The following is a 122,467-nucleotide window of genomic DNA, read 5'->3' on the forward strand; positions in this document are numbered from 1 at the left end:
GACCTAACCTTCTTAGTATGTTAAGATAAGCATCTTATTGCTTTGTAATTACAATTATTACTTAACCTATTATAGCTATAGGTTAAGTAATAATTGTAAAATTAGATAAGCATCTTATTGCTTCGTAATTACAGTTATTACTTAACCTATTATAGGTATAGGTTAAGTAATAATTGTAATTACGAAGCAATAAGATGATTATCTTAACATACTAAGAAGGTTAGGTAAGGTCGGTGTTTTCTATGAATGGTTTTCAAGGTAAACTAAAATATTCACAATAAATTAGTATGCCACATATGCACTTATTTAATAAGTCAATATTGACTGAAAGAAAGTGCGAGAACGGGTTGGAGAATTAGAGTATAATTCCATTATCAAAGAGGTGGTCAAGGATAAGGTTATGTATTTAACTTGTGTTGGCTGCATGGGGAACATAATTATTACTCATGTGCTAGAGTTAGTAATTCTGTCTTCCTGGCACGAATTTTAATAATAATAATAATAATAATAATAATTTTATTTAGGTAAGTGTTATGATCTCAGCCTGCAGGAGAAACGAGTCTCCCTCTTTGAGAGTTATTCATCAAGCCTGACCTGATTAGAAGGTCTAGCAAATATTGAGGTGATAACGCATATGTAAAATAGTTGCTTGGATATGTATAACAGTTTGAGATTATGGGCAATGAAGAAGAAAACAGATAAATGACTGGCGAGGAGATGTGGACATTTTGCTGGAGGCGTGAGGCTCGCTTCTGGAGGGACCTTGACCTCACTTGAGTGCCAGACATCGCAGGGGAAAAGCCGCGCTCCGTTGAGCTCCCGTCAGAAGGGAACCCCTAGTGATATATCTCTAAGAGAAGAGAAGTGTGCAGACGTGCCAGCTGTGGAATTGAGCTGAGAACGTTGTGGTGTCAAGTCTTGGACGGCGAGGAGAGTTTAATAAGCTGCTCAGAGGCATTTTCGTGGGCTGTGTGGAGCGCCCTGACCAGACGCCGTCAGAGGGAAAGCGCCCTCGACCTTATAATCTGTGGTAAGCACGATATACGCCAGTTCATAGTGATTGCTTGTAGTTGGTCGTGTGCCCAGCGACAGTAGCGATGTTTATTTATAAGTTAGACATGTTTTAATAAGGCAGAAGGCCTGAAATAAGAGAGTGGAGAGGGAGGAACACAGAGCGACGTCCGTCCCCTCTGAGCGCTGGCGGGCGACTGAGGGAGCCTGGCTCCTGACGGCGAAGGACCCTCCCAGCGTGAGTGAGGACCGCCGCCGGGCGAGGTGGAGTATGGACCCGCCCAAAGCGGGGGAGTCCACTCTCACTGTATGTAGAGGACAGATATAGATTTGAGGCAAACATATTGTGTGATTATTTTTGTTTATATGTTAAAGGGGAAACATTTTATTGGAGTGTCGATGGGTTGCAGGTTTGTCTTTGGGGAAGAAGTTGCTGAGAACTTCGAAGCCAGCACAGAGGGAGTAGTTGATGAGACTCCAAGGTAGTGAAGGAGAGGACCTCGAGCTGTGAGGAGAAGCAGTGAAGAGGAGTGTCACGTGCTTCTGTAGAGGTGGTGAAGCACCATAGTTGCTCGAGAGAACTTCATGGTGTAGCAGCCAAGAGAGCTGTGGAGGAACCTAGCAGAAGGGTGAAGCACCGTAGTTGCTCAAGGAAACTTCATGGTAGCAGCCTGGAGGAGCTGCAGAGGATCTCGGTAGTGAAGCCCGGAAGAACCTGAAGATATCAGGGTAGTGAACTTCCAGAGGTGGAAGGGGAAGTTCTGGTGGATCACTTATAGGGAGTTGATAGTGTTTGGTTGTCATTAGCGTGCAAGACGCAGTGAGAGGTGAGTGACTGTTTGCATTCTTATGTCAAGGAGTGTTTTATACTGAAGTTTAGAGTTACAGTAGTAGGCTGGATTACCTATAGATGTATGCGTTCTAGGACTGATATTGATAGATTAATCATTGTTGCGTATCAATGAACATTTATACTGATATGTTATTGCATTCAAATGCTGATTTTCTTTGTACACATTTATAGATACATATATATATATTCTCTTGTTGATGGTGCAACAGTGTATGTAGACTTGATCAACTTGAGGAGGTTGATAGTATCAGGTGGTGAACCAGGAGATAGGATACCACTTGATAAGCTGATGGTAGAGTTCTGGTTGTGTTGGAGTGCAACCTGATTGTAATATTATAGAGTATAGGACTCATTATTATTATATGTCTGTATGTATTGTGTATGTGCTTTGTCCAGTAAATGTATCACAATTTGCTGGTGTTTGCCCTTGTCCTAGTGAGGCTTCCCAGGAGGTAGTAAAGAAGGAGAGAGATAGAGAGAAAGAACCAAGAACCACTGCTGTGGACAGGGTAGGAGGTAATACTAGTAAGTCATAGGGGATTGAGGAGATCATATCCCATAAGGAGAGAGTGGGGAGTCACAGCGGCTCGAGTGGGTGTGTGCACGTGACAACGAGGCTAAGTGTTGGAGCCGCATCCCCTAAACGTGTGACGTTGAGCCCCTCTCCAAGAGCCAGAAGCGCCAGGGGTGATCTCCTAGTATAAGCACTCTACCGAGTTGTGGGTTGGGTTGTCCATAGAGAAGGATCAACGACGACAACACCAACCAACCCACAGTCTATAATAGTAAGGTACATACATAAAGAGATTTTACAAAGTTTGTTGGCTTTATAGATAGAGCTAGTACATACAATGCCTAAAGCCACTATTACGCAAAGCGTTTCGGGCAGGAAAAACATTAATGACTAAAGCTTAAAACTAATGGGTAAAAAGAATAAGATGTGTTGAGTACAAATAAAAATAGAGGTAAAAGAGGGGGGAACATTGTTGAAAAAGCAGCACAAATACAATTACAAATTATTACAGAAAATTACATTCAAACAGCGTTGATTTGAAAAACAAAAAAAAACAAAAAACATACATGGGTTGACAACAGAGGAGTAAGGTGAGTTACAGGGAATTTATTAGGTATAGATTCGTTTTTAACTTAAACTGGTTGAGAGAGGTACAGTCTTTAACATGGTTGGGAAGGGTTCCCTTCCCAAGTTCCCTTCTTGAGTTCCCTTCTCGGAGTTCCCTTCTTGGGAATTAAGTTCCCTTCTTTATTTGCTGGATCACTACGAAATGCTGAGAGACGAAACATTTTGAAATATCAAACAGACGTATAGAGAATATACCTGTGGTATTATAAGTGTCAGTAACAGGATGACGTGGCAACTGGTGACTATCCTGTGGGAATTCAATCATTTATGTGAAAACAATTAACGTTAATATTAGATGTTAAGTGATTAAATAATGAAAACGCAGGGAAATCTTGTACCCGGTACTCAATATACAAGAATAAGGGCAAGAAAATCCTACTAAAATAAATTTAACTTGAATAGTTTCAAAAGTGAAAAATAGTCCAAAAACGTAGGGATACCTTGCCGGGGCTCTATAGGACAGAAGCAAGGGGTTTCCTACTTAACTAGATGACACATACAGAATTAGCGTTCTTTGTGCTCTGAAAAAGAATGCCAATTCCCTACCTGGGTAAGTATCATAATCTCTGACCGATGCGTAGGGGTGCGAGTGTCAACTGGTGACGAGAACTGCTGTTGAGGTCCCACTTCAACAGTGTAGTCCGTGCGAGAGGAACTATGGCCCTCTATATCCTCCGTCGGTCGGATTGCAGAAGACAGGGTTCGTGTCCCGAAGACAAACCAAAGTACCAGGGTACCAAAGGGGGTGATCTGCCGTAAATTAGAAATATTCTAGAGACGAGAAAGGTGGAATACACGAGTAATAACACCGAGGGATGAACAACCAATTAAGAGAGTGACTGTGGCCACCAGACACCACATAATCCACAGTCATCCAACACTCATAAAATGTTACACTCGGAAAGCACAAAATACACAGCACCATAAAAATTATTGAAAGTTATGAAATTATTGAAAAAGCAACGTGTAACAAAGCCACGTACACTTACCACAAATTGAAATGACTGGTCCAGTAACAGTACCTGAGTGAGGATCCTAGGACAGGCCCTCATTAATGTGACGAGAAATGTAGGTGTTAAAGCAGTCTTCTCTATGGCTGGTGGAAATGCCAATCACATTAGAAAAAAAAAAGAGAAATTTTTTTTTTTGACTGCTTGGCGGTTGTCATCCTGTGGTAAAGTGAGAGGGAAAAACACGCAAAACAAATGTTATAAATAATGAAACTTTAATTTACTTTAAACAAATACAAACAAAATAAAGATAATCCCTTGGATTTGTACAGTGCTGATCAAAACAAAGACAAAACACAATATAAAATAAAATAATGATTACGTTACTCTACAATAAGCAAGACAAAAATTAGTTAAAGGTGCTGAGAATATTGGCTGGCTGAAACCTCTACTTAGTATACAGGACTTATGCTTATATAGAAGCGCCAGCTCTAGAACACAAAGAATATTCTGAGGTCAACTGCTCGTGCAAGACTATATATAGGCGGTGCAGATGGCGCTGGAGTCGTGTGTAGTCGTTGATTCACCAATGGGGAGAAAGTTGGTATGAAGTGGTCGTTTGGTGATCGACGATGGTGGTGCGGCGAGAGTGAGGAGGGGGGGGGGTAGAGTGAGTGTACCCCCCCCCCCCTCCAAGTAGAGCCGTCTGTTATTCCACTTCTATAATATTCTTGAATGTGGTATCTTGATGTTGCAGACGTATAGAAGTAACGAGATGTAGGAAAGAGCAGGCTAAATCTCTCTTGAAAGAAATTGCTGTCACAATATATATTGGTAGCAATCTATCTTGTAAACATATGTTGTTAAATATAACCGAAAGGTAAGATTAATGATTCTAACACGAATTTTCAATATTTCTTATGTTTCTTTTCACTGTCGATAATAATTGAAAAATCAATTGTCGAAAATTAATTTGTATTTCCAGTCTGACGCGACGCCTGAACGCGTTTCGTAATAACTTATTACATTTTCAAAGACATTAATTAACACACAACTGTAACCTGTAAACACACAAAATCCGTCCATACTTATACTGACATTTGGGTGAGGTGATATGGTACAACAGTTTTGGGTGAGGTGAAGAATCTTGTGACAAACACAAGACAAAATATGAAACAATGGGTATTACTTGGATATGAGAACATAAGAATGGAAGTAACTGCAGAGGGCCTATTGGCCCATACTTCCTCTTGATGCTTCTATATTGGTTCGGAGTCTTGAAGTGGGTAGAATATAGTTGTGGAGTAATTGGCAGTTGATTGCTGGTGTTGACTTTTTGATGTGTAGTGCCTTGCAGATGTCGAGCCTCCTGCTATTGCTGTATCTATCGATGATTTCTGTGTTGTTTATTAAGATTTCATTTCCATAAAAATTAATTTTGGAGAATTGATTTTTTAATTACCATCGACAGTGAAAAGAAACAAGAAATAGAGGAAAATCGTGTTAGAATAACTAATCATATCTTTTCGGTCATATTTAATAACATATGTTTTCAAGAGAGACTGGTATCAAAATATACTAATATATATATATATATATATATATATATATATATATATATATATATATATATATATATATATATATATATATATATATATATATATATATATATATATATATGTTTCATTGAATATGACCGCATATTCTGTATTTATTATTTTCTGGTTTAGGGCTTCTATCCCTCTAACTATTTTCTTAGCATCAGGGCTTAATTGGAATAGGAGTTCTCCAAAACTCATTTTCGTACTTTTAAGGTGAAGAAAAGAAGTGATTTACTATAGAGTGTATTACACTTATTTGTATAATTTGCACGACGTTTCGAACCTCCATGGTTCATTCTCAAGTGAACAGATCTTACAATACTAGTTGATTTTATACCCGCATTAGGTCAGGTGATAATACAAGGAAGGTGAAAAACATGGGGGGATACATAAGGGATAAACGTAGGGGCTGCAGAAGGCTTATTGGCCCATACGAGGAATCTCCTATCTAAACACAAAGATTAATCCAGTGTAATTAGCCTGTTATGTTGGACATTGTCTTCTGTGTTGGCATCGATATGTTCTTGTCTTGTCCTTACTCTCATGGTGGGTAGAGTAAATAGTTCTCTAATAAGTTCCTAATAAGCCAAGAACTATTTACTCTACCCACCATGAGAGTAAGGACAAGACAAGAACATATCGATGCCAACACAGAAGACAATGTCCAACATAACAGGCCAATTACACTGGATTAATCTTTGTGTTTAGATAGGAGATGCCTCGTATGGGCCAATAAGCCTTCTGCAGCCCCTATGTTTATCCCTTATGTATCCCCCCATGTTTTCACCTTCATTGTATTATCACCTGACCTAATGCGGGTATAAAATCAACTAGTATTGTAAGATCTGTTCACTTGAGAATGAACCATGGAGGTTCGAAACGTCGTGCAAATTATACAAATAAGTGTAATACACTCTATAGTAAATCACTTCTTTTCTTCGCCTTAAAAGTACGAAAATGAGTTTTGGAGAACTCCTATTCCAATTAAGCCCTGATGCTAAGAAAATAGTTAGAGGGATAGAAGCCCTAAACCAGAAAATAATAAATACAGAATATGCGGTCATATTCAATGAAACATGTTTGAAAGAAAACCTGCTGCCAGTATACACCAATATATATATATATATATATATATATATATATATATATATATATATATATATATATATATATATATATATATATATATATATATATATATATATATATATGTCGTACCTAGTAGCCAGAACGCACTTCTCAGCCTACTATTCAAGGCCCGATTTGCCTAATAAGCCAAGTTTTCCTGAATTAATATATTTTCTCTAATTTTTTTCTTATGGAATGATAAAGCTACCCATTTCATTATGTATGAGGTCAATTTTTTTTTTTGGAGTTAAAATTAACGTAGATATATGACCGAACCTAACCAACCCTACCTAACCTAACCTAACATATCTCTATAGGTTAGGTTAGGCTAGGTGGCCGGAAAAGTTAGGTTAGGTTAGGTTAGGTAGGTTAGGTAGTCGAAAAACAATTAATTCATTAAAACTTGGCTTATTAGGCAAATCGGGCCTTGAATAGTAGGCAGAGAAGTGCGTTCTGGCTACTAGGTACGACATATATATATATATATATATATATATATATATATATATATATATATATATATATATATATATATATATATATATATATATATATATATATATATATATATATATATATATATATATATATGTCGTACCTAGTAGCCAGAACGCACTTATTGGCCTACTATTCAAGGCCCGATTTGCCTAATAAGCCAAGTTTTATTGAATTAATATATTTTCTCTAATTTTTTTCTTATGAAATGATAAAGCTACCCATTTCATTATGTATGAGGTCATTTTTTTTTATTGGAGTTAAAATTAACGTAGATATATGATCGAACCTAACCAACCCTACCTAACCTAACCTAACCTATCTTTATAGGTTAGGTTAGGTTAGGTAGCCGAAAAAGTTAGGTTAGGTAGGTTAGGTAGTCGAAAAACAATTAATTCATGAAAACTTGGCCTATTAGGCAAATCGGGCCTAGCATAGTAGGCTGAGAAGTGCGTTCTGGCTACTAGGTACGACATATATATATATATATATATATATATATATATATATATATATATATATATATATATATATATATATATATATATATATATATATATTACTTTAGTTTACACACACAAACTTTAACCTGTAAACAGGACCATACTGGGTCGATTCCATGACCCAGAGATGGCTTCTTAAACTTTGTTGGAATCAACCTAACTGAGGACCCAATCACTCTCCTAAATCTGGGTATAAACTGTCACGTTATGTCCAGACCAAGTGAGATGGACCGGAAAGTGGAGTTGGAGGTCCTAGTGGATGACATTCGACCTTGAGACGCAAAAGAAGGTTACCACGAAAGACACCTTGCAAGCAGAACTTATTGCACAAGAAGGAAAGATTCGAGGCAACTACAGAAGCACCATACTGTCCCCTGAGCTCAAAGCGGCAGCTAAGAGCCTTTGCGAAAACAAGTAGATAGTCGTCAGGGGAGGTGATAAGTCGCCAATATACGTTATTCTTAAAAAATACGAATATTTGGCGAAAATGAACCTCATACTCTCTGACCAAACTAAATTCCAAAGGGTAACAAAGGACACTACAGCCGAACTGAAAACGAAGGAAAACAGATTGATCGAAACTGTGAACGCCAAGAAATCAGGACTCCACGTGCCAAAGGTTTTTGGGGAATACAAACCTAGGTATGCCTATGGAAATGTCAAGACCCGCAAGCCTGGAAACCCACTTCGGCCAATCATCAGGAAGATATGCACACCCACATAAAGACTGGCTAAGCAACTCAATGGGTTGCTGACTCCTTACGTACATTGTGCTTTCAGCCTGAAGTCTCCCAAGGAATTTGTCGACTTACTGCGGGGAGCACGGGCCACGGGGATAAGAGCCTTGTTGGATGTAGAGTAACTATTCACCAACGTACCTGTGGACGAAACAGTCGAGAAGATAGCAGACAGAGTGTATCGTGACCCGGCTTGCACTCCTCTTAACATGCCAGAAAGCATATTGAGGAAACTACTTGATGCCTGCACTAAAGAGGCACCCTTCTTGAGCCCAGATGGGCACATGTATAAGGAAGTAGATGGGGTCACCATGGGTTCTCCCCTAGGTGTATGTTGACGACATTTTTACACCGGTACCTGATGCCAGATGTCTGCAGCAGCTGAAGGAAGCATTTGAGTGGAATTCGGTGTTGAGTTTCTCTTACAAAAAAAATCAAATGTTTATTCAGGTAAAGTACATACATACAATGGAAAATGTAAACTAAGGTCCATGTCAACTAAGATGAAAAATAATGGGAAGCTGTCCTTTCTGGAAGTAACAGTTACGGAAAGGAGTGGAGGCTTCCACACTGCAGTCTACACCAAGGAAACAAACATAGGAATGTGCCTCAATGCTAATAGTGACTGCTCAGACAGGTACAAGAGGAGTGTTGTCAACGCTTACGTCGACCGTGCTCTCAGCCACAGCTTAGGATGGAAAGTAGTTGATGAAAAACTCTGTAGGGTACGGCAGGTCCTAGTCAACAACGGCTTCTCTAACGGTTTCGTTGAAGACATCATAAAAAGAAAGGTTGAAACGCCAGGCAACCTCTGAAGGGTCAACCAACACAACACTTGCACCCCCTATTAGATTATTTTACAGGAACTTCATTTCGACGGCTCATAAAATGGAGGAAAGGGCCCTGAAAGATACTGTTGATAGGAACGTCATCCCTACAGACAAAAATCAGAAAATACAATTAATAATTTATTATAAAACAAAAAAAAACGGCAAATCTACTCATGAAATCTCCCCAAACACCAAGATGAACGCTTTGAAGGAAACCAACGTCGTCTATGCCTTTAAATGTCCACTTGGGGACTGTAAGCCCCGAAGAACTCAGTATATAAGCAAGACAACAACGTCTCTCTCCAGGTGACTAACAATGCATAAACAACAGGGCTCCATCAAGGAACATATAATCTCTTCTCACAACCTGATCATCACCAGAGAAATCTTAACAAATACAGAAATCATTGATGGGTACAGCCGACTCGACATCAGCGAGGCACTACACATCAAAAAGTCAATAACAGCAATCAACAGTCAATTAATACACAACTATATTCTATCCACTTCAAGGCACCGTATGGGCCAATTGGCCCTCTGCAGTTACTTCCATTCTCATGTACCCACCTCACCCAAACCAATATAAAGTAAGTGTTATGTCAAATGTTTCATACATAGTGTATCATAAGTGTAGTTCGTAAGTGTAGTGTTAAGTGTAAAGAAGTTTTTGAGAATGTAAGAAGCCCTTACGAAACGCTTCTAGGCGTCAGACCATTAATAAAAGTGAATTTTGGATAATTGATATTTTTATTTCCACCGACAGTGAAGAAAAACATAAGAAATATTGAAAAAATTCGTGTTAGACTTATTAATCTTACTTTTTCGGTTATATTCAACAACATATATTTACAAAAAAGATTGGTACCAAAATTTACTTAAATATGTATATTATATATATATGCATATAATATACATATTATATTACATAACATAAGAAAAACATAAGAAATATTGAAAAAATTCGTGTTAGACTTATTAATCTTACTTTTTCGGTCATATTCACCAACATATGTTTACAAGATAGATTGGTACCAAAATATACTTAAATATGTATATTATATATATATATATATATATATATATATATATATATATATATATATATATATATATATATATATATATATATATATATATATATATATATATATATGTTTCATTGAATATGACCGCATATTCTGTATTTATTATTTTCTGGTTTAGGGCTTCTATCCCTCTAACTATTTTCTTAGCATCAGGGCTTAATTGGAATAGGATAGGAGTTCTCCAAAACTCATTTTCGTACTTTTAAGGTGAAGAAAAGAAGTGATTTACTATAGAGTGTATTACACTTATTTGTATAATTTGCACGACGTTTCGAACCTCCATGGTTCATTCTCAAGTGAACAGATCTTACAATACTAGTTGATTTTATACCCGCATTAGGTCAGGTGATAATACAATGAAGGTGAAAAACATGGGGGGATACATAAGGGATAAACATAGGGGCTGCAGAAGGCTTATTGGCCCATACGAGGCATCTCCTATCTAAACACAAAGATTAATCCAGTGTAATTGGCCTGTTATGTTGGACATTGTCTTCTGTGTTGGCATCGATATGTTCTTGTCTTGTCCTTACTCTCATGGTGGGTAGAGTAAATAGTTCCGTGATTTGGGTGTTCATGGTAGGTCGCTCTATTCTTATGTGAATTGCCTCAAGAATTTGTAATCTTCTTGAATCTTGGGTTTTGTCTATTATGCAAGTATTCTTGTTCAACATTTCTCTTGTTAGAGTAATGTCATGGGCTTGTCTCATGTGATTCCTAGGGGCACCGGATTGAAGATGGCATGTCAAACGCCTCGTCAGCTTGGTCGACGTCATACCTATGTACTTACATTGAAGGTTACATCCTTCGTGGGGGCAAGTGTACATGTATACAATGCTTGACTGCTGTAGAGGGTTCTCCGTCGGCTTCGGGCTGTTTTTGATAAGGAGTTCGGAAGTCTTCTTGGTTTTGTAGAATATTATCTACAAAACCAAGAAGACTTCCGAACTCCTTATCAAAAACAGCCCGAAGCCGACGGAGAACCCTCTACAGCAGTCAAGCGTTGTATACATGTACACTTGCCCCCACGAAGGATGTAACCTTCAATGTAAGTACATAGGTATGACGTCGACCAAGCTGACGAGGCGTTTGACATGCCATCTTCAATCCGGTGCCCCTAGGAATCACATGAGACAAGCCCATGACATTACTCTAACAAGAGAAATGTTGAACAAGAATACTTGCATAATAGACAAAACCCAAGATTCAAGAAGATTACAAATTCTTGAGGCAATTCACATAAGAATAGAGCGACCTACCATGAACACCCAAATCACGGAACTATTTACTCTACCCACCATGAGAGTAAGGACAAGACAAGAACATATCGATGCCAACACAGAAGACAATGTCCAACATAACAGGCCAATTACACTGGATTAATCTTTGTGTTTAGATAGGAGATGCCTCGTATGGGCCAATAAGCCTTCTGCAGCCCCTATGTTTATCCCTTATGTATCCCCCCATGTTTTTCACCTTCATTGTATTATCACCTGACCTAATGCAGGTATAAAATCAACTAGTATTGTAAGATCTGTTCACTTGAGAATGAACCATGGAGGTTCGAAACGTCGTGCAAATTATACAAATAAGTGTAATACACTCTATAGTAAATCACTTCTTTTCTTCACCTTAAAAGTACGAAAATGAGTTTTGGAGAACTCCTATTCCAATTAAGCCCTGATGCTAAGAAAATAGTTAGAGGGATAGAAGCCCTAAACCAGAAAATAATAAATACAGAATATGCGGTCATATTCAATGAAACATGTTTGAAAGAAAACCTGCTGGCAGTATACACCAATATATATATATATATATATATATATATATATATATATATATATATATATATATATATATATATATATATATATATATATATATATATATATATATATATATATATATATATATAGATATATATATATATATATATATATATATATATATATATTGGTGTATACTGCCAGCAGGTTTTCTTTCATATATATATATATATATATATATATATATATATATATATATATATATATATATATATATATATATATATATATATATATATATGTCGTACCTAATAGCCAGAACGCACTTCTCAGCCTACAATGCAAGGCCCGATTTGCCTAATAAGCCAAGTTTTCATGAATTAATTGTTTTTCGACTACCTAACCTACCTAACCTAACCTAACCTAACTTTTTTGGCTACCTAACCTAACCTAACCTATAAAGATAAGTTAGGTTAGGTTAGGTAGGGTTGGTTAGGTTCGGTCATATATCTACGTTAATTTTAACTCCAATAAAAAAAAATGACCTCATACATAATGAAATGGGTAGCTTTATCATTTCATAAGAAGAAAATTAGAGAAAATATATTAATTCAGGAAAACTTGGCTTATTAGGCAAATCGGCCCTTGCATAGTAGGCATAAAAGTGCGTTCTGGCTACTAGGTACGACATATATATATATATATATATATATATATATATGGCTCAGTAAACAACAGAGCCTCCTCCACACGTCCCCCCTCCCCGCTGGCCCCCCTATAATATATATATATATATATATATATATATATATATATATATATATATATATATATATATATATATATATATATATATATATATATATATATATATATATATATATATATATATATATATTATAGGGGGCTAGCGGGGAGGGGGGACGTGTGGAGGAGGCTCTGTTGTTTACTGAGCCATTACCTAGGGACATCCTGACGTCACCGTGCCTAGCCTTCACAGAGTGCTGTGTGAATGTCCTGGGAAGGTGCAGGAGTGGCGGAAGGTGCCTAGAGTGGACCATCTGAACAAAAACGGATAAAAACAGGTGGGTGTGCAGTGTATGGAATACAACGGCAGTGAGGGCCACGCTGGCGCCCTCTAGGCCTCCCACGGCTAAGGTGTGGGGGAGGAGGGGGTGTTGTTGTTTGGTCGGGCGAGGGGGGGTCACTCATGTGCCACCCAGTGTTTATAGAAATACGTTTGGGAAAGAAAAATGAAAATGAAAATCAGCAATCATGGTCAGAGCTAATAGAGCTCACAGTGTGTCGGATCACAAGTGTATGATTCATTCACAATTGTGCAGTGATATACAAGAAAATTATACCAGTGTTTAAGTGTCACCCAGACCCCCCCCTCAATCTCAGCGAGGCCCGGTCAACCCCCACCTCCTCCCCGCCCGCCGGCCTCGCCGCACCACAGTACCTCCTGCCATCCCACCACCCAGCCCACCCTGCGCCTGGGTGTCTCCCACCCACCTATTCACCGCCCTCACTGTGCTTGTTGCAGGGATGTGCTACCCTCCATGCACCCAGATATGGCACAGGTCACAGCAGGCATTCAGGTTCCTCCCAAAAGGGAGGGAGACACAAGTACTCATACGAGTGGTGAGTGTGAGGGACAGCTAGCCACCCCTCCTGCCACCACCCGTGTCCACCCCTGCCGCCACCACCCCTGTCATCCCTCCAACGCAAGCCGCCCGGGGGATGGAGGGGACTCCACCAACTAACCAGGAACCCCTCAGCCAAGAACAGGGTCCTGGGAACAGTGCACCCAGACGTGCAACCTGAGGACCCAGACCCAGAGGAACGTGTCGGGTGTGTGACGAATCACACATCCTTAGAAACGATGGAACCCTACGTCAACACAACAACTGTGAGGGTTCATGGACGGTACCTGTAGAGAGAGAAGGCCCACAGGTCCCCCCGGCACCCCCACACATCCCAGCAAACTTCATATCATCAGATAACCTCCTGGGGGCCATCAAAGCATCCACCACCAGAACTCTTCCCCACATTCCTAAAGCAGCGCGCCCATTTGCAGCAGGGAAATATACAGACCTTTTAAGGAAAGTAAATGAACGGTCTGAAAATCTTAATGCTGCAGCCACCATCAAAGCATGGCATAATTTGCTCCTGTTTGGCAATATTTGCTTAGGCGTACCTGCAAGAGGAGGCAAGTCACTAGCCTCATCAGTCACTAGGGCAATAAATAATTTCCCCAGAGCTGACAACTTGATCCCCATCCCTCCTCAACGCAAAAACCGTCGGGGTAGACCCAAGAGTTCCAATGACAATTTTAAACTTGGAACACAAGTGACCCAAAAAATTGAAGAGGGCAACACAGTAGGGGCAATTAGGTTACTTACCAGCGAAGACACAATCGCCCCTAGAAATACCGCTACCGCCAACTCGCTGAGAGAGAAGCACCCTCCTAGAGTACCATGGGAACCCACTGCTCAGGACACAAATGTCCCAGACATGGGACCTCTATTCCTCCAAGCGTCAGAGGTATACAAAGCCATCATGTCATTTCCGCCAGGCTCGGCAGGGGGATACACTGGAGTAAGACCTCAGCACCTCAAGGAGATGGTAAACCCAGTTCTCGGAGAAGTTGCCGAGACACTACTGTCAGAGGTCACGAAGTTTGTCAACGACTGCCTCTCTGGGTTGATCCCAGATACAATTAAACCCTTTTTCTTTGGAGCATCCCTTTGTGCCCTCAAGAAGAAAGATGGTGGAGTCAGACCCATTACCGTGGGTAACACACTTCGGCGCCTTGTTGCTAGGGCAGCTGTCAGAAAAATTAGCATAGACGCTGCGACGATGCTTCGACCCCATCAACTAGGTTTTGGTGTTCCCCATGGCTGTGAAGCAGCAGCTCATGCAGCACGAGCCTATATAAAGCACTTCCCAGAAAATAAGGCATTAATTAAATTAGACTTTAAAAATGCCTTCAACCAGGTAAAAAGGGATGTGGTACTGGAAGCAGTTCGAACAAGCTTTCCTTCTCTACTCCCCTTCGTCTCAGCAGGGTACAGTAGGGAATCGACGCTGCTGTTTGGGGAACATGAAGTTGTTTCTGCAGAAGGTGTCCAGCAGGGAGACCCACTTGCCCCTTTTCTTTTTTGCATGGCTGTTAAAGAGGTAACAAGCAGGTTGACCAGCGAACTCAACATCTGGTTCCTGGACGATGGCACCCTGGCAGGGGCACAGGAGTCCCTGCTAGAAGATCTACAGCTAGTGAAATCTAAGGGAGACGAGTTAGGACTCACCCTAAACCCATTAAAGTGTGAAATCATCTCATCTAGCCAACAAACCATAGATGCAGTGCGAACCATATTGCCAGGAGCCCAAGTGATCGCTCCCACCGACAGTGTGCTGCTAGGGGCACCTCTGGGCTCGAGCGCCATTGAGGTAGTCCTCGAAGAAAAGCTGAACGACCTGAGGAGGATGGAGGGAAGAATAGGGGCTTTGGACGCCCACGATGCTCTGTACCTTCTCACAAGGTGCCTGGCTTTGCCCAGACTGACCTATTTCCTAAGGTGTGCTCCCTCCTTCGACAGCCCAAAATTAACAGAATATAACACACTCATAAGGTCAATAACCGTGAAAGTGTTAAACCTCTCCCTGCAAGATGACCAATGGGACCAAGCAACGCTCCCAGTTAGACTCGGGGGGATAGGTATTCGCAAGGCGACACAGTTAGCATTCCCGGCACTCTTATCCTCGACCAGTGCAACAGGTGAATTAGTTAAGGAAATACTACCGGAACACCTAAGAGACTTCATTGGGATTCATGATCCCAAATTCGTGGAAGGAGCCGGTCAGTGGGACACTCTTGTCAACTCTCATCCTCGACCGACTTTTCCAAATGACTGCAAACAGTTCAAATGGGATAGCCCCATAGTGGAGAACATCGCCACATCATTGCTGGAGGCAGCTTCCAGGAAGGACAAAGCGCGTCTTCTAGCTGTGCAAGCTCCCCATGCCGGGGACTTCCTGTTGGCAGTCCCTAATTCCGCCTTGGGCACCCGCCTGGACCATCGGACCCTAAGTATTGGTGTTGCTCTGCGCCTTGCCGCCCCTATCTCCACCGAGCACCGGTGTATTTGCGGCCATGCACGGGCAGACCAATACGGCAGCCATGGTCTCATCTGTCGTAAGACACAGGGAAAGATTGCCAGACATGAAGCAGTCAATGACATCATCAAGAGAAGTTTGGCTTCAGCTAGGTGCCCAGCACAAAGGGAACCTCAGTTCTGCAGGCCTGACAACAGCCAAAAACGCCCAGATGGAGTCACCCTGCAGCAGTGGAGGGAAGGTAAACAGGTCGTGTGGGACTACACGTGTGCATCCACATTGGCTGATACCTATCTACCTTACAGCGCAGCTGAGGGAGGCGGGGAGGCCAAATTAAGGGAGACCCAGAAAACTAACAAGTACAGGGACCTAGAACGTTGTTACAGGTTCGTGCCAATAGGCTCTGAGACTCTGGGCGCCTGGGGTAAATGTGCACTTAAGTTCCTGAAGGAGCTGGGCGAGGAACTCATTGGGAAGACTAGAGACCCAAGAGCGGCCAGTTTTATGTTCCAGAGGGGAAATGCGTGCTGTATCTTGGGTACGCACCCGACCCCCGAGGAACTGGACGAGGTCTTCGAACACTGATTGGTATATTGTTATATTGTTATATAAGTGTGTGTTTTCTGTAAACTGTAACATTGCAATAAAATCAAATAAAAAAAATAATAATAGGGGTGGTAGGAGAGGAAAAGATTAAGGTATTCAGTGAGAATCCACAAGGTCTTCTCTGAACACTATTTATTTTCTTCTTCGAGGATGTGGGTCCCTTTAATTAAACCAGTGGTGGTACCCCTATATATATATATATATATATATATATATATATATATATATATATATATATATATATATATATATATATATATATGTATATATATATATATATATATATATATATATATTAGTATATTTTGGTAGCAGTCTTTCCTGTAGACATATATTATTAAATATGACCGAAAAAGTAAGATTAATAATTCTAACACGAATTTTCTCAATCTTTCGTACATTTCTTTTCACTGCTGGTGGTAATTCAAAAATCAATTCTCCAAAATTCATATATGTACGACATATATATATATATATATATATATATATATATATATATATATATGTCGTACCTAGTAGCCAGAACACACTTCTGAGCCTACTATGCAAGGCCCAATTTGCCTAATAAGCCAAGTTTTCATGAATTAATGTTTTTTCGACTACCTAACCTACCTAACCTAACCTAACCTAACTTTTTCGGCTACCAAACCGAATCTAACCTATAAAGATAGGTTAGGTTAGGTAGGGTTGGTTAGGTTCGGTCATATATCTACGTTAATTTTAACTCCAATAAAAAAAATTGACCTCATACATAATGAAATGGGTAGCTTTATCATTTAATAAGAAAAAAATTAGAGAAAATATATTAATTCAGGAAAACTTGGCTTATTAGGAAAATCGGGCCTTGCATAGTAGGCTGAGAAGTGCGTTCTGGCTACTAGGTACGACATATATATATATATATATATATATATATATATATATATATATATATATATATATATATATATATATATATATATATATATATATATATATATATATATATATATATATATATATATATGTCGTACCTAGTAGCCAGAACGCACTTCTCAGCCTACTATGCAAGGCCCAATTTGCCTAATATATATATATATATATATATATATATATATATATATATATATATATATATATATATATATGTCGTACCTAGTAGCCAGAACGCACTTCTCAGCCTACTATGCAAGGCCCAATTTGCCTAATAAGCCAAGTTTTCATGAATTAATGTTTTTTCGACTACCTAACCTACCTAACCTAACCTAACATAACTTTTTCTGCTACCTAACCGAACCTAACCTATAAAGATAGGTTAGGTTAGGTTAGGTAGGGTTGGTTAGGTTCGGTCATATATCTACGTTAATTTTAACTCCATTAAAAAAAAATTGACCTCATACATAATGAAATGGGTAGCTTTATCATTTTATAAGAAAAAAATTAGAGAAAATATATTAATTCATGAAAACTTGGCTTATTAGGCAAATCGGGCCTTGCATAGTAGGCTGAGAAGTGAGTTCTGGCTACTAGGTACGACATATATATATATATATATATATATATATATATATATATATATATATATATATATATATATATATATATATATATATATATATATATATATATATATATATATATATGTTGTACCTAGTAGCCAGAACGTCGTACTCGGCCTGCTATGCAAGGCCCGATTTGCCTAATAAGCCAAGTTTTCCTGAATTAATTTATTTTCTCTAATTTTTTTCTTATGAAATGATAAAGCTACCCATTTCATTATATATGAGGTCAAGTTTTTTTTTATTGGAGTTAAAATTAACGTAGATATATGACCGAACCTAACCAACCCTACCTAACCTAACCTAACCTATCTTTATAGGTTGTGGGATATTTGGGGTTTGACTCTATTTATTTAATTATTAAAGTAATGAAATCAATTACGAAGGACCACCCGCTTTTAAGAAAAGAGGGAAACTAATAAAAAGTGATCATTAAAATCTCCAGGAAGAACCAGTGTCTATGGCTAAATATTAGGAAGTATAATCACTTAAATAATTAATGGCCTGTATAGATAATTAACTTGAATCAAAACTTCAAACACCTACATTGGGGGGTTATTGCTAGAACTTCATATACGTCTAGGAACTAGTGTGGTTTGTGCACCAGTCCATTGTCTAATAACTAATCTTATGACCAAATTAAAGAAATCTATAGAAGATTATCACCAGTAATTATAAAGCTCATTAGCATCAGAGATTAATCATTCAAATAAACACGGATTATCTCCAGTGTACATGATCTGTATCCAATTAGATAATATGATATAGAAATAATGAATTTCAGAATAAATAAGCGAGTACAAAAAGTCTTAGCTTTAAGATGATTTCAATGACATCAGTCACGACTCATCCTCGGGATCTCCGGAATTCCTCGTAGAAACACTTGGAGGTGAATAACACGGAGTAAGGTAACAGCTCGTTGACTCCTCACATGCGAGCTGTAATTTAAGGGATATTACGTAGCATTGAACTAGGCTACTGAAATATCTATATTCATGAAAATGGAAAACAATTTTGTTATGATACTAACATGGGATTTGTTATAGTCGCTCGATCTAACGACAAGCTGCCCCGACATATATATAATCTCTAATGATGCATCAAAAGGGAATTATATACTTAGCTAAGGGTACAGATTATGTTGAAGCTTGCCGAAACTGCGTTCCAAGCTCAAACTCCCACAATGTCGTACACGTGGTTGATAGCTTGGCTTGAATGTCGACGCGTTATTAATGGCCGGTCACTGCAGATCACGTAGAATAATATTAACTCATTCTATGTTGAGTACCAGGGTAATTCTTGCTGATAATCTCAACTTCACGTGTCTCAGACTCTGACACCACAACCTTGTTGCTCAATTCCGCAACACGACACTTCTACGCCACACACTCTGGCGTCTCGTCCACAACAACAATGGCTTCTCCTCCCTCTCCCACTAGCATCCCGCATTCGCCACAGAAATTATTTATCACGAATAATATTATTTCACGTAATTGTGGCTGAAATGCTTTAATAAAGACTGGGTTGTAATTCTAGGGAGTTACATATTATTACTTTCTCGGCTTATGGTAGTAAACAAGAAATGGAGAAGATTTTAGTTTTCTCCATGGCATTCACGCGTGACGGTAAAATTATTGCTTGATAACAATTGTAACTAAAAACTCTCGATTTGGAATTATTTGGGAGTTATGTTATCCATAAATAATTATCACACGGAATACTGATGATTTTAGAGAATCACATTCAATTCTCTAACACACTGGATATAAATGTGTTTAACTAGGTATAATCTGACGCAATACTGGGCTTGGTTTCGTAAGAATTCCAGCATCCTTATACAGATATAATAGTTAGTTCATGTAAACATCAATGTTAGTAAATTTTAGTAACAACAGTAATTAGTATATTATAATACTAGTTTATAATAATACAATAGTATTGTATTAGTGTTGGAAATTTCCAACATAACTCCGGGGGGAGATTTATCGGGTCGCAGTGTAATGTTGAGTGCTGACATACCCATCTCGAAGTTAGTATTAATGTTAATATGTTAGTATGTTAGTATGTTAGTACACAGATAACAGATGTCCCGTAATTGTCAAGGACATACAAGAAACTTAAGTCTTGCAAATAAATTCATGTTAAATGGAACATGTTATTATTAATAGCCTATACAACAAATTAAGAATTAAATCATACAATTTAAATAACTGCGAATCTACTGTGATGTGATTGTTCTGGGTCATTGTAACTGTTTTGTTACTTGACATCACAACACAATATATCATGATTACTCAAATTGGATGGGAAATTATTTGCTCATAGTTAGAGCTATAATAGGGTTGTAGTTTCCGTTTGCATTGTTGAACATCTGCTCTAGTGGAAACATGTATTAAATATTGAAACATTAAATGATTAAGTTATCTGTAATCAGGAACTCCCTAAAGTTTACAATAAACTCAACAACTAGGGTCGCAGTGACATGTAATGGTGTATTACGTAGTAGCTGAATCGTAGGAAAACTAAAAAAAAGTTCCTAAGAACTGATAACACTATTGTATAAGTTGTATTTTACATTATTATACAGTAAAGTATTATTGGGTCATTCAAGATCAAGGAGACCATGACACTACAGTAAAGTCTAGGGTCGCTGTGACTTGTAACTATTGAGTTACTAGACAAGAACATCACACAGCATCATGATCACCACAAAATCAAATGAGGAAATTTAATTTAATGTGCACTGCTGTGCAGTAGTCATTCTGACTGATGGTATAACTAATTTGCTAACTAGCTAAAATAGTGGAAAATTAGAAAACTGAAAAGATTTATTCGTTAAATTAAGGAAAATTCTGAGTCGACAGTGAGATTAGCAGCCTAGTCATTCTGACTTATGAGCTAATTGAATTGCAGCTCATAGGCTTCACACTGTAAACTCACTAATACATCCTAAACCTTTAGATGAAAATTGAGTTTATTAAATCAGTCTCTATAAGTATAGTCAACTGTAATTAATTGTGAGTACAGATTAGGCTAGTACTCAGTTGACACTAACTAAAGTCCCTAAACCTACCTAAATAAATGGTTTAAATTTCTAACCTAACTAAGTAAGGGACTATGCTAATTGCGAGCAAAAATGTACTCTAATTAACATTGGGAGCTGTATTGAGCTCGTAAACAGGTTGAGCTATATTGAGCTCATTAACAGTTAACAGAGAGAGCTATATTGAGCTCGTTAACAGTTAACAGGGTGAGCTATATTGAACTCGTGAACATGATAAGCTATATTGAGCTCGTTAACAGAGTTAACAGGGTGAGCTATATTGAGCTCGTTAACATGGGGAGCTATATTGAGCTCATTAAGCATGTTAACAGGATGAGTTATATTGAACTCGTTAACAGAGTTAGCTATATTGAGCTCGTTAACATGGGGAGCTATATTGAACTCATTAAGCATGTCAACAGGGTGAGTTATATTGAACTCGTTAACAGAGTTAACAGGGTGAGCTATATTGAGCTCGTTAACATGGGGAGCTATATTGAGCTCATTAAGCATGTCAACAGGGTGAGTTATATTGAACTCGTTAACAGGCTGAGCTATATTGAGCTCGTTAACATGGGGAGCTATATTGAGCTCAATAAGCATGTTAAGAGGGTGAGTTATATTGAACTCGAATTAACGAGGTGGAGTATTGTATCGTTCAATTATCATGGCGAGCAGTGCTCGTGACATGGGGAACATTAAAGCGTTCAATTATCATGGCGAGCAATATTGAGCTCGTATTCGCATGGGGAACAATAAGCACTCAATTGTTACGTTAATTCTAAGGTGAGCTATATGGAGCTCATGAAGCATTTTAATTAACAATGCTGATGTTTAATGATAATGCATTAAACAAAGGGAAACCTAAGATTGCTGGAAATTAAATTACTGCCACGATTAATCCTATTCAAGATAATTTGCAACATTTTCCCAACCTAAACGTTTCATGGGTTATTAGTTCTCTGGAGACTCACTTACATATTGGTAAGTTTGCAAGTTTGTTCGTGCTGCGCTCCTACAATAATTAAGCAGAAACGAAAGAAAACAACTCAAACAAAATTGATGCAAGTATTTATCACTAACTCTTAGTGCAGAAAACATTGTATTAAGAAGGTTTTCTTAAGCACAAGTATTGTGGACCAGTGGTCCTAGTGAATTTATAATTACAGAAGTTGCTTGATGACTTCATAGTATTACTAAATTCAGGAAATGCCAGAGGCATTGAGTGCTAGATTCTCTAGCCTAATATTATTAATTACCTAGGGAGTGCTAGATTCTCTAGCCTAATATTATCAATCACCTAGGGAGACTGAGTGTGGTAAATTACTACTTGTCGAGAATAATTCTAGCTCTGCAGTGGATTCAATGGCTTGGTCACTGTGACTTGTACTTGTTTAGGTAAGGACCACTGGTTTTCCACTGAGAGCTATGAAACATCTCGGTGAATACTAAATGCACTACATTCAATCTGAGTTTATTACTCAGCTGTGTTTCTCATTTTAGCTTGCTGCTGGAGAATTGATTTACTGCTGACTAATTTGTTATTGTTGGCAGGCTTAGGCTTGTTCACATTCAGAACTTTACCAGTAAGTAAGTAGCCACCTGCAGATTGGAGCATATTCATGCCCAATCGTTTAACATGTCCAGTTATGAACTGGTAATAGTAGTCGGCTCCTACTAGTACATCTACATTGTTAAGGCGGTCAGACGTTAACTTGTTGTCAGCCAAATTCATTTCACGTTCCTGCAGGAAGTGGGCTGTGTACCCCAGACCCTTAATGTTTAAGTCAAAAGGTATTTGATCTACAACAATGGCTTGAACAGCCTTGGCATGACTACCTAGTCGTACAAGCGGTTGAACTACTGAGTATTCATGGGGTCCTCGATTTATCATGAACCCTGACAAGTTTAATTTTACCTGTCTGATTGGTTGTAAATTGAGTGCCTCTGCTGCTTTCTGAGTAATGAAAGTTCTCTGGGAACCTTGATCAAATAGTCCACGTGTGGTGATCTTGGCTCCTCTGTTCTTTACTTGAAGTTGGGCAGTAGGCAAAGCAGCATCCACTTGAGATGCTTGTGAAATTACGCTGTACACATCTCGCACCTTGCAGCACTGTACTGATGTAGATTCTCTACCTCCTATTCTAGGATTGACATAATTTGTCCTAACTAATTTGCACAGTGCAGCATGATGCTTGCCCCTTCTACACCTATTGCAGGTGTTCAGTGGGGTGTCACAGCTATTAACATTATGTGATTTGAGACACCTAGTACATTTGTGTAACTGAGCCGTCTGACTCTTGTGTCTCTATTAGGGTAATTGGTACATTTGTACAGAGAATGTTCTTGATTGCAAAACAAGCACATTCCCCATCCTACAGCTCGTTTAGGGGTTACCGGTTTAGGTAAAACAATACTTGTAGGTTGTGATGGTTTTGTTGCTTGCATTTGCTTGTTATTTATTCTCTTGTGAGTACTTGGTGTACTCTGGGGAGCCATTACTGGGCTCTTGGGAGTGCTCTTTGGACTATTAGGTCCTTTAGGAGCACCTGTGGAGTTATTGGGAGTGCTCTCTTGGACTATTAGGTCTCTTAGGAGCACCTGTGGGGCTCTTGGGCCTTAATGATGAATCAGTGTTTGACTCATTGTTATTACACTGATTATTAGCACCCTTATTTCCTGGTGACAGTGTCACTTTAGGAGTTCCAGGTAAGGAAACTGATGTGGGTACAGTTTCGGTGCATTCAGAGGAAGCATTAAGTGCCTGGTTTGCTGTATGATTACTCATATTGCGCAAACCTGCAAATATATCTTGCATTGACAGGGTATTACCATTCTGGTATACATATAATTTATTGAGTGTGTCACCAGACAATTTTCTTTGGATGATAATTTTAGTCATCCACTCAGCAGTTGGGTGATCCACCTCTTTACTGAAGGAATTTAACAGTGACTCAAGCTGAAAACTAAAGGCTTGTAAAGAGTCAACTGATTGTTCTGGTGGAGATAAATCTAATAATTGGTGTACAAGGTTTATAATAGTCTTCTCATTGTTAGCACTTACTTTAGAAGGCTGGTGTGAGCAATTGTGACCATTACTTGTGTTGCTTAAGGCTTTTTGCTTAGCCTCAGCTTTAATTACAGCTTCGGCTGCTGCTGCAGCATTAGCTTTATCATTTTCTGGTTCAGATTCACTGATTATTGCACCTTCACTAAGAGTTTCATCTGCAGCTTCACTTGTTTCTCTGGGTTCTTGTGAGGAGCTAGTTAATTCATTAGCCTCCTGCATTGAATTTATAGAATCCAGGGAACATTGAGAAGAGCTGTCTGAAAATTGATCAGACTCTGTAAATAAATTACTACGTGAAGTTGTATTAGATGAGAGGTTAGAAAATGAAGGTTGAACTTCAGTGGTTGATCCTGTATAGTGATCAGTATTGATTAGAGGATTCTCCTCCCTTTGAGGTAGCTCATGTATTTTATCTGAGCTGGGTGTTTGCTCGGGTGTAGGTCTACTAAAGAACTGTTCTATCCACTCCGGAACATCTTGTGTTGCAAGCACCCTTTTATATCGGTCTAACTTGTCTTGAATGATATGTTCATATTCATCAAGATCAGATTCTGTCAGGCGTAATTTGTCTGAGTCAGTATTACTGACATGGAGTAAGTTCCTATAAGACTCGATTACAACCTTTATATGGTCATATTTTTGGTTAGCTACCCTTGTGGAACTTACTAGTCTGAAGACGTCAACTGGGTTAGTTTCTATACAGTTGTCACATTTGACAAGTAGTTTTGATAGGTGAACTTGAAGACTTCTCAAGAATCTTGCAGTCCTTTCTGGAGTAGCCAGTCTTGTGGTAAATTTGAGCCTTATAGGGCTTATATAGCTTATTGTACAGCTACAGTGTCTGCTCCTTTATGTAGAGCAGGTATAATTATTGACAGCCTGATATTTTCTTGAGGCTGATTGTAATTTACGTCATTTAGAGGTTAGCTACCTACCTAATAATAAGCAACTAAGATTTGAGTGTACCTTGGTCTCACTACAGGAGTTCCTTAGCTTAGCTCTTCAAAATCAGCCTTGGATGGGTAGTGAACTTACAGTAACACTCAAAGATGTACATAGAAATATGCAATAAATATAATTACACAATAAATGGTTAATCCAACCCTTGACAGGGTCAGCACAAGAATATATAATATATGCCACTAACTAGCTCAAGCCTAGTCGTGAGAATTTCTACTTAAGAAACTACAAATTTATTTAGTCTGTGTTTGTGTCAAATTCAGCACAATCACAGCCTAAATTCCTACCTAATAAAGGTTGGTAAGGATTATATTGTGGTGCAATAATGTGCAAATAGTTGTGCTGTATTTTTGGGTTTTTGGGATTTTATAATTTATATAATATATACACTGGTAGAAATTATGTGTATAAGAAATTAAATGAACACAAGAGAATTAATTGTGTTTGGCTAGTATTCTACTGCCGTAAATAATATTTAACTCCTGAATGTACTCCTAATTGTGGAATAAAATGTTATCAGGGTTAGTAATGATTAATTAGTATGGGATCAGCAATTTATATTAGTATACTGGATCCTAAAATGTTAATGATCCACTGACTTGAGTGAATCAGTAATTATGGATTGAATTTAGGCTATAATGGACAGTCTGCTGACAGCCGTATATTGAAATATTTGTATAGCCCAAATGGTTAACACATAACTGGTGTTAGTGAGGAATTAATATACAAGTTATGAGCTGTTGTTCCTGGTGACCTAAAGATTCTTACTTCAGTATGAAGTGTAGGCCTAAGTGTTGTGGGCAATTAACTGTGTCCCACGAGTGCTACCTTACACATAAGGTATAAGTAGCAATGAATTGGTGTGACTTAGGCTAACCTAAGTGTTACGCTGCTGGTAGACACAATTAATTAAAATGGTTAGTCTAGACTACTTCACACGGTGATTAGTTATTACTAAATAGTATGTATATTTATATTTTATGTTTATCCGGTTCGAAGGACCATAATGTGGGATATTTGGGGCTTGACTCTATTTATTTAATTATTAAAGTTATTAAATCAATTAGGAAAGACCACCCGCTTTTAAGAAAAGAGGGAAACTAATAAAAAGTGATCATTAGAATCTCCAGGAAGAACCAGTGTCTATGGCTAAATATTAGGAAGTATAATCACTTAAATAATTAATGGGCTGTATAGATAATTAACTTGAATCAAAACCTCAAACACATACATTGGGGGGTTATTGCTAGAACTTCATATATGTCTACGAACTAGTGTGGTTCGTGCACCAGTCCATTGTGTAATAACTAATCTTATGACCAAATTAAAGAAATCTATAGAAGATTATCACCAGTAATTATAAAGATCATTAGCATCAGAAATTAATCATTCAAATAAACATGGATTATCTCCAGTGTACATGATCAGTATCCAATTAGATAATATGATATAGAAATAATGAATTTCAGAATAAATAAGCGAGTACAAAAAGTCTTAGCTTTAAGACGATTTCAATGACATCAGTCACGACTCATCCTCGGGATCTCCGGAATTCCTCGTAGAAACACTTGGAGGTGAATAACACGGAGTAAGGTAACAGCTCGTTGACTCCTCACATGCGAGCTGTAATTTAAGGGATATTATGTAGCATTGAACTAGGCTACTGAAATATCTATATTCATGAAAATGGAAAACAATTTTGTTATGATACTAACATGGGATTTGTTATAGTCACGAGATCTAACGACAAGCTGCCCCGACATATACAATCTCTAATGATGCATCAAAAGGGAATTATATACTTAGCTAAGGGTACAGATTATGTTGAAGCTTGCCGAAACCGCGTCCCAAGCTCAAACTCCCACAATGTCGTACACGTGGTTGATAGCTTGGCTTGAATGTCGACGCGTTATTAATGGCCGGTCACTACAGATCACGTAGAATAATATTAACTCGTTCTATGTTGAGTACCAGGGAAATTCTTGCTGTTAAGCTCAACTTCACGTGTCTCAGACTCTGACACCACGACATTGTTGCTCAATTCCGCAACACGAGACTTCTACGCCACACACTCTGGCGTCTCGTCCACAACAACAATGGCTTCTCCTCCCTCTCCCACTAGCATCCCGCATTCGCCACAGAAATTATTTATCACGAATAATATTATTTCGTGTAATTGTGGCTGAAATGCTTTAATAAATACTGGGTTGTAATTCTAGGGAGTTAAATATTATTATTTTCTCGGCTTATGGTAGTAAACAAGAAATGGAGAAGATATTAGTTTTCTCCATGGCATTCACGCGTGACAGTAAAATTATTACTTGATAACAATTGTAACTAAAAACTCTCGATTTGGAATTATTTGGGAGTTATGTTATCCATAAATAATTATCACACAGAATACTGATGATTTTAGAGAATCACATTCAATTCTCTAACACACTGGATATAATTGTGTTTAACTAGGTATAATCTGACGCAATACTGGGCTTGGTTTCATAAGAATTCCAGCATCCTTATACTGATATAATAGTTAGTTCATGTGAACATCACTGTTAGTAAATTTTAGTAACTACAGTAATTAGTATATTTTAATACTAGTTTATAATAATACAATAGTATTGTATTAGTGTTGGAAATTTCCAACATAGGTTAGGTTAGGTTAGGTAGCCGAAAAAGCTAGGTTAGGTTAGGTTAGGTAGTCGAAAAACAATAAATTCATGAAAACCTGGCTTATTAGGCAAATCGGGCCTTGCATAGTTGGCTGAGAAGTGCGTTCTGGCTACTAGGTATGACATATATATATATAAATATAAATATATATATATATATATATATATATATATATATATATATATATATATATATATATATATATATATATATATATATATATATATATATATGTGTGTGTGTGTGTATATCACGAAAATAAACACGTGATTAAGAATGTGACAATGTCAGACCACGGAGGAAAAATGAAACAGGAAATTTCCTTAAGTACTTTCGTATATTAAATACATCTTCAGAAGGTCTACCTTCTGAAGATGTATTTAATATACGAAAGTACTTAAGGAAATTTCCTGTTTCATTTTTCCTCCGTGGTCTGACATTGTCATATATATATATATATATATATATTATATATATATATATATATATATATATATATATATATATATATATATATATATATATATATATATATAAGTTAGGTAGCCTAACTTTTTTGGCTACCTAACCTAACCTATAAAGATAGGTTAGGTTAGGTTAGGTAGGGTTGGTTAGACTCGGTCATATATCTACGTTAATTTTAACTCCAATAAAAAAAATTGACCTCATACATTATGAAATGGGTAGCTTTATCATTTCATAAGAAAAAAAATTGAGAAAATATATTAATTCGTGAAAACTTGGCTTATTAGTCAAATCGGGCCTTGCATAGTAGGCCGAGAAGTGCATTCTGGCTACTAGGTACGACATATATATATATATATATATATATATATATATATATATATATATATATATATATATATATATATATATATATATATATATATATATATATATATGTCGTACCTAGTAGCCAGAACGCACTTCTCAGCCTACTATGCAAGGCCCGATTTGCCTAATAAGCCAAGTTTTCCTGAATTAATATATTTTCTCTAATTTTTTTCTTATGAAATGATAAAGCTACCCATTTCATTATGTATGAGGTTAAGTTTTTTTTTTGGAGTTAAAATTAACGTAGATATATGACCGAACCTAATCAACCCTACCTAACCTAACCTAACCTATCTTTATAGGTTAGGTTAGGTAGCCGAAAAAGTTAGGTTAGGTTAGGTTAGGTAGGTTAGGTAGTCGAAAAACAATTAATTCATGAAAACTTGGCTTATTAGGCAAATTGGGCCTTGCATAGTAGGCTGAGAAGTGCGTTCTGGCTACTAGGTACGACATATATATATATATTTATATATATAAAATCCTTCACTAAGAGAGAGAAAGAGAAAATCCAGGCAAGAGTATGACAGGAATAACATGACAGTTAATACTATTATTGAAAGGGCACCTGTAGAAATCAATCCTGTCTGCTTATCATGGTAGACTTCATCCATGGAACAATAGACTTAGAAAACAAAGAACTATATGGGGGAGTAGAAACAGGGAAATATGGAGAGCTAAACTACTGGACGTAGCAACAAGAAACTTTATACACCAGCATGTCAGTGGATCAAGAACAATGAAACAACGACGAACCAGCTAGACTTGACCTGTGTGGCGTACACTTCTTTATGAGGAGTAGATGTACCTCTAGAGTACTTTACGTGTAGCCCTCCTCTAGTACCGCAGCACTTTCGCACTCTAGCGCTCCTCTCTTTGGGTCTTACTCCTCCTCCCTCAGCACTGCTGTTCACCCAGGGGGAGCATCTTAGTCGCCCACGAAGTAGAGTTCCCTGACCCCAGCCTTGCCCCTTGTGACGAGTCAGGTAAGCCTCCTGTGTCTTCCCGCTTGAGGGCCCGCAGACACGAAGACTTAGGCTTAACCAGGCCGGCATGCCAACCACTCAAGTATAAATCTCATAATCGCCAATCTGACCTGCACTCACCTGAGGCCAGATAATATCTTCATGTGCAGTGGTATGTAATATCGTCCAGGCCGACACTAGTTCAATAGTGTGTGGTGCTCAGTTGACCCCAAATCAACATACAGAGAAATATAGGGGAGCAAGTAAACACCATGTTAAAATTCATCACGTTTACTAAAATGAAGCTACAAGGTAACGGGCCTAAAATGTCTCCCCTTAATTTATCGTATGGCAACACTCTTAAAAAGTCAATAATAATATGACCCCACTTCACAGTCTCTACAAATTATGAATCACGAGGCTCTTTCTATAACTGTTTGTCTATCGGTCTTTTTCTATAATTGTTTTCTACAACATTAAAACTTTTATAATTCCACTCAAATAATATACTGAACCCTGGGTCTCTACATAATTAGCGAATGTGTGATTAGTCACAGTCTGAAAGAATAAAATTCAATTTCACTCAGTGAAGCCTTTCTCCTCAAATTATTTTCCGACTCGTATCTAAACATTTAATAATACATTTCCTAACAAGGGGGGAATGGGTGGGCAAATTTACCTACCTAAATAATCGCTCCTAGATGCTGTAGTCTCCACAGGTCGAAGTAGCGAAGAGTAACTTCTCTAGGACTCCACGATGCTCAAGTGTGTCTCCTCCGCATTGATTTCCTCCCTCTGTAGTCGACATCGTGAGTCTCTTCCTTACATGATAGGTTGCTTTCTACCTTCGAATTTTTTTCACAGACTGTTAGGAGGCAGCAAACGTCGCCTGTTCTACCAGGCGTCCTCACACTAGGATACTGGTCCACTTCTCTTCTGCCGTAGACGTGTAGGACGACTGCTTCTCCCCGAGAATTGACGTCACTGCTCCAGCAGATCAGGACTCAGTCACCGATCTCCTCTGTGCAGCTCCTCACTGTAGGAAACGGCCCGCGAGCTGCACCTCAAACCCCCAGCGCTGCCTCTCGAGACAAACTTGGAGCTCCACAGTTGCTGAGCCTCTAGTGAACTTCATTCACTGACCAGTTCCTCACTGTACTTCCTTGGAAGTAGATTGGACGCTCCTCATGGACACTCTAGAACTGCTCAAGAATTCGTTCCGCTAGAGGCTCATTTCTCTCCAGAACCAGCTACCGCCGGAGCGCACCTCTGCTCGGCTTCACTCCTGGTGGCGAGTGACGGAACATTTTCCGCGTCTACAGCAGGGCGCCTGACGTCACGCCACGTCACTCCATGTCACACCACGTCACACTCGGGGCACTTCGCGATTGATGCACCCGGCCAAGCCCCAGCCACTGACCAATCACGTACCTCTTGCATCTGGACCCACATTCCTCTGGGATATCTTCGAGTGGGAAAACGCTCCTCCCTCCCGAGTTGAACCGCCATTTATATTGGAGCCGCTCTCAAGCCTCTTCCATATTCAAACTTAAAACATAAATTTCCTTATCTTAATGGCATCTCGCCTCCTTTGAAGAGCTATAAAACGAAACTAGACTTCTTTTAGGTATATACAAGGTTAGGAGTATGACTCTTACATACGGGACAAGAGAATGCAAATGAAGAATCCATGGTTTAATCAGGGATGTTAGCTGGCAAAGCAACTAAGTAAAAGGGCATAGAGAAAATATAAAAAATAACATAAGACCAGAGAGCAGAGGAAGATATCAGAGGGCATGGAATACGTACCCTAAGGGTGAAAAGAGAAGCAGAGAAACAGTACGAAAATGACAAAGCAAATAATGCAAAGACTCAACCTAAACTGCTGCAGAGCCACATCAGAAGGAACACAACCGTAAAGGAACAGGTAATAAAGCACTAAGCACCACTGGTGGAATATGAGATTACCAGTAGGGAGGTAAGAAAGGATTTGCTTGAAGTAGATGTGACAGAGGTTTTTGGCCCAGATGGAATCTGAACATGAATACTAAAAGAGGGAGCGTAAGCACTTTTCCTACCACTCTCAATGGTGTATAACACGCCACTCGTAATAGAAGAACTGCCAAAACTTTGGAAGACGTCTCATGTAGTCCCAATATACAAGATGGGAAGCAAACAGAAAGCACTGATATACAGGCCAGTGTCCCTAACGTGCGTACCATGCAAGGTGATGGAGAATATTGTGAGAAAAACTTGCAGATCTTCTGGATAGAAAGAGATTTGAAGCATATCATAGCACTGATTTAGAGATGGCACTCTTGCCTGACTAGTTTAATAGAATTAAACCTAAAAATAGGCAAGAAAGAGAAGGGTGGGCAGACTGCATATTTTCGGTTTACTTAAAACCTTTGACAGAGCAAAAGATAAGAAAGAGACTAATGTATAAGCTGGACAAGCAGGCAGGAATAACAGGGAAAGAACTCCCGTGAATAAGGAAGTACCTAAGCAGCAGAAGACAGCAAGATTTGTGATCTCAGAGAGCCGCGATGACACTAGTGGAGTCTCATAGGATTCAGTGTTTGGACCTATCCTGTTTCTGAGATACGTAAATGATCTCCCAAACGGCTCAGACTCGTTCCTCTCAATATTTGTTAATAATGCGAAAATTATTAGGATTAAGACAGAGGCAAATACCAAGAGACAACGAGATGACGTCGACAACTGAAGGAATGGTCCAACAAATGACTACTAAAGTCTATACCTCGTCAAGCACAAGACGAAGTTGGATAAGGTTTAAAGGTATGCCACTAGACTAGTCAAGGAATTAAGAGGTATAAGTTACGAGGAAAGGTGGCATGAATTGCACATCACGTCGCTGGATGACAGAGGAGTTAGGAGAGCCATGATTACTACATAAAATTCTCACGAGAATTGACATGGATGGATTATTTGACACCGGTTGTACACGCACAAAGGGACACAGGTGGAAGCTAAGTACCCAAATGAGCCACAGAGACATTAGAAAGAACTCTTTTATTGTCAGAGGTGTTAGTAAATGGAATGGATTAGGCAGTGATGTGGTGGATGCAGACTCCATACACAATTTCAAATGTATATATGATAGAGCTCGAGAAGCTCAGGAACCTGTACACCCACAGATTGACAGTCGAGAGGCGGGACCATATAACCAAAGCTCAACCCTCGGAAGTACAACTAGGTAAGTACACACACAAACACACTTAAAGGGTTCCTGTAGTTGTCAGCTAACCGAGGCTCGCCGGTTCGATTCTCGCCATGGTGCAAAGGATTTTGGGCAATTTTTCCTTTCAAATGATGCCTCTCTTCACCTAGCAGTATGTACTTCCAACACATCTGTTGTGGGCTACATCCTGGGGATGGTCAGTAGTGGGACTTATAGATACGATAGAAAAAGTGAGTGGCGAGTCATTACATTTGACAACCAGCCGTTGGAAAGGCGGGGCCCAAGAACTAACAGCTCGATTCTGAAGGCACAAATAGGTACATACACAGGCATCTGTACGATCCAATTCGCTGCACACTGGGAGAACAAAAACACGCCCTACCAATAAACGGAGAAAATTAACTGTGGGGCCCCTGGCTTTGAATTGGGGCTTACTCGACAACATTTGTAATATTCTGTAATCCTTTGCAACGCTCTATGTAATTCCACACATGAAAACGTTTTCCAAAACCAAGAGGAAAGAGAAGGGGCTACTAGCAAATTTCTTCAACATTTAAATGTGTTTTCCAATTTTTAGGAATCAATTCATACCTGCCATGAATATAAATGAATAAATTCTATGTTGTAGGAAAAGCTGCATGTTTGAGTTGAATCATTCTTAAGTGTTGATAAGTGACTTTTTAGAATGCAGTCCCACTTTGTGTTTTACAAAATGAAAACGCATACAATTTTATTTTTTGTCATGTCGTTCCAGTAAAGGATATGCGGATCTCATTTGTCAAGGAATCCGAGTGAAAATCCGGAAGGGACAAAACGCTATTATACATGACAGAAACGATTTGTTGGATGCAGAGACACACACAGACAGACACAGATACAAATAGAGAAGATATATATATATACAGTCGTTTACTGGTCAATAGACATCCATCTCTCGCTGCATTTAACATTCGGGTATCCGAATCCAGTGACCAGTGTGAACGGCTGCTATCAACTCTACCTGGCAGTGATTTATTTGATATTGACATACAGACACACTCACACTCACATACACCCACACACATGGGCAACTATTTGGCACCAACACCCTAGCGCCCTAGGGTGCTTGTGGCTGAATGGACAGCACGCTGGACATATAATCCTGTGGACTGGGGTTCGATTTCGGCGCAGCGAAAATGGGCAGAGTTTCTTTCACCCTGGTGTCCCTGTTACCTATCAGTAAACAGGTAACTGGGAGTTAGACAGCTATTACGGGCTGCTTCCTGGTGAATTGTGTGTGTGTGTATGTGTGTGTGTGTGTGTGTGTGTGTGTGTGTGTGTGTGTGTGTATGTGTGTGTGTGTGTGTGTGTGTGTGTGTGTGTGTGTGTGTGTGTGTGTGTGTGTGTGTGTGTGTGTGTGTGTGTGTGTGTGTGTGTGTACTCACCTATTTGTACTCACCTATTTGTGCTTGCAGGAGTTGAGCTTTGGCTCTTTGGTCCCGCCTCTCAACTGTCAATCAACTGGTTTACAGATTCCTGAGCCTACTGGGCTCTATCATATCTACATTTAAAACTGTGTATGGAGTCAGCCTCCACCACATCACTGCCTAATGTATTCCATCCGTTAACTACTCTGACACTGAAAAAGTTCCTTCTAACGTCTCTGTGGCTCATGTGGGTACTCAGTTTCCACCTGTGTCCCCTTGTTCGCGTCCCACCAGTGTTGAATAGTTTATCCTTGTTTACCCGGTCGATTCCTCTGAGAATTTTGTAGGTTGTGATCATGTCTCCCCTTACTCTTCTGTCTTCCAGTGTCGTAAGGTGCATTTCCCGCAGCCTTTCCTCGTAACTCATGCCTCTTAGTTCTGGGACTAGTCTAGTGGCATACCTTTGTACTTTTTCCAGCTTCGTCTTGTGCTTGACAAGGTACGGGCTCCATGCTGGGGCCGCATACTCCAGGATTGGTCTTACATATGTGGTGTACAAGATTCTGAATGATTCCTTACACAGGTTCCTGAACTCTGTTCTGATGTTAGCCAGCCTCGCATATGCCGCAGACGTTATTCTTTTTATGTGGGCTTCAGGAGACAGGTTTGGTGCGATATCAACTCCTAGATCTTTCTCTCTGTTCGTTTCATTAAGTACTTCATCTCCTATTCTGTATCCTGTGTCTGGCCTCCTATTTCCACTGCCTAGTTTCATTACTTTGCATTTACTCGGGTTGAACTTCAACAGCCATTTGTTAGACCATTCACTCTGTCTAGGTCATCTTGTAGCCTCCTACTATCGTCCTCAGTTTCAATCCTCCTCATAATTTTTGCTTCATCGGCAAACATTGAGAGGAACGAATCTATACCCCCTGGAAGATCATTTACATATATCAGAAACAGTATAGGTCAAAGGACTGACCCCTGCGGGACTCCACTCGTAACGTCTCGCCAATCTGAGACCTCACCCCTCACACTGACTCGTTGTCTCCTGTTACTTAGGTACTCCTGTATCCAACGGAGTACCTTCCCTTTCACTCCAGCCTGCATCTCCAGTTTTTTCACTAGCCTCTTGTGTGGCACTGTATCAAAGGCTTTCTGACAATCCAAAAATATGCAGTCTGCCCACCCTTCTCTTTCTTGCTTTATTTTTGCTGCCTGGTTGTAGAATTCAAGTAACCCTGTGAGGCAGGGCCTGCCATCCATGAATCCATGTTGATGCTGTGTTACAAAGTTCTTTCACTCCAGGTGCTCCACTAGCTTTCTTCGCACAATCTTCTCAATCATCTTGCATGGTATGCAGGTTAGGGACACTGGCCTGTAATTCAGTGCCTCCTATCTATCCCCTTTCTTGTATATCGGGACTATGTTAGCTGCTTTCCAAATTTCTGGCATTTCCCCTGTTGCCAGTGATTTGTTATACACTATGGAGAGCGGGAGGCACAGTTCTTCTGCTCCTTCCTTTAGTATCCAAGGGGAGATTCCATCTGGGCCTATAGCATCCAACACACATCCAACTCTAGTAAACACTTCCTTACTTCCCCGCTGGTAATCTCAAGCTCTTCCAGTGGTTCGTGGTTAGCTATTCCCTCTCTTATCTCTGGGATTTCTCCTTGCTCTAAGGTGAAGACCTCTTGGAATTTCTTATTCAGTTCCTCACACACTTCCTTGTCGTTTGTAGTGAATCCTTTTGCCCCTATCCTTAATTTCATAACCTGTTCCTTTACTGTTGTTTTTCTCCTGACGTGGCTATGCAGCAATTTAGGCTGAGTCCTTGCCTTGCTTGCGATGTCATTTTCGTATTGTCTTTCTGCCTCTCTTCTCATCCTGACATATTCATTCCTGGCATTCTGGTATCTTTCTCTGCTCTCCAGTGTCCTGTTATTCCTATAGTTTCTCCATGCCCTTTTACTTTGCTGATTAGCTAGTCTACATCTCTGATTAAACCATGGGTTTCTCATCTTCATTTCACTGTTTTCCATTTGGACTGGAACAAACTTGTTTGCTGCGTCCTTGCATTTTTGCGTGATGTAGTCCATCATATCTTGGGCCGTCTTTTCCCTGAGCTCTGTTTCCCATGCTATATCTGTTAGGAATTTTCTTATCTCCTTATAGTTTCCCTTTCGGTATGGTAACCTTTTGGTTTCGGTATCCCTCCTCGAGTTCAATAACCCTTCTTCAATCAGGTACTCAAACACCAATACACTGTGGTCGCTCATTCCTACTGGGGCCTCAAAACTGATTTCTCTTATGTCAGAGTCGTTCAGGGTAAAGACCAGGTCGAGTCTCGCTGGTTCGTCATTTCCTCTCATCCTTGTGGGTTCTCTGACATGCTGGGTTAAGAAGTTTCTAGTCGCCACCTCCAGTAGTTTGGCTCTCCACGTATCCTCGCCTCCATGCGGTTCCTTGTTCTCCCAATCAATCCTGCCGTGATTGAAGTCCCACATGATGAGCAGGTGGGATCTATTTCTACAGGCAGCAGAGGCTGCCCTCTCATATATAGTGTTAACTGCCATGTTGTTGTTTTCGTACTCTTGACTGGGTCTTCTGTCATTTGGTGGAGGATTATATATTACTGCTACTACTATCCTTGGTCCTTCCATTGTCATGGTGCCTGCTATGTAGTCTCTGAAACCCTCACAGCCCGGGATAGCCATCTCCTTAAAATTCCATTCCTTTCTCATGAGTAGGGCCACTCCGCCTCCTCCCCTACCTTCCCTCTCTTTCCTTATTACTGTGTACTCCTGGGGAAACACGGCATTCGTTATGATTCCAGAGAGTTTTGTTTCAGTGAGTCCAGTTACATCCGGGTTCACTTCTTGTGCTCTTTCCCTTAGTTCACTTGCCTTGCTTGTGTGTGTGTGTGTGTGTGTGTGTGTGTGTGTGTGTGTGTGTGTGTGTGTGTGTGTGTGTGTGTTGGGCGCTAGTGGCTGCGTGGACAGCACGCTGGACATGTAATCCTGTGGTCTTGGTTCGCATCCCGGCGCCGGCGAGTAACAAAATTGGGCAGAGTTTCTTTTACCCTGATGCTCCTGTTAAGTAGCAGTAAATAGGTACCTGCGTTGCTTAACCATCAAACAACCAAATAGGTTGTTTAACCATCAAACTATAGCAGAAAGTGTCGCCGTTTAGGTGAAAGAGTGTGGGCCCCTTCACTCTCCCCAGGCAAATCCTCGAGTCCACTCCAGAGTGTAGACTCTACATCAAGGATGAACTCCAAGGACGAAAGTGTAGGTCAAAGAGTGCCAAGAGTTGCTATGAGAGAGAGAGGCATATCAATCGCCGTCATCGCTAGAGAACTTGGAATTACAAAGCCAACAGTTAGACTGTGGTGCAGGCAGTGTGAAGAATCCGGGATTTTGAACGACAAACGGTCTGTTTGGTGAGCCTAGGTAAACCTCTCTTTTATCACAAGGCTTGATAATGGTCCATGACGGACTGAAACGTTCTCTCTCACATTGAACTGCAGGCACATGATAAAGTTGATGCCCTTGATAAACCCGCAGTCAATGAAAACACGGTTGAATGGCGTCTTATAAAACAGGTCCCTTAAAATTGTAATTAGATGGGGAACTCCTGGATCAATTTGAAGAATGCAGAACTGTTCAAACTTGAACTAGCAGGTCCATTCTTAATCACAATGAAATGTGTCAAATAAAACATGCATGAGGCAAGTAACAAAATCAGCAGAGTAACAGACGTTGTCACAGCAGCAGAATAACAGACGTTGTCACAGCCGCAGAGTAACAAACGTTGTCACAGCTTGAATTAGACTTGGCTACTGGTATCTCTGGCAGTTCGGCTATTATAGGCATCTAGATGAAGAAAAGTGCAAAATGTGTGGACAAAGTTAGGAACACACACACTAGAACATTATATATTAGACTGAAATAAAATTTAACTATTTAGAGATAAATCTAATTTTTAGATTTATTAGATTTTAGACTCATGCTGTATGAAATGGCAAACCATCTTATTACAAAGGATAAAATATCTTAAATCCTTGCACTGTATCCATATTTCGCTTCCAGTAGATAAACTACATATGTTTTTAAGGAGCAAGTAGTGTATTGTGAAGACTAATAATAACAAACCAAGTGCTTCCCTATGACCCCGTAACACTTCTATAGCTCAAACAATTATGTATTAGCGAAAAGGCCTACCATTAATATACAATGATTAACTGTAATTACATACCTTTTGAAATGAAACAATCTCTGTTATTATCTGAGAGTAGAATTATAAGGCGTGCAGGATATGTAGTTGTTAATGTAATAGTCTCCGTTGAGGTCTGGTAAAGATCTTTCGTGCCCTCTTTAATACGTTTTGCGCTATCGCTTACAGGATGAGTATGGGGTGAACGATAAACTAGACGCCTTAGGCGGCAACAATCAAATATCAAATCGTCATTTTTTCACATTCTGATGTGTCGTTCGGTCATCATATTTCTGATACTGATGTGTAATTTGTTTTTAATACCATTATTCGAAAAACACATATCAACTATATTCGCATATGTAAATGTTTGCATGCCATTTTTATTAAAAAAAAATTTGTGTCAAAATGTTTGTAAAAAACATTTTGTGTCGGTACTGATTGACGGCCAACGATGATGAAGGAAGCGTTTGTGTGTGACTTCACATCGTCTCTGCCTCAACAGTCAAATGCCAATACGTAAAATTATCATACTTGTTGTTGTCCGCATACCGAAGCCCAATGACCCTGGCAATTACAGACCTATCAGTCTCATGTCATGCACTTACAAGATGCTTGAAAAAATCATTCTAAACCGACTGTTGCACCAAATAGGCAAGCTAGAGGAGAGGGTTAATGGATTTTTTCAAGGACAGAGCACAGCAAATTGTATAGTTAATTACCTGGCTAATGACACAGCTAAGTACTCTGCATTTGTCGACATCAAAGGAGCTTTCGACAAAGCACATGGGATTGCGATCTTGGACGAGCTTGCATGCATGGGTGTCAAGGGGAGACTAATGAAATGGATTGAAGACTACCTCACAGGGAAGAAAGCCAAGGTCTGCTTCAATGGAGCAGTCTCAAGAACAATTAATATGGAACTCGGTACCCCCCAAGGAGGAGTTTTAAGCCCCACACTATTCAATGTACTTATGAACGCCATTGCAAATATTGATTTTCCGAAGAGAACACAACAAGTGGGATATGCAGATGATATTCTAATACAAGCTCCCACCTTGGGAAAAATTAAACAGTCCATTGAACTCCCCGGAAGGAAATGTATTGAGCTCAATTTCACTCTCTCTACGAACAAGACAAAAGCATACTCCCATCACAAGCGGGGAGAAAATGAAGAACTACAAGTTAATAGTCTAACACTTGAATGGGCTGACCACTATCGGTACCTTAGCGTCACTGTCGGCTCTAACAAGGGAAAGAAAGAGGAGCTCAACCAACTCATAGGAACATGCAAGAGTCGACTCAGGGCATTGAAGGCCATGACCTGGAATGGACATGGAGCCTCTATTGCCGTGCTTAAAATGATGTACACAGCCTATGTGCGCTCCGTCATAGACTATGCCGCACCAGTCTTATGCACCTACTCCCAAAGCGATATGAAAAGGCTCGAAAGCATTCAGAATGAAGCCATGACAATCATTCTTGGAGTTCCAAGAACTGCCAATACGTTCAATCTACGAGAGGAGTTAAGTTGTCCCTCCCCAGTGTTAAAAGGAGAATTAAGGAGCTGAATGCTAAGCTTGCAATTAGGATAGCCAGAGATCCCCATTACAATGACATTGCTAAGAAAAAACTGAGTTTTGTGCTACTTTCAGGGAAAAACAGGAGAAGCAAAAAATGGCATCACAGATCAGTCTGCCACCTCGAAGAACTTCACCTGCTTGAGCAAGCCCGTGAGCTCCTGCCTGTAGAGACGTTACCGCCCTGGGAGGATGACTCATCCAAGATTATCATCAATGAAATGGCAACGAAAAAATCCAACATGATACCACAAGACATGAGACACAAGTATCTCGATGAAATTTATAAAGAAGCCGGAGATGAACTAGATCAAATCTACACTGATGGGTCATCAAATCCTGTCAATGGCAGGGCTGGTGCGGCATACACGGTAATTAAGGATAATGCTTTCCAGCGCAGAAATGAAGAAAAAGCGCGTATTGAGAACTATGCCTCTTCAACGCAAGCAGAGCTCACTGCCATTGTTATGGCGTTAAGGTTTCTTGAACAGAACACTAATGGTGCAGTGATTTGCACGGATTCAAAAGCAGCACTGCAAAGCCTAAGTAAAAATCGGGCAGAGAATCTTGCAATAGTCGCTGAAATTAAGAGAGCTGTGGGAGTACTTACCAATCAGGGATGAGTCATCAAGTTTATGTGGATCCCCTCCCATGTTGGAATATTTGGGATAACGAGCAGATGTGCTGGCTGCTGAAGGCGCTGAAGGAGACCATATTGAATACTTCATACCAAAGACTCTACTACAAATTATAGGTATTGTCAGGCAACATCACCGTGACAAGGTAACTGAGGAAAGGAGGATAGAAGCACAAACCAGTGAATCTGTACGATGGTACAACATGGTTGCAGCTGGCAATCCCAATCATTATGGACGAAGAGGAGGAGGACGCGGGAGAGAATCAGTAATAGCGAGAATCCGTCTTGGATACAAATATCCATGGAGATATGGAATGGAAACAACAGTTGATCAGCAAAGTTGCAGAATGGTGAGAGTGACGGACACCGCTTTGATCACTATCTATGTGAATGCAAACACCTGAGAGACATTAGAAATATGTGTAGAATAATAAACCTCACATTGTTTGAGTTAGGAAAACACTGTTTGTCAAATACTGATAATGTTCCTAAAAGATTCCCCCATTTTGTACCCCCAAGATAGCGTAAGCCTTTAAGGGTTGACAGATGTTAATGTTCTTGTTTGAGGAGCTGTTCACTTGAGACAGTTAAGCAAGTCCCAGCTGTGTCTGGGTACAAGTGACAGGATGAACAACCCAGCGGGTTTTCTTCCTATTGGGGAGTGTTGTACATGCTGCGATGGCAGTATGTCTAATCACAAGATGAGTGGCGCTGCCCAATAAACTCGCCCCTTGGGGCAAAATTTAAATTTAAAATTGTTGTTGTTGATTTAGGGGCGACGACGATCGTGGGATTAGATATGCGCTCCGATGTGACCCATGAAAGGTTATTCGCGAAGCCTAATGGCAAAATGAATATCGCTTATCAGTGTAAACTAAAGCACCTTGCCCCAAATAAACACACAGATAGGCAGATGATTGAGGAGTCCCAGGAGTCCCACAGGGTGAAAAGCACCGGCCACGCCCCCATAAAGAGAAAACAGGGTAGCAAAGCCAAAAACTCTGCCCATAACTAAAATACAAAAGTCATCCAATGCCCTCCGGCAGAGCAGGAGACAGTAGCTAACCATGTTTGAGGGAACACCCCCTGCAGGAGCCTACCACGACCCACCAACTCCCAGCACCTCTCGGCCAAGTTTTTTTTTTTATAAAAGAAATATACAAAGTATAGCACAAGACACAAGACAAGAACATAACAATAAGAACATAATAATAAACACAGGTACAGAAGAAAACAATACATTACGAGAACCTAGAAACTCCAGGTACATGAGGCTGAATACAAAGTTAAACATAAAAATAGACACACAACAAACACATGTACATAGAAACACACAAAAAACGTACACAGAATAAACCAATACACACACACACACACAAGAGGCACACAATCACATAAATAACACAAAGCAGAATCACACTGCATACAAAATATAGAAGTAACATAAAACAAATTACGACCAAGGCCCAGGTACAACTACATGACAACGCCAAGAAAGAACCAGGGGTGAACAGCAAAACACCTAGACACACGCACCACAAAAACACTCACACCAGGAAGAACATCAATTTAGCAACAAAATTAGCAACAAAACAGCTGCACCACCCACACAGGGCACAAACAACGGCCCATGCAGGAGCCAGCAAAGAAGCATACCCACACACACACACACACCCACACTACAACCCGAACACACAACCACAGGAGCAACCATTCACACACCCAGCTCCCCCCCCCCCCCGCCCCGAGGAGGCCAACCAGAGGGCCGGGGACCGAAAACAAAAACGATGAAGTCCCACCCCCCAAGCCACAACCAACAAATAAAAACCCGACCCACGACCACTCACCCAAAAGCAACCCCACGCACATACCCACCCGCGAACCAATCACAATATTTGCACGGAAATGCGCGCTGCACCTACCTCGAAGTGAACCGCAAACGGCCTCTCAAAAATCCTAATAGCCTAGCAACCCCATAACCCTTCCTCCGACCCACCCACACACAATACACAAAGACAGCAATGAGAAGACATAACGTATTGCGCACCCGGCGCAACCCCCGCGGAAAGGACAAAAACAAAAACCTCAAAAGGCCATCCCGACACCCCGGCCCACAAACCCCAACCAACACGTCCCGAAACCAATCAAGCAAGCCACTCAACCGCTCACAAAAATAAAAGACATGCAACTGTGTCTCTGGGAGGCCACAGTGCACACACGAGTCAGAGGCACGCAAACCCAGCATGCACAACCGCGCATTTGTCGCCAACGACAAATGCAAGAACCGAAACCACAATTTCCTCTGTTGCGGTGCCACTAACCGAGCCCCCAACGCCGCCCACACATCCTCCCAATCCCAACATGGGAACAAACCCTCCACCCGCGGCGGAACACGACGAAATAAAACCCTATACACCGCCTTAACCGACACGGACATGAAACTTGGACAACGGCAGACCTCCCGAAGAATGGCCACCGCCCAAGAGTAAACAGGAGGGGTGCAGACTGCCGCCTCCCGACAAACAGCAAAATTCCCCAAAAAGCTAAACCGAACAGAGCAATAATAAACACCTAAAGCATTGAACCCCCCACCCAACTCGATCCCCTGACACAACGAGACCCAGAACAGCGCCCGAGCCCTAGTAAACACATCAGGAATGCCCACCCCACTCTCCTGCACAGCCAACACCAACGTCGACTGACGAACCGGGTGGTAACGACCGCACCACACATAACGATATACCTGGCGTTCCAACCCGAAAGCCAGCTTGCGATCCAGGGGGAAGCACCGAGCCACGATCCAGACCCGTGACAAAACCTTGCAATTAACAAGCAGCGCCCGCTGATAAATTGTCAACGGGCGCACAGTCAACAACCCAATCGCAACACCGACACTACGGGAAACCGCATCCCAATTGCAGGCCAAAGACTGCTCATAGGAAGCGAACCACGTAAGCCCGAAAACCCGCATAGAAGCGACAACCGGAAACCACGACCCCACCCACACACGGCGAGAGGACCACCCACCAAGACCCAGAAGACCGGACTTCTCACAGTTAACCTGGGCCCCAGTGGCCAACTCAAACCTCTCAACCACGACCTCGACAGCCCCAACCGACCCCTCCGAGGCCACGAACACGTTATTGCTTCTACTGCTGCCCAGGCAGCAGTAGAAGCAATAACAGAAGCCTGGGCAACAGCAGAAGAAATAATAGTAGCCAGAGCAGCAGAGTAAGTAATAACAGTAGCTAGAGCAGAAGCAGAAGGAATAACAGTAGCCAGGGCATCAGCAGAAGAAATAATAGTAGCCAGAGCAGCAGAGTAAGCAATAACAGTAGCCAGGGCAGCAGCTAAAGAAATAACAGTAGCAACGGCAGCCGCAGCAGAAGCAATAACAGTAGCCACGGCAGCAGCAGAATCAATACATAAGCCAGGGCAGCAGCGGGAGCAATAACAGTAACCAGGGTAGCAGCGGAAGCAATAACAGTAGCCAGTGCAGCAGAAGATGCAATAACAGAAGCCAGGGCAACAGCAGAAGCAATAACAGTATCCAGAGCAGAAGCAGAAGCAAAACCAGTAGCCAGGGCAGCAGCTGAAGAAATAATAGTAGCCAGAGAAGCAGAGAAAGCAATAACAGTAGCCAGGGACGCAGCAGAAGCAATAACAGTAGCCACGGCAGCAGCAATAGTAACAATAACAGTTGCTAGGGCAGCAGCGGAAGCAATAACAGTAGCCAGGTGATCAGCAGAAGCAATAACAGTAGCCATGGCATCAGTAGAAGCAATAACAGTAGCCAGGGCAACAGCGGAAGCAATAACAGTAGCCAGAGAAGCAGCAGAAACGATAACTGTAGCCAAGGCAGTAGTAGAAGTAATAACAGTAGCCAGGGCAGCAGCAGAAGCAATGACAGTGGCCAGGGAAGCAGTGGAAGCAATAACAGTAGCACATGCAGCAGCGGAAGCAATAACAGAAGCCAGGGCTGCAGCAGAAGCAATAACAGTAGCCAGGGCACCAGCAGTAGTAACAATAAACGTAGCCAGTGAAGCAGCAGATTCAATAACAGAAGCCAGGACAACAGCAGAAGCAGTAACAGTAGCCAGAGCAGAAGCAGAAGCAATAACTGTAGCCATGGCAGCAGCAGAACCAATAATAGTAGCCAGAGCAGCAGAGAAAGTAATAACAGTAGCCAGGGCAGCTGCAGAAGCAATAACAGTAGCCAGGGTAGCAGAGGAAGCAATATCAGTAGTCCGGGCAGCAGCAGTAGCAATAACAGTAGCAATGGCAGCAGCAGAACCAATAACAGTAGCCAGGGCAGCAGAGAAAGTAATACCAGTAACCCGGGCAGCAGCAGAAGCAATAACACTAGCCAGGGCAGCAGCAGAAGCAATAACAGTAGCCAGGGCAGAAGCAGAAGCAATAACAGTAGCCAGGGCAGAAGCAGAAGCAATAACAGTAGCCAGGTCAGCAGCAGAAGCAATAACAGTAGCCAGGTCAGCAGCAGAAGCAATAACAGTAGCCAGGCAGCAGGTGAAATAATAACAGTATCCTGGCCAGCAGCAGAAGCAATAACAGCATCCAGGGCAGCAGCAGTAGTAACAATAACAGTTACCTGGCAGCAGCGGAAGCAATAACGATAGCCAGGGCAGCAGCGGAAGCAATAGCAGTAGCCAGGACAGCAGCGGAAGCAATACCAGTAGCCAGGGCAGCAGCGGAAGCAATAACAGTAGTCAGGGCAGCAGAATTAGCAATAACAGTAGCTATGACATCAGCAGAAGCAATAACAGTAGCCAGGGCAGCAGCGGAGGCAATAACAGCAGCCAGAAAACAGAAGCAATAACAGTAGCCAGGGGAGCAGCAGAAGCAATAACAGTATTCATGACAGAAGCAGTAGCTATAACAGTAGCCATAGCAGCAGCAGAAGCAATAACAGTAGCCAGGCAGCAGCAGAAACAATAACGGTAGCCCCGGTTGCAGCAGCCGCAATAACAGTAGCCAGGCCAGCAGCAGAAGCAATAACAGAAGCCAGGGCACGAGCAGAAGCAATAATTGTAGCCAGAGCCGCAGAGAAAGCAATAACAGTAGCCAGGGCAGCAGCAGAAGCAATAACTGTAGCCAGGGCAGCAGCGGAAGCAATAACAGTAGTCTGGGCAGCAGCAGTAGAAATAACAGTAACCATTGCAGCAGCAAAAGCAATACCAGTAGCCAGGGCAGCAGCAGAAGCAATAACAGTAGCCAGGTCAGCAGCAGAAGCAATACCAGTAGCCAGGGCAGCAGCAGAAGCAATATCAGTAGCCAGGGCAGCAGCAGAAGCAATAACTGTAGCCAGAGCAGAAGCAGAAGCAACACCAGTAGCCAGGGCAGCAGCGGAAACAATAACAGTTCTTAGGGCAGCAACAGAAGCAAAAATGGTAGCCAGAGCAGCAGCAGAAGCAATAACAGTAGCTAGAGAAGCAACAGTAGTAACAATAACAGTTGCCAGGGCAGCAGCGGAAGCAATAACAGTAGCCATGGCATCAGCACTAGCAATAACAGTAGCCTGGGCAGCAGCAGAAGCAATAAGAGTTGCCAAGGAAGCAGCAGAAGCAATAACAGTAGCCAGGACAGCAGCAGAAGCAATAACAGTAGCCAGGGCAGCAGCGGAAGCAATAACCCTAATCAAGGCAGCAGCAGTAGCAATAACAGTAGGCATTGCAGCAGCAGAAGCAATAACAGTAGCCAGGGCAGCAGAGGAGGTAATAACAGTAGTCAGGGCAGCAGCAGAAGCAATAACAGTAGCCAGGGCAGCAGCGGAGGCAATAACAGTAGCCAGGGAAGCAGCAGAAGCAATAACAGTGACCAGGGCAGCAGCAGAAGCAATAACGGTATCCATGGCAGAAGCAGTAGCTATAACAGTAGCCATAGCAGCAGCAGAAGCAATAACAGTAGCCAGGCAGCAACAGAAGCAATAAAAGTTGCCCGGGTTGCAGCAGCAGCAATAACAGTAGCCAGGGCAGCGGCAGAAACTATAACATTGGCCAAAGCAGCAGCCGAAGCAATAACAGAAGCCAGGGCACCAGCAGAAGCAATAATAGTAGCCAGAGCCGCAGGTTAAGCATTAACAGTGCACAAAGCAGCAGCAGAAGCAAAAACAGTAGACAGGGCAACAGCGGAAGCAATAACATTTGCCAGGGCAGTAGCGGAAGCAATAACAGTAGCCAGGTCAGCAGCAGAAGCAATACCAGTAGCCAGGGCAGCAGCAGAAGCAATACCAGTAGCCAGGGCAGCAGCAGAAGCAATACCAGTAGCCAGGGAAGCAGCAGAAGCAATACCAGTAACCAGGGCAGCAGCAGAAGCAATAACAGTAGCCAGGGCAGCTGCAGAAGCAATAACAGTAGCCAGGGCAGCAGCAGAAGCAATAACAGTAGCCACGGCAGATGCAGAAGCAATACCAGTAGCCAGGGCAGCAGCGGAAACAATAACAGTTCTTAGGGAAGCAGCAGAAGCAATAATGGTAGCCAGAGTAGCAGCAGAAGCAATAACAGTAGCCAGGGCAGCAGCAGAAGTAATAATAGTTGCCAGAGCAGCAAAGAAAGCAATAACAGTAGCCAGGAAAGCAGCAGTAGTAACCTTAACAGTTGCCAGAGCAGCAGCGGAAGCAATAACAGTAGCCAGGGCATCGGCACTAGCAATAACAGTAGCCTGGACAGCAGCAGAAGCAATAACATTAGCCAGGGCAGCAGCTGAACATAAGAACATAACATAAGAACAAAGGCAACTGCAGAAGGCCTATTGGCCCATACGAGGCAGCTGCTATTTATAACCACCCAATCCCACTCATATAATTGTCCAACCCACGCTTGAAACAATCGAGGGACCCCACCTCCAGCACGTTACGCGGTAATTGGTTCCACAAATCAACAACCCTGTTACTGAACCAGTATTTACCCAAGTCTTTCCTAAATCTAAACTTATCCAATTTATACCCATTGTTTCGTATTCTGTCTTGTGTTGATACTTTTAATACCCTATTAATATCCCCTTTGTTATGTCCATTCACCCACTTGTAAACCTCTATCATGTCACCCCTAACTCTTCGCCTTTCCAGTGAATGCAACTTAAGCTTTGTTAATCTTTCTTCATATGAAAGATTTCTAATTTGGGGAATTAACTTAGTCATCCTTCGCTGGACACGTTCAAGTGAATTTATATCCATTCTATAATATGGCGACCAAAACTGAACTGCATAATCTAAATGGGGCCTAACTAGAGCAAGATATAGCTTGAGAACGACACCAGGTGTTTTGTTACTAACGCTGCGATTAATAAATCCAAGTGTCCGATTTGCCTTTTTACGAACATTTATGCATTGATCCTTTTATTTTTTATTTTATTTTATTTATATATATACAAGAAGGTACATTGGGTTTGTGAGAATACATTGGATAGTACAGTAATTACATTCTTGTAAAGCCACTAGTACACGCAGCGTTTCGGGCAGGTCCTTAATCTAGCAGATAATTTTAAGTAGGTAATTTCAATCAGAATTGATAAATGAAAGATACATTACAAGAGAAAAATGAGATGAGAGAGATAAGTAAGTATATTAAAGCACATTGTTATATTAAGCTCTGATTGATTACATTGACAGCTTGATTAGTAATTTAAACAAGGTTAATAGACACCATACAGCAGATTGACAGCACATATAAGACAGCAATGATCACAATGGTAAAGATGTTCAGAATGGGTACATAAAGATTGGGAGACTGGGTAGCAAAAGATACAGATAAACAAGATTTATAAACACCATACAATAGAATGGCAGCACATATAAGAAAACAGCAATGATCTCAATAGTAAAGATGTTCAAATGGGAACAAAAAGGTTGGGAGATTGGGTAGCAATAGATACAGTGCAATTTTAAGGCAAAAAGAGAAAAACTATGAAGATGAAATTAGGTACTTTTTAGTATTGATTTTGAATGATGTAAAAGTTGGACAGCTTTTCAATTCAGTAGGGAGTGAGTTCCATAAACTGGGTCCCTTTATTTGCATAGAGTGTTTACACAAATTAAGTTTAACTCTGGGGATATCGAAGAGATATTTATTTCTGGTGTGGTGATAGTGGGTCCTATTACATCTGTCCAGGAAGAGTTTCAGACAAGGATTTGCATTTAAGAACAGGGTTTTGTAAATGTAGTTGACACAAGAGAATTTGTGGAGTGAGATTATGTTTAGCATGTTTAGGGAGTTAAACAAGGGGGCTGTGTGTTGTCTGAAAGCAGAATTTGATATTATTCTGATAGCAGATTTTTGCTGGGTGATGATGGACTTGAGGTGGTTTGCAGTGGTTGAACCCCATGCACAGATACCATAGTTGAGATAGGGATAGATTAGTGCATAATATAGAGAGATGAGAGCAGAGTTAGGAACATAATATCTGATTTTGGAGAGTATACCAACTGTTTTAGAGACTTTCTTAGTTATGTGTTGTATGTGGGTACTGAAGTTGAGTCTCTTGTCTAGGAATATGCCAAGAAACTTTCCATCATTTTTATTGCTAATGTTTACATTGTCAATCTGAAGCTGAATTGCATTTGTAGATTTGCTTCCAAATAGGATGTAGTAGGTCTTTTTTTTTGTTTTAAATTCTTACTAATCATAACTCCCAGATCCCTTTCGCAAAACGACTTCGCAATCTCAACACCATCTAGCTCGTATCTTGTAACTCTATCATCATTACCTAACCTCAGAACTTTACATTTATCAGCATTAAACTGCATCTGCCAATCCTTTGACCATTTCAAAACCCTATCTGTATCAACTTGAAGTGATAGTGAGTCCTCCTCCGAATTAATTTCCCTACCGATTTTCGTATCATCGGCAAATTTGCAAATGTTGCTACTCAAACCTGAATCTAAATCATTTATATATATTATAAACAACAGAGATCCCAGGACAGAGCCTTGAGGCACTCCACTTACAACATTTTCCCACTCTGACTTGATTCCATTTATACTAACTCTCTGTTTCCTTTGGTATATCCATGCCCTATTCCAGCTTAATATAGCACCCCCAATACCATGAGATTCTATCTTTTTAATCAGTCTTTCATGTGGCACTGTATCAAAAGCTTTGCTAAAGTCAAGGTACACAACATCGCAATCCTTACCACTATCAACTGCCTCAACTATGCTAGAATAAAAAGATAACAAATTTGTTAAACATGAACGGCCATTTATAAAACCATGTTGCGACTCAATTATTAATTTATGTTTTTCAAGATGAAGACGAATTTTATTTGCTATTATAGATTCGAGTAACTTTCCCACAATAGACGTTAGGCTAATTGGTCGATAGTTAGACGCACGTGATCTATCTCCTTTCTTAAAAACTGGTATCACATTAGCAACTTTCCAAAACTCTGGCACTCTGCCTGACTCTATTGATTTATTAAATATGGTTGACAGTGGGTCACAAAGCTCCTCTTTGCATTCTCTAAGCACCCTGGCAAACACTTCATCCGGCCCTGGGGATTTGTTTGGTTTGAGTTTTACTATTTGTTTAAGAACATCCTCCCTGGTAACTGCTAAACTCGTCAACCTGTCCTCATCCCCACCCACATAGCCTTGTTCGGCTGAAGGCATATTGTTAAGTTCCTCTTTAGTAAATACAGATACAAAATATTTATTAAAAATACTACTCATCTCTTCATCACTATCTGTTATTTGACCTGTCTCAGTTTTTAATGGACCTATCCTTTCCCTAGTCTTAGTAGGATATAACTGAAAAAAACCTTTAGGATTTGTCTTTGCTTGCCTTGCTATGCGAACTTCATAGTTTTTTTTTGCTTTCCTTATCTCTTTTTTAACCTTTCTAACCAGTTGTACGAATTCCTGTTCTAAAGTGACCTCCCCATTTTTAATCCTTTTGTACCAAGCTCTCTTTTTACCTATAAGGTTCTTCAAATTCTTTGTTATCCACTTTGGGTCATTAGTATTCGATCTATTCAATTTTAATGGTATACTACGTTCCTGAGCTTTGTTTAGAATATTCCTAAATAAGTTATATATTGAATCCACATCGAAATCCCCATTTACGTCACCTATCGCTGGGTTCATGTCTCGCTCCAAGACCGGCCCACACCCCATACCCAAGACTTTCCAATCAATTTGACCCAAAAAATTTCTTAGGCTATTAAAATCAGCTTTTCGAAAATCTGGCTCTTTAACAGTAGCCAGGGCAAGAGCAGAAGCAATAACATTAGCCAGGGCAGCAACGGAAACAATAACAGTAGCCAGGGCAGCAGCAGAAGAAATAACGGTAGCCAGAGCAGGAGCAGAAGCAATAACAGTAGCCAAGGCAGCAGCAGAAGCAAAACAGTAGCTAGGGCAGCAGCGGAAGGAATAACAGTAGCCAAGGCAGCAGCAGAAGCAATAACAGAAGCCAGGGCAACAGAAGAAGCAATAACAGTAGCCAGAGCAGAAGCAGAAGCAATAACAGTAGCCAGGGCAGCAGCAGAAGCAATAATAGTAGCCAGGAAAGCAGCAGAAGCAATAACAGCAGCCTGAGCAGCAGCAGAAGCAATACCAGTAGCCAGGGCAGCAGCAGAAGCAATAACAGTAGCCAGGGCAAGAGCAGAAGCAATAACATAAGCCAGGGCAGCAAAAGAAGCAATAACAGTAGCCAGGGCAGCAGCGGAAGGAATAACAGTAGCCAAGGCAGCAGCAGAAGCAATAACAGAAGCCAGGGTAACAGCAGAAGCAATAACAGTAGCCAGAGCAGAAGCAGAAGCAATACCAGTAGACAGGGCAGCAGCAGAAGCAAGAACAGTAGCCAGGGCAGCAGCAGAAGAAATAACGGTAGCCAGAGCAGGAGCAGAAGCAATAACAGTAGCCAAGGCAGCTGCAGAAGCAAAACAGTAGCTAGGGCAGCATCAGTAGTAACAATAACAGTTGCCAGGGTAGCAGCGAAAGCAATAATAGTAGCTAGGGCATCAGCACTAGCAACAACAGTAGCCAGGGCAGCAGCAGAAGCAATACCAGTAGCCAGAGCCGCAGCAGAAGCAATAACAGTGGTCAGGGCAGAAGCAATAGCAATAACAGTAGCCATGGTTGAAGCAGAAGCAATAACAGTAGTCATTGCAGCAGTAGAAGCAATACAGAAACCATTGCAGCAGCAGAAGCAATACAGAAGCCAGGGCATAAGCAGAAGCAATAACAGTAGCCAGAGCAGAACCAGAAGCAATAGCAGTAGCCAGGGCAGAAGCAGAAGCAATAATAGTAGCTAGAGCCGCAGAAAGAGCAATAACAGTAGCCAGGGCAGCTGCAGAAGCAATAACAGTAATCAGGGAAGCAGCAGTAGCAATAACAGTAGCCATTGCAGCAGCAGAAGCAATAACACTAGCCCGGGCAGCAGCGGAAGCAATACCAGTAGCCCGTGCATCAACAGAAGCAATAACAGTAGCCAGGGCAGCAGCAGAAGCAATAACAGTAGCCAGGGCAGCAGCAGAAGCAATGATAGTAGCCAGGGAAGCAGAGGAAGCAATAACAGTAGCCAGGGCCGCAGCAGAAGCAATACCAGTAGCCCGGGAAGCAGCAGAAGCAATAACAGTAACCAGGGCAGCAGCAGAAGCAATAACAGTAGCCAGGGCAGCAGGAGAAGCAATAACAGTAGCCAGGGCAGCAGTGGAAACAATAACAGTAGCCAGAGCAGCAGCAGAAGCAATAACAGTGGCCAGGGAAGCAGCGGAAGCAATAACAGTAGCCCGGGCAGCAGCAGAAGCAATTCCAGTAGCCAGGGCAGCAGCAGAAGCAATAACAGTAGCCAGGGCAGCAGCAGAAGCAATAACAGTAGCCAGGGCAGCAGCAGAAGCAATAACAGTAGCCAGGGCTGCAGCGGAAACAATACCAGTTGCCAGGTCAGCAACAGTAGTAACAATAACAGTTGCCAGGGCAGCAGTGGAAGCAATAACAGTAGCCAGGGCAGAAGCAGAAGCAATACAAGTAGCCAGGGCAGCAGCAGTAGTAACAATAACAGTTGCCAGGGCTGCAGTGGAAGCAAGAACAGTAGCCAGGGCAGCAGCAGAAGCAATACCAGAAGCCAAGGCAGCAGCAGAAGCAATAACAGTAGCCAGGGCAGCAGCAGAAGCAACAACTGTAACCAGGGCACCAGCGGAAATAATAACAGTAGCCCAGGCAGAAGCAGAAGCAATAACAGTAGCCAGGGCAGCAGCAGTAGCAATAACAGTAGCAAGGGCAGCAGAAGAAGGAATAACAGTAGCCAGGGAAGCAGCGAAAGTAATAACAGTAGCCCGGGCAGAAGCAGAAGCAGTAACAGTATCCAAGGCAGCAGCAGAAGAAATAATAGTAGCCAGAGCAGCGGAGAAAGCAGTAACAGAAGCTAGGGCAGCAGCAGAAGCAATAACAGTAGCTAGGGCAGCAGCGGAAAGCAATACCAGTAGCCCAGCAAGAAGCAGAAGCAATACCAGTAGCCAGGGCAGCAGCAGAAGCAACAACAGTAGCTTGGACAACAGAAGAAGGAATAACAGTAGCCAGGGAAGCAGCAATAGCAGTAGCCCGGGCAGCGGCAGGAGGAGCAGTAACAGTAGCCAGGGCAGCAGCAGTAGCAATAATAGTAGCCAGATTAGCAGCAGAAGCAATAACAGAAGCCAGAGCAGAAGCAGAAGCAATAACAGTAGCCGGGGCAGCAGCATAAGCAATAACAGTAGCAAGAGCCGCAGAGAAAACAATAACAGTAGCTAGGGCAGCAGCAGAAGCAATAACAGTAGCCATGGCAGCAGCGGAAGCAATAACAGTAGTCAGGGCAGCAGCAGTAGGAATAACAGTCGCCATTGCAGCAGCAGAAGCAATAACAGTAGCCAGGGCTGCAGCGTAAGCAATACCAGTAGCCCGGGCATCAGAAGAAGCAATAACAGTAGCCAGGGCAGAAGCAGAAGCAATAATAGTAGCCAGGGCTGAAGCAAAAGCAATAACAGTAGTCAGGGCAGCAATGGAAGCAATAATAGGGAGCCAGTCGGCTGAACGGACAGCACACTGGACTTGTGATCCTGTGGTCCCGGGTTCGATCCCGGGCGCAGGCGAGAAACTATGGGCAGAGTTTCTTTCACCCTATGCCCCTGTTACCTAGCAGTAAATAGGTACCTGGGTGCTAGTCAGCTGTCACGGGCTGCTTCCTGGGGGTGGAGGCCTGGTCGAGGACCGGGCCGCGGGGACACTAAAGCCCCGAAATTATCTCAAGATAACCTCAAGGGCAGGAACGGAAGCAATAACAGTAGCCAGGGCAGCAGCAAAAGCAATAACAGAAGCCAGGGCAACAGCAAAAGCAATAACAGTAGCCACAGCAAAAGCAGAAGCAATAACAGTAGCCAGGAGAGCAGCAGAAGCAATAATAGTAGTCAGAGCAGCAGCGGAAGCAATACCAGTAGCCAGGGAACAGCAGAAGCAATAAAAGTAGCCAGGGCAGCAGCAGAAGAATTAACAGTAGCCAGGGCAGCAGCAGAAGCAATAACAGTAGCCAGGGCAGCAGGAGAAGCAATAACAGAAGCCAGGGCAGCAGCAGAAGCAATAACTGTAACCAGGGCAGCAGCAGAAGCAATAACTGTAACCAGGGCAGCAGCGGAAACAATAACAGTAGCCAGGGCAGCAGCAGGAGCAATAATACTAGCCAGGGCAGCAGCATTAGTAACAATAACAGTTGCTAGGGCAGCAGCGGAAGCAATATCAGTAGCCATGCAGGGCATCAGCAGAAGCAAAAACAGTAGCCAGGGCAGTAGCGGAAGCAATAACAGTAGTCAGGGCAGCAGCAGAAGCAATAACAGTAGCCATGGCAGCAGCAGAAGCAATAACAGTAGCCAGGGCAGCAGCGGAAGGAATACCAGTAGCCAAGGAACCAGCAGAAGCAATAAAAGTAGCCAGGGCAGCAGCAGAAGAATTAACAGTAGCCTGGGCAACAGCAGTAGCTGTGGGAAAAATCTGCTGGGATTGATATAAGAGGAGACTACTAGAGACTTGGTCTGAACTAAATTAAAAAATTACTGTCTGCAAATTAATTCCTAGAATCTCTAGCTAGGGTCGTAAATCCTGGCTCCTCTTTTCCTAATGATAGATTGTGGGCTGTAAGGGACAGGTGGGGTGGATGAATTAGTTGATAGAAGTTCCAGTCCACCTGTAGACAGGGATCTCACATCAGCTTGTATAATAATAATAATAATAATAATAATAATAATAATAATAATAATAATAATAATAATTTTTATTTAGGCAAAGGTACATACATAAAGAGATTTTACAAAGTTTGTTGGCTTTATAGATAGAGCTAGTACATACAATGCCTAAAGCCACTATTACGCAAAGCGTTTCGGGCAGGAGAAAACACTACTGACTAAAGCTTAAAACTAATGGGTAAAAAGAAAAATATGCGTTGAGTACAAATAAAAATAGGGGTAAAAGAGGGGGGAACATTGTTGAAAAAACAGCACAAATACAATTACAAATTATTACAGAAAATTACATTAAAACAGCGTTGATTTGAAAAACAAAAAAAAACAAAAAACATACATGGGTTGACAATAGAGGGGTAAGGTAGGTTACAGGGAATTTATTAGGTATAGCTTCGTTTTTAACTTAAACTGGTTGAGAGAGGTACTGTCTTTAACATGGTTGGGAAGGTCATTCCACATTCTGGGCCCCTTGATTTGTAGAGCATTTCTGGTTTGATTAAGTCGTACTCTAGGAATATCAAAACTGTATTTATTTCTGGTGTGGTGCTCATGGGTTCTGTTACAACCTTCTATGAAGCTTTTGAGATCAGGATTGGCATTACAGTTTAGCGTTTTATATATGTATAATACACATGAGAGATTGTGCAGTGACTTAATGTCTAACATATTCAGGGATTTGAGTAGGGGTACCGAGTGATGTCTGGGGCCAGAATTGGATATTGTCCTAATAGCAGCTTTGTGTTGAGTAATTAGAGGACGTAAGTGATTTTGGGTAGTAGAGCCCCAAGCACAAATACCATAGTTGAGATATGGATAGATAAGGGAGTAATAGAGAGTCACCAGGGCAGGGCGTGGTACATAATATCTGATCTTAGAAAGAATGCCCACAGTTTTTGAAACTTTTTTTGATATGTTTAGAATGTGTCCCTGGAAATTCAGCTTGTGGTCATTGAGAATGCCAAGGAATTTGCCATCTAATTTGTTACAAATTTGGGTATTGTTTATTTTGAGATTTATTTGATTAGAGGATTTATTGCCAAACAGAATATAGAAAGTTTTGTCAATGTTAAGGGTGAGTTTGTTGGCAGTTAGCCACAGATGGACTTTATTTAGCTCAGTATTTACTGTGGCATTTAGAGCAAGGGGATCAGGACTGGAGTAAATGAAGGTTGTGTCGTCAGCAAATAGGATTGGTTTGAGGTGTTGGGAGGCATTTGGAAGGTCATTAATGTAGATGAGAAAGAGGAGAGGGCCAAGTATGCTGCCCTGGGGAACACCAATGTTGATGGGTAGGGTGGGAGAAATTGTATTATTCACAGAAACACATTGGAGCCTGTCAGTAAGGTAGGATTTGAGGTATTGTAGGGAGTGTCCTCTGACACCATAATGATGTAATTTAAGAAGAAGGTTTTGGTGGTTGACAGTATCGAAAGCTTTACGCAGGTCCACAAATAACCCAACAGGGAACTCATTTTTATCAAGAGCTGTATTAATCGAGTTAAGCATACTAATAAGTGCATCGTTAGTGCTTTTTTTGGGCCTGTAGCCATATTGGCAAGGGCTAAGTATATTGAGTTTGGCTAGATATGAGTAAAGCTGCTTATAGATTAGTTTTTCAACAATTTTTGACAAGTTTGGCAGGATTGATATAGGTCTGTAGTTGTTAACATCTGTGAGATCACCACATTTGTGGACAGGCGTTACTCTCGCTTTTTTTAGAATATCTGGAAAGGTTTGGAGTTCAAGTGACTTGTTGAAGAGCAAAGCAATAGCAGGGGCTAAAGATCTGGAGGCTTTTTTGTAGATTAAAGTTGGTATCTCCTCAAGGGCACCAGACTTGGTTTTAAGGGAAAGGATTATCTCATTGACGTCAATGGAATTAATAGGCTTTAGGTACAGAGACTGGGGATAGTTCCCTGTAAGATAGTCCTTAATGTCAGTACTGGAAGATGTAATATCATTAGCAAGGGATGAACCAATGGAAGAGAAGAACCTATTGAACTCAATAGCAGAATCAGAGGCTGAAAGCTGACCATCGTTATTAGACAGGAGAGTCGGTTTGTTATTTAAAGACTTCTTTGATCCCAATATTTGTGAAATTGTTCTCCATGTTTGTTTAATGTTGCTCTTTATTTGGGTAAATTTATCTTCGTAGTATTTAGTTTTGGCTTGTCTAATTATCTTAGATAGCAATAATGAGTAATTCTTTGAGAATTCTTTGGAGACAATTCCTAACCTATACTTTTTCTCAAGGTCATGTTTTTTATTAATAGATTTAAGTATTCCATTTGTAAGCCAGGGATTGTTAAGCCTTTTGGTTGTGACTTGTTTTGTAAGCATAGGACAGTGTATATTATACAAGGATAAGATTTGATAAATTCAGTTACTGTATATGACTGAACACTGGCTCTGTTTAAATCAGGGATTTAAACATACATAGTCTAACCTAGCACCATAACTAACAGCCATTAGGTTCTTATACTATAAACAAATTAAATTGCAAAGGTATAATAAATGACTTTAAATGTAGTCTAAGCACTTAACTAAGTACTAGATATTATTCAATTAAATAAACTTGTATGATAATTTATAAATTAACTAAGCAAGCAATTGTTAACTTTATTTATATATTCAAATATATATGCAGACATATTCAATTTATATGATTATGTAGTCAGCTTGACTGAATCCTTTTCCGCACAATGGGCACTCACGAGACTTTATTTACGCATTGCGACTGAATCTTTTTCTGACAACTGGACACTCATGAGGTTTAGTGCCTGGACAAGGACCTGCTGCTCTTCAACAATATTAATAAACTTACTGAAATGTGAGGCTTAGCCTCGCTTTTTAACCAACAGACAGATTTATAGGATATTAAAGTCACACAAGCATACAATTGACCAATCATATACCAAAATAACCTTCAATATACTTCTCTGCCAGTCGGGGTGCCTGTCTGACAAGGAGCCAGACTGATTAACTCTCTCTTGTTGAGTTTAGGCACGATATTTTGTCACAGCATTGCTGTATGATGAACTGGTAGCGTTGCTACGTGATTGACCCTGCAGTTGCAGAAGAATGATAGTTGCTGATGATTAGGAATGAAGGTGGTGGAAACCGTGTCACTATGAGCTCCACTATACACTCCTATTTTATATAAATGTTCTAGGATTTTCCTTGTAGATATTGTCCAGGTACTCCCCCAATTCTAGAGAGTGTTCACTGGTGATAAAGATATTAGATAAGGTGTCCTTGAGCTGGTAATGTTCGCTAAGGATCCGTCACATGTGTTCACCGTTGTCAACAAACGCGTGGTCCTGCTCGGCTCTCGTGGACGCTTCTCACCCAGATCCCTTCCCATGCTCCCCGAGCACGGAAGTCTTCTATGAATATTGATTGATTATTTTTACAGTCTAGACTTATGATTGAGATAAGCTGTAATTATAATATAATTTGATATAGGATATAAAGCTTATAAGTACCACTGATTCTTATTAAGGATCCGATTTTTATCCCTACTGGATATTGAATCAATGTTCCAATAATTTTTTAATTATAAAATCCTTCTAGAAGTTTCTGGATCCATAAGAGATCATGCACAAAGTCACGTAGGCATCAATAGGGCCCTATGCGTACGGGATCCAAGTGGCATTATCTTCTAGGATCAAACTGTATAATGAATCTATAATGATTCTGATATGATTTTAGATATGATTTGATATGATACAGAAATTATACATTTCTTAGATGATAATTAGATATGGTGGGTAAAAATTTCCCACATCTTCCAGAGGGAGAGAACTGGCACAGAGTCCAATACTAAGGACAGTAGTAACCAGCTGTATTTATTTACTCTCCATCGGATTGATAATACAAGTGCAAATTTTGCTTGCACTTTAGTGCGGCTGTCTGTTGTGGACGATTGTGTCTGTTAGGAGTCTGTGGGTCATGTGGAGTTAGAGTGTCTTGAGGTCTCTCAGGATCTAACTGCAGCTGGCTCACTGATTCCATGTGGATGAGTTTGTCCAATGTCTTTAGGGAAGTTGTTCCTTTAGACAGGATTTTGACTATTCTCAAAATCCCCTGGCTATCTGGATGGACTGAGACAACTTTACCTAATGGCCAGTCAGCCCTAGGGCCATCACTGTCTACCAAGACAATATCGCCAGGTTGGAGATTAGATATATTATGTGGGACATTGGCCCCATAGTGATGTTCTCGTAGAGATGTAAGATATTCTTTTGTCCAAACATCATTCCATTTTTGGATTATGCTGGACAGATGCTTATACCCCTGAACCAACTCGCTCTGACCCACATATGAGGGATCTCTGATCTCATCATCCACTAGAGATGGTACTGGAGTCAGAAGTCTTCCATACATTAGGTGTGCAGGACTTAATGGCTCATGTTGAGTAGGATCATCAGACAAGTAAGTCAACGGCCGGTTATTCACCCTTGATTCTATTTCCGTGATTACTGTCTGGAGTTCTTGAAGATTGATTTTCTGACGGTGTAGAGATTTTCTCAAGGATCTTTTGACAGTTCCTATTAACCGTTCATAAAATCCTCCGTGCCATGGGGCTCTCGGAGGGATAAATTTCCATCTGCAATGACGCTGTTCCAGTGTGGAAGTAACTGCAGGATGGGAACAAATTTCCCGTAGACATGCTTCTCCAGCTACCAAGTTTGCTCCGTTGTCTGAAATCATCAGCTTAGGGCATGAACGGCGTGCTGCGAATCTGCGGAAAGCTTGTATAAATGATTGAGCAGTCATATCGGGTGTTACCTCTAAATGTACTGCCCTGGTGGTAGCACAGGTGAACAGACAGATGTATGCCTTGATAGGTTGCTTATCTGGAGTCCCTGTTAGATATATTGCTCCTGTATAATCTACTCCTGTCGTTTCGAAAGGATGTAGATGGACCACTCGTTCCTTTGGTAGGGGTGGTGGCCCTGGATAAGAGCAAGTTCTTGCATCGTACCTTCGGCATATCATGCAATTTTTCAAGATTGATTTGACTGACTGTCTTCCCTGAGGAATCCAGTACTGCTGTCTGATTTGTGTGAGTGTGTCTAACACTCCTACATGTTTGATGATTTGTTGATGTGTATGTAACACAATCAACCTGGTGATCCAATGATTTTTTGGTAAAAGCCATGGATGCACAGTATCTAGATTGATATCTGCGTGTTTAATTCTCCCTCCACAACGCAGAATGTTGTGATTTTCTTGGTCTATCCACAGACCGAGATTGTGTTTTAACTTATGCGGAAGATTTTCATAGTTATTCCCATAAGTTTCTTTCTGGGCTTGTCTTACCCAATAGATAAGTGCATCAGGAAAAGTGTATTTAATACCTTTTTTCCTGAGATAATGAAACACGTTCTGTGTTACATTGATTAATTTGATGAGCGAGGAGTAACGAGTACAATCCAAGACTGATATTTGAGCTTGCTGCCTGGTGGTAGTTATGGTTTGTGTCGAGATGACGTGTGGCTTTTGTTCAGGCCAACTACCATTCACGAACCATCGAGGCCCATGAAACCAAATATCTGCCTTTGCAAATTGTTTAAATGTCATACCTCTTGATAAAAGATCAGCTGGATTATCTTTTGTTGGTACATGCAACAATTGAAAGCCTGCGGAAATTTCTTTAATTTCCGAGACGCGATTTTTTACATATGGAGTTGGACAGTTGTCGTTTCGTACCCATTGTAATACAGCTTCATTGTCAGACCATATAATGACATCTTTGATGTTCATGGTAGACAAGACTTGTTTGATATGCACTGCTAAGCGGGTGCCAGTTAGCAATGCAGTTAGTTCCATCTGAGGCAAAGTCCTTTTTTTTAATGGAGCAACTCTGGCCTTAGAGGTGATAAGATGTGATTGATTAGAAGTCACTAAGTAAGCACAAGCTCCAAAGGCTTTGGCTGACGAGTCTGCGAATACATGTAGTGATACTTCATCATTTTCCTCGACTATGTGTCTTGGAAAGATTATCTTTTCGACTAAAGTTTGTTCTTGAGCTTTTTGTAACTGGAGTGGTAGTGGATCATCCCAACCAACTTTAGTCTTCCAAGCTTCTTGCACCAATAAACGCCACTTGATAGTTAAAGGATTTAGTAGACCAAGTGGGTCGAATACTTTACTAACTTGTGAAAGCAAATCCCTTTTTGTAGCAATGCAATAATTTACTGGTACAGCTCTGATTTGAACTGTGTCCGAGATTAAATCCCACTCCATGCCTAACACCTTTTGTGATTCTGGTACATGATATTCAGGGTAATCTCTTGCTATTTGATTATTCAATGTTGTATTATTAGAGGCCCAAGACTGTAGTGGCATGTTGGCACCTTGTAGTTCCTTGTTGGCCTCTTGATATAATTGTAACAGTTCAGTAGTACTGTTAACTGTCCCTTGAAAATTACCTACATATAGATTCTGACTGATTTCAGCCTTATAGGGACTTGATGATTTCTTCAGATGAGTATCTAGAGTTGCTTGCAATAGAAATGGACTACTTGTCGCGCCAAAAAGAACTGATGAGAATCTGTAGGTCACTATAGGACTATTGATATCTTCTGGGTTCTCTACCCATAGAAACTTAGTGAAGTCTCTATCTTCTTCCTGCAAGCCAACTCTTAGAAAGGCCTTACTTATATCTGCTGAATACGCATATTTGTTAAGTCTAAACTTCAACAGTATGTCATACAATTTCTGAGTTAGACTTAGACCTGTTTGCAAACAATCATTTAGACTGGTTCCTTGGGGTCCAGATTTAGAGCTACAATTAAAAACTATCCGTAAAGGAGTCGTTTTTTAATCTCTCATTACAGCCATGTGTGGTAAAAAATGGCCTGTTTGCTTATTGTCATGTTTCACGACTTCGATGAATTTATTCTTTAATTGTTGAGCTATAATCTCATGATAGAGTTTTAAATGCTCAGGCCTTTTTCTTAGCTTTGCTAATTGAGATTTAAATTGGCTATAAGCCATGTGATAATTGGTAGGTAAGGTTTTATGGTTGATTTTCCATGGTAGCCTTACCCAGTATTGTCCATCATGGTACTGTACAGTTTCTAAGTACTGATTGTATGCACAGACATCATCAGGACTTGGTTGTTCAGGAATTATTCCTATGGCATCAAGTTCCCACAATTGATGTACAGATTCCAATCCATCATCAATCATGTGGGGGATATTAAGTGGTGACTGTTCTTTGCCTAGCCATGCCACGATTACAGTTTCTATATGATGTGATTTTACAGGAGTTGAAGGTTCAAGATCTAGTATAGGTCCTGTCATCAATATGCCTCCTGCCGATTTGAGAATATTCATACCCATACATTCCTCTGATCCCAGAATGAATCGATGATAGTAGTCAGCTCCAATCAGGATTCCGATATTCCCTATGTAGTCGGAATCGAGTAGAGGATCTGCTAATTGGATTCCTTTTTCTTTTAGGAATTTAATTGTTGCTGCCAGACCAGTCACTTCCATTTCAGTAGGAATTTTATCAACTACTATGGCTTCGACTGTCCTTTGGGATGTACCTAGACAGACAATGAGTTGTACTACTGGAAAAGTTCTACGACCTGAACTGGTAAAAAACCCTGATATGGATGTAGATATTTGCTTTGAAGATTTAAGTTGTAAATCTTCTGCCATCTTTTTACTGATAAAGGTTTTCTGAGAACCTTGATAAAAAAAGCCTCTTGTTTGAATACAAATTCCTTGATTGCATAGTTCTAGCTGTGCAGTAGGCAATATAGCTGTTGTAACAATTTCTGTATCTAAGGCATTGACATTACTCATTACTGTACAGTATTGTATGGCTGTTGTGTTATTATCATCTTTGGGTTTTGCCTGAGATGCAGGTTGATTATTGGATGTCTGTGATCTGGATTGAGTGTTGATATCACCACAGAGTGCTGTGTGATGTACACTTTTATGACAATATTGGCAGTTCTGCAATTGAGTATTACATTCACTTGTATCATGCTTCCGTAAACAACGGATGCACCTGTTCAGAGATTTCAGTCGATTGATTCGACTGGCACGACCTTCATAAACTGTGCATTGATAAATGGTATGTGCTTCTTGACAGAATAAACATTTTAGGGCACTTGCAGCTCCTTTTGTCTTATCTGTCTTGGGAGTTTTATTTCCTACAGTTCTGTTAACTGTGGGGGATATAGCATAAGAGCCAACATCACTCTGTTTCCACTTTGCAGAAGAGGAGTTTTGTTGCCTTGATTTTTGACTGCCAGTTTGGACATTTTTGTTTTTGTCCATGGATTCACTTTTAGTGATTTTTTCTTGTGATTCAAGTTTTCCTCGGCTTCGTAATCTTTGTACGTAAGCTCGAAGTCCATCAAAGATTTGGCTCTGTGATAATATGTTGGTGTTATAATGGGTGCATAGGCTGTCTATGACCTCATTAGGAAGTTTCCTTTGAATGATTAACTTTGTAAGCCACTCTGCATTTCCTACAGGTACTTTTGTACTAAGGGCTTTGATGATTGATTCTATAGACAATCGAAATGATTGTAGTGACTCATAACTTTTATTGGGAGAGGGTAAATCCAATAATTTGTATGTGAGACGAGCAATAGCTGTCTCCTTATCACTGTAGTTATCTTGTAACAACTGTAAGGCATGGTCGTAATCATCATCTGTTAATGACAAATTAGCAATGACCTGCCTTGCCTCTCCTCGTAACTGGCCTTGTAAATATTGAAACTTCGTCACTTTTTTGAGAGAAGCGTTGGAGTTTATTATAGAATCAAAGGCTCTCCAGAAGGTATCCCAATCGTCTTCATCCTTGCCCTCAAAATATGGTAAATGTACCTTTGGGAGCTCTGCTGCTATATGTGTGATAGTTGCATTGCTCTGTTGAGTGGATGAGCTCACATTGGATTGGGTTCCTGCTTGAGATATTTGTTTGATTAAAGGATCAAGTTGATCTTGGATTTTATCTTCATACATTGTCATTTCAGCAATGATTTCCTGAAGTTCCCTTTGGGTTAAATCTGCAGTAGCCATTTCTGTTAGATAAATCTCTGCATGGCGTTTGATTTGTCCATACTTTTCAACAGCTGCTTTTACTCTGGTATTCAAAATTATTAAATCAGGAGATGGTTGTCTAGCCAACTTTTGACATTTGTCAATCAGTTGAGTTAGGTGATTTTGTAGACCAATAAGTGTCCTTCTATTTCCTGTTTCAGCTGCTGGTGGAATACTGTCAGCCATTTTGACCTTTTCCGAGTTTCGGAGATTCCGAGATATTTACTTTTTTCTGATAAATATGTATGATGTTAATGTATTTTGATAAATGAGCTTTCCTGTCTACTTAGGTAATGATTCCAAAGATCGTCCTTCATTTCCTCCCTGGAATCTGGTTGTAGCAGGTGTTCAATTATCAAAAGTACTGTAATAATTTGATTTGTGACCCGAATGCACCAAGTTGGTAAATCCTGTAATAATTTTTAAAAAATAGTAAATGGTACTATTTTTGCAAAGTTATAACAAGATCTGTTACCATAATAATTGTTTGATAAAATACAGTAGAATGCCTACTGGTTTTACCTGTAATAGGGTTTGATATAGTTGATTATAGTTAGATTGTAATGAAATGCTCTTACAGTGATAAAAACCCTTTTTTAAGGAATATTATGTAATGACCAGCTCTGAAAAGCAGTTGATTAGAGATAATGCTAGATAAAACACTTAAATATGTATGTAATGTTACCATAAGTGAGGTAAATAATTGTGTTTATGATTAAGATGCAGTTGTGTCTTTGACACTGATATACTTAAGTACTGTGGTTTCTTAACACTGAACAGTATTAGTATGCTATGAATGCTTACTAGTTAATGGATATGGTAGCTTAAGCCACTGCAAACAATATGTTTACTTAAGATATATAGCTATGATAAATATTGGCTGATAGCTAGAATAGGCTAGAATATGTAAAAAAATTTCCAATGCAAACTCAAGAAGTTTCTTATGTATTTGCTGGAATGATATTTGGTAAACGAATGACCATAAATATCTAGGTACACAGGACCATTATTATCTAGGTTCGAAGGACCATTAATATCTAGGTTCGAAGGACCATTAATGTGGGAAAAACCTGCTGGGATTGATATAAGAGGAGCCTACTAGAGACTTGGACTGAACTAAATTAAAAAATTACTGTCTGCAAATTAATTCCTAGAATCTCAGGCTAGGGTCGTAAATCCTGGCTCCTCTTTTCCTAATGATAGATTGTGGGCTGTAAGGGACAGGTGGGGTGGATGAATTAGTTGATAGAAGTTCCAGCCCACCTGTAGACAGGGATCTCACATCAGCTTGTATATTATACAAGGATAAGATTTGATAAATTCAGTTATATGACTGAACACTGGCTCTGTTTAAATCAGGGATTTAAACATACATAGTCTAACCTAGCACCATAACTAACAGTAATTAGGTTCTTATACTATAAACAAATTAAATTGCAAAGGTATAATAAATGACTTTAAATGTAGTCTAAGCACTTAACTAAGTACTAGATATTATTCAATTAAATGAACTTGCATGATAACTTATAAATTAACTAAGCAAGCAATTGTTAACTTTATTTATATATTCAAATATATATGCAGACATATTCAATTTATATGATTATGTGGTCAGCTTGACTGAATCCTTTTCCGCACAATGGGCACTCATAAGACTTTATTTACGCATTGCGACTGAATCTTTTTCTGACAACTGGACACTCATGAGGTTATGTGCCTGGACAAGGACCTGCTGCTTTTCAACAATATTAATAAACTTACTGAAATGTGAGGCTTAGCCTCGCTTTTTAACCAACAGACAGATTTATAGGATATTAAAGTCACACAAGCATACAATTGACCAATCATATACCAAAATAACCTTCAATATACTTCTCTGCCAGTCGGGGTGCCTGTCTGACAAGGAGCCAGACTGATTAACTCTCTCTTGTTGAGTTTAGGCACGATATTTTGTCACAGCGTTGCTGTATGATGTACTGGTAGCGTTGCTACGTGATTGACCCTGCAGTTGCAGAAGAATGATAGTTGCTGATGATTAGGAATGAAGGTGGTGGAAACCGTGTCACTATGAGCTCCACTATACACTCCTATTTTATATAAATGTTCTAGGATTTTCCTTGTAGATATTGTCCAGGTACTCCCCCAGTTCTAGAGAGTGTTGACTGGTGATAAAGATATTAGATAAGGTGTCCTTGAGCTGGTAATGTTCGCTAAGGATCCGTCACACGTGTTCACCGTTGTCAACAAACGCGTGGTCCTGCTCGGCTCTCGTGGACGCTTCTCACCCAGATCCCTTCCCATGCTCCCCGAGCACGGAAGTCTTCTATGAATATTGATTGATTATTTTTATAGTCTAGACTTATGATTGAGATAAGCTGTAATTATAATATAATTTGATATAGGATATAAAGCTTATAAGTAGTACTCGATAGTACCACTGATTCTTATTAAGGATCCGATTTTTATCCCTACCGGATATTGAATCAATGTTCCAATAATTTTTTAATTATAAAATCCTTCTAGAAGTTTCTGGATCCATAAGAGATCATGCACAAAGTCACGTAGGCATCTATAGGGCCCTATGAGTACGGGATCCAAGTGGCATTATCTTCTAGGATCAAACTGTATAATGAATCTGATATGATTTTAGATATGATTTGATATGATACAGAAATTATACATTTCTTAGATGATAATTAGATATAGTGGGTAAAAATTTCCCACATCTTCCAGAGGGAGAGAACTGGCACAGCAGAAGCAATAACAGTAGCCAGGGAAGCAGCAGAAGCAATAAAAGTAGCCAGGGCAGCAGCAGAAGAATAAACAGTAGCCAGGGCAGCAGCAGAAGAAATAACAGTGGCCATGAAAACAGCGGAAGCAATAACAGTAGCCCGGGCAGCAGCAGAAGCAATACTAGTAGCCACCGCAGCAGCAGAAGCAATAACAGTAGCCAGGGCAGCAACAGAAGCAATACCAGTAGCCAGGGCAGCAGAGGAAGCAATAACAGTAGCCAGAGCAGCAGCAGAAGCAATAACAGTAGCCAGGGCAGAAGCAAAAGCAAAACAGTAGCCAGGGCAGCAACAGTAGTAACAATAACAGTTGCCAGGGCAGCAGCAGAAGCAATACCAGTAGCCAGGGCAGCAGCAGCAGTAACATAACAGTAGCCAGAGCAGCAGCAGAAGCAATAACAGTAGCCAGAGCCGCATCAGAAGCAATAACAGTAGCCAGGGCAGAAGCAGTAGTAACAGTAACAGTTGCTAGGGCAGCAACGGAAGAAATACCAGTAGCCAGATCAGCAGCAGAAGCAATAACAGTAGCCAGGGCAGCAGCAGTAGGAATAACAGTAGCCATGGTAGCAGAAGAAGCAATAACAGTAGCCCGGGCAGCAGCTGAAGCAATAACAGAAGCCAGGGCAGCACCATAAGCAATAAGAGTACCCAGGGCAGCAGCAGAAGCAATAACAGTAGCCAGGGCAGCAGCGGAAGCAATAACAGTAGCCCGGACAGCACCAGAAGCAGTAACAGTAGTCTGGGCAACAGCAGAAGCAATAACAGTAGCTATGGTAGCAGCAGAAGCAATAACAGCAGCCCGGGCAGAAGCTGAAGCAATAACAGTAGCAAGGGCAGCAGCAGCAGAAGCAATAACAGTAGCCAAGGAAGCAGCAAAAGCAATAACAGTAATCAGGGCAGCAACGGAAGTAATAACAGTAGTCTGGACAGGAGCGGAAGCAATAACAGTAGCCAGGGCAGCAGCAGAAGAAATAACAGTGGCCATGAAAACAGCGGAAGCAATAACAGTAGCCCGGGCAGCAGCAGAAGCAATACTAGTAGCCACCGCAGCAGCAGAAGCAATAACAGTAGCCAGGGCAGCAACAGAAGCAATACCAGTAGCCAGGGCAGCAGAGGAAGCAATAACAGTAGCCAGAGCAGCAGCAGAGGCAATAACAGTAGCCAAGGCAGAAGCAAAAGCAAAACAGTAGCCAGGGCAGCAACAGTAGTAACAATAACAGTTGCCAGGGCAGCAGCAGAAGCAATACCAGTAGCCAGGGCAGCAGCAGCAGTAACATAACAGTAGCCAGAGCAGCAGCAGAAGCAATAACAGTAGCCAGATCCGCATCAGAAGCAATAACAGTAGCCAGGGCAGAAGCAGTAGTAACAGTAACAGTTGCTAGGGCAGCAACGGAAGAAATAACAGTAGCCAGATCAGCAGCAGAAGCAATAACAGTAGCCAGGGCAGCAGCAGTAGGAATAACAGTAGCCATGGTAGCAGAAGAAGCAATAACAGTAGCCCGGGCAGCAGCTGAAGCAATAACAGAAGCCAGGGCAGCACCATAAGCAATAAGAGTACCCAGGGCAGCAGCAGAAGCAATAACAGTAGCCAGGGCAGCAGCGGAAGCAATAACAGTAGCCCGGACAGCAGCAGAAGCAGCAACAGTAGTCTGGGCAACAGCAGAAGCAATAACAGTAGCTATAGTAGCAGCAGAAGCAATAACAGTAGCCCGGGCAGAAGCTGAAGCAATAACAGTAGCAAGGGCAGCAGCAGCAGAAGCAATAACAGTAGCCAAGGAAGCAGCAAAAGCAATAACAGTAATCAGGGCAGCAACGGAAGTAATAACAGTAGTCTGGGCAGGAGCAGAAGCAATAACAGTAGCCAGGGCAGCAGCAGAAGCAATAACAGTAGCCTGGACAGCAGCAGAAGCAATAATAGTAGCCAGAGCAGCAGAGAAAGCAATAACAGTAGTCAGAGCAGCTGCAGAACCAAAAACAGTAGCCAGGGCAGCAGTGGAAGCAATGACAGTAGTCAAGGCAGCAACAGTAGCCATGCCACCAGTATAAGCAATAACAGCATCCAGGGTAGCAGCGGAAGCAATAATAGTAGCCCGGGCATCAGCAGAAGCAATAACAGTAGTAAGGGCAGCAGCAGAAGCAATAACAGTAGCTAGGGAATCAGCTGAAGCAATAACAGTAGCCCGGGAAGCAGCAGAAGCAATAACAGAAGCCAGGGCAGCAGCAGAAGCAATACCAGTAGCCAGGGCAGCAGCAGAAGCAATAACTGTAACCAGAGCAGCAGCGTAAACAATAACAGTAGCCAGGGCAGCAGCAAGAGCAATAATACTAGCCAGGGCAGCAGCATTAGTAACAATAACAGTTGCTAGGGCAGCAGCGGAAGCAATAACAGTAGCCATGCAGGGCATCAGCAGAAGCAATAACAGTAAGCAGGGCAGCAGCGGAAGCAATAACAGTAGTCAGGGCAGCAGCAGTAGCAATAACAGTAGCCAGGGCAGCAGCAGAAGCAATAACAGTAGCCAGGGCAGCAGCAGAAGCAATAACAGAAGCCATGGCAGCAGCAGAAGCAATAACTGTAACCAGGGCAGCAGCAGAAGCAATAACTGTAACCAGGGCAGCAGCGGAAACATTAACAGTAGCCAGGGCAGCAGCAGGAGCAATAATACTAGCCAGGGCAGCAGCATTAGTAATAATAACAGTTGCTAGGGCAGCAGCGGAAGCAATATCAGTAGCCATGAAGGGCATCAGCAGAAGCAAAAACAGTAGCCAGGGCAGTAGCGGAAGCAATAACAGTAGTCAGGGCACCAGCAGAAGCAATAACAGTAGCCATGGCAGCAGCAGAAGCAATAACAGTAGCCAGGGCAGCAGCGGAATCAAAATTAGTAGTCCGGGCATCAGCGGAAGCAATAACAGAAGCCAGGGCAGCAACAGAAGCAATAACAATAGTCAGGGCAGCAGCAGTAGCAATAACAGTAGCCATTGCAGCAGCAGAAGCAGTAACAGTAGCCAGGGCAGCAGCAGAAGCAATAATAGTAGCCAGAGCAGCAAAGAAAGCAATAACAGTAGCCAGGGAAGCAGCAGTAGTAACAATAACAGTTGCCAGGGCAGCAGCGGAAACAATAACAGTAGCCAGGGCATCAGTACTAGCAATGACAGTAGGAAGGGCAGCAGCAGAAGCAGTATAAGTAGCTAGGGCAGCAGCAGACGCAATAACAATGGGCAGGGCAGCAGCAGTAGTAACAATAACAGTTGCCAGGGCTGCAGTGAAAGCAATAACAGTAGCTTGGGCATCAGCAGAAGCAATAACAGTAGCCAGGTCAGCAGCAGAAGCAGTAACAATAGTCAGGGCAGCAGCAGCAGCAATAAAAGTAGCCATTGCTGCAAAAGAAGCAGTAACAGTAGCCAGGGCATGAGCGGAAGCAATAACAGCATTCAGGACAGCAGCAGAAGAAATAACAGTAGCCAGAGCAGCAGCAGAAGCAATAACAGTAGCCAGTGCAGCAGCGGAATGAATAACATTAGTCAGGGCAGCAGCAGCGGCAATAACGGTAGCCATGGTAGCAGCAGAAGCAATAACAGTAGCCAGGGCAGCAACGGAAACAATAACAGTAGCCAGGGCCGCAGCAGAAACAATAACAATAGCCAGGGCAGCAACAGAAGCAATACCAGAAGCCAGGGCAGCTGAGGAAGCAATAACAGTAGCCAGAGCAGCAGCAGAAGCAATAACAGTAGCCAGGGCAGAAGCAAAAGCAAAACAGTAGCCATGGCAGCAACAGTAGTAACAATAACAGTTGCCAGGGCAGCAGTGGAAGCAATAACAGTAGCCAGGGCAGCAGCAGAAGCAATACCAGTAGCTAGGGCAGCATCAGCAGTAACATAACAGTAGCCAGGGCAGCAGCAGAAGCAATAACAGTAGCCAGAGCTGCATCAGAAGCAATAACAGTAGCCAGGGCAGAAGCAGTGGTAACAGTAACAGTTGCTAGGGCAACAACGGAAGAAATAATAGTAGCCAGATCAGCAGCAGAAGCAATAACAGTAGCCAGGGCAGCAGCAGTAGCAATAACAGTAGCTATGGTAGCAGAAGAAGCAATAACAGTAGCCCGGGCAGCAGCTGAAGCAATAACAGAAGCCAGGGCAGCACCATAAGCAATAAGAGTACCCAGGGCAGCAGCAGAAGCAATAACAGTAGCCAGGGCAGCAGCGGAAGCAATAACAGTAGCCCGGACAGCAGCAGAAGCAGTAACAGTAGTCTGGGCAACAGCAGAAGCAGTAACAGTAGTCTGGGCAACAGCAGAAGCAATAACAGTAGCTATGGTAGCAGCAGAAGCAATAACAGTAGCCCGGGCAGAAGCTGAAGCAATAACAGTAGCAAGGGCAGCAGCAGCAGAAGCAATAACAGTAGCCAAGGAAGCAGCAAAAGTAATAACAGTAATCAGGGCAGCAACGGAAGCAATAACAGTAGCCTGGGCAGGACCGGAAGCAATAAGGGTAGCCAGGGCAGCAGCAGAAGCAATAACAAAAGCCAGGGCAACAGCAAAAGCAATAACAGTAGCCACAGCAGAAGCAGAAGCAATAACAGTAGCCAGGACAGCAGCAGAAGCAATAATAGTAGCCAGAGCTGCAGAGAAAGCAATAACAGTAGTCAGAGCAGCTGCAGAAGCAAAAACAGTAGCCAGGGCAGCAGTGGAAGCAATGACAGCAGTCAAGGCAGCAACAGTAGCAATAACAGTAGCCATGCCACCAGTATAAGCAATAACAGCATCCAGGGTAGCAGCGGAAGCAATAATAGTAGGCTGGGCATCAGCAGAAGCAATAACAGTAGTAAGGGCAGCAGTAGAAGCAATAACAGTAGCTAGGGAATCAGCTGAAGCAATAACAGTAGCCCGGGAAGCAGCAGAAGCAATATCAGAAGCCAGGGCAGCAGCAGAAGCAATACCAGTAGCCAGGGCAGCTGTCGGAAAATCCGACACCATATAATATATCCTACAGACAGATAATAGCTGTGTTGTATAAACAAGTTAACCATAGAAAACGTAACTTGTGCAATTACCGTCTAAAGAAAACGGGATATCATCACCACATACTATTATATTCACCACCTATTATGGTGGGAATTATTCTTAAATACATTAGTCTTTGGACTTTACCATCAGAAAAACATCTGATATAAATTAACTTAATTATCAATATTAAAGTAGAGTAAATGTGACCCTTCTATCACTTATTGACATCTGGACAATGTAGGCCAGGCGTCAGTGAGGAAGGAGGGGCAGCCATTGTTGTGTCACCTCCGAGACGCGTGGAGCAAATTCGGCTCCTATCATATCTGGACAATGTCGGCCAGTAGCGTCAGTAGTATGGAGTGTTAGCCATTGTTGATACTAGACCAGAGGCTCACGGGAGCAAATACGGTTCCTGTTAATTTTACTTGGACGTAGTGTTATGGAAACCAAAGGTGTACCATCTTCAACACGCTGTCAACAAATTCAAGTTAAGTGTTCTTTCCGAAACCCATGTATCTTTCATTTATGGCCATTAATGTCATTATATAGGGTGGCCCGGTTAGAGCACGTGGTAGCCTCAAACTAAAGGTAATTAAGCCAGGTCTTCATTGTTCCATGTATAGTGTTTTCTCTGATATACCTGTCATATATAGGATTCTGGCTTTACAACTAGCGCCCTTTTAAAAGGTCAAGACGAGGAAGCATATGCTTTGTGCATCAGTTACCAGGGTGATGGAAGCTACCTCAAAGAGGGAAAATGTGGTGTCTACATCCTGGTTATACCTGCTGTACAAATAAGATAAGGAACCTCTTCAATGTATGTAGTCTAATACTGTAGTTTGATTGGCTGCATATATATAAATTTAATTAATATAAACCCCCCTAATGTGTAGAGGATCGATTTGTGAGATTATGAGATTATTGCAGAAATACAGTCCACTTATCATTATACAAATTGCTATCGAAGTATATAAATTAACGTAAATATAAATTCTATATATATTCATATAAATTAAATAAATGTAAATCTCACAGGTCGGTTCCCACATTATTTGGTCATCTTCGAACCGGATGACGGATTATTTGATCCTTTGAACCCACATTTGGTCATCTTAGTACCGGATGAACCAGTTAACCAGTGGATTCATTAAATATACTAGTGCATTGTGATTTAAACAAAGGCCAGCCAGTCAAAGACATCGGCGTTACCTCGTGAGAGTTCACAAGCCCCGCTCAGTTCAGATCAGCTTCGTCAGCGGTTTCATGCACACCCACAGATATTTGGTGGCATGTTATTCTGTGAAATGACAGCGCTAATATAGAAGCCAGCCAAATTAGTGACTGTGTCGCGAGATTGTTCACGGATTTCGTGGTGTTAAATTTCGCGAGAGATTATCTACGAATTTTGTGGACTTTATTTCGCGAGGTCACTAATAATATTTAATACTTCTAGATAGTATTAGAAGTTTCATAGAGGCTAATTAAGAGGCTATTATCAATAATTGTGTATATTATTTCTCCAAAATAGAAAATCATTTAATATATATTGCACTAGTGATCACAGTATAATATTTACTAATTGCCAACCCACAACAGGGTAGGATATTAAAATTGACTAGTTGAACTATTATTGTTCATCTTAGTCCCATTATTACCATAGTCAGTTGTACTATATTCAACAACCTATCCCCATTAATGAATGGTCCAGACCCTATTTTGGGTGTAATTCTTATCAACTCGAGTTGAGTTGTATATATAATAATTTACTTATGATCATTACACCTTTGAGTGATTAATTAGTGTCTCTACCATCCTAGGGTGATATAGAAGAGCTAACCTAAAGGTACTTCCAGTGACACTGGTTTATCACTCAAATCATTAGTGTGTATGATTGTATATATATAATGTGTATTAATTTTAAGTGCTAACCTCTAGCAGAGGTAGGATTATTGCCTAGTGAGTGCATTTTACCCTAGGCTACCATTAGAGCTTGTTCAGTATTATGAGCAGCCCAAGTACAAGTCCCACAAGGCTTCACCAACTAGCCAGTATGGATAATGCAGGGAGAATGAAAAGAACCCTTGCAGGTCTTAAAGGCCACTTAACAAGACAGATCAAGAAATGTGAAGATTCGTCACAACAATCTCAAGTTGATTATGCTGACCTGGAAAGCTATTATCAAGCAGCTGCAGGTAAATTTGAGCAAATCAAATGCCAAATAGCAACATATGTGGCTGAACTTGCCAACACTAATTTATCAGAAACAGAAATAGACGACATTATGGTTGATCTTGCGAATTATGAAGATCACACTCAGGCCACGTTACAGCCTTATGTCAAATTAATTGCCCAGAACAAGGCAACAGCAACAACAGCAACAGTTGCATCTAATACGAGTCAAACAGAAGCTCGACTCCCTCCAATTAATTTACCCACTTTCTCAGGAAAAGATGAGGAAGATTGGGACGAATTTTGGAACAAATTCGTTGACCTTGTAGACTCAAAACAATCTTTACCAAAGAGTAGTAAATTCTCTTATTTGCAAGGCCAATTATCAGGTGAGGCTAAAACAGTAGTATCCCATCTGAGATTAACTAATGACGGCTATGATCTGGCAGTACAACTCCTCAAGGATAATTATGCTGATCCAGAAGTAAGAACATCACATTTAGTTCATGAGCTGTTGAATTTACCCCCACCGGAGGCTTCAGCTGATTCACTCCAAGTCTTCAAGCTGGAGGTAGAATCGTTGATCAATGCCCTCAGCCTGAGAGCAGATACAAACGGGGCTGAGTGGGTCTTGAAAATAATTGTCCAGGAGAAAATACCTAGGGACATATTGAGACAAATGAGTGCTCATTACAATAAAAGTATCTTATCCATGAATGAAATATCTGAAGGTTTAAAGTCAGTAGTTCATCAATTACGAACACATGACAAATTAAAACCACCAAGTAAACCCTCAGAAACCAATAATAGTAAACCACAGAGTGCCAAAGGTACTCCAAATCAATCTAGACAATATAATTCAACACCAAAGTGGAACAGTAGCAGTGTGGGCGTATATGCAGTGGGACCCTCCAAGCCTATAGTTACTGTGTCACCCAAGAACGTGACACCAAAGGGTACTGGAAGCTATGGAACATGTTTGTTCTGCAATGAGAAACATTCAATGTACCACTGCCCTAATTTTCCTGATAATGACGCCCGTGTTGAGCGACTCAAAGATTTGCAACATTGCACGAGGTGCCTCAGGAAACATAACATCAAGGACTGTGAGACCCAATTACACACCTGTAATAGGTGTAACAAAGGTCAGCACCATGCAGCATTGTGCAGAGACACCAAAACAACGTCTCCAAACCCCAAGGTGGAAGATAGCATTCCCACCTCAGTACAGTACTGCAAGGTGCAACAAACAAAGAGTGTCCAATCGGCAAAGTCTAAAGGTAATACGACTTTGCCTACTGCCCAAATTACCATCCTGAATAAGAGGGCCAAGGTCCATACCCGTGGGTTGTTTGACCAAGGATCCCAAAGAACATATGTCACTAAAAAGCTGGCAGATGAACTACAATTAAGGCCTGTAGCCCAGACGTCATTCAACATCTCAGGGTTTGTAACAGATGCAGGACCTCAAGTCTACCAGGTGGTACAACCATCAGTACGCTTAGGCAGGTACGTCTGTAGAGTACAAGCCATTGTGGTGGACAAAATACCAGTAGACCTACAAGTTCAAGGTGAGAGCAACAGCCAAATTCCTGAGAAATAGAGGAATAAAATTGGCAGATAATATTAAGTCTGATCACCTCACCGACTTCGGTCTCCTTGTTGGGACAGACTATTGCCATCGATTCATCGGTAGCCTTACTAAATATTAGGGTATAACCATGTTAAACTCTGCAGGAGGTAAATTGCTCTCAGGTCCAGTATCAAGCCTGAGGAGACCTATGCCTGCAGATAAACAATACCAGTAGAAATCTAAATTTGTCAGCTGATTATATTTCTCCAGTAGCATTATACTAAGGAGATTACAGATGACTATACCAACAGAGGTTGATGTTAGTATCATCATTTGAAGCTGAAGATGAGTTCATGAGGCCTCAGTGGCAAATCAGTGAACAGTAGCCTAAAACAGCTACAAGTCACTGCGACCAATGTCACTGAACCCACTGCAGTCTCAGAACCATACTTTACTTTAATGATGAGCTATTCAATCTTCTGAATCAATTAACTAAATTAAACCCCAATAAATCTGATGACTGATTTGATACATTTATTATTTAATCAAGATGTATTCCATGGGCCTCAGTGTTTATATATCAGTGACCAGTTACCTGAACAAACTTCAAGTTATATCTAATGTCACTGATCTCACTGCAGTCCCTGAATCATACTTGACTGTAGTACTTGATCACATTCAGTCTTCTGGGTTAAATAATATGTAATTAGGCTTGAATATTAGCCTTTCAAGAGTTGACAGAGAAATGAAATCGCATTAGACTTCTAACCCCTGCAACTCTAGTACGGGACATCCGTTCTGTACGAACAGACCCACAAATGTGTGATTACTAACTACTAACATCAAATTAATCTAATAATTCGAAGGAGGAGTATCGGTGTTCGTCTGTTCTAATTAGGACTTCGACCCGTGAGCAGCCCCTGGGGAATTATGTCGGAAAATCCGACACCATTTAACATCATAATACAGACAGATAATAGCTGTGTTGTATAAACAAGTTAACCATAGAAAACGTAACTTGTAGTGGAATTACCATCTAAAGAAAACGGGATATCATCACCACATACTATTATATTCACCACCTATTATGGTGGGAATTATTCTTAAATACATTAGTCTTTGGACTTTACCATCAGAAAAACATCTCATATAAATTAACTTAATTATCAATATTAGAGTAGAGTAAATGTGACCCTTCTATCACTTATTGACATCTGGACAATGTAGGCCAGGCGTCAGTGAAGAAGGAGGGGCAGCCATTGTTGTGTCACCTCCAAGACGCGTGGAGCAAATTCGGCTCCTATCATATCTGGACAATGTCGGCCAGTAGCGTCAGTAGTATGGAGTGTTAGCCATTGTTGATACTAGACCAGAGGCTCACTGGAGCAAATACGGCTCCTGTTAATTTTACTTGGACGTAGTGTTATGGAAACCAAAGGTGTACCATTTTCAACACGCTGTCAACAAATTCAAGTTAAGTGTTCTTTCCGAAACCCATGTATCTTTCATTTATGGCCATTAATGTCATTATATTGGGTGACCCGGTTAGAGCACGTGGTAGCCTCAAACTAAAGGTAATTAAGCCAGGTCTTCATTGTTCCATGTATAGTGTTTTCTCTGATATACCTGTCATATATAGGATTCTGACTTTACAGCTAGCGCCCTTTTAACAGGTCAAGACGAGGAAGCATATGCTTTGTGCATCAGTTACCAGGGTGATGGAAGCTACCTCAAAGAGGGAAAATGTGGTGTCTACATCCTGGTTATACCTGCTGTACAAATAAGATAAGGAACCTCTTCAATGTATGTAGTCTAATACTGTAGTTTGATTGGCTGCATATATATAAATTTAATTAATATAAACCCCCCTAATGTGTAGAGGATCGATTTGTGAGATTATGAGATTATTGCAGAAATACAGTCCTTTTATCATTATACAAATTGCTATCGAAGTATATAAATTAACGTAAATATAAATTCTATATATATTCATATAAATTAAATAAATATAAATCTCACAGGTCGGTTCCCACATTATTTGGTCATCTTTGAACCGGATGACGGATTATTTGATCCTTTGAACCCACATTTGGTCATCTTAGTACCGGATGAACCAGTTAACCAGTGGATTCATTAAATATACTAGTGCATTGTGATTTAAACAAAGGCCAGCCAGTCAAAGACATCGGCGTTACCTCGTGAGAGTTCACGAGCCCCGCTCAGTTCAGATCAGCTTCGTCAGCGGTTTCATGCACACCCACAGATATTTGGTGGCGTGTTATTCTGTGAAATGACAGCGCTAATATAGAAGCCAGCCAAATTAGTGACTGTGTCGCGAGATTGTTCACGGATTTCGTGGTGTTAAATTTCGCGAGAGATTATCTACGAATTTTGTGGACTTTATTTTGCGAGGTCACTAATAATATTTAATACTTCTAGATAGTATTAGAAGTTTCATAGAGGCTAATTAAGAGGCTATTATCAATAATTGTGTATATTATTTCTCCAAAATAGAAAATCATTTAATATATATTGCACTAGTGATCACAGTATAATATTTACTAATTGCCAACCCACAACAGGGTAGGATATTAAAATTGACTAGTTGAACTATTATTGTTCATCTTAGTCCCATTATTACCATAGTCAGTTGTACTATATTCAACAACCTATCCCCATTAATGAACGGTCCAGACCCTATTTTGGGTGTAATTCTTATCAACTCGAGTTGAGTTGTATATATAATAATTTACTTATGATCATTACACCTTTGAGTGATTAATTAGTGTCTCTACCATCCTAGGGTGATATAGAAGAGCTAACCTAAAGGTACTTCCAGTGACACTGGTTTATCACTCAAATCATTAGTGTGTATGATTGTATATATATAATGTGTATTAATTTTAAGTGCTAACCTCTAGCAGAGGTAGGATTATTGCCTAGTGAGTGCATTTTACCCTAGGCTACCATTAGAGCTTGTTCAGTATTATGAGCAGCCCAAGTACAAGTCCCACAAGGCTTCACCAACTAGCCAGTATGGATAATGCAGGGAGAATGAAAAGAACCCTTGCAGGTCTTAAAGGCCACTTAACAAGACAGATCAAGAAATGTGAAGATTTGTCACAACAATCTCAAGTTGATTATGCTGACCTGGAAAGCTATTATCAAGCAGCTGCAGGTAAATTTGAGCAAATCAAATGCCAAATAGCAACATATGTGGCTGAACTTGCCAACACTAATTTATCAGAAACAGAAATAGACGACATTATGGTTGATCTTGCGAATTATGAAGATCACACTCAGGCCACGTTACAGCCTTATGTCAAATTAATTGCCCAGAACAAGGCAACAGCAACAACAGCAACAGTTGCATCTAATACGAGTCAAACAGAAGCTCGACTCCCTCCAATTAATTTACCCACTTTCTCAGGAAAAGATGAGGAAGATTGGGACGAATTTTGGAACAAATTCGTTGACCTTGTAGACTCAAAACAATCTTTACCAAAGAGTAGTAAATTCTCTTATTTGCAAGGCCAATTATCAGGTGAGGCTAAAACAGTAGTATCCCATCTGAGATTAACTAATGACGGCTATGATCTGGCAGTACAACTCCTCAAGGATAATTATGCTGATCCAGAAGTAAGAACATCACATTTAGTTCATGAGCTGTTGAATTTACCCCCACCGGAGGCTTCAGCTGATTCACTCCAAGTCTTCAAGCTGGAGGTAGAATCGTTGATCAATGCCCTCAGCCTGACAGCAGATACAAACGGGGCTGAGTGGGTCTTGAAAATAATTGTCCAGGAGAAAATACCTAGGGACATATTGAGACAAATGAGTGCTCATTACAATAAAAGTATCTTATCCATGAATGAAATATCTGAAGGTTTAAAGTCAGTAGTTCATCAATTACGAACACATGACAAATTAAAACCACCAAGTAAACCCTCAGAAACCAATAATAGTAAACCACAGAGTACCAAAGGTACTCCAAATCAATCTAGACAATATAATTCAACACCAAAGTGGAACAGTAGCAGTGTGGGCGTATATGCAGTGGGACCCTCCAAGCCTATAGTTACTGTGTCACCCAAGAACGTGACACCAAAGGGTACTGGAAGCTATGGAACATGTTTGTTCTGCAATGAGAAACATTCAATGTACCACTGCCCTAATTTTCCTGATAATGACGCCCGTGTTGAGCGACTCAAAGATTTGCAACATTGCACGAGGTGCCTCAGGAAACATAACATCAAGGACTGTGAGACCCAATTACACACCTGTAATAGGTGTAACAAAGGTCAGCACCATGCAGCATTGTGCAGAGACACCAAAACAACGTCTCCAAACCCCAAGGTGGAAGATAGCATTCCCACCTCAGTACAGTACTGCAAGGTGCAACAAACAAAGAGTGTCCAATCGGCAAAGTCTAAAGGTAATACGACTTTGCCTACTGCCCAAATTACCATCCTGAATAAGAGGGCCAAGGTCCATACCCGTGGGTTGTTTGACCAAGGATCCCAAAGAACATATGTCACTAAAAAGCTGGCAGATGAACTACAATTAAGGCCTGTAGCCCAGACGTCATTCAACATCTCAGGGTTTGTAACAGATGCAGGACCTCAAGTCTTCCAGGTGGTACAACCATCAGTACGCTTAGGCAGGTACGTCTGTAGAGTACAAGCCATTGTGGTGGACAAAATACCAGTAGACCTACAAGTTCAAGGTGAGAGCAACAGCCAAATTCCTGAGAAATAGAGGAATAAAATTGGCAGATAATATTAAGTCTGATCACCTCACCGACTTCGGTCTCCTTGTTGGGACAGACTATTGCCATCGATTCATCGGTAGCCTTACTAAATATTAGGGTATAACCATGTTAAACTCTGCAGGAGGTAAATTGCTCTCAGGTCCAGTATCAAGCCTGAGGAGACCTATGCCTGCAGATAAACAATACCAGTAGAAATCTAAATTTGTCAGCTGATTATATTTCTCCAGTAGCATTATACTAAGGAGATTACAGATGACTATACCAACAGAGGTTGATGTTAGTATCATCATTTGAAGCTGAAGATGAGTTCATGAGGCCTCAGTGGCAAATCAGTGAACAGTAGCCTAAAACAGCTACAAGTCACTGCGACCAATGTCACTGAACCCACTGCAGTCTCAGAACCATACTTTACTTTAATGATGAGCTATTCAATCTTCTGAATCAATTAACTAAATTAAACCCCAATAAATCTGATGACTGATTTGATACATTTATTATTTAATCAAGATGTATTCCATGGGCCTCAGTGTTTATATATCAGTGACCAGTTACCTGAACAAACTTCAAGTTATATCTAATGTCACTGATCTCACTGCAGTCCCTGAATCATACTTGACTGTAGTACTTGATCACATTCAGTCTTCTGGGTTAAATAATATGTAATTAGGCTTGAATATTAGCCTTTCAAGAGTTGACAGAGAAATGAAATCGCATTAGACTTCTAACCCCTGCAACTCTAGTACGGGACATCCGTCCTGTACGAACAGACGCACAAATGTGTGATTACTAACTACTAACATCAAATTAATCTAATAATTCGAAGGAGGAGTATCGGTGTTCGTCTGTTCTAATTAGGACTTCGACCCGTGAGCAGCCCCTGGGGAATTATGTCGGAAAATCCGACACCATTTAACACTTTCGCGCTCTCAGCGCTCAAAAAAAAACAATACCCCAGATGCTTTCGGCACTTCGCGCGCCTATGCGGTAAGACCGAAAAGTGTACACTCTTTTGACTGTCCTGACAATAATTGAAGGCGCACGCATTTAAATTTGATATCACTGTGTTCGCAATGAAATTGTCTATAAGAGCATACCTATAAAATGCCGCCCAAGCATAAGGAGTATCAACACCAAATAAAAAACTATGCAGATCACTTGCCGAGAGCGCCAAACAGCAACAAAATGTTTCCACTCTCTTAATGGTTGCGAAGCCTACAGTTGTCCTACATCGCTAATTTTGGTATCATTAGAATCGCAATAAAATTCTCTACACGGACATATGCATATGAATGTTTAATATAGGTAATTGCCCACCTGCAAGAGTGTGTGAAGTGGAGAGTAGTTAGCCGCGAGCGCACTGGCGAAAACACAGGGGGGAAATCATGCTTGGAAAGTTTATACGTTTCCTGACCCTACTTTTCTATGTACGTATTTCATTTTTATACCAATGTGTTCGCAATAAAATTTTCTATAAGATGAACTGTATAACATTTGTACAAAGCATGTGTAAGAGAAGCGCCAAATATAGAACCACGTCGCTCAGTATGCGTTCGCGGCAGAAACGAACGCATTGTTTTCGTTCGTTTGATGTTTGTCATGTTTATACTTGTTGAAACATTTTATAATTTGTATGACAGTGATCACAGTAAAATTCCCTACACAGACATATACATAACACATACAAATATTTCCCACGTGTTGGATATATCAACGGCTAAAGGGAACCCACTGCCACACGCTCGCCACACCCCCAAACATACTTTGTGTATTTTTTTTTTACTCATAGAAGTTTATGTGATATAATATTCATTCTGGTACCAAAACATTCGCAAATAAATTCCCTACAAAACAAAAGTATCCCCATCCATTTCGGTTAAAAAATGGAATTTATAGAAATATTTTTTCGATGGACGAGAAAACTCGGCTGTTATGCGGAATCGTAAGAGAAAACGGCGACGAGTTATCTCTAATCTAAAGCGCGAAAGTGTTAATATATCATACAGACAGATAATAGCTGTGTTGTATAAACAAGTTAACCATAGAAAACGTAACTTGTAGTGGAATTACCATCTAAAGAAAACGGGATATCATCACCACATACTATTATATTCACCACCTATTATGGTGGGAATTATTCTTAAATACATTAGTCTTTGGACTTTACCATCAGAAAAACATCTCATATAAATTAACTTAATTATCAATATTAAAAAAGAGTAAATGTGACCCTTCTATCACTTATTGACATCTGGACAATGTAGGCCAGGCGTCAGTGAAGAAGGAGGGGCAGCCATTGTTGTGTCACCTCCAAGACGCGTGGAGCAAATTCGGCTCCTATCATATCTGGACAATGTCGGCCAGTAGCGTCAGTAGTATGGAGTGTTAGCCATTGTTGATACTAGACCAGAGGCTCACGGGAGCAAATACGGCTCCTGTTAATTTTACTTGGACGTAGTGTTATGGAAACCAAAGGTGTACCATCTTCAACACGCTGTCAACAAATTCAAGTTAAGTGTTCTTTCCGAAACCCATGTATCTTTCATTTATGACCATTAATGTCATTATATTGGGTGACCCGGTTAGAGCACGTGGTAGCCTCAAACTAAAGGTAATTAAGCCAGGTCTTCATTGTTCCATGTATAGTGTTTTCTCTGATATACCTGTCATATATAGGATTCTGACTTTACAGCTAGCGCCCTTTTAACAGGTCAAGACGAGGAAGCATATGCTTTGTGCATCAGTTACCAGGGTGATGGAAGCTACCTCAAAGAGGGAAAATGTGGTGTCTACATCCTGGTTATACCTGCTGTACAAATAAGATAAGGAACCTCTTCAATGTATGTAGTCTAATACTGTAGTTTGATTGGCTGCATATAAATAAATTTAATTAATAAAAACCCCCCTAATGTGTAGAGGATCGATTTGTGAGATTATGAGATTATTGCAGAAATACAGTCCACTTATCATTATACAAATTGCTATCGAAGTATATAAATTAACGTAAATATAAATTCTATATATATTCATATAAATTAAATAAATATAAATCTCACAGGTCGGTTCCCACAGCAGCAGCAGAAGCATTAACTGTAACCAGAGTAGCAGCGTAAACAATAACAGTAGCCAGGGCAGCAGCAGGAGCAATAATACTAGCCAGAGCAGCAGCATTAGTAACAATAACAGTTGCTAGGGCAGCAGCGGAAGCAATAACAGTAGCCATGCAGGGCATCAGCAGAAGCAATAACAGTAAGCAGGGCAGCAGCGGAAGCAATAACAGTAGTCAGGGCAGCAGCAGTAGCAATAACAGTAGCCATGGCAGCAGCAGAAGCAATAACAGTAGCCAGGGCAGCAGCGGAAGCAATACCAGTAGCCAGGGAAGCAGCAGAAGCAGTAAAAGTAGCCATGGCAGCAGCAGAAGAATTAACAGTAGCCAGGGCAGCAGCAGAAGCAATAACAGTGGCTAGGGAAACAGCGGAAGCAATAACAGTAGCCCGGGCCGCAGCAGAAGCAATAACAGTAGCCAGGGCAGCAGCACAAGCAATAACAGTAGCCAGGGCAGCAGCGGAAACAATACCAGTAGCCAGGGCAACAGCAGAAGCAATAACGGTAGCCAGAGAAGCAACAAAAACAATACCGTAACCAAAGCAGCAGCAGAAGCAAAACAGTAGCCAGGTCAGCAGCAGTAGTAACAATAACATTTGCCAGGGGTAGCAGCGGAAGCAATAACAGAAGCCAGGGCAGCAGCGGAAGCAATACCAGTAGCCCAGGCAGAAGCATAGCAATAACAGTAGCCAGGGCAGCAGCAGAAGCAATAACAGTAGCTAGGGCAGCAGAAGAAGGAATAACAGTAGCCAGGGAAGCAGCAAAAGCAACAACCGTAGCCCGGGCAGCAGCAGGAGCAGTAACAGTAGCCAGCAGGGCAGCAACAGTAGCAATAATAGTAGCCAGAGTAGCAGCAAAAGCAATAATAGAAGCCAGAGCAGAAACAGAAGCAATAACAGTAGCCAGAGCCGCAGAGAAAGCAATAACAGTAGCCAGGGCAGCAGCAGTAGGAATAACAGTGGCCATTGCAGCAGCAGAAGAAATAACAGTAGCCAGGGCAGCAGCATAAGTAATACCAGTAGCCCGGGCATCAGCAGAAGCAATAACAGTAGCCAGGGCAGAAGCAGAATCAATAACAGTAGCTAGGGCAGCAGCAGAAGCAATAATTGTAGCCAGGGAAGCAGCAAAAGCAATAACAGTAGCCAGGGCAGCAGCAGAAGCAATAACTGTAGCCAGGGCAGCAGCAGAAGCAATAACAGTAGCCAGGGCATCAGCGGAAGCAAAAAACAGTAGTCAGGGCAGCAGCAGTAGCAATAACAGTAGCCATTGCAGCAGCAGAAGCAATAACAGTAGCCAGGGCAGCAGCGGAAGCAATACCAGTAGCCGGGCAGCAGCAGAAGCAATAACAGAAGCCAGAGCAGCAGCAGAAGCAATAACATTAGCCAAGGCAGCAGCAGAAGCAAAAATAGTAGCCAGGGAAGCAGCAGAAGCATTAACAGTAGCCAGGGCAGCAGCAGAAGGAATAACAGTAGCCAGAGCAAAAGCAGAAGCAATAACAGTAGCCAGGGCAGCATCATACGCAATAATAGTAGACAGATCCGCAGAGAAAACAATAACAGTTGCCAGGGCAGCAGCGGAAGCAATAACAGTAGCCAGGGCATCAGTACTAGCAATAACAGTAGCCAGGGCAACAGCAGAAGCAATACAAGTAGCTAGGGCAGCAGCAGAACCAATAACAATGGCCAGGGCAGCAGCAGAAGCAATAACAGTAGCCAGCGAAACAGCAGAAGCAATAACAGTAGCCAGGGCAGCAGCAGAAGCAATACCAGTAGCCAGGGCAGCAGTAGTAGTAACAATAACAGTTGCCAGGGCTGCAGTGGAAGCAATAACAGTAGCCATTGCAGCAGCAGAAGCAGTAACAGTAGCCAGGGCAGCAGCGGAAACAATTAACAGTAGCCAGGACAGAAGCAGAAGAAATAACAGTAGCCAGAGCCGCAGCAGAAGGAATAGCAGTAGCCAGGGCAGCAGCAGTAGTAACAGTAACAGTTGCTTAGGCAGCAGCGGAAGCAATAACAGTAGCCAGAGCAGCAGCAGAAGTTATAACAGTAGCCAGTGCAGCAGCGGAAGCAATAACAGTAGCCAGGGCAGACGCAGAAGCAATAACAGTATCCCGGGCAGCAGCAGAAGCAATAACAGTAGCCAGGACAACAGCAGAAGCAATAACAGAAGCCATGGTAGCAGCAGAAGCAATAACAGTAGCCCGGGCAGCAGCTGAAGCAATAACAGTAGCCAGGGCAGCAACAGCAGAAGCAATAACAGTAGCCAGTGCAGCAGCAGAATCAATAACAGAAGCCAGGACAACAGCAGAAGCAATAACAGAAGCCAGAGCCTAAGAAAAGCAATAGCAGTAGCCAGGGCAGCAGCAGTAGTAACAGTAACAGTTGCTAGGGCAGCAGAGTGAGCAATAACTGTAGCCAGAGATACAGCAACAGCAACAACAGTAGGCAGTTAAGCAGCAGAAGCAATAACAGTAGCCAGAGGATCAGCACAAGCAATAACAATAGCCAGGGCAGCAGCAGAAGCAGTACCAGTAGCAATGGCAGCAGCAGTAGTAACAATAACAGTTGCCAGGGCTGCAGTGGAAGCAATAACAGTTGCCATGGCAGCAGCTGAAGTTATAACAGTAGCCAGCGCAGCAGCAGAATCAATAACAGTAGCCAGGGTAGCAGAGGAAGCAATAACAGTAGTCCGGGCAGCAGCAGTTGCAATAACACTAGCCAGAAAAGCAGCAGAAGCAATAACAGTCGCCAGGTCAGCAGCAGAAGCAATAACAGTAGCCAGGGCAGCAGCGGTAATAACAACAGTAGCCAGGGCAGCAGCAGAAACAATAACAGTAGCCAGTGCAGCAGTGAAAGTAATAACAGTAGCCAGGGCATCAGCACTAGCAACAACAGCAGCCAGGGCAGCAGCAGAAGCAATACTAGTAGCCAAGACAGCAGCAGTAGTATCAATAACAGAGGCCAGGGCAGCAGCGGAAGCAATAACAGTAGCCAGGGCATCAGCAGAAGCAATAAAAGAAGCCAGGGCAGCAGCAGAAGCAATAACAATAGTCAGGGCAGCAGCAGTAGCAATATCAGTAGCCATGGCAGCAGCAGAAGCAATAACAGTAGCCAGGGTTGCAGAGTAAGCAACAACAGCAGCCAGGGAAGCAGCAGAATCAATACCAGTAGCCAGGGTACCAGCAGAAGCAATAACAGTTGCCAGGGCAGCGGCAGAAGCAATAACAGTGACCACGGGAGCAGCGGGAGCAATAACAGTAGCACGGGCAGCAGCAGAAGCTATAACAGTAGCCAGAGCAGCAGCAGAAGCAATAACAGTAGCCAGAGCAGCAGCAGAAGCAATAATAGTAGCCAGAGCAGCAGCAGAAGCAATGACACTAGCCAGGGCAGCAGCAGAAGTAACAATAACATCTCCCAAGGCATAAGATGAAGCAATAACAGTAGCCAGGGCATCAGCACTAGCAATAACAGTAGCAAGGGCAGCAGCAGAAGCAATACCAGTAGCCAGGGCAGCAGAGGAAGGAATAACAGCAGCCAGGGAAGGAGCAGAAGCAATAACAGTAGCCAAGGAAGCAGCAGAAGCAATAACAGTAGTCACAGCAGCAGCAGAAGCAATAACAGTGGCCAGGGAAGAAGCGGAAGCAATACCAGTAGCCCAGGCAGCAGCAGAAGCAATAATAGTAGCCAGGGCAGCAGCAGAAACAATAACAGTAGCCAGGGCAGCAGAAGAAGGAATAACAGTAGCCAGGGCAGCAGCAGAAACAATAATAGTAGCCAGGTCAGCAGCAGAAGCAATATCAGTAGCCAGGGCAGCAGCAGTAGTAACAATAACAGCTGCCAGGGCATCAGCACTAGCAATAACAGCAGCCAGAGCAGCAGCAGAAGCAATACCAGTAGCCAGTGCAGCAGCAGTAGTAGCAATAATAGTTGGCAGAGCAGCAGCGGAAGCAATAACAGTAGCCTGGGCAGCAGCAGAAGCAATAACAGTAGCCAGACCCGCAGCAGAAGCAATAACAGTAAGAAGTTAAGCAGCAGAAGCAATAACAGTAGCCAGAGATGCAACAGAAGCAACAGCAGTAGGCAGCTAAGCAGCAGAAGCAATAACAATAGCCAGAGAATCAGAACTAGCAGTAACAGTAGCCAGGTCAGCAGCAGAAGCAATACCAGTAGCCAGGGCAGCAGCAGAAGAAATAACAGTAGTCAGGGCAGAAGCAGTAGCAATAACAGTAGTCATGGCAGCAGCAGAAGCAATAAAAGTAACCAAGGCAACAGCGGAAGTAATAACAGTAGCCAGGGAAGCAGCAGAAGCAATAACAGTAGCCAAGGCAGCAGCAGAAACAATAACAGTGCCCAGGGAAGCAGCGGAAGCAATATCAGTAGCCTTGACAGCAGCAGAAGCAATAGCAGTAGCCAGGGCAGCAGCAGAAGCAATACCAGTAGCCAAGGCAACAGCAGAAGCAATAACAGTAGCCAGATCAGCAACGGAAACAATAACAGTAGCCAGGGCAGCAGCAGAAGCAATAACGGTAGCTAGAACAACAGCGGAGGCAATAATAGTAGCCAGGGCAGCAGCGGAAGCAATAACAGTAGCCAGGGCATCAGCACAAGCAATAACAGTATTCAGGGCAGCAGCAGAAGCAATTCCAGTAGCCATTGCAGCAGCAGCAGTAGTAACAATAACAGTTGCCACGGCAGCAGCGGAAGCAATAACAGTAGCCAGCGCAGCAGCAAAAGCAATAACACTAGCCAAAGACGCAGCAGAAGCAATAACAGTAGCCAGGGCAGCAGCAGTAGTAACAATAACAGTTCCCAGGGCAGCAGCTGAAGCAATATCAGTAACCAGGGCATCAGCACTAGCAATATCAGTAGCCAGGGCATCTGCACTAGCAATAACAGTAGCCAGGGCAGCAGCAGAAGATATACCAGTAGCCAGGGCAGCAGCAGAAGATATACCAGTAGCCAGGGCAGAAGCAGTAGTAACAATAACAGTAGCCAGGGCAGCAGCGGAAGCAATAACAGTCGCCAGGGCTTCAGCAGAAGCAATAACAGTAGCCAGGGCAGCAGCGGAAGCAATACCAGTAGTCTGGGCCGCAGCAGTAGCAATAACAGTAGCCATGGCAGCAGCAGAAGTAATAACAGTAGCCAGGGCAGCAGCGGAAGCAATAACAGTAGCCAGGGAAGCAGCAGAAGCAATAACAGTAGCCAGGGAAGCTGCAGTAGTAACAATAACAATTGCCAGGGCAGCAGCGGTAGCAATAACAGTAGCCAGGGCATCAGCACTAGCAATAACAGTAGCCAGGGCAGCAGCAGAAGCAATACCAGTAGCCAAAGCAGCAGCAGTAGTAACAATAACAGTTGCCAGGGCTGAAGCTGAAGTAATAACAGTAACCAGAGCCGCAGCAGAAACAATAACAGTATCGCCAGGCAGAAGCAATAACTTTATCGCCGGGCAGCAGCAGAAGCAATAACAGTAGCCAGGGCTGCAGCAGAAGCAATAACAGTAGCCAGGGCAGCAGCGGAAACAATAACAGTAGCTAGGGCAGCAGCAGAAGCAATAACGGTAGCCAGAGCAGCAGCAGAAGCAATAATAGTAGCCAAGGCAGCAGCAGAAGCAACACCAGTAGTCAGGGCAGCAGCAGAAGTAATACCAGTAGCCAGTGCAGCAGCAGTAGTAGCAATAACAGTAGCTAGGGCAGCAGCAGAAGCAATAACATTAGCCAGAGCCACAGCAGAACCAATAACAGTAGCCAGGGCAGCAGCAGTAGTAACAGTAGCAGTTGCTAGGGCAGCAGCGGAAGCAATAACAGAAGCCAGAGCAGCAGCAGAAGCAACAACCGTAGTCAGGGCAGCAGTAGTAGCAATAACAGTACCCATGGCGGCAGCAGAAGCAAGAACAGTAGCCAGTTCAGCAGCAGAAGCAATAACAGTAGCCAGGGCAGCCCAGAAGCAATAACAAAAGCCAGGGCAGTAGCAGAAGCAATAACAGTAGCCAGAGCAGAAGCAGAAGCAATAACAGTAGCCAGGGCAGCAGCAGATGCAATAATAGTAGCCAGAGCAGCAGAGAAAGCAATAACAGTAGCCAGGGCAGCAGCAGAAGCAATAACAGTAGCCAGGGCAGCAGCAGAAGCAATAACAGAAGCCAGGGCAGTAGCAGAAGCAATAACAGTAGCCAGAGCAGAAGCAGAAGCAATACTGGTAGCCAGGGCAGCAGCAGATGCAATAATAGTAGCCAGAGCAGCAGAGAAAACAATAACAGTAGCCAGGGCAGCAGCAGAAGGAATAACAGTAGCAAGGACAGCAGCGGAAGCAATAACAGTAGTCAGAGCAGCAGCAGTAGCAATAACAGTAGCGATGGCAGCAGCAGAAGCATTAACAGTAGCCAGGGCAGAAGCGGGATCAATATCAGTAGCCCGAGCAGCAGCAGAAGCAATAACAGTAGCCAGGGCAGCAGCAGAAGCAATAACAGTAGCTAAGGCAGCAGCTGATGCAATAACAGTAGCCTGGGCAGCAGCAGAAGCAATAACAGTAGCCAGGGCAGCAGCAGAAGCAATAACAGTAGCGCGGGCAGCAGCAGAAGCAATAATAGTTGCCAGGGCAGCAGCAGAAGCAATAACAGTAGCCAGGGAAGCAGCAGAAGCAATAACAGTAACCAGTTCAGCAGCGGAAGCAATAACAATAGCCAGGGCAGCAGCAGAAGTAATAACGGTAGCCAGAGCAAAAGCAGAAGCAATAACAGTAGCCAGGGCAGCAGCAGTAGTAACAATAACAGTTGCCAGGGCAGCAGCGGATGCAATAACAGTAGCCAGGGCAGAAGCAGAAGCAATAACAGTAGCCAGAGCTGCAGCAGAAGCATTAACAGTAGCCAGGGCAGAAGCAGAAGCAATAACAGTTGCCAGAGCTGCAGCAGAAGCATTAACAGTAGCCAAGGCAGCAGCACTTGCAATAATAGTAGCCAGGGCAGCTGCAGAAGCAATAACAATAGCCAGGGCAGCAACAGAAGCAATAACAGTAGTCAGGGCAGCAGCAGAAACAATAACAGTAGTCAGGGCAGCAGCAGAAACAATAACAGTAGCCAGGGTAGCAACAGAAGCAATAACAGTAGCCAGGGCAGCAGCAGAAGCAATAACAGTTGCCAAGGCAGCAGTACTTGCATTAATAGTAGCCTGGGCAGCAGCAGAAGTAATAACAGTAGCCAGGCCATCAGTAGTAGTAACAATAACAGTAGCCATGGTAGCAGCGGTATCAATAACAGTAACCAGGTCAGCAGCGGAAGTAATACCAGTAGCCAGTGCAGCAGCGGAAGTAATAACAGTAGCCTAGGCAGAATCAACAGCAGCATTAGCAGTAGCGCTTAACAGTAACAGCAGCAGTAGCAGTAACATTAGCCAGAGACACATTTTTAGTTGCTGTAGCAAGCTTCACTGAGACATTTATTACACATAAAATAGCTGGCTGTGGATCACTGAGACATTTACCTCACACAAATTGGCTTGCTGTGGATCACTAAGACATTTACCTCACACAAAATGGCTTGCTGTGGATCACTAAGACATTTACCTCACACAAAAATGGCTTGCTGTTGATCACTAAGGCATATACCTCACACAAAATGGCTGCCAGTGGATCACAGACATTTACCTCACACAAAATGGCTGGCTGTGGATCACTGAGACATTTACCACACAAAATGGATGGCTGTGGATCACTGAGACATTTACCTCACACAAAATGGCTGCCTGTGGATCACTGAGACATTTACCACATACAAAATGGCTGGCTGTGGACCACTGAGACATTTACCTCACAAAAAATGGCTTGCTGTGGATGACTAAGACATTTACCTCACACAAAATGGCTTGCTGTGGATCACTGAGATATTTACCTCACACAAAATGTCTGCCAGTGGATCACAGACATTTACCACACACAAAATGATTGGCTGTGGATTACTGAGACATTTGCCACACACAAACTGGCTGGCTGTGGATCACTGAGACACTTACCTCACACAAAATGGCTGCCTGTGGATCACTGAGACATCTACCTCACACAAAATGGCTGCCTGTGGATCACTGAGACATCTACCTCACACAAAATGGCTGCCTGTGGATCCCAAACTTGATCTAATTTTTTCACGTGACTTTTTTTCGCTATCAAAAAACTTAGATTTTTTTAAAAAAGAATCGCTTTGATGAAAAGAAAAAAGTATTTAACTGATCTCCGGGAGAGAAAAACAAGTCTTGTTAAAATATTGAAAAAATAACAGAAAAATATATGGATACAGTTTGTGTTACTAAAGACCACTGGATCAAAGAGATTTGTATCTTGGGTAGCTATCCTGTATATATGTTGGGTATGAATCTGCAGCAATATTGCCTAACCTATTCTTGCTTTGGTACTGATGGACTTATTCTATCTGTCTCTATCTCCATCTCTTTCTCGTTTTTTATTTTTGTTTATATAAGAGCAGGGTTTATATGAACTGTCAAATGACGTACCTAGTGATACTGCAAGCTAGAGATGTTATCCTATCTTAGCTCATCTGTAGCCTGCTCCTAGAAACTGATTTATATGATGAGAATGTACATGAAAACTATCACATTGGAAATTATCAAATAAGAAATCCGATGAAATTGCAAACAACAGCTGTAATACTATCTCAGCTCAGTTGATACCTACTCCTAGAGTCCCGTTTATTTCATCAGCTTATTATATGCATCAATAGGAATAAACTTTATATATTAACACCATTACGTATAAATCATAAAAGGAACAGAATGAACCTGTTGCCAACTGTGTGCAAGAGCCTTCAAGTGATCAGTTGACCTGATCGCCTATGTATGAACCTGTTGAATGAACAAGTTCCAGATGCGAGTCAGACTGGGAAGGAATGATCGCTGATGGAGTGATGTTCTTGAGAAAGCAGTTACAGCATAAGCCTGTTGAAGGGTGAGAGCCTAATTCTATGGGTGGCAACTACTACTACTACTGGTAGTCCCACCAAACTTGGTCAAGACTAGAGATGAGCCTTCTTACCCGTTTCTTCACTTTGATCGACAATCTGACGAGAGATGGAGGGCAGGCGATCGTGGAAAGGGGTGGATACTCTAGATGAGAGCGAACTTGTGCTTCGTATAAGATTTTGCAGCCCTTACTGTCAAGGTGTGAGATGCGCCGTAAGGCTGTACGTTTCCTAGATGCTTTTTGAGCTAGATTAAGCACGTGACTCCTCATTCTCATTGAAGAGTCGAACTTCATTTCCAAAATGTCAATTTCATCTGTGAACGTCAGAGTTTTGTAACTAATTTGCAAGCTTGTACTATTTACCATATGTAGTGTAGTTATCATCATCGCTTGTATTTTCTCAGACGCAAATATGACCTGTTTTACAGAGTCCAGCGTGTATTTTCCTATTCCTTCTTATAGGAGTCATACTCCCCTCTCTGTCTGTATCTAAGAATGTACTAGTTTGATTTTATAACTTTTTAAAGGAGCCAAGATGCCACAATAAGAAGAAGTTGCAATATTAGTTTTATTTGTGAAGAGGTTTGGTGGTGGATGCACCCTTAATATGGCGGTGCAACTCGAGACAGAGCTTTCCCGCTCGAGGAGACCTCGAGACGAGGTGGAGCTGGATGGTGAGAGGAGAGCACCAAAGACTCGTGACGGTAGCGCTCCAACGTTACTCCGAGAGGCAGTGCTAGGGTGTTGTGGAATAACCCGCGGGTCGTTTACGACGGTGGAGCTCAACCAAAGAAATTTGGTAGTTGAGTGCTGGTCCTGTGCAGTGCGACGACCGCTCCCGAGTGAGAAGGATTCACACTACAAGGCCACACAAGAGGCGGTGGACCAATATGTGAATGTGCAGTAGTCTTGAGAGGCCAGGGGACGTCGGCTCCAACTTAACATCTAGTGAGGAAATTTGAAATTGTTGAAATTGAAATTGAAATTGAAATAAGTTTATTGAGGTAAAATACACACAAAGGGATGAGGTAGCTCAAGCTATTCTCACCCCGTTACTTTGTTGAGTGAGTGTCGGTGGTGTGAGGAGATGTAATGGACGACCGCCAAGGGAGGAAACATTCAGCAGGAGGAGGTTGACTCAGACGCCGTGGACCAGTGAAGAGATACCATTTGCGTCTAGGATCAGCGTAGTTTACAGTCTTCAATATTGGTCCATAAGGAAGTTAAAATTGCCTTCCCATTTCCCTTTAAGTTAGGAAAGGATTATTTATCAATTGAATCAGTAACAAAAATCTAAGTGCGGCATACTACACACTTATACATAGTGATCTGAGGTGTGAGCGTGCGGCATACTACACTAATACATAATGATGAAAGGTGTGGGCGTGGACCATACTACACACTAATACATGGTGATCTATGGTGTGGGTGTGCGGCATTCTAAACTCTAATACAGAGGGTGATCTAAGGGGTGAGCGTGCACCATACTACACATACTATTACACACTCTGATACAACTAAACCTTAAGGAATGCCCTGGCACCATTAACCTCCATGATATGTTCTCTTAGTTCTTACACATAATGTGTATGCTGTGGTATTCTGGTACAAACAACTCTTATATTGTGTTCTCTTGAAAATAACGTTCAAGGTGTATTCCAGGCATCACTAATCTTTAAGGTGTGTTCTGGTACCTTAAGGTGTTCTGGTACCACTAACCCTTAAAGTGTTTTGGTACCACTATCCCTTAAGGTGTGTTCTGGTATCACTATCCCTTAAGGTGTGTTCTGGTGCTACTAACTCTTAAGCTGTGTTCAGGAACCGCTAACCCTTAAGGTGTGTTTTGGTACATCTAATCCTTATGGTGTCGTATTTTACCACTAACCCTTAAGCGGTCTTTTTGAAACCGCTAACTCTTAAGGGGAATTCTGGCATTTCAATAACCGAATGTTATCATCTGCAAATCAGATTACTCCGGGTCAGGAGAGCGCTATACTCGTCTTGGTGTTGGAGTTGGTATTCCCAGTGTGGTAATATGCCTTGATAAATCTAATTACGCTGGTCTATGCGCTGGTCTGTCACTCCATGCATCTGAAATGAGGTGAGGAGGGAATGGATTTATTAGTGTTGTATTTTTAATAATTGTTTTAATTGTTACAAAACTCGATGTATCGTATAAGATTTTTAAACCTTGTTTTGAGTTAAAAATTAAGTTATTAGCTGGGCAAAATTAGTGAACATTAGAGCGCTTAGACATTATGAATACTTCCCAAAAACTTTATACGTCAGATTGGGAAGAAAGCAGCTTGTGGAGCGGAGTTTACAGCGCAGTGTGAGTCATGGAAGGATGAAAGCGCCTGCAATCTGTGCAACCTGTCCTCACACTTCATCCACAGCAATGCTGATGGTATGGACGAACCACCGCAATATTAACGTTCTTTCCTGGTATCCATCTTCCTGCTTGGAGCTTCAGGAAGGTTGCCTATCTTACTCTCAGAGTTAAGGGGAAGGGACGGGAATTATCAGGGGAACGCGCCAAGCCATTACGACTATGTACTACTTGGAAGGGAACTGGATAAGGATTTGGGATTGGGGAAAGGAATATGCCTAACCACTTAGACGATCAGGGATTGAACGCCGACTTGCATGAAGCGAGACAGCCCCTTCTTACATGACCTTCCTTTTCTCATGAGAACGGGCAGCAGTGGGGCCCTGACCAAAGATTCATCAACCATTTATACAGCCACTTACGAAACCTCTACATCTTACCTCAATCATGGCGGCTTTGTTTACACTAAACCGTTCACGAGTACAGAAGCCAAGGTTACTGTCATCAACATCATCATACTGTTCCTTAACTCAATCGCAAACTACAATTATTATTAGTCAGATAAGAACATTACTGATGAGATAACAACATTACTGGCGAGATAACAACATTACTGGAGAGATAACAACATTACTGGTGAGATAACAACAGTACTGGTGAGATAACAACATTACTGGTGAGATAACAACATTACTGGTGAGATAACAGCATTACTGGTGAGATAACAACATTACTGTTGAGATAACAACATTACTGGCGAGATAACAACATTGCTGGCGAGATAACAACATTACTGGTGAGATAACAACATTACTGGTGAGATAACAACATTACTGGTGAGATAACAACATTACTGGTGAGATAACAACATTACTGGTGAGATAACAACATTACTGGTGAGATAACAACATTACTGGTGAGATAACAACATTACTGGTGAGATAACAACATTACTGGTGAGATAACAACATTACTGGTGAGATAACAACATTACTGGTGAGATAACAACATTACTGGTGAGATAACAGCATTACTGGTGAGATAACAACATTACTGGTGAGATAACAGCATTAATGGTGAGATAACAACATTACTGGTGAGATAACAACATTACTGGCGAGATAACAACATTGCTGGTGAGATAACAACATTACTGGTGAGATAACAACATTACTGGTGAGATAACAACATTACTGGTGAAATACCAACATTACTGGTGAAATAATAACCTTATTGGTGAGATAACAATATCCCTATAATCCCTATTTCCCTATAATCCCTTTAGCCTCATGGTCTATATCGTGGCTAGGATGATTGTTATTACCCGCCCAAGCATACTCATGACTTAAATTTGAAGGTATAGCAAAGTTTACAGTGTAAACCAAAGTCGTGTGGCAGAGGTTCGGTTTAAGGCCTTTTGTCTGTCACGGAGCATCACTTCAGGTGGGCAAGAAAGATGGCGGCGGAAACAGATGTCTTGAGGAGAAAGAAGTTGGATGATGTCGTCATTGACCAATGAAGAGGAAGAAGTTGGATGAAGTCATCATCCAACTAATGTCACCAATGAGGAGGAAGAATTATGATGATGTCATCACTGACCAATGAGAAGGAAGCACGGCTATGACGTGTCATGAGCAAAGAGTCTGTGATTGGTAGAAACGCCGCTTGTGAGTGTGCGGTCAGGGAGGACACACAGGATTCTTGTTGCTCTTCCAGTTTGGGATGGTAGTGCTAAGGCACTGGTGAGAGATGCGCCGTGGAACTGTGACAGGTGCAAGCTCTGTCAGGGAGAAGCGGGCGGTTGTGGAGTCAACCTGTATTGTGGCACCAGGAGCGTTGTGAAGTCGGCGAAGGGTGACTGTGGCCTGATGCTCACTATGAAGGGTGACTGTGGCCTGATGTTCACTATGAAGGGTGACTGTGGCCTGATGTTCACTATGAAGGGTGACTGTGGCCTGATGTTCACTATGAAGGGTGACTGTGGCCTGATGTTCACCATGGGACCCACAAGACGTTCTGTTATACTCACCTAGTTGTGCTTGCGGGGGTTGAGCTTCGGCTTTTTGGTCTCATCTCTCAACTGTTAATCAACTGGTGTTCAGTTTCTTGAGTCAATTGGTCTCTATCATATCTACATTTGAAACTGTGAATGGAGTCTGCCTCCACCACCACATCACTGCCTAATGTATTCCATTTGTTAGTTACTCTGACACTGAAAAAATCGTTCTAATGTCTCATTAGGTACTCAGTTTCCATCTGTGTTCCCTTGTTCATGTTCCACCGATGCTAAATTGTTTGTCTTTATCCTCCCAATCATTCTCACTGCGAATTTTGAAGTTGGTGATCATGTCTCCCCTAACTCTTCTGTCTTCCAGGGACGTTAGGGTTATCTCCTGTAGCCTTTTCTTGTAACTCATACCTCTCGGTTCAGGGACTAGTAAGGTGGCACACCTCTGAATCTTCTCTAACTTTTTCTTGTGTGTAACTATTTATGGACTTCAGGCTCGAGCTGCATACTCCAGGATTGGTGTGACATAAGTGGCACACAGTTTTCTAAATGATTTCATAAACAAGTTTCTAAAGGCAGTTCTTATGTTGCCACTCCAGCATATACCGCTGATGATATTCTTTTGATTTTCGGTGTGATATCAACCCCCAGATATTTCTATTTGACTCTTGCAGGATTTCACCTCCTAGATGGAACCTTGTGTTCAGCCTCTTGTTCCCTTCGCCTAATTTCATTACTTTACACTTTCCTGAGTTAAACTTTAGTTAGTTAAACGTCCTGTAGTCTCTGTTTATCTTCATTTGTCTCGATTCTTCTCATAATATTTGCATCATCAGCAAACATTGAGAGGAATGATTCTACACCCTCTGGAAGATTGTTTACATATATCAGAAACTGGATGGGTCCAAGTACAGAGCCCTGTGGGACTCCGCTGGTGACATCTCTCCACTCTGATGTCTTCCCCCTTATAGTTACTCGCAGTTTACTTTTGCTTAGCTTCTCCCTTATCCACTGGTGCACTTTACCTTTTATTTCTGCCTGTTTCTCCAACTTTTGTAACAGCCTCTCATGGAGTACTGTGTCAAAGGCTTTCTGACAGTCCAAGAAAATGCAGTCCGCCCACCATTCTTTTCTTGCCTAACTTTTGTCGCCTGACCATGGACCTTTATTAAACCTGTGAGGGACGATTTACCATCCCTGAACCCAAGCTGGTGGTGTGTTACAAAGTTCCGTTTCTACAGATGTTCTACGAGCCTTTTCCTTACGATCTTCTCCATCACCTTACATGGTGGACAAGTTAGGAACACAGTCCTGTAGTTCAATGCATCTTGCCTGTCGCCCTTTTTGTATATTGGGACTACGTTAGCTATCTTCCAGGTTTACAGTAGGTCTCCTACCAGTAAGGAGGAGGAAAGGCCTGTTGTCCCAGGTGAGGACAGTGTGACAGGTAAACCAACGATGGTGCGTGTGTATAAGCCCAACACGCAAGTCAGGAAGAGAAAATTTGACAGTGGCAATCAAAGGTTAGATTATATGATCGACCTGGAGGAAGGTGGACCCCCGGCGCCATCTTGGTATCTGGAGATAAGCGTCGTCGCCTGTAAAAATCAGCGGTTCGTGTGTCAGCGAAGAAGAGCTAGTTTCATCTGATGACCAGTTACTGGAGGTGCTACTTCTACTGGCCTGTAGGCCATAATCCACCGCTATGTCAGAAAGGAGATCCTCCCCTGAGTAAAGGAGGACTGAACCTCAGTTGAGATCCACGAGGGATCTTCTGACATCTTTATTTAGTTGTCTGAAGCTACCATATGTAATTCGTATGTTTGATGCAGTGCAAGGTTAGAGTGTTCATTTGTTTTCTTTGACATATACATTAGAGATTTATTACAAGATTTGTATCTTGCAATTCTAATCATGATAAGAGGAGCAGCCCAGTGTTTAAGGCATTATTGTCATAGAGAGGAGCCCAGGTGGAACAGTGCTTATGGAGGGAGAAATTATTGATGTTAATAGAAGTGTAAACCATATTTTGTGAAGAAAATGTATTTGGATTTGTTGGCATGAGGTGAAGGACATTTTGAGGAAGAATTTACAATACTAATATTATACCATGCTTCTGGATAACTATATTTACTCATTAAGATCTCTATATTCAGACTAGGTGATGATTATAATAAACAGATGCTCATGTTCCTAGAGTAAAGTTCTAATATTATAGTTTGATATATATATATAAAAGGTATATCAAAGGTAAGGTTGGTTACGTTCGGTCATATATCTACGTTAGTTTTAACTCAAATTTCAACAAATTAACTTATAAATAATGAAATCGTCAGATTTATCATTTCATAAGAAAAAAAATAGAAAAATATATAAATTCAAGAAAACTTGGCTTATTAGGCAGTATAAGCCAATCTATATGTATATATATATATATATATATATATATATATATATATATATATATATATATATATATATATATATATATATATATATATATATGTCGTACCTAGTAGCCAGAACGCACTTCTCAGCCTACTATGCAAGGCCCGATTTGCCTAATAAGCCAAGTTTTCCTGAATTAATATATTTTCTCTATTTTTTTCTTATGAAATGATAAAGCTACTCATTTCATTATGTATGAGGTCAATTTTTTTTTATTTGAGTTAAAATTAACGTAGATATATGACCGAACCTAACCAACCCTACCTAACCTAACCTAACCTATCTTTATAGGTTAGGTTAGGTAGCCGAAAAAGTTAGGTTAGGTTAGGTTAGGTTAGGTAGGTTAGGTTAGGTTAGGTAGGTTACATTAATTCATGAAAACTTGGTTTATTAGGCAAATCGGGCCTTGCATAGTAGGCTGAGAAGTGCGTTCTGGCTACTAGGTACGACATATATATATATATATATATATATATATATATATATATATATATATATATATATATATATATATATATATATATATATATATATATATATATATATATATATATATATAAATATATATATATACATATATATATATATATATATATATATATATATATATATATATATATATATATATATATATATATATATATATATATATATATATATATATATATATATACTGTTGGGGTTTCACTTCCTCTACTCTTACTCTGGGGTGAGCAATAGTTATGCTCAAGGTCACTCACCGTAGCCCTGCGGGTCTTCACTCGATCCTCACGGCGCCACTGCACGCCAGGAGAGTCTCCCAGTCAATCTCAACGGTCTCTGATTGAGAAGGAGTGGGAACACGACTCGTTCACTTGACTGTCATGTGCCCTCCCCAACAATCGGGCTCTACGGTTAACCACAAGGTCGCCAACTGGTGTTTTAAGTGGCCAGTAACACCTCAGTGGACTGGTTGAATTTGTGGTAGCCTTGGCAAGGTCACACTCAATAGATCAGGAGTTCAGGCAGGTATGTACTCTTATCACTCTATGCTTTCAGTATAATATAGCCACAAGATCAATGGAGGGGATGATATAAACACAATGGTAATTTTGTATTTTACTTAAAATGTATGAAAGATGTCACAAGGCCAAACAATAATAAATAAATCAACTGATCCTGGCTGTGGCCGGTAGTTCCCACGAATAGTATGCACTCACTAAGTGGCAACACCTCCCCTCCTCGTCAAGTGTCAAGAACAGCTGATCGCCTGGCCCCCGCGCGAAAGCTTATTGCTTGTTTTCTAGATTTACGCGCGCTGTTTCTTTAAATTCTCCAATATTACTAGAAACTCGCACTCTCGATATCGGCACAATAGCACGTATCACTTAGTTACACTGTACTCAGGCTCATACAGTCGTTTCTACAATCAATGCTGCAATGACTCGCTGTAATGGTTTTACATTGTTCTTCATTCAACAATATATTATGAAATATTAACACTGGAGTTTTCAGTACTTTCTCTCGTGGGCGATAACGCAATAATTCACTGTACTTACAAATGATTAATCACTGAATGAACATAGACATATATATATTGTATATAAATCAAATATCAATACATGGAAAATAAATAGTTTCTGGGCATGTAGCCTAACTTCCAACTACTGGCATAATATTACATATATATTCATCACTATATGTTCTCATCAAAGTCTGTAGAAAGATATACAATACACAGTAAATTATCACTGGTTCCTGGTGCCTGTACACACCAACATTAAACATAAGTATTATAAGTACTCTTGATAGTACTACACGGCAAACTGGTGCCTCACTGTGACATTGGTGAGACTTGCTCACGACATATAAAATCCTCCGGCTAGATAATATAGCCGAATAACATAGCTAACTAAAGAGGAACGGGGAGGGAACTAGAAACACCTACTTCAACCTATCCTCCGATGAGAGTCGAGATGTAGCTCCTGGTCCTCGTGTCGGGAACGTCCCCACACACACGTCGTCGTGTCCTACCGGAACCTCTCGTCGTCCCACCGTTTAGCGCGTCGTCTCACTTTCGCCACGGGAGGTTTTCATTGGCTCCCGGTGCCACATTGCTGTCGGTGACCAATCCGGTGCCACTGACGTCACACGGTTTTGGCGGGAAATCAGGGAGGCAAGCACCATCTTGGCTCCCTAAAGGGCCTATACCACAGGCCAAAATATTACTATTTCACAAATTTCTCGGCTCTCCGAGAACACTCCACTCTCTCCCATATATCAAATTGTAGCCTGCAACGTAGAGAACGCTTGGGAAAAGTAGACATGACTCTTACTGCAGGTGTGGGAGAAATATAAGGGGGGGAACACCGTCACAATATATATATATATATATATATATATATATATATATATATATTATATATATATATATATATATTGTGACGGTAACGCGTTGGTGTTCGGCTGTTTCAAAAGCTAGGGGTATGGCCTCGTCACATAAAGAAACAAAAAGAGAAAATCTGGAACTTCCGTCTGTGGTAAGGTAATGGGAAGACACACAAAACACAAGTAAATTTAACAATGAGATTTTAATTACGTTAAAAAAGCAAAACATGAATAAAATGGACATAAAAGTGTAACATAAGTCAATCAAACAAAATAATAAGAATAATCACTGGCAAAATAAAAAGTTACGTTAAGACAGGTGAGTAATATACAAGGAGATATATGGTTGCAGGAATATTGGCTTTAAGCTGCCACCTCTCTTAGTACACGTAAGCCAGGGCTTAGTATACCAATGAGACGTGTTAACTTGTGGAAAGCACGAGATATTCTGAGGGCTGTAGGTCGTGGTGGCTCAGACATCAGGTAGTGTGGCGGGTGGAGGAAGCAGGTGCGACGGCACCAGCCAATCAGCGACGTGCAGGCGACGGACAGGTAGTTCGCTGGTTCGAGTGGTGGAGGTGGAGCAGGTGTTCCTGGTGCTGAATACGTTTGCTCTCTGGCAAACCTTGTTGTTGTACTTGTTGGATATATCTTCTATATTAGTTGTTATTGTTATTAGTTGTATAGGGACGTACTTAGGAGGGAAGAGCAGGCTCAATCTCTCTTGAAGGAGATTATCGTCACAATATATATATATATATATATATATATATATATATATATATATATATATATATATATATATATATATATATGCGGAAAATCCACAGAGAAATATGAAATGAAGTGAACGTTTCGGCTTGTTAAAGCCTTTGTCAACACCAGACTGACTAAAGTAGAAGGACAACGAATGACGAAGATTAAGCCACCCAAAAGGTGGCACGGGCATGAATAACCCGTAAGTGGAAGCTTTTCTGAGCCATTACCAGTATCAATAGATGATACTGGAGATCTGTGGAGGTGTGACTGCACCCTGCGTGACGGGAGATGTCTCCCGTGAAGGAGAAGGATTGATTGATTGATGAAGATTAAGCTACCCAAGAGGTGGCACGGGCATGAATAGCCCGTAAGTGGTGGCCCTTTTGAGCCATTACCAGTATCAAGAACTGATACTGGAGATCTGTGGAGGCGCGACTGCACCCTGCGTGACGGGAGATGTCTCCCGGACCAAGTGGTGACCAGATGGTCCTCTGAAGGAGAAGGGAGAAGGGGGAGGATATATAGGTCGACACCTGACCAACCCATCCCTAGGGAAAGAATTAACCAGAAACAGGTATAGCTTAGCTTAGAATGGTCAAAGAGGATTAAGCGGTCAGAGAATAAGGATGAAAGATAAAGAAAAGCCTTATGAACACACAATATATGAATATAAAATTATAATGAGACATTGTAAGCCTCTCTATCAGAGTTTTTTCTTAAACTGTTGAGCAATATTATAACTTAAAAATGGATCAAGTTTGTACATTCCAGTACTAACATTAAGAAGATTTGGACACTTGACTGATTAGAGCAGACTCAATTAAATTCCGTTCCACGAAATCCCCTCAATTGGTAATGCTTTTTTGTCCCCTATAGTTGGTACTATTTCCAACTCACACTTGACAAACAATGTGGATTTAGTTAATAAGCTATCCGCACTGAATTTAAATTTTGATTTTAAACTAATAAGTTTCGATGTGACCTCTTTATTCACTAAAGTTCCTGTTGATGATCTGTTAGAATTTCAACGTGAGGAACTGCCTAAATATAATTTGAGCTTGCAGACCAATAAAGTATTGGAACTTATCAAATTATGTATAAAAGACAATTATTTTAGTTTTAATGGAAAAATTTTTGAAACAAACATTTGGTATGGCGATGGGCAATCCCCTTTCCCCAGTTTTAAGCAATTTGTATATGGAATTCTTCGAAACAAAAATTTTATCCAGGATTATCCCGGCTAATGTAGTTTGGTTTAGGTATGTTGATGATATTTTGTGCTTATGGCCGTGCGACAAAGACCAGATAGTTTTTCTTAATGAACTCAATTCTTTGATACCTTCAATAAAATTCACTTGTGAGACTGAGGAGAATGGTACTCTTCCGTTTTTGGACATTATGATTCATAGAGTCACTAGAAAGTTCAAATTTAATGTGTATAGGAAACCTACCAACGTGGGGTCGTATGTTCATTTTTATTCAAATCATCATAGTAAAGTTAAACAGGCAGTATTTTCAGGAATGTTTCTACGAGCTTTGAGGGTATGCAGCCTTGAGTTTTTTGATGAAGAGATTGCTAAAATATATGAAATTGGGAAGAGTTTACAATATCCTAAGAGGTTTTAGGATTTCTCGTTTGAACAAGCCAAGTGTACGTTTTATAATCACGTCCCTAAGGCGAAACAAAAAATTATAAACTCATTGGTGGTACCTTATGCGAGTGGACTTGAAAAATTGTCTCTGATTTTTAAGAAACTTAATATAAATTTGGTGTTCACTAATAGTACGATCAAATCCAATTTAATAAAAAACTCCCCTGATACAGCAGGTTGTGTGTATTCGATTCGAGCGCCTTAATCCGCTTGACCATCAAGCCTTGATGGCTTGATGGTCAAGTGGATTAAGGCGCCCTGTAGTAACCAGTTGCGTTGCTCCTGGGAGTATGGGTTCGAGTCACTTCTGGGGTGTGAGTTTTCAGTCGCATATAGTCCTGAGGACCATTCAGGCTTGTTTGCATATATATATATATATAAATATATATATAGATATATATATATATACATATAGATATATATATATAACTATATATATATATATATATATATATATATATATATATATATATATATATATATATATATATATATATATATATATATATATATATATATATATATATATATATATATATATATATATGAAAATGAAAACTCACACCCCAGAAGTGACTCGAACCCATACTCCCAGGAGCAACGCAACTGGTAACTACAGGGCGCCTTAATCCACTTGACCATCACGGCCGTCAAAAGGAAGTGATAGCCAAGGCTATTTGAGCCACTTCCCCGACGGCAACTCGGATGGTAATCTTGGGCATAGCATTTCACCAAATCACCTCATTCTTTGGGGCACACGTGAGGAACACAAATGCGTAATTTTGACGGCCGTGATGGTCAAGTGGATTAAGGCGCCCTGTAGTTACCAGTTGTGTTGCTCCTGGGAGTATGGGTTCGAGTCACTTCTGGGGTTTGAGTTTTCATTCGCATATAGTCCTGGGGACCATTCAGGCTTGTTCGCATATATATATATATATATATATATATATATATATATATATATATATATATATATATATATATATATATATATATATATATATATATATATATATATTAGTATATTTTGGTAGCAGTCTTTCCTGTAGACATATTTTATTAAATATGACCGAAAAAGTAAGATTAATAATTCTAACACGAATTTTCTCAATCTTTCGTACATTATGCTTCACTGTTGGAGGTAAATAAAAAATCACTTCTCCAAAATTCATTTTTATTTCTAGTCTGACGCGACACGGGCGCGTTTCGTAAAACTTATTACATTTTCAAAGACTTCACAAATACACAACTGATTAGAACTTGCGTTTCCCTGATTTTATATCTACATTTGAGTGAGGTGGGAAGGGTGATGTGGCATTACATTTGAGTGAGGTGGGAAGGATGATGTGGCATTAGAGGATATTAATAGGATATTAAAAGTATCAACACAAGACAGAACACGAAACAATGGATATTGAATAGAAGTGTTTGTAGAAAGCCTATTGGTCCATATTTCTTGATGCTTCTATATTGGAGCGGAGTCTTGAGGTGGGTAGAATATAGTTGTGCAATAATTGGCTGTTGATTGCTGGTGTTGACTTCTTGATGTGTAGTGCCTCGCAAACGTCAAGCCGCCTGCTATCGCTGTATCTATCGATGATTTCTGTGTTGTTTACTAGGATTTCTCTGGCGATGGTTTGGTTATGGGAAGAGATTATATGTTCCTTAATGGAGCCCTGTTGTTTATGCATCGTTAAACGCCTAGAAAGAGATGTTGTTGTCTTGGCCTATATACTGGGTTTTTTGGAGCTTACAGTCCCCAAGTGGGCATTTGAAGGCATAGACGACGTTAGTCTCTTTTAAAGCGTTCTGTTTCGTGTCTGGAGAGTTTCTCATGAGTAGGCTGGCCATTTTTCTGGTTTTATAGTAAATCGTCAGTTGTATCCTCTGATTTTTGTCTGTAGGGATAACGTTTCTATTAACAATATCTTTCAGGACCCTTTCCTCTGTTTTATGAGCTGTGGGAAAGAAGTTCCTGTAAAATAGTCTAATAGGGGGTATAGGTGTTGTGTTAGTTGTCTCTTCGGAGGTTGCATGGCTTTTCACTTTCCTTCTTATGATGTCTTCGATGAAACCATTGGAGAAGCCGTTATTGACTAGAACCTGCCTTACCCTACAGAGTTCTTCGTCGACTTGCTTCCATTCTGAGCTGTGGCTGAGAGCACGGTCGACGTATGCGTTAACAACACTCCTCTTGTACCTGTCAGGGCAGTCGCTGTTGGCATTTAGGCACATTCCTATGTTTGTTCAAACATAGGAATGTGCCTAAATGCGCATTCATTTGGGAAACGCAAGTTCTAATCAGTTGTGTATTTGTGAAGTCTTTGAAAATGTAATAAGTTTTACGAAACGCGCCCGTGTCGCGTCAGACTAGAAATAAAAATGAATTTTGGAGAAGTGATTTTTGATTTACCTCCAACAGTGAAGCATAATGTACGAAAGATTGAGAAAATTCGTGTTAGAATTATTAATCTTACTTTTTCGGTCATATTTAATAAAATATATATATATATATATATATATATATATGTATATATATATATATATATATATATATATATATATATATATATATATATATATATATATATATATATATATATATATATATATATATATATATATATATATATATATATATATATATATATATATATATATATATATAACAATCTTTGGACAACACCCACCAGTGGGCCTCGAACCCAGAGAGCACAACTACCTTCCAGTAGCTGCCATAACTAGTACGCCTTAACCCACTACACCATCAGACCCTACAAAAGAAGTAGAGACTTCGAGATATATATACACCTCAAATATCTCCACTTCCCGAGGGCACTAGACAAGTGGAGATATTTGAGGTGTATATATATCTCGAAGTCTCTACTTCTTTTGTAGGGTCTGATGGTGTAGTGGGTTAAGGCGTATAGTTATGGCAGCTACTGGAAGGTAGTTGTGCTTTCTGGGTTTGAGGCCCACTGGTGGGTGTTGTCCAAAGATTATTAATCTTCACTTGTGGTTTATGCAAGTATAGGCTTATAGCATGGACACGAGTTCTCTCACATTAACAGTGGCTTGATGAAAAAACGTATAGTAACCTCTCACTTGTCTAGTGCCCTCGGGAAGTGGAGATATTTGAGGTGTATATATATCTCGAAGTCTCTACTTCTTTTGTAGGGTCTGATGGTGTAGTGGGTTAAGGCGTACTAGTTATGGCAGCTACTGGTAGGTAGTTGTGCTTTCTGGGTTCGAGGCCCACTGGTGGGTGTTGTCCAAAGATTGTTAATCTTCACTTGTGGTTTATGCATGTATAGGCATATATATATATATATATATATATATATATATATATATATATATATATATATATATATATATATATATATATATATATATATATATATGTATATATATGTATATATATGTATATATATATATATATATATATATATATATATATATATATATATATATATATATATATATATATATATGTATATATATATATATATATATATATATATATATATATATATATATATATATATATATATATATATATATATATATATATATATATAACTGAAAACTCACACCCCAGAAGTGACTCGAACCCATACTCCCAGGTGCAACGCAACTGGTATGTACAAGACGCCTTAATCCACTTGACCATCACGACCGGACATAATGACGTGATAGCCGAGGCTATTTGAACCACCCCACCGCCGGCACTCGGATAGTAATCTTGGGCATAGCATTTTACCAAATCACCTCATTCTTTGGGGCACACGTGAGGAACACAAATGCGAACAAGCCTGAATGGTCCCCAGGACAATATGCAACTGAAAACTCACACCCCAGAAGTGACTCGAACCCATACTCCCAGGTGCAACGCAACTGGTATGTACAAGACGCCTTAATCCACTTGACCATCACGACCGGACATAATGAGGTGATAGCCGAGGCTATTTGAACCACCCCACCTCGGCACTCGGATAGTAATCTTGGGCATAGCATTTTACCAAATCACCTCATTCTTTGGGGCACACGTGAGGAACACAAATGCGAACAAGCCTGAATGGTCCCCAGGACAATATGCAACTGAAAACTCACACCCCAGAAGTGACTCGAACCCATACTCCCAGGTGCAACGCAACTGGTATGTACAAGACGCCTTAATCCACTTGACCATCACGACCGGACATAATGAGGTGATAGCTATGAGGTAAAATGCTATGCCCAAGATTACTGAGTGCCGGCGGTGGGGTGGTTCAAATAGCCTCGGCTATCACCTCATTATGTCCGGTCGTGATGGTCAAGTGGATTAAGGCGTCTTGTACATACCAGTTGCGTTGCACCTGGGAGTATGGGTTCGAGTCACTTCTGGGGTGTGAGTTTTCAGTTGCATATTGTCCTGGGGACCATTCAGGCTTGTTCGCATATATATATATATATATATATATATATATATATATATATATATATATATATAGTATGACCGGTTACTGAAATCAATGCTAGAAAAAGCCCTTAACCTCTCTCTCGATGACCTACAGTTGCATATTGTCCTGGGGACCATTCAGGCTTGTTCGCATATATATATATATATATATATATATATATATATATATATATATATATATATATATATATATATATATATATATATATATATATATATATATATATAGTATGACCGGTTACTGAAATCAATGCTAGAAAAAGCCCTTAACCTCTCTCTCGATGACCTACAATGGAAACAAGCCTCTCTTCCTGTAAGACTTGGGGGCCTCAGAGTTCGAACAGCAACGCAAATCGCTGTTCCAGCCTTCCTGTCCTCCTTATCAGCATCCGACGACCTTGTGAAGGAAATTCTACCTGCCCACTTACATCAACTGGCAGGTGTACATGATCCCAATTTTACACTCTGTGCCACAGAGTGGGCCTCTCGTGCAGGCCAATCATCTCAACCAACATCCCCAAAAGCCCACAAGCAATCCAGCTGGGATGGCCCCATTGTAGACCAAGTTGCTGCAGAGTGCCTGGGTGCTGCAACAACACAACAAGACATTGCTCGCCTCAGAGCAATAGCAGCACCACATGCCGGGGATTTCCTGTTAGCAACCCCAATGTCGGCAACTGGAACGCGTCTCACACTACACGCCCTCCGAATTGCTGTGGCCCTCCGCCTTGCTGCCCCAATCCACACCAGATATAGGTGTATTTGCGGCGAGGTGGTGGCTGACAGGTACGGCCACCATGGCCTACTCTGCCAAAGCACAGGGGGGTGGCACTCGAGGCACAGTGAAGTTAACGACATCATCAAGAGGAGCCTCACCACAGCTGGATGCCCAGCTGAAAGAGAGCCCCGTTACCTAACGTCCCGTAACTCTGATGCTCTTATTGGTCGCCCGGATGGTATCACAGTGAACCCCTGGAAGAATGGCAAGCAGTTGGTATGGGACTACACGTGCGTATCAACCCTGGCTAACACCTACATTAACCTCAGTGTTGCACAACCAGGTGGCGCTGCCACCTACAGGGAAGCAGCCAAATCCCGTAAGTATAGAGAACTGGATCACCACTACAATTTTGTCCCTATTGCTTCTGAGAAACTCGGCGCCTGGGGTTAAAGTGCTACCAGTTTTTTGAAGGAATTGGGTTCTAGGCTCATTGAAACAACAAGGGACCCAAGAGCTGCAAGCTTTCTTTTCCAGCGCCTCAGTGTGGCGATACAGAGGGGAAATGCGCACTGCATCCAGGGTTCCTGCCCGCCATCTGAGGAGCTGGAGGAACTCGACAACCTATGATAACCATCTTTGTAACCCATATGTGACTCCTTTTTTGTAACAAAGTTCAAATAAAGTAAGTGTATGGGTGTATATACAAAAGAATGGGGGTAGTAGGAGAAGATAATATTAGTGTTCAGTGAGAAACCACAAGGTCTCCTCTGAATACTTCTTATTTTCTTCTCCAAGGCTATGGGTCCCCACATTGGCACCAGAGGTGGTACCCTCACAAAAAAAAAAATATATATATATATATATACATATATATATATATATATATATATATATATATATATATATATATATATATATATATATACATATATATATATATAAGCCTATACTTGCATAAACCACAAGTGAAGATTAACAATCTTTGGGCAACACCCACCAGGTTCTGGGTTCGAGGCCCACTGGTGGGTGTTGTTCAAAGATTGTATATATATATATATATATATATATATATATATATATATATATATATATATATATATATATATATATATATATATATATATATATATGTCGTACCTAATAGCCAGAACGCACTTCTCAGCCTACTATTCAAGGCCCGATTTGCCTAATAAGCCAAGTTTTCATGAATTAATGTTTTTTCGTCTACCTAACCTACCTAACCTAACCTAACCTAGCTTTTTTTGGCTACCTATTCTAACCTTACCTATAAATATAGGTTAGGTTAGGTTAGGTAGGGTTGGTTAGGTTCGGTCATATATCTACGTTAAGTTTAACTCCAATAAAAAAAAATTGACCTCATACATAGAGAAAAGGGTTGCTTTATCATTTCATAAGAAAAAAATTATAGTAAATATATTATTTCAGGAAAACTTGGCTTATTAGGCAAATCGGGCCTTGAATAGTAGGCTGAGAAGTGAGTTCTGGCTACTAGGTACGACATATATATATATATATATATATATATATATATATATATATATATATATATATATATATATATATATATATATATATATATATATATATATATATATATATATATATATATATATATATATATATATATGTCGTACCTAGTAGCCAGAACGCACTTCTCAGCCTACTATGCAAGGCCCGATTTGCCTAATAAGCCAAGTTTCATGAATTAATGTTTTTTTCGACTACCTAACCTACCTAACCTAACCTAACCTAACTTTTTCGGCTACCTAACCTAACCTAACCTATAAAGATAGGTTAGGTTAGGTTAGGTAGGGTTGGTTAGGTTTGGTCATATATCTACGTTAATTTTAACTCCATTAAAAAAAAATTGACCTCATACATAATGAAATGGGTAGCTTTATCATTTCACAAGAAAAAAATTAAGGAAATATATTAATTCAGGAAAACTTGGCTTATTAGGCAAATCGGGCCTTGCATAGTAGGCAGAGGAGGATTAGGAGGAGAATAGGATTAGAACAGAACATGGATTTAAGTTGTTTAAAAGCAATGGTTTGTTGAATGGTCCAATGATACCGTTGCTTGGGGCTGGTTAAAGTGATCAATAGTGTCGCCACCGTACTAAAATTCTTCACAAACCTACGGTAGTAGGAGGCAAGACCAAGGAAGCGCAGGAGCTGCTTCCTGGTGGTAGGCTGTGAGTAATGCTGGATGGCTTGGGTATGTATGTTTAACGGAGCTATGCTGCCACTCCCTATCTCATGACCAAAATAACGCACTTTACCTTTAGCAAAGGTGGACTTGCCCAAGTTGATGGTGAGGCCGGCTGTCAGGAGCTTGGCAAACAATCGTTGCAGCTGGAGCAGATGTTCGCTCCAGGTGTTGGTTACCACAACGATGTCATCCAAGTAGGGTTAGGTGTTATCTAAGCCCTGGATGACGCGGTTGACAGCTCGCTGGAAGGTGGCCGGGGCATTACATAGTCCAAATGGAAGGCGTTCGTATCTGTAAAGGCCAAAAGGAGTGGAAAGGCAGATATTTCCTTAGCTCGCTCCGTCAAACACACTTGGTAGTATCCCTTGAGTAAGTCTGACTTTGATAGATACCGAGCATTACCAATGGCGTCAAGGATGTCATCTATTCTAGGTAATGGATAAGCATCCTTGATAGTCACAAGATTCAATTTCCGGTAATCGGTACACAACCTCACTTTACCTTACGGTTTCGGCACCAAGATGAAGGGTGAGGCCCAAGGGGACTCACAAGGGGTGGGCAGCCTATGATCCAGGAGGTACTGTACCTCAGCACGCATAACTTCCTTTTTGCTTGGGCTGATTCTGTAGAAATGTTGACGAATCGGCCGGGTGTCAGGGAGTAGCTGGATGTCGTGCTGAACCACATTACACTCCTGTGGATCGTCGCTGAACAGTTTCTGATGTTCCTTGAAGATTCTGATGAGAGGAGCACTATTACTGTCCTGCAAATAGGTATGAAGATAATTAAAGATTTCCGAGCTGGAAGGCACTGACTCAGTGTTAGTGATTTCGGGAGGAGAAGCAGGGAAGGTCTCACTGTGGAGGTATGGACCTTTAAAGGTGGATAATGATACCAACACAGTAGGGGGAGTACCTTGATACTGCTTCAGGGTTGACGTGGCACAACTGGGTCTTCCACCGCCTATCTGGAGTCTCAAGAACGTAGTTGTGATTGTTCCTGCACTCCTTGATGCGGTAAGGTCCTGAAAACTTGTTTTGCAATGGAGAACCTGGGATAGGAAAATATGCCAACACGAAGTCTCCTGGTTTAAATTTCCTTAGTTTGCTGCGTTGGTCAAAATGAGTCTTCATCCTCTCCTGAGCTTTCAATAGATTGTCATTAGCAAATTTACGTACTCTCTCTAGAATGTGCTTTAAGTTTTGAAGAAACTGGGGCATATTCTGAGGGTCACTGAAGGTGGCATTACGTAGAAAGTCTCTGAAAGCTTTGAGAGGAGTACGGCACTTACGCCCGTAGAGCATCTCATAAGGAGATACTCCTAGAGACTCATTGGGGAGACTTCTGAAAATGCACATAATGAGGTCAAGTTGTTTATCCCAGTCCTTCAAGGTTTCATTGCAAAATTTCTTTAGGAGTGCTTTAATAGTCTGATGACTACGTTCAAGAGAACCCTGTGAAGCAGGATGATAGGGGCTGGACAGTACCTGTTGTCATGTTCACAGAAAATGGTACCATCCGTTTTCTATGTGCGGCGGCTGGGACGCCAGAGAAGGAAGGTAAACAAGAGCGTACAGGACGCCCGCCAAGCTTGGTAGCTACTAGTCATGTAATCATATTAAGTATTAAAGTCAGTAACCAAGTCATGACTTTACATCAACCCTACAACCAAGACTTCCTCAGTAACACACAAACACCACATTGGCGACGAGGATGAACTGTGAACGCAGGTATTTGTTCAGTTTCAAACACAAGGGAGAAGCATGCTGCCTGGAGGAGGAAGAGAAGCTGTGAGCGCCATACCCGATGCTGTATGTTAACCGATGCTGTGTGCTAACCGATGCTGTGTGCTAAACGATGCTGTGTGCTAACCGATGCTGTGTGCTACCCAAGCTGTGCTGAAGAAACTGTGTACTGAGGAATCTGCCGACGTTGTGTACGAAACGACGCTTTGATGTGTACAAAACCTGATGTTTTGGTTACGAAACGACGCTTCGTGCTACAAAATTCATCACACTGAATTGACTGCTGTACCAACTGCTGCACCAACTGCTGCACCAACTGCTGCACCAACTGCTGTACCAACTGCTGCCGTACCAACTGCTGTACCAACTGCCGTGCCAACTGCTGTGCTGCTGCTGTGAGTAGGAACAACACATGTACACAAGGGCTAGGTAAGAAGTCAGTTGCTGCTATATTGTGCACTGTTGTGAACTTTTGCATTAAAATGCTTGTGTGCTTTGCAAAATTAAAGTAATTACAGTGAATTCTTGACTAACATATTCAGTGCAGTAAGTGTTTAATATTCTGAGGAACATTTAAGTGATAAGTTTACATTTATTCAGTAAAATATGGCAAATATACCTCAGTTTCCTGCATTTGATCCTGACTGTGACCAGACAAACCTGTCACAGAGGTGGGTCAAATGGCTTAAAAAGTTTGAAAATTTGTTGATAGTTTCTGACATCAAAAGTGCTGAAAGAAAGCGTGCCTTTCTACTTCATTATGCAGGTGATAGAGTTTGTGACATCTTTGACACACTGAAAGACACTGGTGGTGCCAAAGATTATGACACTGCCAAAGCCAAACTAACAGAGCATTTCAAACCAAGGCAAAATACTGCTATGGAAATTATGCATTTCAGGAGAGCAAAACAACTCTCTAATGAAACTGTGGATCAATACCACACACGTCTGCAGGGTTTAGCAGCCCATTGTGAGTTTGCTGATGTTGACAAAGAAATCAAACAGCAAATAATTGAAACATGCACATCTACACGTCTCCGTCGAAGAGCTCTAGAACTTGTTGATGATGAAAGTTCTCTTACCAAGATACTGGATATGGCTCGTCGAATGGAAGATGCTGCACGTGATGCTCGTGTCATGGAGTGCAGTGCTAATAACGGTTCTGCCACTGTTACTAACAGTGATGAGGTACGTAAGGTTCAGGGAGGACACCGTGATCAAAGAAGATATCATGGCAAACCTAACAGTAAATTTAGCCGAGAACCACGTCACAACTGGGGTCAAGGAACAAGGCTCAGGCAGTCTCAACGACCCACATCAGAGGTGTCAACAATAAATGTTACAATTGTGGAGGAGACTACCCACACCAAGATAATGTTTGTCCTGCTCAAGGTAAGAAGTGCTATGAGTGTGGAAAACTAGGTCATTTTGGTGCTATGTGTCGTTCCGCACTAAAGAAACCACAGTCAATGAATAAAAGCACTGTACGAGGATCAGGTCATAGGGGTCGAGGTGGTAAACACAATATTGCACCTCGTATCCAGAATGTTAATAATGTACAAGACAACATTTCATTACAACCAGTCTCAGATGACAGTGAATGTGATTATACTTATGGAGTACAATCAATCACAGAATGGAATGATCTTCCAAACAACCCAGAGACTATAGTATATATTGCTGGTATTTGTCTCAAAGTTCTTATTGACACTGGATCAAACATTGACACCATGGCTGAGTGCCACTATGAAAAATTTAGAAAACAGTTCCCAAAGCTAGAAAAATACAATGGTAAAGCCACTGCCTATGCTTCGAAGTTAGCCTTGCCAGTGATTGGAACTTTCACTGCAGAGATTAAGTCAAAGAATGCAATGCTCATTACTACATTCCATGTTGTTAGGAATGCAAAGGAGTCTTTACTCAGTTACAAGACTTCAACCAAATTGGGGCTACTTCAGCTTTCTAATGCTGTAGCAGTGGAATCTGCAAACAATGTTGATGGTATTGTTGCTGAATTTTCTGATCGATTTAAATCCATAGGTTGTTATACTGATAGCAAAGTACATCTGCATATCAACCCAGATGTAATTCCAGTTGCCCAACCACATCGCCGACAACCATTCCATACTCGCAAGAAAGTCGATGCCGAACTGGATAGGCTGATAGAACTAGATATCATTGAACCAGTAACAGGCCCAACACCATGGGTAAGCCCAATTGTCACTCCACCAAAGCCGAAGAATCCAGATGAGATACGCATTTGTGTGGACATGCGTGTTCCCAACAAGGCAATAATGCGTGAACGCCATCCTACACCGACTGTAGATGATATGATCTACCGCTTGAATGGTGCAACTATATTCAGCAAGTTAGATTTAAACAAGGGCTATCATCAGCTTGAACTTGATGATGAGAGTCGCTTCATCACAACGTTTACGACACATCGAGGTCTGTATAGGTACAAGCGCCTGAGTTTTGGTATTAACAGTGCTGCCGAGGTATTCCAGCACACCATCAGCCAGGTATTGCAAGATATACCTAATGCTGACAACATGTCTGATGACATCATTGTTTATGGCCGTACCCAAGCTGAACACGACAAAGCTCTTCGTGCAACATTGCAACGCTTACGAGAAAAGAATTTGACGCTAAGCCGAGCAAAGTGTGAGTTCAATCAACATAAAATTGAATTCTTTGGACATGTACTTAGTGACAAAGGTCTGTCTCCAGATCCTAAGAAAGTTGCAGATATCAAGAATGCTGCACCTCCTTCAACGTCCACTGAAGTACATAGTTTTCTGGGAATGGCAAACTACTGTTCTCGCTTCATTCCAGATTTTGCTACCATTACAAAGCCTCTACGTGAGCTCCTGAAGAAAAACGCATCATGGTACTGGAGCGATATCGAGCAAAATGCATTTGATGCTGTGAAAGATGCACTAGTAGAGAATGCGACTGCTGCATACTTTGATCCATCAATGGACACTGAATTAACGGTGGATGCTAGTCCTGTTGGATTAGGTGCTGTTTTAGCCCAACACAAACCTGGTCAACCAGATTCCAGAGTAGTAATTGCCTACGCCAGCCGTTCTCTCACAGATGTTGAGCAACGATACAGTCAGACAGAGAAGGAAGCTCTTGCTCTTGTATGGGGCTGTGAACACTTCAATGTGTATCTGCTTGGTGCACCCTTCACCACGATAGTCACTGACCACAAACCGTTGGAGACCATCTTCAATAATCCAAAGTCCAAACCACCAGCTCGCATTAAGAGATGGGCTCTTCGTCTGCAACCATACAACTTTACGGTGAAATACAAGCCGGGTGCAGGCAATCCCGCTGATTACATCAGTCGACATCCTGCAAACAGTTTCACCATCACCAAGCATCAGCAAGTTGCCGAGGAATATGTACACTCTGTAACCTGTGATGCAGTCCCTAAGGCTCTTACTCTTGATGAAATCCGTACTGCAACCCTAGAGGACCCAACTCTGCAAGCAACAGTGGATGCATTGACTAAGAAAAAGTTTCCACGCATCCCACCCTCAGGAGTTGACCAAGATGCATTCAAAGCACTTGAACGCATCCAGACAGAATTAAGTGTTACGCAACAACGCGACACTGTGCTGCGAGGTACTCGTATCGTGATTCCAGCTGTTCTCCAGCAACGTGCTCTGAAGCTTGCACATCAAGGACACCAAGGTCTTGTTAGGACGAAACAGCTGCTACGAGAAAAGGTGTGGTTTCCTGGCATTGATCGTCAAGCAAAGGATATGCATGATGCCTGTGTCCCTTGCCAAGCTGCAGTGGATACTTCAAGACCAACACCTCTACAACCTTCACCACTACCTGCTGCACCATGGACGGAAGTATCGATGGACTTCTGCGGACCACTACCAACTGGAGAGTACTTGATGGTAGTCATTGATGATCACTCACGTTATCCAGAAGTAGAAATCATCAATTCCACATCTGCAAAGGCCGTCATCCCGAAACTTGACAAGATCTTTTCAAACTTTGGCATTCCTGAAGTTGTCAAGACGGACAATGGACCGCCATTCAATGGACAAGACTTTGTCAACTTTGCTGAGCATATTGGATTCAAACACCGCCGTGTGATGCCACTACATCCTCAAGCAAATGGAGAAGTTGAGAGATTCATGCAACCTCTCATGAAAGCGGTACGCTGTGCTCATGCCGAAGGACGATCCTGGAAACAAGCTATGTATGCTTTTCTCAGGAACTACCGTGCAACACCACATGGAACACTGGGCAAGTCGCCTGGCGAACTTTTATTTGGACGTCCTATGAGAATCGCACTACCCGTCATGCCAGCCGAGGTAACGGATAAACGTCTCGCTCAGAAGGATGCACTAGCCAAGGGCAAAATGAAAATTGCTCATGATCAACGTGCAAAGGAACAGTTCATAAAGGTTGGAGACACTGTTCTCGTTAAAAAGAAAAAAGAGGGAAAGTTAGATATGCCGTATGATACAAAACCATATAAAGTGATTAGTGTAAAAGGAACTATGGTAACAGCTAGTAATAGAGATCATAGTATAACACGTAATATGGCTTATTTCAAAGTGATTCCAACTAGTGTAGAAAATGATGAAGTGCAAAGTCGTGCAAAAGAAAAAGAAAAAAATAGTTATAACCCGACAAACAATTCATCAAGGGATGTTATTGCATTTAAGGACTCTCGTCCTAAACGTCATGTTAAACGCCCTACACGATTTGATGATTAATTGTGTTCCTATGTAATGAAAAGTATTTACTTATTGTGCTAAACTAAATTTAATATTGTTTGAATAATGCAGATATCTCATTCAATATTTTGTAACTTTGTAGTACAGTTTCTTTCATGTTTGTTTAACATTGCATATGTATTTTTAACATTGAAATCCTTTGTGGAAAAGATTAAGTTGTTTAAATTCTTTGTGTGCTTAATTAATGTTAAATGTATGCAGTATCTCTTGATATGGTAATAACTTACTTTGTGTCAATAACTTTGCTTTGTGCTACAAGTATGGTAGACATCCTGTATTCATTCTTTTTAAAGAAAAGGAGGGATGTCATGTTCACAGAAAATGGTACCATCCGTTTTCTATGTGCGGCGGCTGGGACGCCAGAGAAGGAAGGTAAACAAGAGCGTACAGGACGCCCGCCAAGCTTGGTAGCTACTAGTCATGTAATCATATTAAGTATTAAAGTCAGTAACCAAGTCATGACTTTACATCAACCCTACAACCAAGACTTCCTCAGTAACACACAAACACCACACCTGTGTGATGTTGAACTCCTCCAGTGTCTTCTTGAAGAGATCACTGGTGAAGTTGGTGCCTCAGTCACTTTGAACCTCTCTTGGAAATCCATACTGGGTGAAGATCTTCATTAGTTGTTTCACCACAGTAGCAGCCGTAATGTTCTTTACTGGAACTGCTATGGGGAATCTGGTGGTAGGACACAGGATAGTTAGTATATAGGCGTTGCCAGAACTGGTCCGGGGTAAAGGACCAACACAGTCTATGATGAGACTGTGGAAAGGTTCTGCAGGCACCTGGTTAGGAGTCAATGGGGTCTGAGGAATAGAGATGTTAGGTTTACCTGCCATCTGACATGTATGACACTGTTGTACGTAACTTTTGACGTCCTAAACCATACCTGGCCAGTAGTAGTCTTGTCTGATTCCGTGGTAGATTTTGTTAAAACCATAGTGAGAAAGAGCTCCGTGGGCCAGGTGTAGAATATCGGGCCGTAGGCTGGTGGGAACCACTAGTTGTTCGACATTTGCCCAATCGTCGTCCTCCTTCAGCTTACTGGGTCTGTACCTGCAGTAGAGCAACTGATTCTCTTGGAAGAACCCAGGGATACTGTCAGGTTGAGTCTCAGCCTGGAAGAATAATGGTGTTAATAATAGATCTTCCCTCTGTAACTTTCGGAACTCCAAACTAGTAAGATTCGGTGGTAGATTCTGAGGGTCTTGAGGGACAGCGGTAGCAGTAGAGTCAGCTGGTTGCGGGCGTGCAACTTGTGCACGGGTGGTCACCAAAACCGGAGGAGAAACTTCATCACTTTCTTGGACCTCTGCTGAAACATACTTAAAGATGGGATTGTCCACAACAGAGTTACACACTTGGGGTTTGTCCATGATGATCAGGTTGGACGGTTGCAGATCTTCTGCCAAGTCGTTGCCCAGGAGAAGTTGCACTCCAGACATGGGAAAAGGCTTCTCCCTGATGGCGACTTCACTTCACCGGTCACAAAAGGACAATCCAGGTGGACTCTGGCGAGTGGATACGGAGTGGTAGCAGTGAGGTCAGTGATAAGGACGGTTTCCCCGGTGTAGGTGATGTTAGGCACAGCTGATTTCAATATTATGGACTGAAGAGCCGCTGTGTCCCTCAAGATCTTCAATTTGAAACGTCCCTCCAAATCTGTACCGTTGGTAGACACAGTTCCAGGATACAGGTGTTTGCTGAAGAGAGAAAGATCATTAACAAGAACACCAACATTCATCACAGGCTTACCGGACTTAGGAGGAGTCGGTTTGGGTTTAGGAGTTTCATTGCCTTTGTATTGGGCCTTCTCACATCTATCTATGGTATGTCCATAGAGTTTGCAATACTTACAATACAGTTGAGAGCTCGCTTGATCGGCACTCACTTTAGCATAACTATACCAAGACTTCTTACTGGAAGGTGGTTCTGGTGTAAGCCGGTGGATGAGGCTGTAGGTGTCAGCTGACTTCGCACATCTGATGTAGTCAGTTTCCTCTTTGACTGCTAAATATAAACGGACGGATGAGGGAACACGTCTCAAGAATTCCTCAACTAGCATGAGGTTGACGAGTTCTGAAAATGTAGAGACATGTGCTGCTTCCAGCCATTTCATGAAATATCTTTTCTTAGTATTGGCAAAATCTAGAAAGGTGGTGGTACTTGCCTTTAGATGATCACGGAATTTTCGTCTGTAGCTTACGGTGGAGAGAAGGTAGGTGTCCAAAACTGCTTGCTTCAGGGTCTGGTAATCATTCTCAGACGCTAAGGTACTGAGAGTAACTGCAGCTCTACCTGTGAGATGCACTCTGAAAAGGGTAGACCATTGATCTGCAGGCCAGCTAAGTTTTTTAGCTAGGGTCTCAAAAGTGGTGAAAAAGACATCGATCTCTGTCTCAACGAATGGTGGCATTAACTTACTTGCATGGGAGACATTGAAACTTACGGGAAGACTAGCTGTAGCTTGTTGGCGCTGAGGGTGGTGTGTAGTTTCCAACGCGAGTTCTTGTCGCCGGTATTCGAGAGCACTGTCAGCTTACTGTTTACTGTACTCCTGTTGGATTTCCAGGTCACGTTTTCTTGCTTCAAGCTGCTCTCGCTCACGCTCACGGAGTAGGGTAGCCTCTCGTTCCCTTTCTTCTTTCCTCAGGGCAGCCTCTCGTTCTTTGAGGGTCATCTCTCGTTCTTGTTCTTCCTTCCTGATTGCAGCTTCTTCTTTCCTCATTTGTAGAGCTTCTTTCTGTTGCTCCCGCTCGAGCTTTGCAAGTTCGAGCTTGAGTTTCATAGTTGCCAGAGCATGTCTATCTGCAATAGAATAATTTTCGTGAGTTTCAGAGTCAATCTTCCCTTCATCTAAGAGGTGATCCATTATTAAATCGTGCAGTTCATTTTTGTTGGCTCCATGGGGAACATCTAGTTGACAATCGTGTGAAAGAGTTTGTAATTCGGTCCTCTTGGCACGACTTAAGGTCCCTATTTCACTTGCTGGATCGTTCGAAAAGCTGTAGACGAAACATGATGAAAAATAGCAAATAAATATACAACGAATACTTGTGATATGGTAAGTGTCAGTAACAGGATAACGTGGCAACTGGTAACTATCCTGTGGAATTTAATATTTAACAATTAAAGTTAATTTTAGAATGGTATATGATTAGTCAATCAAAAGCGCAGGAAATCTTGTACCCGGTACTCAATGTAAGAGAAAAAGGGCAAGAAAATCCTACTAAATAAATGAAACTGATAGTTTCTAAAACAAATGAAACATTTGATTGTTTCAAAAGTGAATAAGGTAGTCCAAGAATTTAGGCATACCTTGCCGAGTCTCTATAGGACAGAAGCAAGGGTTTTCCCACTAAATGAAATATGATACTTACAGAATTAGCGAACATTGTGCTCTGAAAAAAGAAAGCTAATTCCCTACCTAAGTAAATGTCATCATCTCTGACCGACGTGTAGGGGTGCGAGTGTCAACTGGTGACGAGAACTGCTGTTGAGGTCCCAACTCAGCAAAGTAGTCCGTGCTAGAGGAACTATGGCCCTCTTTATCCTCCTTCGGTCGGATTGCAGAAGATAGGGTGCTTTGACCCACAGACAAACCAAAGTACCAGGTTGCCCAAAATGATGATCTGTCTGATATTAAGAAATATCCTAGGGACAAAAGGTGGAAAACACGAGTAATAACATGGTGGGAGGGATGACCAATTAAGAGAATGACTGAGGCCTCCAGTCACCACGTAATCCAAAGTTGTCCAACACTCACAATATGCTACTCTCGGAATGCACAATACACACAGCACCATATAAATATTAAAAGTAATGAAAATATTGAAAAGCAACTGTATCAAAGCCAAGTACACTTACCACAAATTGACGTTCTGGTACTAGTACCGGAGTGAAGCTCCTAGGACAGGCCCCCATTAAATGTGACGGGAAAGTGTAGGAGTGTAGATGTTCGGCAGTCCTCCAATGGCAGGTGTCAATGCCTAGTCACACTTACAAAAAAAAAAGATAAGACTGCTTGCCTGTTTATCTATGGTAAAGTAAGGGAAGACACGCAAAACACATAGTATGAACAATGAAACTTTAATTAATATAGAAAACAAATTATAAACAAAGACAATCCCTTGGCTATGTACAGTGCAAACAAACAAGTCAAAAACATATAATATAAATGAAGATTAAGGATGAAGTTACTCTACAATAATATAAATACACAGTGAAAAATAATCAGGTGCTGAGAATATGGCGCTAGCTGAGAAACATCCACCTGATACACAGCGTATATCAGTTAGTTGTTCACTGCTTGAGAGCACAAGGATATTCTGACTTCAATGGCTGGTTCAAGCCCAGACA

At 41.4% G+C, this 122,467-nt stretch overlaps 8 protein-coding genes across 8 annotated transcripts; 1 reads left to right on the forward strand and 7 right to left on the reverse strand.

The window, feature by feature from the left end:
- Positions 1–47,035: 47,035 nt before the first annotated feature.
- LOC138368899 (pneumococcal serine-rich repeat protein-like) lies at positions 47,036–53,780 on the reverse strand. Its single transcript, XM_069331617.1, has 4 exons — positions 53,414–53,780; positions 52,030–53,328; positions 51,517–51,831; positions 47,036–47,667 (listed from the first exon to the last, which is right to left on the reverse strand). The coding sequence occupies exons 1-4, from the start codon at positions 53,778–53,780 to the stop codon at positions 47,036–47,038; spliced, it is 2,613 nt and encodes an 870-aa protein (XP_069187718.1).
- Positions 53,781–54,343: 563 nt separating this feature from the next.
- Positions 54,344–54,679, reverse strand: LOC138368900 (ice-structuring protein 4-like). The gene has a single exon (XM_069331618.1). The coding sequence runs from the start codon at positions 54,677–54,679 to the stop codon at positions 54,344–54,346; it is 336 nt and encodes a 111-aa protein (XP_069187719.1).
- A 3,488-nt stretch (positions 54,680–58,167) lies between these two features.
- On the reverse strand, positions 58,168–69,428 carry LOC138368901 (ice-structuring glycoprotein-like). Its single transcript, XM_069331619.1, has 6 exons — positions 68,280–69,428; positions 67,370–67,954; positions 66,529–66,618; positions 62,444–63,145; positions 58,517–58,606; positions 58,168–58,233 (listed from the first exon to the last, which is right to left on the reverse strand). The coding sequence occupies exons 1-6, from the start codon at positions 69,426–69,428 to the stop codon at positions 58,168–58,170; spliced, it is 2,682 nt and encodes an 893-aa protein (XP_069187720.1).
- Positions 69,429–69,754: 326 nt separating this feature from the next.
- On the reverse strand, positions 69,755–70,585 carry LOC123756955 (antifreeze protein Maxi-like). The gene has a single exon (XM_069331620.1). The coding sequence runs from the start codon at positions 70,583–70,585 to the stop codon at positions 69,755–69,757; it is 831 nt and encodes a 276-aa protein (XP_069187721.1).
- Positions 70,586–70,883: 298 nt separating this feature from the next.
- Positions 70,884–72,002, reverse strand: LOC138368903 (pneumococcal serine-rich repeat protein-like). Its single transcript, XM_069331621.1, has one exon. It carries the CDS (start codon positions 72,000–72,002, stop codon positions 70,884–70,886), a length of 1,119 nt encoding a protein of 372 aa, XP_069187722.1.
- An 11,855-nt stretch (positions 72,003–83,857) lies between these two features.
- Positions 83,858–84,184, forward strand: LOC138368904 (ice-structuring protein-like). Its single transcript, XM_069331622.1, has one exon. It carries the CDS (start codon positions 83,858–83,860, stop codon positions 84,182–84,184), a length of 327 nt encoding a protein of 108 aa, XP_069187723.1.
- A 696-nt stretch (positions 84,185–84,880) lies between these two features.
- Positions 84,881–85,486, reverse strand: LOC138368905 (antifreeze protein Maxi-like). The gene has a single exon (XM_069331623.1). It carries the CDS (start codon positions 85,484–85,486, stop codon positions 84,881–84,883), a length of 606 nt encoding a protein of 201 aa, XP_069187724.1.
- A 151-nt stretch (positions 85,487–85,637) lies between these two features.
- LOC138368906 (pneumococcal serine-rich repeat protein-like) lies at positions 85,638–120,836 on the reverse strand. The gene is made up of 6 exons (XM_069331625.1): positions 120,659–120,836; positions 92,683–92,924; positions 89,517–90,962; positions 87,752–89,083; positions 86,117–87,607; positions 85,638–85,976 (listed from the first exon to the last, which is right to left on the reverse strand). The coding sequence occupies exons 1-6, from the start codon at positions 120,834–120,836 to the stop codon at positions 85,638–85,640; spliced, it is 5,028 nt and encodes a 1,675-aa protein (XP_069187726.1).
- Between the last annotated feature and the right edge of the window lie 1,631 nt (positions 120,837–122,467).

This window comes from Procambarus clarkii, chromosome 26 (genome assembly GCF_040958095.1).
Source record: "Procambarus clarkii isolate CNS0578487 chromosome 26, FALCON_Pclarkii_2.0, whole genome shotgun sequence".
NCBI classification, from domain to species: domain Eukaryota; kingdom Metazoa; phylum Arthropoda; class Malacostraca; order Decapoda; family Cambaridae; genus Procambarus; species Procambarus clarkii.

Bases quoted from the DNA above. Each gene is read 5' to 3' on its own strand.
- LOC138368905 (XM_069331623.1), bottom strand. From the start codon at position 85,486: ATGGCTACTGTTATTGCTTCCACTGCAGCCCTGGCAACTGTTATTGTT.
- LOC138368904 (XM_069331622.1), top strand. From the start codon at position 83,858: ATGGCAGCAGCAGAAGCAATAACAGTAGCCAGGGCAGCAGCGGAAGCA.
- LOC138368899 (XM_069331617.1), bottom strand. From the start codon at position 53,780: ATGGCGACTGTTATTCCTACTGCTGCTGCCCTGACTACTGTTATTGCT. The intron at 53,329-53,413 runs GTATTGCTTCTG...CTGCTGCCCTAG, and splicing joins TGCTGCTGCCCTGGCTACTG to CTTCTGTTACTGCTTTCTCC. The intron at 47,668-51,516 runs GTATTGCTTCTG...TCTTATGTTCAG, and splicing joins TGCTGCTGCCCTGGCTACTG to CTGCTGCCCTGGCTAATGTT.
- LOC123756955 (XM_069331620.1), bottom strand. From the start codon at position 70,585: ATGGCTACCGTTATTGCCGCTGCTGCTGCCCTGACTAATGTTATTCAT.
- LOC138368901 (XM_069331619.1), bottom strand. From the start codon at position 69,428: ATGGCTACTGTTATTGCTTCCGCTGCTGCCCTAGCAACTGTTATTGTT. The intron at 63,146-66,528 runs GTGAGAAGCGTC...ACTCAATTGCAG, and splicing joins GAGCATGGGAAGGGATCTGG to AACTGCCAATATTGTCATAA. The intron at 58,234-58,516 runs GTGAGAAGCGTC...CTGCAACTGCAG, and splicing joins GAGCATGGGAAGGGATCTGG to GGTCAATCACGTAGCAACGC.
- LOC138368903 (XM_069331621.1), bottom strand. From the start codon at position 72,002: ATGGTGTCGGATTTTCCGACAGCTGCCCTGGCTACTGGTATTGCTTCT.
- LOC138368906 (XM_069331625.1), bottom strand. From the start codon at position 120,836: ATGAGGAAAGAAGAAGCTGCAATCAGGAAGGAAGAACAAGAACGAGAG. The intron at 90,963-92,682 runs GTAAGAAGGCTC...GATTCTGCCTAG, and splicing joins CGATCAAAGTGAAGAAACGG to GCTACTGTTATTACTTCCGC. The intron at 89,084-89,516 runs GTACTGTTATTG...CCGGCGATAAAG, and splicing joins TGCTTCTGCTGCCGCCATGG to TTATTGCTTCTGCCTGGCGA.
- LOC138368900 (XM_069331618.1), bottom strand. From the start codon at position 54,679: ATGGCTACTGATATTGCTTCCGCTGCTGCCCTAGCAACTGTTATTGTT.